At 43.5% G+C, this 144,179-nt stretch overlaps 2 protein-coding genes and 2 long non-coding RNA genes across 12 annotated transcripts; 1 reads left to right on the forward strand and 3 right to left on the reverse strand.

The window, feature by feature from the left end:
* Positions 1–11,178: 11,178 nt before the first annotated feature.
* LOC118379858 (lysophosphatidylcholine acyltransferase 2-like) lies at positions 11,179–24,813 on the reverse strand. Its single transcript, XM_035766862.2, has 13 exons — positions 24,295–24,813; positions 23,673–23,815; positions 19,439–19,656; positions 17,961–18,073; positions 17,135–17,195; positions 15,758–15,851; positions 15,420–15,474; positions 15,121–15,203; positions 14,898–15,023; positions 14,474–14,627; positions 13,982–14,080; positions 13,540–13,681; positions 11,179–12,578 (listed from the first exon to the last, which is right to left on the reverse strand). Exons 1-13 carry the CDS (start codon positions 24,403–24,405, stop codon positions 12,403–12,405), a joined length of 1,575 nt encoding a protein of 524 aa, XP_035622755.1. The 5' UTR covers positions 24,406–24,813; the 3' UTR covers positions 11,179–12,402.
* Positions 24,814–25,896: 1,083 nt separating this feature from the next.
* On the reverse strand, positions 25,897–65,027 carry LOC118376062 (72 kDa type IV collagenase-like). The gene is made up of 13 exons (XM_052513428.1): positions 64,652–65,027; positions 63,988–64,214; positions 61,441–61,589; positions 60,219–60,347; positions 59,794–59,967; positions 58,132–58,305; positions 52,607–52,780; positions 51,997–52,152; positions 51,637–51,763; positions 33,733–33,869; positions 28,808–28,967; positions 28,321–28,430; positions 25,897–26,929 (listed from the first exon to the last, which is right to left on the reverse strand). Exons 1-13 carry the CDS (start codon positions 64,805–64,807, stop codon positions 26,823–26,825), a joined length of 1,980 nt encoding a protein of 659 aa, XP_052369388.1. The 5' UTR covers positions 64,808–65,027; the 3' UTR covers positions 25,897–26,822.
* Positions 35,868–44,672, reverse strand: LOC127927289 (uncharacterized). 7 transcript variants are annotated; one of them, XR_008126818.1, is made up of 6 exons: positions 41,268–44,672; positions 39,620–41,047; positions 38,275–39,192; positions 37,818–37,896; positions 36,422–37,772; positions 35,868–36,358 (listed from the first exon to the last, which is right to left on the reverse strand). It is a non-coding gene; the product is annotated as an uncharacterized LOC127927289 (long non-coding RNA). The 7 variants fall into 7 exon arrangements; XR_008126819.1 differs by having other exon boundaries at positions 36,422–39,249; positions 40,590–41,047; XR_008126821.1 differs by having other exon boundaries at positions 36,422–38,923; positions 40,126–41,047.
* A 3-nt stretch (positions 65,028–65,030) lies between the features above and the next one.
* Positions 65,031–77,234, forward strand: LOC118376063 (uncharacterized). Of its 3 annotated transcripts, none has more exons than XR_008126824.1 (3): positions 65,031–65,359; positions 66,224–66,306; positions 75,678–77,234. It is a non-coding gene; the product is annotated as an uncharacterized LOC118376063 (long non-coding RNA). The 3 variants fall into 3 exon arrangements; XR_008126823.1 differs by having other exon boundaries at positions 65,185–65,621; XR_008126825.1 differs by having other exon boundaries at positions 65,185–65,509.
* The last annotated feature ends 66,945 nt before the right edge of the window (positions 77,235–144,179 follow it).

Consider the following 144,179-nt stretch of genomic DNA (forward strand, 5'->3'; position numbering starts at 1 on the left):
AAACTACCTGCACAACCTGCATAAACTACCTGCACACCCTGCATAAACTACCTGCACACCCTGCATAAACTACCTGCACACCCTGCATTAACTACCTGCACACCCTGCATAAACTACCTGCACAACCTGCATAAACTACCTGCACACCCTGCATAAACTACCTGCACACCCTGCATAAACTACCTGCACACCCTGCATAAACTACCCAAACACCCTGCATAAACTACCTGCACACCCTGCATAAACTACCTGCACACCCTGCATAAACTACCCAAACACCCTGCATAAACTACCTGCACACCCTGCATTAACTACCTGCAAACCCTGCATAAACTACCTGCACAACCTGCATAAACTACCTGCACACCCTGCATTAACTACCTGCAAACCCTGCATAAACTACCTGCACAACCTGCATAAACTACCTGCACACCCTGCATAAACTACCTAAATACCCTGCATAATCTACTTGCACACCCTGCATAAACTACCTGCACACCCTGCACAAACTACCTAAATACCCTGCATAATCTACTTGCACACCCTGTATAAACTACCTGCGCACCCTGCACAAACTACCTAAACACCCTGCACAAACTACCTAAACACCCTGCATTAACTACCTGCACACCCTGCATAAACTACCTGCATAAACTACCTGCACACCCTGCATTAACTACCTGCACACCCTGTATAAACTACATAAACACCCATCATACAATATATGTGTCACGAGTCCGACCGAGGGTGGTTTCCCTTCGAGAGCGGGTGGCGCTCGGCTGTCGTCGTCACCGGCCTATTAGCTACCACTGATTGTCTTTCCTCCCCCTCCTTGTATGTTTATTGGTAGCACCTGTTTATGTATGATTAGTTTGTCTTTATTAGACAGCCGGCCCGCCTGGTTGTTGTGCGGGATTATTTCAATGTAACCTTCGGCTCTGTTGTAGAGGTACGTGTTAGTGCTTGGTCGTGATTTTTCCGTTGTACATTTTCATTCCCTGTGTTTGGGGCCGTTACTATTGTGAGCACCCTGTGGTGCGTTGGTGCTATTAAAGACGCATAGCATTGCACTCTCTGTCTCCTTTGTTTGACTCCACACCCACGACACCCGGAGCATTACAATATGATTCTAACCCTAAACACCTGTCAGCCATTTCAAGCAATTCTACTGAAATTCAAGCAATTTTGCATATTCTCACCTGTTCTGTCTTATTTAACCCTTATTTTAAATGGTCATTTGAGCTGAGAACATTCTCTTATACAGCAACGACCTGGAGAATTGCAGGGGAGACAAGAGTCTTTGAATGGGTCAATAGGAAGCTTGGCCAGAGCCCAGTTGGAGCTTGCCCTGTCCATCCAACAGGTGCAGAGTCAGTCAGTTAGGGTATGTGTTGGCCCTTTGATGGATCGGGTATTAACCTGTCCGTCGTCCCTGACCACCTTAGTTTACCGTACTCAAACTCTGGGATTTAGATGTGAAAAGGAGGCAGTATGTTTAGCCTAGAGAGACAAAAAGGCCTGCCTCTGTTGGAAGAGACTACATGAAGCTATAACAGCAACAGGAGATTATACTGTAATACTTAACTAGGATAAAGTGGATTTCTTTTGTCTCTGACTGTCGTCATTCTGCTTGGCAATAACTATTCCAGATAGAGAGAAGCTTTGAATGGAAGAAAACCAACTCTATCTGTCTATGGCTGGTCCAAACCCACAATCTATGGTCCAAACAGAGAATATACATGACACGTTTTACAGCAGTCTTTTCTAGGCTGGGAGCCTCCCTTGGCCTTCACTGTACTGGCAGCAGAATGTGGCTGCCTGCACAAATGGTACCATATTCTATAAAGTGCACTACTTTTGATCAGGGCCCATAAGGCTCTGGTCAAGAGTAGTGCACTACATACAGTAGGTAATAGGGTGTCATTTGGGACACAACCTGAAACTGAGACAGGCTGGAGATGGAGAAACACTCAGTTTGTTTAAGAAGAAAAAAATAGACACTCAGTCACTCTCCACATACCCCTCTCCTTCCAGACTCACATTAAGCATCTCCAATCCAAAATTAAATCTAGAATCAGCTTCCTATTTCGCAACAAAGCCTCCTTCACTCATGCTGCTGCCATGACATTTACATGACATTTAAGTCATTTAGCAGACGCTCTTATCCAGAGCGACTTACAAATTGGTGCATTCACCTTATGACATCCAGTGGAACAGCCACTTTACAATAGCGCATCTAAATCTTTTAGGGGGGTGAGAAGGATTACTTATCCTATCCTAGGTATTCCTTAAAGAGGTGGGGTTTCAGGTGTCTCCGGAAGGTGGTGATTGACTCCGCTGTCCTGGCGTCGTGAGGGCGTTTGTTCCACCATTGGGGGGCCAGAGCAGCGAACAGTTTTGACTGGGCTGAGCGGGAACTGTACTTCCTCAGTGGTAGGGAGGCGAGCAGGCCAGTGGTGGATGAACGCAGTGCCCTTGTTTGGGTGTAGGGCCTGATCAGAGCCTGGAGGTACTGAGGTGCCGTTCCCCTCACAGCTCCGTAGGCAAGCACCATGGTCTTGTAGCGGATGCGAGCTTCAACTGGAAGCCAGTGGAGAGAGCGGAGGAGCGGGGTGACGTGAGAGAACTTGGGAAGGTTGAACACCAGACGGGCTGCGGCGTTCTGGATGAGTTGTAGGGGTTTAATGGCACATGCAGGGAGCCCAGCCAACAGCGAGTTGCAGTAATCCAGACGGGAGGTGACAAGTGCCTGGATTAGGACCTGCGCCGCTTCCTGTGTGAGGCAGGGTCGTACTCTGCGGATGTTGTAGAGCATGAACCTACAGGAACGGGCCACCGCCTTGATGTTAGTTGAGAACGACAGGGTGTTGTCCAGGATCACGCCAAGGTTCTTAGCGCTCTGGGAGGAGGACACAATGGAGTTGTCAACCGTGATGGCGAGATCATGGAACGGGCAGTCCTTCCCGGGAGGAAGAGCAGCTCCGTCTTGCCGAGGTTCAGCTTGAGGTGGTGATCCGTCATCCACACTGATATGTCTGCCAGACATGCAGAGATGCGATTCGCCACCTGGTCATCAGAAGGGGGAAAGGAGAAGATTAATTGTGTGTCGTCTGCATAGCAATGATAGGAGAGACCATGTGAGGTTATGACAGAGCCAAGTGACTTGGTGTATAACGAGAATAGGAGAGGGCCTAGAACAGAGCCCTGGGGGACACCAGTGGTGAGAGCGCGTGGTGAGGAGACAGATTCTCGCCACGCCACCTGGTAGGAGCGACCTGTCAGGTAGGACGCAATCCAAGCGTGGGCCGCGCCGGAGATGCCCAACTCGGAGAGGGTGGAGAGGAGGATCTGATGGTTCACAGTATCGAAGGCAGCCGATAGGTCTAGAAGGATGAGAGCAGAGGAGAGAGAGTTAGCTTTAGCAGTGCGGAGCGCCTCCGTGATGCAGAGAAGAGCAGTCTCAGTTGAATGACTAGTCTTGAAACCTGACTGATTTGGATCAAGAAGGTCATTCTGAGAGAGATAGCGGTAGAGCTGGCCAAGGACGGCACGTTCAAGAGTTTTGGAGAGAAAAGAAAGAAGGGATACTGGTCTGTAGTTGTTGACATCGGAGGGATCGAGTGTAGGTTTTTTCAGAAGGGGGTGCAACTCTCGCTCTCTTGAAGACGGAAGGGACGTAGCCAGCGGTCAGGGATGAGTTGATGAGCGAGGTGAGGTAAGGGAGAAGGTCTCCGGAAATGGTCTGGAGAAGAGAGGAGGGGATAGGGTCAAGCGGGCAGGTTGTTGGGCGGCCGGCCGTCACAAGACGCGAGATTTCATCTGGAGAGAGAGGGGAGAAAGAGGTCAGAGCACAGGGTAGGGCAGTGTGAGCAGAACCAGCGGTGTCGTTTGACTTAGCAAACGAGGATCGGGTGTCGTCGACCTTCTTTTCAAAATTATTGACGAAGTCATCTGCAGAGAGGGAGGAGGGGGGGGAGGAGGATTCAGGAGGGAGGAGAAGGTGGCAAAGAGCTTCCTAGGGTTAGAGGCAGATGCTTGGAATTTAGAGTGGTAGAAAGTGGCTTTAGCAGCAGAGACAGAGGAGGAAAATGTAGAGAGGAGGGATTGAAAGGATGCCAGGTCCGCAGGGAGGCGAGTTTTCCTCCATTTCCGCTCGGCTGCCCGGAGCCCTGTTCTGTGAGCTCGCAATGAGTCGTCGAGCCACGGAGCGGGAGGGGAGGACCGAGCCGCCTGGAGGATAGGGGACATAGAGAGTCAAAGGATGCAGAAAGGGAGGAGAGGAGGGTTGAGGAGGCAGAATCAGGAGATAGGTTGGAGAAGGTTTGAGCAGAGGAAAGAGATGATAGGATGGAAGAGGAGAGAGTAGCGGGGGAGAGAGAGCGAAGGTTGGGACGGCGCGATACCATCCGAGTAGGGGCAGTGTGGGAAGTGTTGGATGAGAGCGAGAGGGAAAAGGATACAAGGTAGTGGTCGGAGACTTGGAGGGGAGTTGCAATGGGGTTAGTGGAAGAACAGCATCTAGTAAAGATGAGGTCGAGCGTATTGCCTGCCTTGTGAGTAGGGGGAAGGTGAGAGGATGAGGTCAAAAGAGGAGAGGAGTGGAAAGAAGGAGGCAGAGAGGAATGAGTCAAAGGTAGACGTGGGGAGGTTAAAGTCGCCCAGAACTGTGAGAGGTGAGCCGTCCTCAGGAAAGGAGCTTATCAAGGCATCAAGCTCATTGATGAACTCTCCGAGGGAACCTGGAGGGCGATAAATGATAAGGATGTTAAGCTTGAAAGGGCTGGTAACTGTGACAGCATGGAATTCAAAGGAGGCGATAGACAGATGGGTAAGGGGAGAAAGAGAGAATGACCACTTGGGAGAGATGAGGATCCCGGTGCCACCACCCCGCTGACCAGAAGCTCTCGGGGTGTGCGAGAACACGTGGGCGGACGAGGAGAGAGCAGTAGGAGTAGCAGTGTTATCTGTGGTGATCCATGTTTCCGTCAGTGCCAAGAAGTCGAGGGACTGGAGGGAGGCATAGGCTGAGATGAACTCTGCCTTGTTGGCCGCAGATCGGCAGTTCCAGAGGCTACCGGAGACCTGGAACTCCACGTGGGTCGTGCGCGCTGGGACCACCAGATTAGGGTGGCCGCGGCCACGCGGTGTGGAGCATTTGTATGGTCTGTGCAGAGAGGAGAGAACAGGGATAGACAGACACATAGTTGACAGGCTACAGAAGAGGCTACGCTAATGCAAGGAGATTGGAATGACAAGTGGACTACACGTCTCGAATGTTCAGAAAGTTAAGCTTACGTAGCAAGAATCTTATTGACTAAAATGATTAAAATGATACAGTACTGCTGAAGTAGGCTAGCTGGCAGTGGCTGCGTTGTTGACACTACACTAATCAAGTCGTTCCGTTGAGTGTAATAGTTTCTACAGTGCAGCTATTCGGGGGCTAGCTGGCTAGCTAGCAGTGTTGATTACGTTACGTTGCGTTAAAAGAACGACAATAGCTGGGTAGCTAACCTAGAAAATCGCTCTAGACTACACAATTATCTTTGATACAAGGACGGCTATGTAGCTAGCTACGATCAAGCAAATCAAACCGTTGTGCTGTAATGAAATGAAATGAAAATGTGATACTACCTGTGGAGCGAAGCGGAATGCGACCGGGTTGTTGAGTGGGAAGTTAATTCGGTAGACGTTGGCGAGCTGTTAGCTGTTAGCTGTTAGCTAGCTAGCAGTGTCTCCTACATTAAGGACGACAAATAGCTGGCTAGCTAACCTCGGTAAATTAAGATAATCACTCTAAGACTACACACTCTAAACTACACAATTATCTTGGATACGAAGACAGCAAAGACAACTATGTAGCTAGCTAACACTACACTAATCAAGTCGTTCAGTTGAGTGTAATAGTTTCTACGGTGCTGCTATACGGTGGACGTTAGCTATGTGGCTAGCTGCTGGGCAGTAGACTACGTTAGGACGACGAAATACGATAATTACGCAATTATCTTTGATACAAAGACGGCTATGTAGCTAGCTAAGAAGAAATTGCTAAGATTAGACAAATCAAACCGTTGTACTATAATGAAATGTAATGAAAAGTAATGAAAAGTAATACTACCTGCGGACCGAAGTGCGAATGCGACCGCTCGCTCCAACCCGGAAGTTGGAATGGCGTTGCCCTCTTTGGGTATAGCAAGCCCCATCCCCCTTTCCCTGCTTCCCACTGCCACCTTCAACTAGGCTGCTGTGGTCAGAGAGAGGTCGTAAATTCCCGAGGAGAAGACCTGCCTCATGGCCACACAGTATAAGAGACAGAGTGAATTTTCATAGAGAACAAAGGAATTTCTTCCACCTCACCGAATTGAGGTCCGAACAAATTTCATGTTCCGGAGAAAGTATAAAAGATCGGTGAAGAATCCAGCTACAAACTGGTCTGTTTGTTACAACTTGGGGAAGCTCATGGAAGACGGTGTGGCAACATTACCATAATGATGTTTATATAAGAGCCTCAGATATGAGGTTTACATCTAAATGTTGTATAAGATGAATGAGTATGATATTGTTTACACAATTTTACATTGTGATTTTGGACTGTTTAATGAAGGATACTCCAATTCCCTTTTGATTTGAACTAAATCAGAGGACCGCCCCTGAGCCCAGTTAGGGTCAGGCATCCTTGTCTGCAATTCCGAATAAAACCCAACTTTGAGAAATTATCACCAGACCATGTTTTTCTCCATTAGGAGAGGACGAAGGTTGCAGACCATTGCTGAATCTTTTAACCATACCACGTGGTTAAACTCTTAGACTATCGACACCGACAGAATAAGAACAAGTCTTTGATATTAATTACTACGGTAGTCTGCAGCTAGGAATTCGTTATCAATGAACGCGAAGAACGACAACCGCCGAAACATCCATTCTATAACAATGAATGAATGTCACTCTGAACTATCCCCTCTAACTAAGACAGAGAGAGAGAGAGAGAGAGAGAGAGAGAGAGAGAGAGAGAGAGAGAGAGAGGACGAAACTCTCCAACAGAAACAAACTTTTCACCAGCGATCAAGACGACACACTGAGCGTAAATATATATATTGATTGCAATTGTTCCCGAATGAGTGAGCGATCATGTGCAAAGGATTAGCATTTCAATTGTTATAATTATTACTCTGTAGTGACTTCTCAGCTGACTCTCCCTTTTGTCCACCAAGCCGCAATGCGGGTTTAACCTACTAGGGCACATTCCCCTGTCCTTTCTTGTAACCATAATTACCTTGTTTGTTTGTTTATGCATTTCTGTGAATAACTTAGTTATTAATAAATAAATGATTTAAGACAATTGATGTATGGATGACTCATAGTCTGGGTTCGTGCAGATAACCAACAATTTACGACGTTTGGAATGAGACTAAAGTAAATAAATAATTAATTAATCAGAAGACTATGGATCAGATATGAAAATATCTGAAAAGTTATTTTAGGAAATGATAACTTTGTAATCTGAATATTTTCCTTGGTGCCCCGACTTCCTAGTTAATTACGTCTACATGATTACATGATCGTGTAATACTAATTACAGAGAATCTTTGATAAAAACTAAGTCTTCAATTTAATGATAGTAAAGACACGACACTGCCAAACATATCCTCGTAAAACTGACTATCCTACCGATCCTTGACTTCGGTGATGCCATTTACAAAATAGCCTCCAACACTCTACTCAGCAAACTGGATGTAGTCTATCACAGTGCCATCCGTTTTGCCACCAAAGCCCCATATACTACCCTCCAATGCGACCTGTGTGCTCTTGTTGGCTGGCCCTCGCTACATATTCGTCGCCAAACCCACTGGCTCCAGGTCATCTATACATCTTTGCTAGGTAAAGCTCCACCTTATCTCAGCTCACTGGTCACCATAGCAACACCCATCCGTAGCATGCTCTCCAGCAGGTATATTTCACTGGTCATCCCCAAAGCCAACACTTACTTTGGCCGCCTTTCCTTCCAGTTCTCTGCTGCCGATGACTGAACGAATTGCAAAAATCACTGAAGCTGGAGACACATCTCCCTCTCTAACTTTAAGCATCAGCTGTCAGAGCAGCTTACCGATCACTGCACCTGTACACAGCCAATCTGTAAATCGCACAACCAACTACCTCATCCCCATATTGCTATTTATCTTCTTGCTCTTTTGCACCCCAGTATCTCTACTTGCACATCATCAGCTGCACATCTATCACTCCAGTGTTAATGCTAAATTTTTATTATTTGGCCTACTTAGCCTATTTATTGCCTTACCTCCCTACTCTTCTACATTTACACACACTGTACATAGATTTTTATGTTGTGTTTTTGACTGTACATGTGTTTATGTGTAACTCTGTGTTGTTGTTTTTGTCGCACTGCTTTGCTTTATCTTGGCCAGGTCACAGTTGTAAATGATCACTTGTTCGCAACAAACCTACCTGGTTAAATAAAGGTGAAATAAATAAAAACATCCCACAGCCCACAGAAGAGATTGGTAAAACAGCTTTAGTTGAGAGGAGAGGTATTACTCTAGTAGAGGTTTTACATTGGAGGTATTACCATACCCAGCCAGCAGCCTCTAATTAGGACCATCTCACTGCATGGCAGCCATTGTCCCTGTGTTTGGCATCTCAGTAAGACAGACAATAGGTGCCGACTGGCTTGAGGGCCCGTCAAGCTAACGATGGTGGCAGCCAAAGGTAATTGGATAGACTTTATCCTCCTTAGGCCAGATATTAGAGAATGGTAATCAATGCTATACTTTTCTTTCATAAACTATTAGATTTTCTGCTGCGGTTAGGTTTAAATCCCATTCATTTCAATCCCCTTCTTTTATGAGGGACAATTCTTCAGAAAATAATTTTTTGGTCCAAAGTCAACTAAGAGACTTACACAGAAAGAAGAGAGTAAAAAACAAACTACACAGAGCTAACTAATGCCCCTGACTGCAATTAATAAGGTATCAATGGTATCAACATCATAGCTATCCAGCATAATGTGAAGAAATAGGCCAAAACATTAATTTACAATTGAAAGAAAACTCTCTATTATATATATATATATATATATATATATATATATATATATATATATATATATATACATTGTGGTAATCTGGACACCAGTAAAAATTAAATTGAAATAGTTAACTAAAATGCATGTTGGTAAATAGATGCCAGTGAAAAGATGTTGGGCCAGTTTGGCTGCGTCTACACAGCCAGCCCAATTCAGATAACTTTTTCTACCAATTGATCTGTTGACCAATCACATTAGATCTTTTCACATCAGATCCCCTTTGGGCTCCTGAGTGGCGTAGCGGTCTAAGGCATTGCATCTCAGTGCTGGAGGCATCACTACAGACTCTGGTTCTATCCGGGGCTGTATCACAACCGGCCGTTACCGGGAGTCCCATAGGCGGGGACACAATTGGCTCAGCGTCGTCCGGATTAGGGGAGGGTTTGGCCAGGTTAGGCTGTCATTGTAAAATAAGAATTTGTTCTTAACTGACTTGCCTAGTTAAATAAAGGTGAAATATATACATGTACAGAGCTGATCTGATTGCTCAAAATAACAATTAGTGAAAAAATATTAGCTGGGCTGATACATACATCACTATCTCCACCATGGGGTTAAAATGTTGTATTTGTCTCCGTTTACAATGAATGTTGAAAGAATCAAGTAACAAAAGCTAAAAGCAAGCATTTTGTAGATGTGCACTGCACCACCTCTGCTGACATGAATCTAAATTATAGCCACAATCATCCCGTGGCCATCATACAATAAGAAATGTAATCATCCCCAGTTTACAATTGGCTTGTTCAACTTCTATCCTCTTCCCTTGGAGAGAGGGATGATGCTGGTCAAGTGGATGACTGCTGTCACCTGGTGGTGGGTTGCAGAACAGAACATGCAGATAAACCACTGAACAAAAATATGAACGCAACATGTAGTGTTGGTCCGATGTTTAATGAGTTGAAATAAAAAAATCCCAGGAATGTTGCATATGGGGTGGCAGGGTAGCCTAGTGGTTAGAGCATTGGACTAGTAACCGGAAGGTTGCAAGTTCAAACCCCTGAGCTGACAAGGTACAAATCTGTCGTTCTGCCCCTGAACAAGCAGTTAACCCACTGTTCCTAGGCCGTCAGTGAAAATAAGAAATTGTTCTTAACTGACTTGCCTAGTTAAATGAAGGTTAAAAAAATAAATATGCACAAAAAGTATATTTTTCACAAATTTGTTTACATGCCTGTTATTGAGCATTTTATTCCGTTGCCAAGATAATCCATCCACCTGACAGTTGTGGCATATCAATAAACTGATTAAAGAGCATGATGATTACACAGGTGCACCTTGTGCTGGGGACAATAAAAGGCCACTTTAAAATGTGTAGTTTTGTCACATAACACAATGCCACAGATGTCTCAAGTTTTGAGGGAAGAGTTCAATTGGCATGCTGACTGCAGAAATGTCCATCAGAGCTGTTGTCAGATAATTGAATGTTAATTTCGCTACCAAAGGCTGCCTCCAATGTCATTTGAGATAATTTGGTAGTATGTCCAACTGGCCTCACTGCAGACCGACCACGTGTAACCACGCCAGCCCAGGACCTTTAATCCTGGCTTCTTCGCCTGTGGGATCGTCTGAGGGGGACAGGGGATGCTTTGGAGTATTTCTGTTTGAAATAGAGCCCTTTGGCAGAGAAAAACACTGGCTCCCCAGTGGGTGGGCCTATGCCCTCCCAGGCCCACCCATGGCTGCACCCCTACTCAGTCATATGGAATCCAAAGATTAGGGCCTAATGAATTTATTTCAATTGACATGATATGAACTGTAACTCAGTAAAATCTTTAAAATTGTTGCATGTTGTGTTTATATTTTTGTTTAGTATATATGCCATCCAGCAGACACTTTTTATACAAAGGGATTTACAGTAAAATGCGTGCACACATGTATAGTATGTGTATGTGATTCCTACAGGAATTGAACCCCCAACCTTGGAGTTTCTCATGCCAAGCTCGAGTCCAACAACCATATATTTACATACACACAAGTAAGTACACTAACAGGGAGAATACACATAAATAGAACAAGAAAGTTGAAAGCAAAAAGACTAATTACAGAAGTTTAAAAGCTATAAAATACAAGTCATCGAAGAGTTAAAATTGTACTGGATTTTATTGCAAAACAGAAAGTTTGCTGTGTTCACAAAAATTAACATAATTGCAACAACACGCTCTGCTAAATAAATAACAATGCACGCTAGTTAACTTGAAACCATACAACAGTGTATTCCAGGGGGTATGTATTACTAGACACACTTGCCTTTTTGCTCACAAATTGCCTTATTTTTCAGTAGATGCTTGGGCTTTAGTTTGGCTAAAGCCATAAGGTTCCACTGCTGCCTCAGCAACATCACTCTTCAATGGAAATGCAAATAGAAACAGATGCAGAGCAAAACCTTTAGCTAATTATACAGCAGCACTACTTACAGTGTGTGTCCCTGAGCAGTGGAAAAACTGTAAAGCACAGCATGTATCCTTATTGCTGGGTTGCCAGATTGGGTTGATATCATTAGAAAAATGTAATAATGACAATTTTCTGCAATCCAGTCATACATTAAAGACTTTCAACTCATTCAAAAGCAACGTTTGGCAGCCTTTCCTGTTATCTTCAAGGAAAATCTGTAGAAAACAGAGGTGAACAGGCAGACACATTAAAGAGTACAGGATACAGTCATCTCAGAAGGGTATCCAGGTCATTTAAATACATTATGGGCTGGCACTAGGTAGTTTTCATCTGAAGAGGCAAAACTATGACAAAACAATGGGATGCCTTAAATCAAAATCAGCAGGGGAATCTATAAAAAAGTTCAACATTGCTATGAGTAAATTCCTAAAAACGTTAGGATTAAGTGGATATCCGTATATTGTTCAACCTTCCTATGACCACATTACTGCCATAAACAAGGATCTGAAAAAATATACTTGGAGGTCTGATTCCACCCCATCTGTACAGAAACACAAACAATAGCTCTTACAAACCTCGCTTACAAATCTTTTTAAGGCACTAAAAAAATCATAGAAAGAATTTAAGCAAAAAAGCAACATTAATTTAAACATACATCATCTTATTTCCTATGAGGTCAAATTGAGGTTCCAGTTCTCTAAAAACAGTGCAATAGAAAAGATTATGTTGTGGTTCATCAGACTCAGTAGTTTGTCTCTCTGTGTATTCAACTGAGAGCTCAAAAAGAGTTCCGTCTCTGTACATGATCTAGATCGACAACATTGCAGTCGGCAACTGCAGACTTACTGATCAACAAATCACCTTGGATCTTAAATAACTGTATTATTAACAGTAGATCAGTCTCTGCCTCAGACTTAGTCGTCCTTCTTGTCAGAGATGCTCTCTTCCTGGTTGTCCTCAGAGGGGACATGATTGGTGGAAGAGAGTTCTGACTCCACCCCCTGGAGGGCCTGGTACCGCTGGAGCTCCAGATAGGTGGTGAACAGCTTGGCATACTCTGGGTGGTTCAGGGCAAACGCCTGGAACTCGGCTGGAGAGGGAAATGGAGAGACAGAGGGTCAAATCAAAACTTACAGTAGTATATCTGGTATATATGGGGTGGCAGCCTAGTGGTTAGAGTGTTGGACTAGTAACCAGAAGGTTGCAAGTTCAAACCCCCCGAGCTGACAAGGTACAAATCTGTCATTCTGCCCCTGAACAGGCAGTTAACCCACTGTTCCTAGGCTGTCATTGAAAATAAGAATTTGTTCTTAACTGATCTTGCCTAGTTAAATAAAGATAAAGTCCCTCAGTCCCCTCCTGTACTCCCTGTTCACCCACGACTGCATGACCAATTGCTCAACCTCTGACCGCAAGGCACTTCAGAGGGTAGTGCGTACGGCCCAGTACATCACTGGGGCAAAGCTGCCTGCCATCCAGGACCTCTACACCAGGCGGTGTCAGAGGAAGGCCCTAAAAATTGTCAAAGACCCCAGCCACAGACTGTTCTGTCTACTACTGCATGGCAAGTGTTACCAGAGTGCCAAGTCTAGGACAAAAAGGCTTCTCAACAGTTTTTACCCCCAAGCCATAAGACTCACACACTTTTTTTTTCTCGCACCATTGGTTAGAGCCTGTAAGTAAGCATTTCACTGTAAGGTCCACACCTGTTGTATTCGGTGCACGTGACAAACTTTGATTTGATTTGTTCCATCATAAAAATTCAACTAAAATTCCACAAAGTTGTTGTTTAAAATGGGCTATTATTGGTGAAAGTAATGTTCATTTCCTATGGGAATTAAAAACAAAGGATTAAAAAATGTATACAAATATTAATATCCTACTTTCAAATCCATATGGTATTTCTCTTTCTATATTTCTAGAATGGAGATATCCAAGGCTCAACCCGGCCTTTCTATGGTGTTCCGTCAAGGTAAGCAGTCAGCTGCCTTTAGTTCATGCTGGAGTCCTCCACTTCAGATAACATTTGACCTTCACAAGGGTCTACTTACAGAAAGTGATGAATTCAGAGCTGTCTGTATCTATCTCCTTAAAGAGTTTGGAGACGTTGAGGTCACACACGCCTAGAGCAGAGCGAAGCATGGAGGAGAACTCTTCATGAGTGATTCTTTGGTCCTCGTCAGTGTCAAACAGCTGAGAGGAGAGGGAGACAATTAGTTAAGTAATGACAACACACAGGATTGCTAATTGAAATCAAGACTGCTCTTATGACCGTGTGGCTTTCAAACCTACTTCATGTTCCCCTTAGACAACCACACACACGTACTTAACTTTATCATAGCCACTGAGTGCTTGTCTATTGCTTCCAAACCATGGGTAGACCTCACAGACACAGTCTGCGTCAGCTACATACCTAGGCCCCAATGTCATGTGTTGGACAGCTAAATGTGACACGGCAACATTCGCAACAAGCAGGGTTTTTATTGGCCGAACCTGGAAAGCTGTGCGGAGGACCTCTTCGGTGTTAGCTGGCCGACATAAGATGGTTACACCGATGACATACTCTCTGAAGTCAATGGTGCCATCTCCATCCTAGAGAGACAGAGTGACAGCTAATTATCAGTTAACAAAGCCAGACTACACATTCCATTCCGTGGACTACAATACTCTACAAATACAGTATGTTTTCCCAAGATGAACAATGGTTCCTTTATTTCTTCAGACAGTTTGTTTACCCTCTCTATGAACAAAGCAGTGGGGGACAGCATACTAAATCCTCGGTTACTTCGCCCATCCAGTCACAGGTTGGAGAGAACAGACAGAATGGCTGTGGTCTGATTCTCTACGCTTCGAAAGAATAGTGTAGTCATACACTACCCTTTGTGGATTTCAAAGAAATGTTGTAAGAAATATGGTGCAGACTTCCTCCAGCCAAGCTTGCAACAATCCAACACAACCTAGGAAAGCCTAGAAGAAAGATCTCACCCTGTCAAATAGAGCAAACAGCTCCTGCAGGGTGGGGCTGATGGGCAGCTTGAGGAAGCTGGCGAACTCCTGGATGTTGATGCGGCCTCCTTTACAGGAGCAGGCCACAGCTGCAAAGCCCTCCAGCTCCTTCTTCACGTTGTCCCACTTCAGGCTGAGGGGGACCGGGGAGGAAAGGAGGAGGGCAGGACACAAGGACTTACTCAGGGGTGGAAGAGGGTGTAGGTCTGTGTGTGTGTCCAACTATTACCAATTGCCAATGTAGCAGTTGGCCAAATAAAGCAGTATTGTCTAAGGCAGTGTTACTTCAGTGTGGAGCTTGCCAGTGGGTGACACAACAGTACATAACAGGACATAACAGGACATAGTGTGTTGCCACAGTGGCAATAGCACAGTATTAGAGCGGTAGAGGAGCCAGTCTTACTCAAGTTTTTGGCTGATCTTAGTGAACTCCACTAGACCAGCCTCCATTGGCAGGGTGAGCTCCCCAGCCGAGATCATCAGTCTACAGTCCTCATATGTGTGGTCCGTCACTGGCACACCCAGGGCCCTGCACACACATAGGGATAGAATTGAAGAGATGGGTAAGAATATATATAAGGAAGATATTATTAAATGCTGTAATTACCATTCACACACACACTTACTGGGCCATAACATTTCGTACTGTCCTGGCGAACAGCACAGGTCTTTTCTTTTCCTCCTCAGTAGGGGTAACTGGAGGAAGAAACTGGAGGAGAGGGCAAAGGTCAAAACAGGGACTAACCAGGAAGTACAGGCTAACTGGAGGGCTACCTAGATAAGGTCTTTATAACACATTCATAAGCAATACATAACACCTTTATAAACCATACATAACACATAGGTACTGATAATGAATGTGTTATGAAGTCATTATCTCTTGGCTTTCTAAGTAAGTATTCCTGTGTAGTGTGTTAATACTAACCTCTATCTCTACATTGGTGTAGAGCTGAGACAGAGTGAGAAGCAGCAGGGTTCTCCTGAAAGAACATCATCACAAATCATCATCACCTCTATTCAAAGGGCATAACGGCAATCCCATACAACAAGATTGAAATATAAGCCCACTAAACTGAAAAACAATTCATCGCTCAACAGTGAAAATCTCCCAGAGTTTGAGGCCTAACTATGGCCCATGAGGAGAAGTCACAGGAACATAGTTGCAATATGAGACACGGTACAGAAAACAACAGGGGACATGTAGCGTCGAAGCGTTGAGGCAACACTGATGATTGTAATCCACTGAGTGCACTGCAGACTTACGAGCTGAAGCCTTGCCAAGTCCAAGTCACAGTGTCCAGTCTGTTGGGATATCTCATGACCACAGGCTGCACCGGGACCCCAGGGACGAAGGCACCTGACGGGGAGAGAGGGACAGAGTGAGACCCTACCGACCTCCAGCACCAGCACTGACTACTATTCTAACTTAATGAGCACACACACACACAACCTATATGTGCAAACACAGGAGCACAGACAGCCTACTAATTGGACAGAGTGCAGCCGATGACAACTCATTTACCCACAGTACACGTCCTACCAATAACAAGACCTGAAGCTGGATTCATCTAACCCTGATCAATATACCAATCAGTACTGTAAGGAAGCCACTAGTATTAGGTATGTTGGTTTGGCTATTGGCACTGTAGTAGAACAAAGTAATTAATTTAGATGCAAATGTCTATGCAAAAACTGTAACATGCCATAGAGTGTAATTGATGGTCTTGTATGCTGTTATTTGCATTGATTATTAGATGCATTCTCAGGTTTACAGCTTTAGGATTGAACCATAGCAATTGCTAATGTATAATTCCCTCAGATCCTAATAGCCTAGTTCTTGGTATTGAGTGAAGATAATCAGTCATTAATTTCCTTCTGAAGTTCATTATCTCATTGTGCAATCTATTCCATTTTGCTATGGCTACTGTTTCAGGAAGTAATGGATTCACTCAGGCCCCTTCACTCTGGAGATGCCCATTGAGTGTGCATCAGGTGACTGACCACACAATGAGGCACATAACATGTAGCATACTGGGAGTAAATGAAGAGGTGTTGTGTCAAAACAACTATAACAGTGTTACTTCTGTCCCGCTCCTCACCCCAGCCTGGGCTTGAACCAGGAACCCTCTGCACACGTCAACAACAGTCACCCTCGAGGCATCATTACCTATCGCTCCACAAAAGCCACAGCCCTTGCAGAGCAATGGAAACAACTACTTTAAGGTCTCAGAGCCAGTGAAGTCAGTGATTGAAACTCTACTGGCGTGCACAGCTAACTAGCTAGTCATTTCCCACCGGTTACACAAGCACCCCAGAAAGAAGCTAAATGAACACCATTCTGCAACCGCATGATGGCCCTATCTCTGCCATTAGTTTACGAGTGAATTTGCATTAAGTAAATGACACCACTAGTGTGGATGGTACTGTGTGTCTCTCCCAGCAGACTCTCTGTCCCCACTATAAACAAATGACAACCAGCCTGTTGGGCTGTGGGAATACAACATGGACATTGTAAGGTCCCACATGATTTTCAAACCCTATCAACAGTACACTGTTTGGTATAATATTGATACCTTGGATCCACACAAAGGTGTTTCTACTCCTATTTAAAAACAAACATTGTCGTGAAGTTCAACCTACCTTGTTTGAAAGTGATGAGACATGAGCGATTTGTACAAGTCCCCTCAGGGAAGACCAGGATCTGGAACATAAATAACTAAATGTTTCTTTTCAGTTGTACAACTGAAATGTGTCTTCTGCATTTAACCTAACCCCTCTGAATCAGAGAGGTGCAGGGGGCTGCCTTTATTGGCATCCACATCATCGGTGCCCAGGGAACAGTGGGTTAAACTGCCTTGCTCAGTGGCAGAACGACAGATTTTTACCTTGTCAGCTCGGGGATTCGCTCCAGCAACCTTTCGGCTACTGGCCCAATGCTCTAACCACTAGGTTACCACCACTGACGATGTAGATGGATCTATTCCAGTGTTTCATTCTATGCTGAATGAAGTAGACTTTCTGTCACAAAGTAGAAGCAACAGCAATTGTGTTTGAAGAATATGTCACGCGAGAGGAAGTTTACAAGGCAAATTCTTGGTGTGAAAAGGCGTGATGTTTCATTCCCAAGCTCCTTGTCAGACTACAAGCTAGACAAGACATGATAAATTATGATTAAAAAATAATACTGGCTGTGTGTTTGTGGATGTGTTTAACTATACTTGTGGGGAACAGAAGTCCCCACATGAATAGTAAATTAAGAAAATAAATTGACCAACTAGGGACATTTTGTTAGTCCCCACAAGATCAAATGGTATTTATGGGGGGTTTAGGGTTATGGTCAGAATTAGTGTTAGGGTTAGAATTAGGTTGAGGGTTAGGGAAAATAGGATTTTGAATGGGACTGAATTGTGTGTCCCCACAAGGTTAGTTATTCAAAACTGTGTGTGTGTGTATGCCTGCGACAGACCTGTGGCCAGCGGCCTCCGGACTTGGCTCTGCTGTCTATCTCCATAATGGTGTTCTTACGGGAGTCTGGGTCCTGTCTGGAGACCAGCACCGGCTGGAGACACCGCACAAACCCTGGATGGAGAAAGGAAAGATAAACTCACACTAGTGCTGAGCAATTAAGAGTTTTTTAGTGTTTCGATTACGATTATTTTTTTAAAGATTAAATGCACTATGCATTATGTGGGTTAAATGCTGTAACACAGAATGAAACAATTAATAAAAGTCCCATGATGGTAGTGACTGTCCATTACTGCTTATCACTTATTAACCATCATTTATTCACATTACTTTTCTTTAATAAAATATTTAAGTTGCTGTGTATATTACATTTTTTTATTTTGATGGATTCATTATTTCATTCCAAGTCATCATCTCATCTCTATACCTATGCTGTCTGACAAAATCCCTATTTTGTAGTTCCTCAAAGTAAATAAGGCATACTTTAAGACTGCTGAATGCCAACTATCAATCACTAAGATCATGTATTTTTAGTTAGAGATGCCTCACAAAGTTACATCTGCTCTCTATATCACTGTCACGACTTCGGCTTGTTCGGGCGATGCTCGGCGTTCGACGTCACCGGTCTTCTAGCCATCATTGATCCATTTTTCATTTTCCATTGGTTTTGTCTTGTCTTCCAACACACCTGTTTTCAATCCCATTCATTACCTGTTGTGTATTTAACCCTCTGTTTCCGCTCATGTCTTTGTCAGAGATTGTTTATTGTCAGTGTGGTGTTGTTTGTTGTATAGGTGCGCGACGGGTCTTCGTACCCATATTTGTTTGTTCTTTTCCTGTTTAGTGTTATGGAGCATGTTACTATGACATTATTAAAAGACTCCATTTTACACTCCGTTTGACTCTCCTGCGCCTGACTTCCCTGCCACCTATACACATATGCCTGACAATCACCTCACGATCTCGCATTCTTCTGTTTTCCGTTGCAGGTGTAAAAGAAACACAGACCGGACAAGCAGATGTGCAATAGATTATGGTCATTGTAGTTAATTACCACGTTTTATGCACTAAACTACGCATAATATTGGCCTGTTGGAAACTACAACCCCCTACGACATCACACACTTCAGGCTGGATCTGATTTATCTCCAGAGAATGTACGAGAATGTACGCATTGAGCTCACAGGAAAAAAAACGAACTAAATGTAAATGAAATAATTGAACCGCTGTTGGTCAATTAGTTGTTAAAAATGTCAGTTAATCGCTCCGCACTAACGCACACCATTACACGCTGGAGGCACCGCACAAACCCTGGAGAGGAAACACACACATCAGATAAACACTAACGGATATTAAATCTGCATAAATACCCACACTTATCATTGACAGACCCACACACACTGATCGCTGACTCACAAACACACACTCTAAAAAAAAAACCTAACCCTCTAAAAAAACCCAGACAGAAACAACACTCACTGCCAAATATAGGAGTGGCGAGGTTCTCAGTGCGGGACACAGTGGAGGGCAGGCCTGCTACGATGCACACAATGCCATCAAAGAAGGTGGAGTGTGGGGCTACAGCCAGAATGGGGGCCTCTGCACTGCTCACCTGCTGGCCCTTCACCACCACCCTGAAGCCCATGAAGAAGTAGTAGGACCTCCCCAGGAATGCCATCACACGCCGACACATGAACCTGGGGAACCAGAGAGTCAAACAACAGAGATTTAGCATGAAACTATACAGATTAAACTAACAGTTGTATACTGTCAGGAATATTCACCTCGAGACACTGAACATGGATACATATAGCCTACATCTGAATGGACCAATATTACAGTCAACATAGATCTGTGTGTTGTCAGGACCTCAGCTTAGCCTTTTGATGGTCAGTAGTACTGTACTAAGTTGGTGCTCCATGTTCATCAGCTAGTTAGTGTTATCAACTATCAAATAAAACAGACCTGAACACGAGCGATAAACAACCAGCAGCTGCATGTAGCTGTGGTCATATCAACACATACAATCAAAGAGAGAGGGAAGTGGGCTGCTTTTGAGTCACAGAAGAACACATTTGGTTTATTTATCATGTGTTGCGTCAGGCCTCATGCAACATATCTCTATGACCCCCTCCATTCTGAGGAAATAAAGAGGTAGATAGTGTTTCGTTCGATACAGACAAGATCTAATGAAGACTGCTTCAGCTACACACAAACTGGACAGTTTTATCTCCATCTCTGCATTCAAAGACTCACTCATTTACACTTACTGACACTTGTGGCTGCTTTGCATCATGTATTGTTGTCTCCACCTTTTTGCCCTTTGTGCTGTTTTATGCGCCTAATAATGTTTGTACCACATTTGTGCTGCTACCAGGTCGTGTTGCTGCCATGTTGTGTCGCTATCAGGTTGTTGTTATGTTGTGTTACTACTAGAGGTCGACCGAATATGATTTTTCAACGCCGATACCGATTATTGGAGAACCAAAAAAAGCCGATACCGATTCATCAGCCAATTTTTTTAATGTATTTGCAATAATGACAATTACAACAATACTGAATTAACACTTATTTTAACAATATAATACATTAAAAAAAATCTATTTAGCCTCAAATAAATAATGAAACATGTTCAATTTGGTTTAAATAATGCAAAAACAAAGTGTTGGAGAAGAAAGTAAAAGTGCAATATGTGCCATAAAAAAAGCTAACGTTTAAGTTCCTTGCTCAGAACATGAGAAAGCTGGTGGTTCCTTTTAACATGAGTCTTCAATATTCCCAGGTAAGACGTTTTAGGTTGTAGTTATTATAGGAATTATCGGACTATTTCTCTCTATACCATTTGCATTTCATATACCTTTGACTATTAGATGTACTTATAGGCACTTTAGTATTTCCAGTGTAACAGTACAGTGTCTGTCCCTCTCCCTGCCCCTACTTGGGCTCGAACCAGGAACACATCGACAACAGCCACCCTCGAAGCATTGTTTACCCATCGCTCCACAAAAGCCGCAGCCCTTGCAGAGCAAGGGGAACAACTACTCCAAGTCTCAGAGCGAGTGACGTCACCGATTGAAACGCTATTAGCGCGCACCCCGCTAACTAGCTGGCCATTTCACATCGGTTACACCAGCCTAATCTCGAGAGTTGATAGGCTTGAAGTCATAAACAGCTCAATGCTTGAAGCACAGCGGCTAGCTGCTGGCAAAACACACGAAAGTGCTGTTTGAATTAATGCGTACGAGCCTGCTGCTGCCTACCATCGTTCAGTCAGACTGCTCTATCAACTCATAGACTATAATATAATAACACACAGAAATATGAGTCTTTGGTCATTAATATGGTCGAATCCGGAAACTATAATTTAGAAAACAAAACGTTTATTCTTTCAGTGAAATACGGAACCGTTACGTATTGTATCTAACGGGTGGCATCCCTAAGTCTAAATATTGCTGTTACATTGTAAAACCTTCAATGTTATGTCATAATTATGTACAATCCTGGCAAATTAATTACGGTCTTTGTTAGGAATAAATGGACTTCACACAGTTCGCAATTAGCCAGGCGGCCCAGACTGCTTGCACGGAACGCAAGAGAAGTGACACAATTTCCCTAATTATAAGAAATAAGAAATTAATGTCAGCAGGCAATCTTAACTAAATATGCAGGTAAAAAAAATATATACTTGTGTATTGATTTTAAAGAAAGGCATTGATATTTATGGTTAGGTTTGGTGCAACGACAGTGTTAAATCACCTGTTTGGCGAAGTAGGCTGTGATTCAATGAGAAATTAATGGGCACCGCATCGATTACATGCAACGCAGGACACGCTAGATAAACTAGTAATATCATCAACCATGTGTAGTTAACTAGTGATTATGTGAAGATTGATTGTTTTTTATAAGTTTAATGCTAGCTAGCAACTTGCCTTGGCTTCTTGCTGCCCTTGCGTAACAGGTAGCCAGTAATATCATCAACCATGGAGTGCAATGTAAGGCAGGTGGTTAGAGCGTTGGACTAGTAACCGGAAGGTTGCAAAAACGAATCCCCAAGCTGTCAAGGTAAAAATCTGTTGTTCTGCCCCTGAACAAGGCAGTTAAACCACCGTTCCTAGGCCGTCATTGAAAATAAGAATGTGTTCTTAACTGACTTGCCTAGTTAAATAAAGGTGTAAATATATATATATTTATTTTTAAATCAGCCAAATCGGTGTCCAAAAAACTCGAATTAATCGGCCATTCCGATTAATCGGTCGACCTCTAGTTACTACCATGCTGCGTTGTCATGTGTTGCGGCCATGCTGTGTTGTCGTCTTAGGTCTCTCTTTATGTAGTGTTGTGGTGTCTCTCTTGTCTTGATGTGTTTTGTCCTACTTTTTATTTATTTTTTATCCCAGCCCCTGTCCCTGCAAGAAGCGTTTTGCCTCTTGGTAGGCCATCATTTTAAATAACAATTTGCTCTTAGCTGACTTGATTTGTTAAATAAAGGTTAAATAAATACACAGAAAGGGCTGATGTAGGCTACATTCCTTAAAACCTCTACAGGATCGGTATCCCCCATGGGACGGTTAATGTGATTAGCGCGAGGTGATTAGCATTTAAGGTTTAAAAGCTTAAATTCTTGTTAATATACAGTGGGGGAAAAAAGTATTTAGTCAGCCACCAATTGTGCAAGTTCTCCCACTTAAAAAGATGAGAGAGGCCTGTAATTGTCATCATAGGTACACTTCAACTATGACAGACAAAATGAGAAAAAAATCCAGAAAATCACATTGTAGGATTTTTAATGAATTTATTTGCAAATTGTGGTGATATTTAATGGATCAATCCAAAACGTTGTACATACACTGCTTTGTACAAAACACTTGTTTTTTCTATTTTTGTAGCCAAAATCTAAATTGCGCCTGGGCTGGAATAGTACATTATGGCCTTTCTCTTGCATTTCAAAGATGATGGTACAAAAAACACTTGTTTTTACCATATCGAATGTGTTATAGTCTCCTACATTAATTTCACATTTCTACAAACTTCAAAGTGTTTCCTTTCAAATGGTATCAATAATATGCATATCCTTGCTTCAGGTCCTGAGCTACAGGCAGTTAGATTTGGGTATGTCATTTTAGGCGACAATTGGAAAAAAGTGGTGGATCCTTCAGAGGTTTTAACAGCTTGACAGTTCATTTTTAGTAGGGGATGAACAAGAACTAGTGTGAAATTGCATAGTTGTTACTCCTTTGTCCTTCCTGCATTTCTCAATGTGTGAAAATCCCACAGCTCTTGATGTATAGGGGCAATTCCATGGTAACAGAGTGATGCTGAGACAGATTTTTGGGATTGAGAAATGCAGGAAGGAGGGAGGAGTAACAAATATGTAATTTCACACTAGTTTAATTATTGTTCATCCTCAACTAAAAACAAACTGTCAAGCTGTTAAGGAATGTAGCCTACATCAGCTCGTTCTGTGTAGCTGAAGCTGTCTTCATTAGATATTGTCTGTATTGTCCAAAACACCAGCTAGCTCATCTTCTTTCCTTTCTCAAAACTCTGTTACCATGGAACTGCCCATAGGCCTAACTACTTAAGTCATAAACAACAATGCTCTGTACATCCTCTGGAACTAATGATTAAAGTACTCATAGTGGATGCATAGTTGAAATATAGTTATACATACAGACCAGTAGTGGCACAGGATGGTGTTTTGCAGTATATTTACCGTCTCCATCCGGTCATGGGTGCCACTGCTCCTTTGAGAGGGTGCATGAATGTTGTTATGACAGCAACAGGCCATGTTACCATGAGAACCAGAGTCAGGAAGATGGCACGGATAGGTACCAGGAAGATTCCCCGGAATACACACTGCAAAGAGAGAAAAAAAACATCACACACACACACCAGTTTTTTTTACAGATCTACAACGTGTTAAGATTACTGACTTCATGCCACTGAAAGGACTTTAAAGAGCCATTTTAAAACAAACATTTCCTAACCAACATATATAATGCGCAACGATTACAACCATTGTCCAAGGGATACGCACGTTATAGACTTTTCATTCTAGAAATTCACATGGTTGGAGGAATTTCAAGAGGCTACATAAATGCCTCCATTGTTTGTGTTACACAATAACAAGGAATTACAAAAGGATTGTCAGGGTTTCATAGGCTTAGATTAGCTATGTACCTGTACTGTATGCTATAGTCACGCACCACTAGACACACACAGCTATAGAGGACAACCACCCGGCTGCGCTCAACTGTTTACGTTTGAATACCAAACACAGTTCTGTGACCGATAAATTAATGAGTTAATCAATTTATTTTACATTTTATACTCACTTTGATAATGTCAGCCTTGGCCAATTTCACCTCCTGCACAAAAGGATTAAGGACGGCCGGAAGAAACAGGGATTGCTGCCTGGGTAGCGCGAACACTCTCCGGGGAGTCATTCTTCTCGCTCGGGTCGCGGTATGGCGTCAAGAAGCTTTAGAATTGCACAGTAGTTCTGCAATCACCCCACTTCCTCGATTCGAATCTTGCGAATTCTGTTCGTTCTCCGAATGTTGCGATAACATCGTTCACAACAACCTTAGAGCAAGGACGAGTGATCTGTCACTCTGCCTCCGATTACTTTTAGGCCCCACCTACTGCACTGGGTTTACGTGGGATTGTATAACCTTTTGCCTGGTGAGCAGTGGTGGGGTGAAACCACACATTTAATTACTTGACACATTGGAAAGAATTTACAAAAACCCCAGAGCAAACTACAATGCTATTTGACCCTAAACAGAGTACACCGTGGCAGAATACCTGACCACTTTGACTGACCTAAAATCTTTGACTATGTATGCTGTACAGACACAGTTAGCATAGCCTTGATATTGAGAAAGGCCACCGAAGGCAGATCTGGATCTCAAGAGAAGGCAGGCTATGTGCACACTGCCCACAAAATGAGGTGGAAACTGAGCTGCACTTCCCAACTGCCTGCCAAATGTATGACCATATTAGCGACACATATTTCCCTCAGATTACACAGACCCACAAAGAATTTAAAAACTAATCCAATTTTGATAAACTCTCATATCTATTGGGTGAAATACCAGTGTGCCATCACAACAGCAAGATGTGTGACCTGTTGCCACAAGAAAAGGGCAACCAGTGAAGAACAAACACCATTGTAAATACAACCTATATTTATGTTAATTTATTTTCCCTTTTGTTCTTGAACTATTTGCACACCATGCCAATAAAGCCCCTTAAATTGAAATTGATTGGCTGAAATAAACGGAGTGAACAAGTCAAATATTCATGTTGAATTACAAAATGTATAATTTTGAAGCAACTTTACAAGATTAGTTCATGTACATCAGGGTGGCATTCAATAGACTAGATATAGGGCCTAAAGAAAAGAAAACACAGAAATACCCATAGAATAAGAATAGTCATTGAGGTTTCGTTTCACAGCTTAGCAATTGGGGTCAAATTGTTGTGTTCATTTGTATGAAACTAACTAAGTCATATCTCAAGTCAAAGGGCATACTATGGCTGGCATGATGATGTGCTCTGCTCCATAATAAAAACCACAACAAAGCGTTTTTCAGACCTTCATCCATCCACAAGATGTCCCCTGTTAGTCAAATATTGCATTTACATTGACCACAGAGGTACTGTATGTAAGAGCCCTCAGAACGGCTCAACAAGGACCTGAATACAAATGTACAGTATGAAGTGTACTTGAGAAAAAACATTTTAGAACTACGAACTACACCTACACCTATTAATTTACTGATTACAAATTGTGTGCCAGTAGGCTACAGAAAGGCATAGTCCTATCTAGTGTGACATAGTCCCATCTAGTAAGAAACGTTAAGGGCGTTTCTCTCTCTCTCACACACACACACACACACACACACACACACACACACACACACACACACATATATTGACCATCCATCTTTATTATTTTACAGACAGAGAATGACACATTGCACAAAACATTATAAAAAAGCATATGAATCAAAACAAAATGACTAGTATCAAAACAACAAGATTATTACACAATACTTCTGTGGTACTTCTCTTGTCATGACTCCATCATGCAACAACAAACCAGATACAGTCTCTAGGCAGTCCGTGCCTTTCATCTCCCTGTACCATCAGTGAAACAATTAGACAGATCCTACAAAATGAGAATTTGGTCTCCATATTTGTGCAGTATCCCTGTATAGTCTAATACAAAGTGCCAGCCCTATTTGAAGAATAAGGTGTGTCTATAAGTACTTCTGAAAATAGTCTGAACAGAATGTAGAAAAACTGCATATCAAATATAGGATCATGCAAATAAACATTTTCGATAAGCACCATTATCTGTCCAGACATATTGTGCAAATTCATATTTTCAAATGTATTCCACAACACTGAAATTGCTATTGACTATTTCTCATTCTATTGCGGTATCATGTACTCTCTAGATTGCAGACATAGCAGTAAATATAGACAGCATTCATTCTCCAGATGATGCAATACTGCTCAGGTGAAGCTACATTTATATAGGAGAATATCTTCCAGTACAACACTGCCTGTCTCTATGTAGTGTGGACATACCGGATGTCTGAGTTTCTAATAACAAACAACGGGGCAAAGAGATCAAAGTAAATCTGCATCATCATAACATAGAAACCGATAATATCACACAGTAATATAATACAAAATCCTGTTGTCTATGTTCAGCCTGTGTAGATGGTCCCACGGTGTGTTAGAGGGTGTCTTTAGTTTCTAGGCTAGGGTGCAGGATAGGCTGGTTGGATAGGGATGGGGGAATCAGTCCGCTGAGAGCTTAGCCAACGTCTATGCATCTCACTGTTGCTTAGTGACAACCCAGCCAGTCCTTTGTAATCTCGCCCAGTTTGACGATCTTCAGGCTACTGTCATCCATTTTGAAGTAGTGGGCACCTTTGAAGAAGTAGGTGTAATCTGGAAAACAAACATTATGATGAGAGACAAGGTAGATCAAAATCATCACATTCAGTGCATCAAATATACATCTAATTTCACCTTGAGCAAGCCACGAGGCCTTACACACTAGAAGGGAAATTTGAGCTAGTGAAAAATATGTCCCCATGTCCCCTGCTTATAACTTAGTAACACACTATCATCTCAGCCAGAGGAAGAGGACATGATGATGTCACTCGTCTCCTCAGTAAAAACACCCAATCAGGAATCAGCGGTGGAGGAGCTCAGGCTAATTAGAATGAAGACAGAGGTATCTCTGTGAAGCAGCACAGGCTGGCTCTATCAAACACGGTTTCTTAGTCGGGAAGCGCGGTGTGTGATGTATAGTATAAGTGTGTCAGAAGCAAGGGTATAAAAAACCCTGGTTAACTTAAGATTTACCTCCTGTGTTATACCACTCTCGCTGCTTGCTCTCTACTTCCTCCTCTCTCTACTCTCTCCTCCTGCCTCTGCTCTCTCTCCTTGCTCTCTCTCTCTCCTCCTGCCTCTGCTCTCTCTCCTTGCTCTCTCTCTCCTCCTACCTCTACTCTCTCTCCTTGCTTTCTCGCTTTCCTCTTGCCTCTACTCAGTCCTTCCTCTCTCTCGCCTTCTGCCTCTACTCTCTCTCCTTGCTCTCTCGCATCCTACCTCTAATCTCTCTCCTCCTGCCTCTACCCTCTCTTGCCCTCTACTCTCTCTCCTCCTGCCTCTACTCTCTCTCCTCCTGCATCTGCTCCCTCTCTCTCCTCCTGCCTTTCGGGCGTGCAATGATGGGGGGATAAAACAGTTTTGGTTGTTTTAAGTAACGTCTTTGTTGTTGTAATATCTAAACAGACGTGGCAGTTTCACCACTAAGGATTCCAGCTTTAAGGCCAGGTGCCAGTTCATAATGAGAGGACTGGCGGCGTCAGGTTGGGTTCTAACTGCCAGGAATGTAAGCCTGCAGCCAGTGGTGTGTCAGTACAGCTCAGACTGAAGCAGGAAGCAGTGCTCCCTCCATGTTCACACAGGCCCCAGCTACCTCGCTCTCTTCCAGTTGACATCTCTTTCTCTCTCTATTTCTCTCTTCAGTAGATATCCCAATGGGCACACACTGGTTGAAGCAACATTGTTTCCACATGAGTTCAATGAAATTACATTGAACCAAAGTGGAATAGACATTGAATTGACGTCTGTGTCCAGTGGGTATCTCTCTCTATATCCCTACCCCTCTTCCTCATCCCTCTCTTCCACCCCCCCTCTGTCTCCCTCTATACCTCTACCCCCTCCCTCTCTCTCTCTCGCTCACTCTCTACCTCTATCCCCCTGCTCTGTGTGTGTGGTGATGTTCAATAAAGTATCTATTATACAGTATTGTATTCTAGTATGCTTACCGATGCCATTCAGACTAAAGGCAGAGTCAATGCCGTCTGGGATTCCGTTCCAGGAGTCAGCGATGAGCTTGGGGAAGCCAGGGTCCATCTTTTTCTTGGCTTCATTGTACCTGGAGGGGCATGATAACACACAGAGGTCATGATATCAATGTTTAGTCATGAGTACATGATGCTATGTTAGTCTGTTAGGTACGAGAAAATTGGGCCGTTTTGGTTGACAAAGAGTTAAGTACATACAGCAACAGTATCTTACATTATCCCTGTATTAGGTAAGAGCAGAGTGAGCTGTTTTAACAGTCCATTGGAAGCTAAGGTCTCTAATTAAAAGCAGACATGGCTCAGTACAGCAGCACACCAACACATCAACACACAGTGACGTCTATAGAATTCGATTTTAAAGTAATTCTAATTCTATAGCGATGTCATCGCTACAATCCTGAGTGGATCAGACACAGGCTTTGGTAGGGGTTGTGTTGTGGTGACTCACCTCCAGAACTGGTCTCCAGCGAACAGGTAGGTCTTCTGGCTCTTTCCAAAGGAGAAGGCTGCGTCAATGCCTTTCAGGTCTGTGGGCAGGCCTATAGAGGAGATTCTCTTGGGGTAGCCTTTCTCTATCTGGTCTGCATTGAAGATCCACATCTCATTGCCTATATGAGAGAGAGGAGGGGAGAGATGACAAATGAGCACAGGTCAAGATGCTCACAGGGAAGGGTTTGTGAGGATAGAGTTTCTCTAAACTCTTACCTTTTCATTAGCCACAGAGAGACAATGATCATAGGAGTTGGCAAGACAGCACAAACAGATCTGGGGCCAGGCTAACATTTGATCATATATTGTGGTTAGGGAGGACTGGATAAATGATTGAGGAAATGTGACTCCTAGCTTTACAATTAAAGGGCTGGATGGAAAATAAATGGTTCTGTTCTACAAGGCCAAGCATTCATCTTCTTAAATAGAGACACTATGTTCTGGAAGAGCTCTGATTTCATGGAGCTTTTCTAAAGGAGAATAGCATGCTTCTACAATGCATGGCATGTATTGTAAACCACTAATAACTACTTACAGTACTAATGTCCAAAATGTCCAAACCACATACTAGCAGTATACTTGACTGAAATACTAAAAGACACACTTATGATTCTCCTAATGGTGAACTTCTTAGAAATAGGATGTTATTTCGTGGAAATTGTCACAGCCGTTTAACGGTGATAGAGAGGAAACCGGCATGAAAATGTCATTGTGTGTTTTTCTGATCAAGTCAATAAGCACAACAATGAAATGCATATATTCAAGCGTGCAATCCTGGATTGTTCTCCTGGGTATCAACAGTGAATGACAACTAATCTACATACTATCCCATTCATACATACCAAAAGAACTGTATGTATGTATTAGGGTTGAATGGCGGGAAAGAGGTTACCGAGATTTACCACTCCCCTTTCCCGGGATAAATACAGTAACTGAGAAACCGGTTACTGAGATTTACCACTCCCCTTTCCCAGGATAAATACAGTAACTGAGAAACCGGTTACTGAGATTTACCACTCCCCTTTCCCGGGATAAATACAGTAACTGAGAAACCGGTTACTGAGATTTACCACTCCCCTTTCCCGGGATAAATATAGTAACTGTGAGAAACCGGTAAATTATAATAAATTATTTATATGAACAGCATGGTGTGAAATGGAATTGATAAATTATTTGCAATTTCTAAATCTTACATTTCTACGGCCTCATGATGAATCAACGCTCAGGGTGGGGACAGACAGCCCATCTCAGGGCGGGGACAGACAGCCCATCTCAGAGTGGGGACAGACAGCCCATCTCAGGGCGGGGACAGACAGCCCATCTCAGGGCGGGGACAGACAGCCCATCTCAGGGCGGGGACAGACAGCCCATCTCAGGGCGGGGACAGACAGCCCATCTCAGGGCGGGGACAGACAGCCCATCTCAGGGCGGGGACAGACAGCCCATCTCAGGGTGGGGACAGACAGCCCATCTCAGGGTGGGGACAGACAGCCCATCTCAGGGTGGGGACAGACAGCCCATCTCAGGGTGGGGACAGACAGCCCATCTCAGGGTGGGGGGACAGACAGCCCATCTCAGGGTGGGGACAGACAGCCCATCTCAGGGTGGGGACAGACAGCCCATCTCAGGGTGGGGACAGACAGCCCATCTCAGGGTGGGGACAGACAGCCCATCTCAGGGTGGGGACAGACAGCCCATCTCAGGGTGGGGACAGACAGCCCATCTCAGTATGGAGCGTAGTTCACTGTGCATATAGACCTATCATCTCATCATGGTAACTTTTCTTCTTGTGACAGGTGGGCCTACATTTGCTACAGGATAGTCTATGCTCAGTAATAGAACGACTGAATGCACCTCTAATTTACCCATCTCCATCTGGCTTCCAGGGGTCGCCTTGTTTTTTAACTGTAAAGATAGAACATGTTTTGTATTGCAGCTGCAGAGTTTTAAAACAGCCTGTCACTCGAATATCGTTGCTTTAAATCAGTGCCCGCGCAGTCTCTCTCTCTCCATCAACTCCATTTAAAATAGATCATCCTGTTCTAGATTGACATACAGCCCTATATATAGATGTCATTGCCTACATCTATCAGGTAATACATTCAATAAGGTATTAACCTTATATTTAGCTAATTAATGATGAGTTATGCATAATAAGCGTATAACTTATTGCCCATGTCTCTTGTGCAATACACAAGCACCTCTGCTCCCCTGGCCTCCTTAAAAAACGCTCCTTAGCTCTCGGAGTCCCATGCAGGAAAAGCCAGACTAGAATAGCTTGCTGGAATGATGAAGATAAGGACATCAAAAACATATTTAATTTAACTGTTGAAAGTGAGGAAGGAATGAAGCGTCAGCCTACTAATTATACAAATTCCAAAATTAAAATCTAATTTCTAGGCTATACTTGTAACTTTGTAGGCCACATGTTCTGCTTCAGAATTGCATGTTCTATTCTGCTTTATTATGGTGTGAATGATGTGTGTAATTCCAGTCCTTATAATACAGTATAATACAATACAGTACAGTAATACTGTTCACACTCAAAAAGATTAGCCTACGGGAGATAGTTTCATTTATCTACCAAAGAGAGCATATTGCTAGCTACAACTATTTGGGCCTTTTTGGGTTTGGGTTCATTAAATGTGGTTAATGTAGGGCTCATTAAATGTATTTAATATATGGCTCGTCAGGCTCAGGTAGCATCAGGTTTTAATCTTCATGCTGATAAAGCTCTAATCAAATCCAGACATATTTATATTCTTTATTGTCACGTTCGTTATAAGGATCGGACCAAGGCGCAGCGTGGCATGTGTACATTCTTATTTATTTAAAGAATGAACACTGAACAAACTAACAAAATAACAAAACAAAACGTGAAGCTATACAAACGAGTGCTGACAGGCAACTACACATAGACAAGATCCCACAAACACCAAAGGGAAATGGCTACCTAAATATGATCCTCAATCAGAGACAACGATAAACAGCTGTCTCTGATTGGGAACCATATCAGGCAAACATAGAATTACAAAAACCCCTAGACCTACAAAACCCTAGACAATACAAAAACCCTAGACAATACAAAACTAGCGTACCCACCCTAGTCACACCCTGACCTAACCAAAATATAAAGAAAACAGAGATATCTTAGGTTAGGGCATGACAATACACCCCCAAAGGTGCGGACTCCGGCCGCAAACCTGAACCTACAGGGGAGGGTCCGGGTGGGCATCTACCCTCGGTGGCGGTTCCATTTCTGGACGTAGCCCCCCCTCTTTACGCTGATCCCTCTGCCTTTGTAGAACCGGACCGTGGATCATCGCCGGAGGCCCTGGACTACGGATCATTGCCGGAGGCCCCGGACTGGGAACTGTCGCCGGAGACCCCGGACTGGGAACTGTCTTCGGAGACCCCGGACTGGGAACTGTCTCCGGAAGCTCTGGACTGGGAACTGTCTCCGGAAGCTCTGGACTGGGAACTGTCTCCGGAAGCTCTGGACTGGGAACTGTCTCCGGAAGCTCTGGACTGGGAACTGTCTCCGGAAGCTCTGGACTGGGAACTGTCGCCGGAAGCTCTGGACTGGGAACTGTCGCCGGAAGCTCTGGACTGGGAACTGTCGCCGGAAGCTCTGGACTGTGGAGCCGCACTGGAGACCTGATGCGTGGTGCCGGCACTGGTGGTACCGGGATGAAGACATGCATCTCAGGGCGAGTGCGAGGAGCAGGCACAGGACGTACTGGGCTCTGGAGGCGCACTGGAGGTCTGGTGCGTGGTGCCGGCACTGGTGGTACCGGACTGGTGACACGCACCTCAGGGCGAGCGTGGGGAGCAGGCACAGGATGTACTGGACTGTGGAGGCGCACTGGAGATCTGGAGCGTAGAGCTTGCACAATGCGTCCTAGCTGGATGCTCACTTGAGCCCAGCAAGTGCGGGGCGCTGGCACAGGACGCACTGGGCTGTGCAGACGCACCGGAGACACAGTGCGCAGAGCCAGCGCAGGATATCCTGGTCCAAGGAGGTGTACTGGAGACCAGGAGCACTGAGCTGGCACCATCCACCCGGAAAATGCGAGGAGCTGGAATAGAGCGCACCGGGCTATGAATGCGAACTGGAGACACCGTGCGCGTAACACGGTGTCTGCCCAGTCACACGCTCCCCACGGTAAGCACGAGGAGTTGGCTCAGGTCTAACCCCTGACTCTGCCAGGTCTAACCCCTGACTCTGCCAGTTGTTATAAGGATCGGACCAAGGTGCAGCGTGGTATGCATACATTCTTATTTATTTAAAGAATGAACACTGAACAAACTAACAACAAAACAAAACGTGAAGCTATACAAACGAGTGCTGACAGGCAACTACACATAGACAAGATCCCACAAACACCAAAGGGAAATGGCTACCAAAATATGATCCTCAATCAGAGACAACGATAAACAGCTGTCTCTGATTGGGAACCATATCAGGCCAACATAGAATTACAAAAACCCTAGACAATACATGTATGTATGTATGTATGTATGTATGTATGTATGTATGTATGTATGTATGTATGTATGTATGTATGTATGTATGTATGTATGTATGTATGTATGTATGTATGTATGTATGTATTCAGACCCCTTGACTTTATCATAGAAAGGGTCTGAATATTTATGTAAATAAGGTATGTTTTTTATTTTTAATACATTTCCCCAAAATATCTAAAAACCTGTTTTCGCTTTGTCATTATTGTGATATTGTGTGTTTTAAAAAAAGAAGCAATTTTGGAATAAAGTTGTAACATTACAAAATGTGGAAAAAGTCAAGTGGTCTGAATACTTTCCAAAAGCACTGTATCTCAACGGTGGATGACACAACTCAGTCTCCCATACATACATTACCTGCAAAGAACACAGTCTTCTCCTCCAGTGGGTTCTCATAGGCAGCGTCGATGGTGACCGGGAGCTCAGGCCAATAGGTGGCTACCAGCATGGGACCTGAAGGCTTGCCCCGGAAGTTGGTTGACCTGAATATGAACCTGATAGAGAGAGCAGAGAGGAGTTACCTACTGGTTCAAATCATGTAAGAGGGTGCAGAGAGGAGAGGAGAGGAGAAAGAGAGAGGGGAAAGGAGGGAAGAGGGAAATAGAGGCGGGAGAGGAGGGAAGAGGGACAGAGAGAGAGGAGAGGAAGGAAGGGGGAAAGAGAGAGGGGAAAGGGGAAAGAGGGAAAGAGAGAGGGGAGAGGAGGGAAGAGGGAACGGGAGAGGGGAGAGGAGGGAAGAGGGAACGGGAGAGGGGAGAGGAGGGAAGAGGGAAGGAGAGAGGGGAGAGGGAAAAGAGAGAGGAGAGGAGGGAAGAGGGAAAGAGAGAGGGGAGAGGAGGGAAGGGGGAAAGAGAGAGGGGAAAGGGGAAAGAGAGAGGGGAGAGGAGGGGAGAGGGAAAAGAGCGAAGAGAGGAGGGAAGGGGGAAAGAGAGAGGGGAAAGGGGAAAGAGGGAAAGAGAGAGGGGAGAGGAGGGAAGAGGGACAGAGAGAGAGGAGAGGAAGGAAGGGGGAAAGAGAGAGGGGTAAGGGGAAAGAGGGAAAGAGATAGGGGAGAGGAGGGAAGAGGGAACGAGAGAGGGGAGAGGAGGGAAGAGGGAAAGAGAGAGGGGAGAGGAGGGAAGAGGGAAGGAGAGAGGGGAGAGGGAAAAGAGAGAGGAGAGGAGGGAAGGGGGAAAGAGAGAGGGGAGAGAGGGAAAGAGAGAGGGGAAAGGGAAGGACAGTAAGAGATGTGAGAGGGGAAAGTAAGGGGGGAAGAGAGAGAGAGGGGCAGTGAGTGAGAGGGAGAGTTTCAGCAGCCCAGGCAGCGAAGCCACAATAGCCTGATTCATTCAGCATCTGGTTCTCGTTAGGACCGGGGTTTATAGAAGCCAGGGGAAGAAGACCCATCTTGCACAGATTTCCAACAGGCAGCTGCATGAGCAACAACAGCAGCAGCACCCCAAGTCTTTTCCATTGACCTATTTTTCAAAGAGCCAGATATTTCTCAGATAGATAAAGCCTGTTAATGGTTATAAAATGCTATGCAGATATGGACAAAGTAGTCATATGATGATTTGCTATAGCAATCTATTCAAGGTTGAGGTATTTTGAATTAGCCCCACAAAACAAGCCAACCTGACCCTGAATCAGACAGGAAGACAATCCATGTCCACCTCTGATTGTGAGATAACAGGAAATTGTATATCTGCGTCACAGAGGTTAGAGAAACCTAGCTAGCAGGGCTGTCTGTGTTCAGTGTCGATCCCATACAGGTCCACCTCATCACCGGCCAAACCGGCCGTGATTGGGAGCGTAGTCTGGGTTTGGCCGGTGTAGACGGTCATTGTAAATAAGAATTTGTTCTTAACTGATTTGCCTAGTTGAAAAAAGTTAAATACATATATTTGTTTTAATCACTAGGCCAGTGAACAGTGAATGGCTCAGCCCTGTGCTGAGCCAATGACTGTAAATAAGGTGCTGAGCACACAGTGAAGTTAGACCACCAGCATGTCTTACTCATCGTTCATGTCCAGATCTGCTTTCCATCAACATGCTGAGACAGGATTCTACCTACACCAGAGAGATTAGAGAGAGGATTCTACCTACACCAGAGAGATTAGAGAGGATTCTACCTACACCAGAGAGATTAGAGAGAGGATTCTACCTACACAAGAGAGAGAGGATTCTACCTACACCAGAGAGAGAGGATTCTACCTACACCAGAGAGATTAGAGAGAGGAATCTACCTACACCAGAGAGAGAGGATTCTACCAACACCAGAGAGATTAGAGAGAGTATTCTACCTACACCAGAGAGATTAGAGAGAGGATTCTAGCTACACCAGAGAGAGAGGATTCTACCTACACCAGAGAGATTAGAGAGAGGATTCTACCTACACCAGAGAGAGAGAGGATTCTACCTACACCAGAGAGAGAGAGTATTCTACCTACACCAGAGAGATTAGAGAGAGGATTCTACCTACACCAGAGAGAGAGGATTCTACCTACACTGAGAGTATTCTACCTACACCAGAGAGATTAGAGAGAGTATTCTACCTACACCAGAGAGAGAGGATTCTACCTACACCAGAGAGATTAGAGAGAGGATTCTACCTACACCAGAGAGAGAGCATTCTACCTACACTGAGAGAGTATTCTACCTACACCAGAGAGATTAGAGAGAGTATTCTACCTACACCAGAGAGAGAGGATTCTACCTACACCTGAGAGATTAGAGAGAGGATTCTACCTACACCAGAGAGATTAGAGAGAGTATTCTACCTACACCAGAGAGATTAGAGAGAGTATTCTACCTACACCAGAGAGATTAGAGAGAGGATTCTACCTACACCAGAGAGATTAGAGAGAGGATTCTACCTACACCAGAGAGATTAGAGAGAGTATTCTACCTACACCAGAGAGATTAGAGAGAGGATTCTACCTACACCAGAGAGATTAGAGAGAGGATTCTACCTACACCAGAGAGATTAGAGAGAGTATTCTACCTACACCAGAGAGATTAGAGAGAGGATTCTACCTACACCAGAGGATTAGAGAGAGTATTCTACCTACACCAGAGAGATTAGAGAGAGTATTCTACCTACACCAGAGAGATTAGAGAGAGGATTCTACCTACACCAGAGAGATTAGAGAGAGGATTCTACCTACACCAGAGAGATTAGAGAGAGTATTCTACCTACACCAGAGAGATTAGAGAGAGGATTCTACCTACACCAGAGAGATTAGAGAGAGGATTCTACCTACACCAGAGAGATTAGAGAGAGTATTCTACCTACACCAGAGAGATTAGAGAGAGGATTCTACCTACACCAGAGGATTAGAGAGATTAGTCTACCTACACCAGAGAGATTAGAGAGAGGATTCTACCTACACCAGAGAGATTAGAGAGAGGATTCTACCTACACCAGAGAGAGGATTCTACCTACACTGAGAGAGTATTCTACCTACACCAGAGAGATTAGAGAGAGTATTCTACCTACACCAGAGAGAGAGGATTCTACCTACACCAGAGAGATTAGAGAGAGGATTCTACCTACACAAGAGAGAGGATTCTACCTACACCAGAGAGAGAGTATTCTACCTACTCCAGAGAGATTAGAGAGAGGATTCTACCTACACCAGAGAGAGAGGATTCTACCTACACCAGAGAGATTAGAGAGAGGATTCTACCTACACAAGAGAGAGGATTCTACCTACACCAGAGAGAGAGTATTCTACCTACACCAGAGAGATTAGAGAGAGGATTCTACCTACACCAGAGAGAGAGGATTCTACCTACACTGAGAGAGTATTCTACCTACACCAGAGAGATTAGAGAGAGTATTCTACCTACACCAGAGAGAGAGGATTCTACCTACACCAGAGAGATTAGAGAGAGGATTCTACCTACACCAGAGAGATTAGAGAGAGGATTCTACCTACACCAGAGAGATTAGAGAGAGTATTCTACCTACACCAGAGAGATTAGAGAGAGTATTCTACCTACACCGGAGAGATTAGAGAGAGGATTCTACCTACACCAGAGAGATTAGAGAGAGGATTCTACCTACACCAGAGAGATTAGAGAGAGGATTCTACCTACACCAGAGAGATTAGAGAGAAATTCTACCTACACCGGAGAGATTAGAGAGAGTATTCTACCTACACCAGAGAGATTAGAGAGAGGATTCTACCTACACCGGAGAGATTAGAGAGAGTATTCTACCTACACCAGAGAGAGAGTATTCTACCTACACCAGAGAGATTAGAGAGAGTATTCTACCTACACCAGAGAGATTAGAGAGAGTATTCTACCTACACCAGAGAGAGAGTATTCTACCTACACCAGAGAGAGAGTATTCTACCTACACCAGAGAGATTAGAGAGAGGATTCTACCTACACCAGAGAGAGGATTCTACCTACACCAGAGAGAGGATTCTACCTACACTGAGAGAGTATTCTACCTACACTGAGAGAGTATTCTACCTACACCAGAGAGATTAGAGAGAGTATTCTACCTACACCAGAGAGAGAGGATTCTACCTACACCAGAGAGATTAGAGAGAGGATTCTACCTACACCAGAGAGAGGATTCTACCTACACCAGAGAGAGAGAGTATTCTACCTACACCAGAGAGATTAGAGAGAGGATTCTACCTACACCAGAGAGAGAGGATTCTACCTACACTGAGAGAGTATTCTACCTACACCAGAGAGATTAGAGAGAGTATTCTACCTACACCAGAGAGACAGGATTCTACCTACACCAGAGAGATTAGAGAGAGGATTCTACCTACACCAGAGAGATTAGAGAGAGTATTCTACCTACACCAGAGAGATTAGAGAGAGGATTCTACCTACACCGGAGAGATTAGAGAGAGGATTCTACCTACACCAGAGAGATTAGAGAGAGGATTCTACCTACACCAGAGAGATTAGAGAGAGGATTCTACCTACACCAGAGAGATTAGAGAGAGTATTCTACCTACACCGGAGAGATTAGAGAGAGTATTCTACCTACACCGGAGAGATTAGAGAGAGTATTCTACCTACACCAGAGAGATTAGAGAGAGTATTCTACCTACACCAGAGAGATTAGAGAGGATTCTACCCACACCAGAGAGATTAGAGAGAGTATTCTACCTACACCAGAGAGAGAGGATTCTACCTACACCAGAGAGAGAGAGTATTCTACCTACACCAGAGAGATTAGAGAGAGGATTCTACCTACACCAGAGAGAGGATTCTACCTACACCAGAGAGAGGATTCTACCTACACTGAGAGAGTATTCTACCTACACCAGAGAGATTAGAGAGAGTATTCTACCTACACCAGAGAGAGAGGATTCTACCTACACCAGAGAGATTAGAGAGAGGATTCTACCTACACCAGAGAGAGGCTTCTACCTACACCAGAGAGAGAGAGTATTCTACCTACACCAGAGAGATTAGAGAGAGGATTCTACCTACACCAGAGAGAGAGGATTCTACCTACACTGAGAGAGTATTCTACCTACACCAGAGAGATTAGAGAGAGTATTCTACCTACACCAGAGAGAGAGGATTCTACCTACACCAGAGAGATTAGAGAGAGGATTCTACCTACACCAGAGAGATTAGAGAGAGTATTCTACCTACACCGGAGAGATTAGAGAGAGTATTCTACCTACACCGGAGAGATTAGAGAGAGTATTCTACCTACACCAGAGAGATTAGAGAGAGTATTCTACCTACACCAGAGAGATTAGAGAGGATTCTACCCACACCAGAGAGATTAGAGAGAGGATTCTACCTACACCAGAGAGAGAGGATTCTACCTACACTGAGAGAGTATTCTACCTACACCAGAGAGATTAGAGAGAGTATTCTACCTACACCAGAGAGAGAGGATTCTACCTACACCAGAGAGATTAGAGAGAGGATTCTACCTACACCAGAGAGATTAGAGAGAGTATTCTACCTACACCAGAGAGATTAGAGAGAGTATTATACCTACACCAGAGAGATTAGAGAGAGTATTCTACAGAGAGAGATTCTTAGAGAGAGTATTCTACCTACACCAGAGAGATTAGAGAGAGGATTCTACCTACACCAGAGAGATTAGAGAGAGGATTCTACCTACACCAGAGAGATTAGAGAGAGGATTCTACCTACACCAGAGAGATTAGAGAGAGTATTCTACCTACACCAGAGAGAGAGGATTCTACCTACACCAGAGAGAGAGAGTATTCTACCTACACCAGAGAGATTAGAGAGAGTATTCTACCTACACCAGAGAGATTAGAGAGAGTATTCTACCTACACCAGAGAGATTAGAGAGGATTCTACCCACACCAGAGAGATTAGAGAGAGGATTCTACCTACACCAGAGAGAGAGGATTCTACCTACACTGAGAGAGTATTCTACCTACACCAGAGAGATTAGAGAGAGTATTCTACCTACACCAGAGAGAGAGGATTCTACCTACACCAGAGAGATTAGAGAGAGGATTCTACCTACACCAGAGAGATTAGAGAGAGTATTCTACCTACACCAGAGAGATTAGAGAGAGTATTATACCTACACCAGAGAGATTAGAGAGAGTATTCTACCTACACCGGAGAGATTAGAGAGAGGATTCTACCTACACCAGAGAGATTAGAGAGAGGATTCTACCTACACCAGAGAGATTAGAGAGAGGATTCTACCTACACCAGAGAGATTAGAGAGAGTATTCTACCTACACCAGAGAGAGAGGATTCTACCTACACCAGAGAGAGAGAGTATTCTACCTACACCAGAGAGATTAGAGAGAGGATTCTACCTACACCAGAGAGAGGATTCTACCTACACCAGAGAGAGGATTCTACCTACACTGAGAGAGTATTCTACCTACACCAGAGAGATTAGAGAGAGTATTCTACCTACACCAGAGAGAGAGGATTCTACCTACACCAGAGAGATTAGAGAGAGGATTCTACCTACACCAGAGAGAGGATTCTACCTACACCAGAGAGAGAGTATTCTACCTACACCAGAGAGATTAGAGAGAGGATTCTACCTATACCAGAGAGAGAGAGTATTCTACCTACACCAGAGAGATTAGAGAGAGGATTCTACCTACACCAGAGAGAGAGGATTCTACCTACACTGAGAGAGTATTCTACCTACACCAGAGAGAGAGGATTCTACCTACACCAGAGAGATTAGAGAGAGGATTCTACCTACACCAGAGAGATTAGAGAGAGGATTCTACCTACACCAGAGAGATTAGAGAGAGGATTCTACCTACACCAGAGAGATTAGAGAGAGTATTCTACCTACACCGGAGAGATTAGAGAGAGTATTCTACCTACACCGGAGAGATTAGAGAGAGTATTCTACCTACACCAGAGAGATTAGAGAGAGTATTCTACCTACACCAGAGAGATTAGAGAGGATTCTACCCACACCAGAGAGATTAGAGAGAGGATTCTACCTACACCAGAGAGAGAGGATTCTACCTACACTGAGAGAGTATTCTACCTACACCAGAGAGATTAGAGAGAGTATTCTACCTACACCAGAGAGAGAGGATTCTACCTACACCAGAGAGATTAGAGAGAGGATTCTACCTACACCAGAGAGAGGATTCTACCTACACCAGAGAGAGGATTCTACCTACACTGAGAGAGTATTCTACCTACACCAGAGAGATTAGAGAGAGTATTCTACCTACACCAGAGAGAGAGAGGATTCTACCTACACCAGAGAGATTAGAGAGAGGATTCTACCTACACCAGAGAGAGGATTCTACCTACACCAGAGAGAGAGAGTATTCTACCTACACCAGAGAGATTAGAGAGAGGATTCTACCTACACCAGAGAGAGAGGATTCTACCTACACTGAGAGAGTATTCTACCTACACCAGATAGATTAGAGAGAGTATTCTACCTACACCAGAGAGAGAGGATTCTACCTACACCAGAGAGATTAGAGAGAGGATTCTACCTACACCAGAGAGATTAGAGAGAGTATTCTACCTACACCAGAGAGATTAGAGAGAGGATTCTATCTACACCAGAGAGATTAGAGAGAGGATTCTACCTACACCAGAGAGATTAGAGAGAGGATTCTACCTACACCAGAGAGATTAGAGAGAGGATTCTACCTACACCAGAGAGATTAGAGAGAGTATTCTACCTACACCGGAGAGATTAGAGAGAGTATTCTACCTACACCGGAGAGATTAGAGAGAGTATTCTACCTACACCAGAGAGATTAGAGAGAGTATTCTACCTACACCAGAGAGATTAGAGAGGATTCTACCCACACCAGAGAGATTAGAGAGAGGATTCTACCTACACCAGAGAGAGAGGATTCTACCTACACTGAGAGAGTATTCTACCTACACCAGAGAGATTAGAGAGAGTATTCTACCTACACCAGAGAGAGAGGATTCTACCTACACCAGAGAGATTAGAGAGAGGATTCTACCTACACCAGAGGGATTAGAGAGAGCATTCTACCTACACCAGAGAGATTAGAGAGAGGATTCTATCTACACCAGAGAGATTAGAGAGAGGATTCTACCTACACCAGAGAGATTAGAGAGAGGATTCTACCTACACCAGAGAGATTAGAGAGAGGATTCTACCCACACCAGAGGGATCTGCTCTCAAAAAAGTGTTAGCTGGATGACAACACTTTTAAACTGATGCACACTATGTCCAGTCTAGTAGCCCTCCAGACTCCAGACATTACATTGACCCACTAGACTTGTGACTGCCCTCCAGACATTACATTGACCCACTAGACTGGTGAATGCCCTCCAGACATTACATTGACCCACTAGACTTGTGACTGCCCTCCAGACATTACATTGACCCACTAGACTGGTGACTGCCCTCCAGACATTACATTGGCCCACTAGACTGGTGACTGTCCTCCAGACATTACATTGGCCCACTAGACTGGTGACTGCCCTCCAGACATTACATTGGCCCACTAGACTGGTGACTGCCCTCCAGACATTACATTGACCCACTAGACTGGTGACTGCCCTCCAGACATTACATTGACCCACTAGACTGGTGACTGCCCTCCAGACATTACATTGGCCCACTAGACTTGTGACTGCCCTCCAGACTCCAGACATTACATTGACCCACTAGACTGGTGACTGCCCTCCAGACATTACATTGACCCACGAGACTGGTGACTGCCCTCCAGACATTACATTGACCCACTAGACTGGTGACTGCCCTCCAGACATTACATTGGCCCACTAGACCGGTGACTGCCCTCCAGACATTACATTTACCCACTAGACTGTTGACTGCCCTCCAGACATTACATTGACCCACTCGACTGGTGACTGTCCTCCAGACATTACATTGGCCCACTAGACTGGTGACTGCCCTCCAGACATTACATTGACCCACTAGACTGGTGACTGCCCTCCAGACATTACATTGACCCACTAGACTGGTGACTGCCCTCCAGACATTACATTGGCCCACTAGACCGGTGACTGCCCTCCAGACATTACATTGACACACTAGACTGGTGACTGCCCTCCAGACATTACATTGACCCACTAGACTGGTGACTGCCCTCCAGACATTACATTGACCCACTAGACTGGTGACTGCCCTCCAGACATTACATTGACCCACTAGACTGGTGACTGCCCTCCAGACAATACATTGACCCACTAGACTGGTGACTGCCCTCCAGACATTACATTGACCCACTAGACTGGTGAATGCCCTCCAGACATTACATTGACCCACTAGACTGGTGACTGCCCTCCAGACATTACATTGACCCACTAGACTGGTGACTGCCCTCCAGACATTACATTGGCCCACTGAACTGGTGACTGCCCTCCAGCCATTACATTGACCCACTAGACTGGTGACTGTCCTCCAGACTCCAGACATTACATGGACCCACTAGACTGGTGACTGCCCTCCAGACAATACATTGACCCACTAGACTGGTGACTGTCCTCCAGACTCCAGACATTACATTGGCCCACTAGACCGGTGACTGCCCTCCAGACATTACATTGACCCACTAGACTGGTGACTGCCCTCCAGACATTACATTGACCCACTAGACTGGTGACTGCCCTCCAGACATTACATTGACCCACTAGACTGGTGACTGCCCTCCAGACATTACATTGACCCACTAGACTGGTGACTGCCCTCCAGACAATACATTGACCCACTAGACTGGTGACTGCCCTCCAGACATTACATTGACCCACTAGACTGGTGACTGCCCTCCAGACATTACATTGGCCCACTAGACTTATGACTGCCCTCCAGACTCCAGACATTACATTGACCCACTAGACTGGTGACTGCCCTCCAGACATTACATTGACCCACGAGACTGGTGACTGCCCTCCAGACATTACATTGACCCACTAGACTGGTGACTGCCCTCCAGACATTACATTGGCCCACTAGACCGGTGACTGCCCTCCAGACATTACATTTACCCACTAGACTGTTGACTGCCCTCCAGACATTACATTGACCCACTAGACTGGTGACTGCCCTCCAGACATTACATTGACCCACTAGACTGGTGACTGCCCTCCAGACATTACATTGACCCACTAGACTGGTGACTGCCCCCAGACATTACATTGACCCACTAGACTGGTGACTGCCCTCCAGACATTACATTGGCCCACTAGACTGGTGACTGTCCTCCAGACTCCAGACATTACATTGGCCCACTAGACCGGTGACTGCCCTCCAGACATTACATTGACCCACTAGACTGGTGACTGCCCTCCAGACATTACATTGACCCACTAGACTGGTGACTGCCCTCCAGACATTACATTGACCCACTAGACTGGTGACTGCCCCCAGACATTACATTGACCCACTAGACTGGTGACTGCCCTCCAGACATTACATTGGCCCACTAGACTGGTGACTGTCCTCCAGACTCCAGACATTACATTGGCCCACTAGACCGGTGACTGCCCTCCAGACATTACATTGACCCACTAGACTGGTGACTGCCCTCCAGACATTACATTGACCCACTAGACTGGTGACTGCCCTCCAGACATTACATTGACCCACTAGACTGGTGACTGCCCTCCAGACATTACATTGACCCACTAGACTGGTGACTGCCCTCCAGACATTACATTGACCCACTAGACTGGTGACTGCCCTCCAGACATTACATTGACCCACTAGACTGGTGACTGCCCTCCAGACATTACATTGACCCACTAGACTGGTGACTGCCCCCAGACATTACATTGACCCACTAGACTGGTGACTGCCCTCCAGACATTACATTGGCCCACTAGACTGGTGACTGTCCTCCTAGAGACTCCAGACATTACATTGACCCACTAGACTGGTGACTGCCCTCCAGACATTACATTGACCCACTAGACTGGTGACTGCCCTCCAGACATTACATTGACCCACTAGACTGGTGACTGCCCTCCAGACATTACATTGGCCCACTAGACTGGTGACTGTCCTCCAGACTCCAGACATTACATTGACCCACTAGACTGGTGACTGCCCTCCAGACATTACATTGGCCCACTAGACCGGTGACTGCCCTCCAGACATTACATTGACCCACTAGACTGGTGACTGCCCTCCAGACATTACATTGACCCACTAGACTGGTGACTGCCCTCCAGACATTACATTGGCCCACTAGACTGGTGACTGCCCTCCAGACTCCAGACATTACATTGACCCACTAGACTGGTGACTGCCCTCCAGCCATTACATTGACCCACTAGACTGGTGACTGCCCTCCAGACATTACATTGACCCACTAGACTGGTGACTGCCCTCCAGACATTACATTGACCCACTAGACTGGTGACTGCCCTCCAGACATTACATTGACCCACTAGACTGGTGACTGCCCTCCAGACATTACATTGGCCCACTAGACCGGTGACTGCCCTCCATTGACCCACTAGACTGGTGACTGCCCTCCAGACATTACATTGACCCACTAGACTGGTGACTGCCCTCCAGACATTACATTGACCCACTAGACTGGTGACTGCCCTCCAGACAATACATTGACCCACTAGACTGGTGACTGCCCTCCAGACATTACATTGACCCACTAGACTGGTGACTGCCCTCCAGACATTACATTGACCCACTAGACTGGTGACTGCCCTCCAGACATTACATTGACCCACTAGACTGGTGACTGCCCTCCAGACATTACATTGACCCACTAGACTGGTGACTGCCCTCCAGCCATTACATTGACCCACTAGACTGGTGACTGTCCTCCAGACTCCAGACATTACATTGACCCACTAGACTGGTGACTGCCCTCCAGACAATACATTGACCCACTAGACTGGTGACTGTCCTCCAGACATTACATTACATTGGCCCACTAGACCGGTGACTGCCCTCCAGACATTACATTGACCCACTAGACTAGTGACTGGCCTCCAGACATTACATTGACCCACTAGACTGGTGACTGCCCTCCAGACATTACATTGACCCACTAGACTGGTGACTGCCCTCCAGACATTACATTGACCCACTAGACTGGTGACTGCCCTCCAGACAATACATTGACCCACTAGACTGGTGACTGCCCTCCAGACATTACATTGACCCACTAGACTGGTGACTGCCCTCCAGACATTACATTGACCCACTAGACTGGTGACTGCCCCCAGACATTACATTGACCCACTAGACTGGTGACTGCCCTCCAGACATTACATTGGCCCACTAGACTGGTGACTGTCCTCCAGACTCCAGACATTACATTGGCCCACTAGACCGGTGACTGCCCTCCAGACATTACATTGACCCACTAGACTGGTGACTGCCCTCCAGACATTACATTGACCCACTAGACTGGTGACTGCCCTCCAGACATTACATTGACCCACTAGACTGGTGACTGCCCTCCAGACATTACATTGACCCACTAGACTGGTGACTGCCCTCCAGACATTACATTGACCCACTAGACTGGTGACTGCCCTCCAGACATTACATTGACCCACTAGACTGGTGACTGCCCCCAGACATTACATTGACCCACTAGACTGGTGACTGCCCTCCAGACATTACATTGGCCCACTAGACTGGTGACTGTCCTCCAGACTCCAGACATTACATTGACCCACTAGACTGGTGACTGCCCTCCAGACATTACATTGACCCACTAGACTGGTGACTGCCCCCAGACATTACATTGACCCACTAGACTGGTGACTGCCCTCCAGACATTACATTGGCCCACTAGACTGGTGACTGTCCTCCAGACTCCAGACATTACATTGACCCACTAGACTGGTGACTGCCCTCCAGACATTACATTGGCCCACTAGACCGGTGACTGCCCTCCAGACATTACATTGACCCACTAGACTGGTGACTGCCCTCCAGACATTACATTGGCCCACTAGACTGGTGACTGCCCTCCAGACAATACATTGACCCACTAGACTGGTGACTGCCCTCCAGACATTACATTGACCCACTAGACTGGTGACTGCCCTCCAGACATTACATTGGCCCACTAGACCGGTGACTGCCCTCCAGACATTACATTGACCCACTAGACTGGTGACTGCCCTCCAGACATTACATTGGCCCACTAGACTGGTGACTGCCCTCCAGACATTACATTGGCCCACTGAACTGGTGACTGCCCTCCAGCCATTACATTGACCCACTAGACTGGTGACTGTCCTCCAGACATTACATTGACCCACTAGACTGGTGACTGCCCTCCAGACAATACATTGACCCACTAGACTGGTGACTGTCCTCCAGACTCCAGACATTACATTGGCCCACTAGACCGGTGACTGCCCTCCAGACATTACATTGACCCACTAGACTGGTGACTGCCCTCCAGACATTACATTGACCCACTAGACTGGTGACTGCCCTCCAGACATTACATTGACCCACTAGACTGGTGACTGCCCTCCAGACAATACATTGACCCACTAGACTGGTGACTGCCCTCCAGACATTACATTGACCCACTAGACTGGTGACTGCCCTCCAGACATTACATTGACCCACTAGACTGGTGACTGCCCCCAGACATTACATTGACCCACTAGACTGGTGACTGCCCTCCAGACAATACATTGACCCACTAGACTGGTGACTGCCCTCCAGACATTACATTGACCCACTAGACTGGTGACTGCCCTCCAGACATTACATTGACCCACTAGACTGGTGACTGCCCTCCAGACATTACATTGGCCCACTAGACTGGTGACTGCCCTCCAGACAATACATTGACCCACTAGACTGGTGACTGCCCTCCAGACATTACATTGACCCACTAGATTGGTGACTACCCTCCAGACAATACATTGACCCACTTGACTGGTGAATATCCTAATGGGTCCTAGGCTATTTTTATTAACCTTGACATTGGTTGACAGCTCCATGAAAACATTTTTTTGTCTGAGGAAACAAAACACCAATAACTTTAGTAGTCTCTATCCTAATCTTTGCTTGTTGACTTGAGTCTCTCCACTCCTCACTCTTTGTCTCTATATCTCTATATATGTCACCCCCAAAACCAATTCTTTCTTTGGCCGCCTCTCCTTCCAGTTCTCTGCTGCCAATGACTGGAACGAACTACAAAAATCTCTGAAACTGGAAACACTTATCTCCCTCACTAGCTTTAAGCACCAACTGTCAGAGCATCTTACAGATTACTGCACCTGTACATAGCCCACCTATAATTTAGCCCAAACAACTACCTATTTCCCAACTGTATTTAATTAATTTATTTATTTTGCTCCTTTGCACCCCATTATTTGTATTTCTACTTTGCACATTCTTCCATTGCAAAACTACCATTCCAGTGTTTTACTTGCTATATTGTATTTACTTTGCCACCATGGCCTTTTTTGCCTTTACCTCCCTTATCTCACCTCATTTGCTCACATTGTATATAGACTTGTTTATACTGTATTATTGACTGTATAATAATAATAATAATAATAATAACTGTATGTTTGTTTTACTCCATGTGTAACTCTGTGTTGTCGTATCTGTCGAAATGCTTTGCTTTATCTTGGCCAGGTCGCAATTGTAAATAAGAACTTGTTCTCAACTTGCCTACCTGGTTAAATAAAGGTGAAATAAAAAAATAAATAAAAAAAAACTCCTCACTCTTTGTCTCTATATTGAATATCTCCTCATTCTGTCTCTATATTGAATCTCTCCTCACTCCTTGTCTCTATATTGAATATGTCCTCACTCTTTGTCTCTATATTGAATATGTCCTCACTCTTTGTCTCTATATTGAATATGTCCTCACTCTGTCTCTATATTGAATATGTCCTCACTCTTTGTCTCTATATTGAATATGTCCTCACTCTTTGTCTCTATATTGAATATGTCCTCACTCTTTGTCTCTATATTGAATATGTCCTCACTCTTTGTCTCTATATTGAATCTCTCCCCACTCTTTGTCTCTACATTGAATCTCTCCCCACTCTTTCTCTCTATATTGAATCTCTCCTCACTCTTTCTCTCTATATTGAATCTCTCCTCAATCTTTCTCTCTATATTGACTCTCTCCTCACTCTTTCTCTCTATATTGAATCTCTCCTCACTCTCACTCCTCTGATCCATGGCTCTGATAGCTAAACCATCTGGTGATCTAGAGCCAACAATGAATAACTAGGGACCAAAGTCCTCCCACCACTGAAACCTGAGATACAGCCTAACTGGCCCTCTGAGTCCAGATATCTTTCAGCTATGGGTTTGGTATTGTAACTCATCCATAGAGATGTCGGATCTTAATTTGACCACTCTTTTGTTGATGAGAATTGTCCTGCACAGCAGTTTATTCAAGTTTTTAAGACTTCTAAAGTTTGTAATTTCCACTTTAACATTTCAGACTCGAATTTGCACGAACTTAAAAAGTATCAACCCCTACAAAAAAATCCATTAATTATGATCCACATAATTACTCACATTTCCTTTTGCTTCAGGATTATTTCCTTACTACAGCAAACTGGCTCAAATTAAGATCCTTCAGCCGTAACTCCCTCCGTAATGGCATTTCCCTCCATCTGAGAGATACACCCCATAATTATAGCCATCATTGAATATGTGTCATTGTTAATGATATCATGGTATATGTGATATCTAGAACTAGAACACCGCAAATCATTTTGAATGAGACAATGATCCTGATGAGGAAATGGAGAATCTCTCCTGGAATCCCTAGGTCCAGTGTCTTGGCCACAACACATCACTGTATAGGTATTCTGCCAGCTTTTATCATGGTGGCTGGATATCTTGTGGATTTGGATTCTCTAGGATGTTTGAGCAGCAGACAACAGATGATATACCTAAAAAATAACCAAACTAACCCAATCAAAGATATGACTTACAGGCATAGTCAAATAATTTCTAAACTAACTATTGAGAGAAATTCTACTGTTAAAACCATACTCCGGTTTTAATTGGCAGTCCTCCCTCCTTTAACAGTTAATATTACGTTGACACATGGACTGGTCTGCTCCAATGACTCTAACCACAGAGTCTAAAATAAGAGTCTTCAGGTTATATGTTCTTTCTGCCTGTTTCCTGTAGACAGATCAGTGGTCAGATTGGCAACATGCTTTTTGAGAAGACCAAACAAAAGTGAAGTCAAACACGACACTGTTTATACAGTAGTTTATAGTCCACAGAACAGCCTTCAGCATGATGTTTGTCCCTGATCCCTGAACAGTGCTAATGCATGGTGAACCACAGCGAGTAAAGACTTAACGCTTAACTAAAGCAGGATTCTATGAACTAAAGCAGGATTCTATGAACTAAAGCAGGATTCCATGAACTAAAGCAGGATTCCATGAACTAAAGCAGGATTCCATGAACTAAAGCAGGATTCCATGAACTAAAGCAGGATTCCATGAACTAAAGCAGGATTCCATGAACTAAAGCAGGATTCCATGAACTAAAGCAGGATTCCATGAACTAAAGCAGGATTCCATGAACTAAAGCAGGATTCTATGAACTAAAGCAGGATTCTATGAACTAAAGCAGGATTCTATGAACTAAAGCAGGATTCTATGAACTAAAGCAGGATTCCATGAACTAAAGCAGGATTCCATGAACTAAAGCAGGATTCCATGAACTAAAACAGGATTCCATGAACTAAAACAGGATTCCATGAACTAAAGCAGGATTCAATGAACTAAAGCAGGATTCTATGAACTAAAGCAGGAGTCTATGAACTAAAGCAGGATTTGTAAGCATGATTTGAGGGTGGTTTCCCTCCGGCCCCAGATTCACGGTGTGCAGGGGGCAAAGCCAGGCAGGCTGAATGACTGCAGTCTTTTGAGTCCAAAAAGTCTACTTGTTTGCTTTGGACATCGTTCCAAGTCAACAATGACAGCTATATAGTAAAGTTCACCTTAAAACCTTGAAGGCTAAAAGATGTGGCGGCAAAGTCTGAGAAGGAACATATAAATGTCCAATGAATCCTAATCTAAACCTGCTTTTCAGTCAACATTTTGACATTTGGATGGCATGCAATTGCTTATTGTTTGGCTTGAAAGTGTTCCTAACATAATTTGTCCCAGACAGGATTAATCTGTTGTGGTGAAGAGTTCATGTTTCAGAGGGAAAGTACACTGAGTCATGGAAAGCTGAGAATGAACCACAACAGATAATGTAAGATGGAGAGATACAGAAAGCCTATTCCTTTTCTCCTTTTCTACACTTACATAGGACAATCCCAGTTGAAGTCTGTACCCTGTACTGTACAGTAGGCAATGGTTTGCAATCTTAATAACAGGCAGCCATTTTGGTTTACCATAGTTGATACAGGATTGTGAGAGTGGTTATTATTACCAGTTGATTCATAACTTTATACTTATCACAGCATGGGATAAGCATTAGAGCTCAGACAAACAGAGAACACCACCCCCTTAATTCAAAGAAAACACCTGATTGCCAAGAGAAAAGAATGCATTGTGAGACCAAAAAAGCCCCCTATTAAACTACCCATTGTTTGTGGTGAAATTATTTAGTTGTGGATTGTGAGGTGTAACTTGTGGACTGGTCTGCTCCAATGACTCTAACCACAGAGTCTTAAAATAAGAGTCTTCAGGTTATATGTTCTTTCTGCCTGTTTCCTGTAGACAGATCAGTGGTCAGATTGGCAACATGCTTTTTGAGAAGACCAAACAAAAGTGGATTACCTACAAGTCAAATGTTGCTCTAACCATTGGCGATCAGAAGTAATACTGTAGAATCCCCTGTAAATCACTTACCGGTCCTTGAAGAAGAAGGTCTCTCCTCTGATCTGGGCCACAGCATCAAACACCACAGGTTCATTACAGATGTCCATAGGAGTGACTGGGCCCTGGGTGGGAGGCACAGGCTTGTCTGTACCAGCACCTGAGAGGAAAAGGAGAGGCAACATGGTGAGCATTGAGTAGATGAGATTGATATCCTTCAACAAGGAGAAATACATGTGTTACCTGCAGGACATTCACCAAAGCACTCTGGTTATGAACAGCGGGTGAAGTCATGGTTACACGTTATTTTAAAAGGTACCTACATAATGACTTCATAACACATTCATAACCCATACATAACCCATAAGCAGTACATAAGAATTTCAAACTGACCATAGAGCTCCTGGATTCCCTTGATGTCGTCGTTGGACAGTCTAAAGTTCTTGGTGAAGGTGTACATGGGGGCCATCAGAGCACCAGGGTCCTGGGAGTGTTCCAAGCCCAAGGCGTGGCCAAACTCATGGGCCGCAACCAGGAACAGACTGTAGCCTGGACAACACCAATAGGAGTGAGAGATACAGCAACAAATATGTTGGGGCGGCAGGGTAGCCTAGTGGTTAAAGCATTGGACTAGTAACCGAAAGGTTGCAAGTTCAAATCCCTGAACTGACAAGGTACAAATCTGTTGTTCTACCTGAACAGACAGTTAACTCACTGTTCCTAGGCCATTATTCTTAACTGACTTGCCTAAAGGTTAAAAATATATATATATTAAAAGCATAACAAGTCAAGTTATATTCAGGTGAATGAAATAGTTTCCATGTTGGGAAATTCCTGTTGGCCACTTCATTCTGCATAGACAATGACTGAATACAATAATGAATAAAACTGAATAATAATACAAATGATTCAAATAAATAAACATGAATTGTCATTGTCCACTAAACTGCTAAAACCACCTACAAACAAGCATAATGTCAAAGGTCATTGATGACATATTTACCTTGATCAGGACAGAAGCCCCACTTGCGGTCGTCGTCGTAGCTCTTGGTGGAGGCGCACCACATCTTACCGTCGCTACGTCCAGAGGCGGTGCAACTGTCATAAGTGTCTCCAAGGAACGTGAAGGGGAACACACAGGGGGAACCCTCAGAGTTTCCTCCAACGGTGGACATGGCTGCGTGGGTGAACAAAAACACATATTTCAGGACCAAATGGACTTTTCTTTGTGTGCCGATGAGGTCGTGCTAAAAGTTATCAACTTGATTTGGGTTGAATTGCTAAATGGATTTGCTTGAGAAACTACCATGACTGTAATAACATTGACATCAGATGTATTTTGTATCTACGGTATATCCAAAACAAAACCAAATACTACTCTCCAAAAAGGGGCTTTTCTTTTTCTGCATGATAATATTATATCTGGGATCTGGGTTGGTATAGCACAATACTGGGCCTGTGTGGTTTTTTAAGCAGCCTGTTTCTTATTCAGTGCTTCTTACACACAAGGCTACACTGCATGCCAGCATTCCCAACCAATTAGAACCAGATGAAAACCTCAGCCTTAAACCCCCCCCTCTCTCCCTCCCCATATCCCCACTCTCTCGACTCTACCCCAAACCCCTGAGCCAGCCCCACTGACACAATGGAAAATAACCCCCGCCAGCAGCCACTCAGTAAAATACTTTTACAGTCATTCAGGAGACTAGCTGCTGCAAGATTGGAAACCATACCGTCTGGAACATTATAACATTCTCCTACACCAATACATGGAGGCATCAGCACAGCACACCTTGACTAATAAATGCAAGCACCCACACTAGTGATGTGCAGGTTGACTCATAACCTGCAGTCCCGGGAGGATGGGTTTAGGGTCATTAAATATTGTGTGGCTGAAGGGTGGGTGGGTAGACGGGTGGGTTGAATAAAGAGAAACAATACCTTAGAAACTCCATAAATGTATAATTCTTGTGCAATATATATAGGTTACACTGAGGTTTTTCTTTGATTATTTTAGGCTATCTGGTATTAGTGCATAAGCCTAAGCTTCAGGGCTTAACTGTACGTGTGCCAAAAAGCCTACACTGCCAATCACCAAATAATGCCTTTGGGAATGGGCAGAAAGCCAAATAATGCTTTTGGGAATGGGCAGAAAGCCAAATAATGCTTTTGGGAATGTACAGAAAGCCAAATAATGCTTTTGGGAATGTACAGAAAGCCAAATAATGCTTTTGGGAATGTACAGAAAGCCAAATAATGCTTTTGGGAATGTACAGAAAGCCAAATAATGCTTTTGGGAATGTACAGAAAGCCAAATAATGCTTTTGGGAATGTACAGAAAGCCAAATAATGCTTTTGGGAATGGGCAGATGGCCAAATAATGCTTTTGGGAATGAGCAGAAAGCCAAATAAGGCTTTTGGGAACTGAAAGAACTGAAAACAAATAGGAGGGAGGGCCAGAAAAGTCATGTTCAGAAAATATTTGGTGAAGTGGTAAAAGAGGATTATAGCAGTACCGGCTACGTTATGTGTGATGATTGTGAGGTGGTACACAAATTCCACAGCCACAAGACGGGACTTCAAATAGGCCTATGGCATGTCAAGGGAACTGTAGCCTACTGTTCAGATTGGTTAATGGGAAACTGAAATCTGGACACTGACTGTAGGTCTATAACCTCTCACGTAGCCTTAAAAATAACTCCAGCAGAATTAAGCATTTCTTGCAATTCCTTTTACCTCTTGGCTTGGTTTTTGCTCTGACATGCACTGTCAACTGTGGGACGTTATATAGACAGGTGTGTGCCTTTCCAAATCATGTCCAATCAACTGAATTTACCACAGGTAGACTCCAATCAAGTTGTAGAAACATCTCAAGGATGGTCAATTGAAACAGGATGCACCTGAGCTCAATTTCAACCGTTCAAAAGTTTGGGGTCACTTAGAAATGTCCTTGTTTTTGAAAGAAAATAACATTTTTTGTCCATTAAAATAACATCAAATTAGTCAGAAATACAGTGTAGACATTGTTGTAAATGTAAATGTTAATGACTATCGTAGCTGGAAATGAGCTAATCCAAGTTTATCATTTTAAAAGGCTAACTGATCATTAGAAAACCCTTTTGCAATTATGTTAGCACAGCTAAAAACTGTTGTTCTGATTAAAGAAGCAATAAAACTGGCCTTCTTTAGACTAGTTGAGTATCTGGAGCATCAAATCAAAGTTTATTTGTCAGGTCTACAACAAGTGTAGTAGACCTTACAGTGAAATGCTTACTTACAGGCTCTAACCAACAGTACAAAAAAAGGTATTAGGTGAACAATAGGTAGGTAAAGAAATAAAACAACAGTAAAAAGACAGTGAAAAATAACAGTAGCGAGGCTATATACAGTAGCGAGGCTATATACAGTAGCGAGGCTATATACAGTAGCGAGGCTATATACAGTAGCGAGGCTACATACATTGAGGTAGTATGTACATGTAGATATGGTTAAAGTGACTATACATATATAATAATAATAATAATAATAATATATGCCATTTAGCTGACGCTTTTATCCAAAGCGACTTACAGTCATACCCAGAGAGTAGCAGTAGTGTAAAAGAGGGGTTGGCGGTTTGGGGGTGGTGGGACACAATGCAGATAGCCCGGTAAGCCAATGTGTGGGAGCACTGGTTGGTCGGGCCAATTGAGGTAGTATGTACATGAATGTATAGTTAAAGTGACTATGCATATATGATAAACAGAGAGTAGCAGCAGCGTAAAATAGGGGTTTGGGGGAGGCACACAATGTAAATAGTCCGGGTAGCCATTTGCTTACCTGTTCAGGAATCTTATGGCTTGGGGGTAAAAACTGTTTTCCTCCCAAGCATTTGTGGGTTCGATTACAGGCTCAAAATTCCCAGAAACAAAGACCTTACTTCTGAAACTCGTCAGTCTATTCTTGTTCTGAGAAATGAAGGCTATTCAGAAACTGGCAATAAACTGAAGATCTCGTACAACGCTGTGTACTACTCCCTTTACAGAACAGTGCAAACTGGCCCTAACCAGAATACAAAGAGGAGAGAGAGGCCCCGGTTCACAACTGAGCAAGAGGACAAGTACTTTAGAGTGTCTAGTTTGATAAACAGATGCCTCACAAGTCCTCACCTGGTAGCTTTATTAAATAGTACCCGCAAAACACCAGTCTCAATGTCAACAGTGAAGAGGTGACTACGAGTTGCAAAGAAAAAGACATATCTCAGACTGGCCAATAAAAAGATAAGATTAAGATGGGTAAAAGAACACAGACACTGGACAGAGGAAGATTTAGAAAAAAGTGGTATGGACAGACAAATTTAAGTTTGAGGTGTTCGGATCACAAAGAAGAACATTCGTGAGACGCAGAAATAATGAAAAGATGCTGGAGGAGTGCTTGATGCCATCTGTCAAGCATGGTGGAGGCAATGTTTTTTATTTTACCTTTCTTTAACTAGGCAAGTCGGGTTAAGAACAAATTCCTATTTTCAATGACAGCCTAGAAACTGTGGGTTAACTGCTTGTTCAGGGGCAGAACGATAGATTTGTACCATGTCAGCTCAGGGGTTTGAACTTGCAACCTTTTGGTTACTAGTCCAACACACTAACCACTAGGCTACCCTAGTGGTCCTGTGATGGTCTGGGGGTGCTTTGGTGGTGGTGAAGTGGGAAATTTGTACAGGGTCCTGTCTCAGCCTCCAGTATTTATGCTGCAGTAGTTTATGTGTCGGGGGGCTAGGGTCAGTTTGTTATATCTGGAGTACTTCTCCTGTCCTATTCGGTGTCCTGTGTGAATCTAAGTGTGCGTTCTCTAATTCTCTCCTTCTCTCTTTCTTTCTCTCTCTGAGGACCTGAGCCCTAGGACCATGTCCCAGGACTACCTGACATGAGGACTCCTTGCTGTCCCCAGTCCACCTGGCCATGCTCCTGCTCCAGTTTCAACTGACCTGAGCCCTAGGACCGTGCCCCAGGACTACCTGACATGAAGGCTCCTTTGCTGTCCCCAGTCCACCTGACTGTGCTGCTGCTCCAGTTTCAACTGTTCTGCCTTATTATTATTGACCATGCTGGTCATTTATGAACATTTGAACATCTTGGTCATGTTCTGTTATAATCTCTACCCGGCACAGCCAGAAGAGGACTGGCCACCCCACATAGCCCGGTTCCTCTCTAGGTTTCTTCCTAGGTTTTGGCCTTTCTAGGGAGTTTTTCCTAGCCACCGTGCTTTTACACCTGCATTGTTTGCTGTTTGGGGTTTTAGGCTGGGTTTCTGTACAGCACTTTGAGATATCAGCTGATGTACGAAGGGCTATATAAATAAATTTGATTTGATTTGATTTAAAAGGGATCTTGAAGAAGGAAGGATAATCATGTTGCAATGCCATGCCATACCCTGTGGACGGCTCTTAATTGGAGCCAATTTCCTCCTACAACAGGACAATGACCCAAAGCACAGCTCCAAACTATGCAATAACTATTTAGGGAAGAAGCAGTCAGCTGGTATTATGTCTATAATGGAGTGGCCAGCACAGTCACTGGATCTCAACCCTATTGAGCTGTTGTGGGAGCAGCTGGACAGTAAGAAGTGCCCATCAAGCCAATCCAACTTGTGGGAGGTGCTTCAGGAAGCATGGGGTGAAATCCTTTCAGATTACCTCAACAAATTGTCAACTAGAATGTCAAAGGTCTGCAAGGCTGTAATTGCTGCAAATGGAGGATTCTTTGACGAAAGCAATGTTTGAAGGACACAATTATTATTGAAATTAAAAATCATTATTTTTAACCTCGTCAACGTCTTGACTATATTTCCTATTAGTTTTGCAACTCATTTCATGTATGAAATGACCCCAAACTTTTGAATGGTAGTGTACGTAAATAAGGTATTTCAGATTTTTATTTTTAATACATTTGCACAAAATTCTAAAAACCTTTTTTTCGCTTTGTCATTATGGGATAAATATATATATATATATATATTTTTTTTAATAAGGCTGTAACGTTACAAAATGTGTGCACTGTATAATGACAGCTACATGTATCTAATTATAGACAAGTTGGCTAACAAATAGCCCACCAAAATGTTGTAAATTATAAGCAGACACTAAATCAGGCAAAAGAAATATCCTATTCCCGTCAACAAAATTGTTCTGTCGTCTTTGACTGTAGCCTATAGCACATTTTCTACATTCACAGGTTAGGGATGGGGGAAGGCCTCAGATTTTAACTATCACATATAGTCGGGCGGTTGGGGATAGGTTAATAGCAATAGTGCGCGGGTGAAGAAACAGCTGACCCGCGCACCACTAACACACACACACACAACCTGGCTCAAGTACAATTGAAAGCACACATATTTATATATAATCCTCAGATTAAGGTTTCCATGCAACAGTCAGGTCTGTTGGACACATCAGTGCCCTTAGCTGTTTGGGTTAACACAGCTGATAAGGCTTGTATGCTATATGGACGGAGAGACACCTTCGGACTTTGGCAGTATGAACTGGGAACCCACCTGTTTCAGGGCAGAACCCGTAGGACTTGTCATTGTCATAGTTCTCAGTCGTAGCACACCAGCGGTAGCCGTCGTCACGTCCCTGAGTGGTGCAACCATCATAGTTCTCCCCTTGGAACGTGAAGGGGAACTTACAGGGAGCTCCGTCCGCGTTTCCACCCAGGGTGAACAGCACTGTAACACAGGAAGTTGAAGGAATTATCTATACAGAGTTTACAGTAGGTTTCCATCATTTAATCAAATGTCATGGCAGTTACGTTGAGCCTGAGTTTGAGTGATTTCACAGACTCAATCATAAGCTAACTGAACCACAAAATCATTGTTTGTCAGGGTGTTACACATCCACTCTGTCCAGACTAAAATGTTTATTGCTACAGTATATCAGCAGTGTATAAAACTATCAACAAGAGAACTGTTTCACAAGACTTCACTGAGTAGGCCATTTTCTCAAGATCAAAGGATAACCAGTTAGGATGTTTCATAAGACTGTTGGTCTCATATGAGTCGACTGTAAGCCTATATGTATCAATATGTCTTTGCGCTCATTTATGGTGAGTCTATACCCTAATGTCAGTACCATGGACAGCAGCACAAACAGACAGACAAAAGGACTGATGAAAAGCTTCATGAATCTTGCCCAGCAACACAGAGAAGTGGGAGTATTTTATGACCCAGACAACAACACTAGTTTCCCAGAATGTACTCCCACCCATTTGGTCCCAGTCCAACAGCAACACAGCTTCTTCTAACTAATCACAAACCTCTCATCTGGAGTAACTCCTGGCCAACTCCTCATCAGAAACTATAGCTAAAACACCACAATAGACATTCCTTGAGGGACTGCTGAATGCAACACTCTTTAACTTTATACAGTCCATGTAGATATCAAAATGCACACTATAACTGTTTTGCACAATACATTCACATGAACTCTTTAGAGGAAAAAGAAAAACACGGCCATGTTGGCTCCTACTCACAGTCATGGGGACAGAAACCCAGGAAGTCTTTAGAGGAAAAAGAAAAACACAGCCATGTTGGCTCCTACTCACACTCATGGGGACAGAAACCCAGGAAGTCTTAGAGGAAAAAGAAAAACACAGCCATGTTGGCTCCTTACTCACAGTCATGGGGACAGAAACCCAGGAAGTCTTTAGAGGAAAAAGAAAAACACAGCCATGTTGGCTCCTACTCACACTCATGGGGACAGAAACCCAGGAAGTCTTTAGAGGAAAAAGAACAGCCATGTTGGCTCCTACTCACACTCATGGGGACAGAAACCCAGGAAGTCTTTAGAGGAAAAAGAACAGCCATGTTGGCTCCTACTCACACTCATGGGGACAGAAACACAGGAAGTCTTTAGAGGAAAAAGAACAGCCATGTTGGCTCCTACTCACACTCATGGGGACAGAAACACAGGAAGTCTTTAGAGGAAAAAGAACAGCCATGTTGGCTCCTACTCACACTCATGGGGACAGAAACCCAGGAAGTCTTTAGAGGAAAAAGAACAGCCATGTTGGCTCCTACTCACACTCATGGGGACAGAAACACAGGAAGTCTTTAGAGGAAAAAGAACAGCCATGTTGGCTCCTACTCACACTCATGGGGACAGAAACCCAGGAAGTCTTTAGAGGAAAAAGAACAGCCATGTTGGCTCCTACTCACACTCATGGGGACAGAAACCGTATTTGCCGTCGTCGTCAAAGTTGTATGTGGTGGAGCACCAGAGGAATCCATCATCACGGCCCTGATTGGTACAGCTGTTGTACTCCTTCCCCATAAACATGAAGGGGAACTTACAGAACTCCCCCTCTGCATTACCAAACTTCACCTTCACAACTGTGGAGAGGAGGGGGATGGGGGTGAGGGGATGATCCAAAGAGCTCAAACAGAGCTGTTTCAGATACTGTGTGGTTCAGCTATCTTCATTTCTTTTGTGAAATGTTAACCGCAGATTGCTTTAAAAACATGCCATGTATGACCATGAAAAAATAGGTGATAAATAAAAACAAGTAGGTTTATATATTAGATCAGGATAAACTCGTATTTACAGACTTTATTTACAACTCAGACAGTACAGTCTCCAGTACCTTGTCCTTCTCCCAGGGTCCACTGCTCGTCGTCATCAAAGTGGGAGTCTCCTCCGGTGCCTGGTCCAGGAGCGAAGGCATGAGCCAGCAGACCATCTTTACCATCGAAGGGGTAGCCATCACCATGCTCTGTGGATTCACATAACAAGGGTCAAAACAAAAGGACTCAAGGCACAGATCAGTATACAATTACAGCCTTACTGGATGGATTCAACTCAGAATAGAACTGTTTCTGAAGTAGCTAGTGTTAGACTTTTTTTTTCCACCTTTATTTAACCAGGTAGGCAAGTTGAGAACAAGTTCTAATTTACAATTGCGACCTGGCCAAGATATAGCAAAGCAGTTCGACACATACAACGACACAGAGTTACACATGGAGTAAAACAAACATACAGTCAATAATACAGTATAAACAAGTCTATATACAATGTGAGCAAATGAGGTGAGATAAGGGAGGTAAAGGCAAAAAAAGGCCATGGTGGAAAAGTAAATACAATATAGCAAGTAAAACACTGGAATGGTAGATTTGCAGTGGAAGAATGTGCAAAGTAGAAATAAAAATAATGGGGTGCAAAGGAGCAAAATAAATAAATTAATTAAATAAATATAGTAGGGAAAGAGGTAGTTGTTTGGGCTAAATTATAGGTGGGCTATGTACAGGTGCAGTAATCTGTGAGCTGCTCTGACAGTTGGTGCTTAAAGCTAGTGAGGGAGACAAGTGTTTCCAGTTTCAGAGATTTTTGAAGTTCGTTCCAGTCATTGGCAGCACAGAACTAGAAGGGGTGCAGTGTAGATCACGTATGAGATGGTGCCATGAAGACATGTAATGAAAACACGTCCTTCTGGGCTTGTTTTGACCACAGACAGTGACCTCTATATGTTCTTACGTGATGTCTGGCCTCGACCCATGAGAATATTGACTTTATGTGAGACACAGGGAACCCAGAGAAAGAGCAACTAGTAACTCACACATAGGCAGGCCTATGGTACTACACTATACGATTAGCAGCACTGGGCACCCATCATCTAATCTAGTTCCCAGCCACTTCTGCCCTTTTGCGCAATAGTCGGGTGATGAGTAGCCTGGTTAAACTAGTCTGAACGAAGGTAAGAGCAGAATTAAGTCTGGTTTAACTAGGCTACTCATCATCTGGCATTACTGACGTTTCATACAGTACATTCAGCAGAATATAAAAGTCAAAACTGTTCTGTAATACCATACCGTTGCGGCCAAAGTTAATCATGATGTCAGCCTCTCCATCCATGAGGCGGGTGAACTTGAGTGGGGTGACGTCACTCCAGACTTTGAAGGCCCTTAAGAAGGCGTCATCAATAGTCTCCTCGTCCAGGTCAGGAGAGTGGCCTAGAATCCTGAGAGGTGGAACACAGAGAGGAGAAGAAACTGAGGAGGAGACTCATTAAACAGCTCATCCCTGGATGAAGATGTGCTGCATGATACATCTTACATAATGGAATATTACTGTGTGATTGACTAGGTATGCTTGAGGAAATACATGTACTAAAAGCAGAAGAGGGACCAACGTCAGCATTTAAAAACCCTCAAAATGCAGAAGGCAAAAGCTTGTACACCCATCTCTCTTCTATTTACAGGACAAAAGCAATACAACAGAGCTCCCCTTCTGGACATAAAGTCCATCAGTCTTCAGGCCTTGCCTATGACTCATGTGGTTAGAATGCTCCATGAGAGAGTCCAGCAACTAACCCCTGCTATGTGAGCCTGTCTGAGCAGGATAACGCTCTGTCTCTTGTTGTTTTGGTTAACTCCTCCCCATCTTTGTTTTTCTCCATGGTACATACAGTGAGTCTGAGTGGTCATGAGGACACAGAAAGGGCTGATGTAAACAACAGAACTTTGCTCTCTTCTTAACCTCAAATAAAACATACAGTGCCTTGCGAAAGTATTCGGCCCCCTTGAACTTTGCGACCTTTTGCCACATTTCAGGCTTCAAACATAAAGATATAAAACTGTATTTTTTTGTGAAGAATCAACAACAAGTGGGACACAATCATGAAGTGGAATGACATTTATTGGATATTTCAAGCTTTTTAACAAATCAAAAACTGAAAAATTGGGCGTGCAAAATTATTCAGCCCCTTTACTTTCAGTGCAGCAAACTCTCTCCAGAAGTTCAGTGAGGATCTCTGAATGATCCAATGTTGACCTAAATGACTAATGATGATAAATACAATCCACCTGTGTGTAATCAAGTCTCCGTATAAATGCACCTGCACTGTGATAGTCTCAGAGGTCCGTTAAAAGCGCAGAGAGCATAATGAAGAACAAGGAACACACCAGGCAGGTCCGAGATACTGTTGTGAAGAAATTTAAAGCCGGATTTGGATACAAAAAGATTTCCCAAGCTTTAAACATCCCAAGGAGCACTGTGCAAGCGATAATATTGAAATGGAAGGAGTATCAGACCACTGCAAATCTACCAAGACCTGGCCGTCCCTCTAAACTTTCAGCTCATACAAGGAGAAGACTGATCAGAGATGCAACCAAGAGGCCCATGATCACTCTGGATGAACTGCAGAGATCTACAGCTGAGGTGGGAGACTCTGTCCATAGGACAACAATCAGTCGTATATTGCACAAATCTGGCCTTTATGGAAGAGTGGCAAGAAGAAAACCATTTCTTAAAAGATATCCATAAAAAGTGTTGTTTAAAGTTTGCCACAAGCCACCTGGGAGACACACCAAACATGTGGAAGAAGGTGCTCTGGTCAGATGAAAACAAAATTGAACCTTCTGGCAACAATGCAAAACGTTATGTTTGGCGTAAAATGCAAAACAGCTCATCACCCTGAACACACCATCCCCACTGTCAAACATGGTGGTGGCAGCATCATGGTTTGGGCCTGCTTTTCTTCAGCAGGGACAGGGAAGATGGTTAAAATTGATGGGAAGATGGATGGAGCCAAATGCAGGACCATTCTGGAAGAAAACCTGATGGAGTCTGCAAAAGACCTGAGACTGGGACGGAGATTTGCTTTCAACAAGACAATGATCCAAAACATAAAGCAAAATCTACAATGGAATGGTTCAAAAATAAACATATCCAGGTGTTAGAATGGCCAAGTCAAAGTCCAGACCTGAATCCAATCGAGAATCTGTGGAAAGAACTGAAAACTGCTGTTCACAAATGCTCTCCATCCAACCTCACTGAGCTCGAGCTGTTTTGCAAGGAGGAATGGGAAAAAATTTCAGTCTCTCGATGTGCAAAACTGATAGAGACATATCAAGCGACTTACAGCTGTAATCGCAGGGGGCTGAATAATTTTGCACGCCCAATTTTTCAGTTTTTGATTTGTTAAAAAAGTTTGAAATATCCAATAAATGTCGTTCCACTTCATGATTGTGTCCCACTTGTTGTTGATTCTTCACAAAAAATACAGTTTTATATCTTTATGTTTGAAGCCTGAAATGTGGCAAAAGGTCGCAAAGTTCAAGGGGGCCGAATACTTTCGCAAGGCACTGTATCAAGCAAGCACACATTGTACAGGAATCTTGGAGTTAGCAGATTGTGGTTGGGTTGGTGGGCAGCACATAGTTGAGGTTTTCATCTCCCCAAAACAAACTACAGGGTCTGGAGGAGTCATTTCCTTTGTTCAGCAGTCAGCACATTGCACAGCAACATAGGGAGTTATATGGAGTACAACCCTACTGCACATGGGGTTCAAAGCCTGATGCACAACTCCCTATACCAGAACACTATTTGGGCCAAACGAACATGTTTTGACCACTGACCTGTAGGTGATGGCGTTTTGCTGCCACTTGGGTTTCCTGTGGAAGAAGTTGTATTGGGCAACATCAGGAACTCCACAGCGGGGCTTCTTCATGATCTCCACTGTCTTGGGGTCGATCTCGCCCGTCTCTTGCAGAGAGAAGAACTTCTGCATCTTCTTCAGGGTGTCTTTCAGCACCATGAGATTACATCTGTCTTGTGGGCAGCCATAGAACTTGTTCAGATAGTGCTGCAGAAGAGAATAAAAGACAAGCCTATGAGTTGATATAGGATATATTCTGATGCCTTCCTACTCTATATAGTGCATTCATCCATACTGTATCAATGAATACATGAACATTTGTGTGCATTACACAATGAAACATCCCCACTGGGCACAGATGTCAGTTCAATGTCTGTTCCACTTGGTTCAACGCGATTTCATTGAAATGAGTGGAAACAATGTTGATTCAACCAGTGTGTGCCCAGTGGGTATCCAACTATAAGGTCTGAAGCCAAAACAGTATGAGTTTCATGAATGATTTGTCATTTTAAAGTAATTCACAAATGGTAGAATTGAATTTAAGTTCTATCTTCCTGAATTTATTGAAAATAACCGATTAAGAAGTTTGAAGAAAAAGTCACATTTACATTCCCACTATGAAAAGTTGTTTAAGGAACACTTACCAGAGCCACTTCTTTGTCTGTTTTTGGACTATCGTCTCCTGGGAACTTGATAATGGGCGAGGGGGCTGCAGAGGTTTTCTGGAGAAAGGCGATGAACTGTACCAAAAACACTTTGAGGACAAGGTGTCGGGGGCTAAATGCCGTCTGGCACCCCATCTTTCTCCGGTGGAGAATCGCTGTGTATGTAATCAGGATGGAGAAAAACACAACGTTTCTGGGTTGGATGTCCTCTTGCCTCTTCTGTTGCTTTATCTTCTCCTCAACGGGACATTCTGCACTGCAACCCAGGTCTGCTAACTCAGTTGTGCTTACACATGCAATTTTGTATGCTGCTTTCCACGGGAAGTGTAGGCTACAGACTGCGCAGTCTCCCCAAATCGGGGAACGTTGGAGAAATGTAACCGGAGACCTGTTTCAATTACAAGTTTACTGCGTAATTCCTAGCCTCCCTTGGCCTCTGTGGTCGGTGTTCTTTGCATTGTAGGCTAGGCCTATTCGTTGTATTTGCACATATATTGAAGTGGGTACAATGATGGCACGAATCCAGCATAAATAGTAGATAGATTGACAATGAAACCAAACACAGGGAAAATTCAGCATAAAGAGTGCGCATTTCTAGGCTACGGATAAACAGAGGCCATGGACCGCGGGACTCCAGTGAATGTCTTGTAACGCTTCGATCACACCGAAAGGCCTTTGCGCAAAATGGTATGCAGCATCATCTGGATATGTATGTAACAAAAGTTCAACTTCTGCTACCATTTCTGTCAAGCCGTCTACGCATAAAGTTTGACGCATACATTCGATAAATCCAACGTATGCACCACACAGAACGCACAGCAACTGCAATGGTGCAAGGTAAACGCAGTGTTTCATTGGAAATTAATGTAATTCTGGTGTACCAAAATGCCGTAACACTGTAGGTGTGTTGGAAGGGTGACGCAGCGAATTGCTCAAAATAGGCTACAAGGTGAGCAGCGCCCCTCTTAAGACGTTTCTGATTATGTTAGCAAAATGTTTCCCTGACACCTGTTGCTGCAAGGAACAGTACATTTAGTATCCTAGACCTAGGTGTGTTTTACTGCTTCATTCATAGAGAATAAGATGCTAAGAGTTATTCAGCTGTCAAAATAGGAGCACCCTATGAAGAACTATTTTTGGTTCCAGGTAGAACCCTTTTATTTCCAGGTAGAACCCTTTTGAGTTCCATGTAAAACTCTTTCCAGAGAGTTTTAAGGAGTTCTACCTGGAGCCAAAAAGGGTCCTACCTGGAACCAAATAGGGTTCGCCTATGGGTCACCCGAAGAACCCTTTTGGAACCCTTTTTCTAAGAATGCACCTTAGCAAACTTAGACCGCCTACTAATACTGTATTTTACCATAACAAAAAATACATTAAATTTTTTTTTATGTTAACTAAAAAAATATGTATAGCTTCAAATCATGATAAGAAAAGCAATGTTGTTCTCATAGACTAGGCTACATCAAGGCTACATCAAGCACTAGCTATATCAAGCACTAATTCCATGTGAACTTGTCATGGAATGCACTTTATTCTGCTCTTTTTTCCCAGCTTCTGAGAGTTTGCTATTGGACCCTTTGCTGTTCGGACTCTGATGGTGAACAGTGGTGACAATGCCTACCAATGGATGCAAAGTAAATCATCCCTTAATCTCTTCACACAGCCTCTGTGCTGATCTTGTGGGACTGTCTTTTTATTCCAAAATGTGCCTCTTGGAAAATGTATTATGGAAAATAAATGATCATCTTGGAAAATAAGTAGTCTATTGCAAAACGAAGGCAATTTCATAATTCAACTGCGGTGGTGACAATACGTCATCTCTAGTGTTGTCATGGAGATTAGAGCCGATATATCAATACCGTGTGATAATCCCACCGATAACCGATATTCCATTTTTTTTTAAATCTCATGCTTATCTGAACACTTGTGGCCATTCTCATGATGTGTCATTATTGTCAGTGTGTAGGAAATCATTTGAAGCTCATTTCTTGGACAATTGCTCTTTTGGATGGCAATTTAAGAGAACTCAGTGTGGAACAATGTCACTTTTTAATTTCCTGCTGTAATTGGCAGATATATTGATATCGGTAAGTTTTGACCTCCCTAAAATCACGATCTGACCCATTGGACCCATTGGCCCAATAATAGGTCTATGTTCATAAGCTGCTCAGTATGACAGGTTTGGTAGAGTATAGCAGCCTATACAACATAATGGCGGTTTGTTGAATGTGTCGAATGGCTCAACAACAGACATCGAGCAGCTTCTGCTTTGATCTTTTCCTTTCATTAGGACTTTACTTACATTTTGCATTTATTTAAATTGTAGTAGACCAAGGAAACCACCAGATAAAGTCATAAAATGTAACCCATTACAACATTGCATACATGGAGGTCCTCTCAATCTGGGCCAGATTATGGGCCATCTCTAAACTCTCAGTGTGATGCAATATGAGGTGAAAGGCTGACATCTGGTGGTCATGCTGTGTAAATACATTATGTACTGAGAGAAGTGCAGTCAGAAAAATCATGGAGAACTATTTAATTGGCCACCACACAAAGCAACATAGACTTTGGCTAGCTGTCATTATCTCACTTAGAAATGTGTTTTGTTTAAAGACATAGGTGTTTCTTGACTCATGTTTGCTACCTCTGTTTCCATACAGTATGCTACTGTACATTGTGCTGTATTGAACCAATGGCAATCTTGGCCCATATCATCAAGATGAATGAAGTCCCTTTAACATTGTATTCTTGAGCTGTTGTTATACTCTAGAACAGATATATAGTAAGTAGCCTTCCACGAGCCAGGGCAGCTCATAGGAGCAGGAGCCTGCCCTGTTCGGCGAGGCAGCTTGATGTACAACTACACCCCCTGGACAAGACACTAATCTATCTATCTCCTTAATGCTTAGTGCCAAGCAGTGACTTGGTTGGGGATCGAACTCACAACCTTCCAACAGACATTTAACCACAAGGCCACTGAGTTGGTATAGATAAATAGGCCAATAGTATTTGCTCAAATTGAACCTCTTTGATGCTTCATCATGAAAGGGTTGTGGATTTGTATCATTTCCGTCTAGTGGCTGAACAAAGCCATGCATCTCTTTCTCATCAGTAGCTCACATAGAGCAACGCTAGGCCAGCCGCATCACATAGGCTCAGGATCTCGAAGAGATATCCTAACTCCATTTGACATCTCTTTGTTTCTCCTATCACCGTGGATTACCCCTGACAGTATGACTGTGGACTGACTCCTTAATAGAGGAAGCCAAAGGACTTTACCCAGAGATCTGACAGACAGAATGACAGAATGACAGACAGACAGACAGACAGACAGACAGACAGACAGACAGACAGACAGATATACTGTAGCTAGCAAATAGGATTTCTGTGGCTTATCTCACAAACCAATTTCCTGTGCTTTTAGCCAAGAGTACAGTTAATTTTTCATAGCATAGGCCTGTTTGTGGCTGAAGCAGAGTAAATGTAACATCCATTTGCCTACAATGTCCTGGGCCTGTCACTGCAGAGCAGGGCTTCATTTCATGCACTGATACATGCAGCCATCTGCGCAGACTGACACGCAGGGAGTGGGACACACACACACACACACACACACACACACACACACACACACACACACACACACTCCCTTTTCCAAATAGAAAATGCTGAGGCGTGTAAACTTGGGTAACAGCTAAGTGAATGCCTTTGTGCATATGAATGCAAATTTGCGGGGGATACGGGCATAAAGAGATTGAGATGATAAACTTTGATTTGCATGTAAATTGTTTCTTTTATTCTCTGTTTGTTTACTGCCACAGTTCCTTTAGATTGAAGGCAGTGACTCTCAAGTTCTCGCTCCTCCATGTGTGTGTGTGTGTGCGTGCGTGTGCGTGCGTGTGTGTGTGTGTGTGTGCGTGTGTGTGTGTGCGTGCGTGTTATTCTTGTTGTTTTGATTGCAAATGTCTGCATGTGTTGATCTCCTCCTTTTGTATTTTATGTCGTCCTGATGGTTGACTTTTAAAGGGAAACAAACCTGATTGTAATAGAATATGCCGTATAGTAATTCTATAATTTACAGTATATAACTTCATACATAGCACAGGGCCTAAATATAATCATAAACATCCCACATATATTTGATTTACAGTTTTTTACAATCACTTTGGCACTAATTTCGGAACCTCTAGACACAAAACTCACAACCAATGATCAAAATGCAAATTTTTCAAAACTCTAACACTTTTTCCAATTTCTTGGATACAATACACATAAAGCTAAGAACATTTGTTCATTGAACTAAAATCTCCTTTTCAAAATAAACACAACTTAACATCAAAGTATTACCATTTCAAAATGCAATTCACACATTACATCTGAGATGACTGTCTATTCATTTCATTACAATGATCTAACTATCAATTGATACAACTGCTCAAAATGATAAGTAACTGTTGCATTACTCTTAATGCATAGTTTTATGGAAACTGACAAACAATATTCCATGTTTAGATCATGAAAGTTTCAGGATAATGAGATCCATTGTCACCAATTACCGTAGAATGTGAACCAATTGGACTACATTATCTATGGCTGTAATATTTCATCATCATTCTTTATCAGACACTGTTTCTATGGTCCCATGTACCACTTTCCCAGATCATGTTTTCAGTTTTGACATTACTGTACACTCACCAGCCACTTTATTAGGTACACCTTTCTGGTACTGGGTAAGACCTCCTTTTGCCTCCACAACAGCCTGAATTATTCACGGTGTTGTATGTTAAGAGATGCCCTTCTGCACACCACTGTTTTAAACAGCTGTTATTTCAGCATTTGTTGCCTTTCTGTTGGCGTGAATGAGTCTGGACATTCTCCTCTGATCTCTCTCATTAACAAGGTGTTTTTGCCCACAGAAATGCCGCTCACTGAATGTGTTTTGTTTATCGCACCATTCTCTGTAAACTCTAGAGACTGTAGTGCATAAAATCCCAGGAAGGCAGCTGTTTCTGAGATGCTGGAATCACCATGTTTATTTTTTTATATATATTTTTTATTTCACCTTTATTTAACCAGGTAGGCTAGTTGAGAACACCTTTATTTAACCAGGTAGGCTAGTTGAGAACACCTTTATTTAACCAGGTAGGCTAGTTGAGAACACCTTTATTTAACCAGGTAGGCTAGTTGAGAACAAGTTCTTATTTGCAACTGCGACCTGGCCAAGATAAAGCGTAGCAATTCGACACAACAACACAGAGTTACACATGGAATAAACAAAACATACAATCAATAATACAGTAGAACAAAAGAAAACAAAAATTCTATATACAGTGAGTGCAAATATGTGTGGCATCAACAATCATACCACGGTCAAAGTTGCTTAGATTACTCATCTTGCCTGATCTAATGTTTGGTCAAACAACATTTAAATCTCTCTACTCTATACTCTCTATATTGAGTTGCAGGCAGCCACATGATTCGCTGTTCGAATGAAACCTTCCTTGATGAGCTAAATCAGGTCTGTAGAGCTGATGACATTTTACTGTATTTTTATCTTTTTTTTAGCTAATTATTTTTGCTTTGATTCAAAGAAACCTATGTGATTTTATTGTATTTCATCAATTAATGTCATATTTTGTTCAATGATTCCACTGTGTCTGTAGTATTCTCTCCACTAGTCCTTTTACAGTGATGTATTTACGTGTAGTAGCATCATGAAACATGTATCACATGTTTTGTACTACAATATTTAATGATTGTACGAACAACTACACAGTGAAACTATCGGTATCTTGTATGTGGGTGATCTAAATGAATGGTCCTATGGTATTTCATGACAAATTAGTTATTTGAACCAATGATTCTGCAAGTGCAAGGTTTCTTTAAAGATATGAATGCACAATGCAATGTTTTGAACATTGGACAGCCTGTGTTACAAGTGATGACCGTTTTGAGTTTTGTCTAGAGCTTTGAAAAATGACCACAAGGTTCTGAAATTAGTGTCAAAGTGATTGTAAAAAATTGTAATGGCTTGCAGAGATTTTTTTCCATAGGGAAGATGTTCAGTTTGATGTGCAATATGCTTACTCTAGTCTTCTCAAATTAAATTGTATTTGTCACATGCTCCAAATACAACAGGTGTAGGTAGACCTTACCGTGAAATGCAAACTTACAAGCCATTAAAATCTGTCTCGGACTGGGGTTCCGCTAGCGGAATTCTCGTTAATCCAGCCACAGTGTCTGCTTTCAAAAACGCTTTACAGCGAAAGCTCCACAAACTATTATGTTAGGTCACCACCAAGCCACAGAAAAACCCAGCCATTTTTCCAGCCAAAGAGAGGAGTCACAAAAAGCACAAATAGAGATAAAATTAATCACTAACCTTTGATGATCTTCATCAGATGACACTCATAGGACTTCATGTTACACAATACATGTATGTGTTGTTCGATAAAGTGCATATTTATATAAAAATAATCTCATTTTACATTGGCGCGTTACGTTCAGTAGTTCTAAAACATGCGGTGATTGTGCAGAGAGCCACATGAATTCACAGAAATACTCATTATAAGTGTTATGCATGGAACTTTAGATACACTTCTCCTTAATGCAACCGCTGTGTCATATTTCAAAAAATCTTTACGGAAACAGCATAATCTGAGTACGGCGCTCAGAGTCCAAACCAGCCAAAATAAATATCCGCCATGTTGCGCAGTCAACATTAGTCAAAAATAGCATTATAAATATTCACTTACCTTTGATGATCTTCATCAGAATGCACTCCCAGGAATTGCAGTTCCACAATAAATGTTTGTTTTGTTCGATAATGTCCATCATTTATGTCCAAATAGCTTCTTTTGTTAGGGCGTTTGGTAAACAAATCCAAACGCGCGTTCAGGTCCAGTCGGACGAAAAGTTCAAGAAGTTATATTACAGGTCGAAGAAACTTGTCAAACTAAGTATAGAATCAATCTTTAGGATGTTTTTATCATAAATGTTCAATAATGTTCCAACTGGAGAATTCCATTGTCTGTAGAAAAGCAATGGAATGAGAGATACCTCTCATGTGAACGTGCGTGACTGAGAACGAGGCTGCTGCCAGACCCCTTAGTCCAACAGCTCTCATTCGCTCCCCCTTCCCAGTAGAAGCCTGAAACAACGTTCTAAATACGGTTGACATCTGGTGGAAGCCTTAGGAATTGCAAAATAACCCATATCCCACTGTGTATTCGATAGAGGCTGAGTTCAAAAACGACAAACCTCAGATTTCCCACTTCCTGTTTGGGTTTCTTCTCAGGTTTTTGCCTGCCATATGAGTTAGGTTATACTCACAGACATCATTCAAACAGTTGTAGAAATGTCAGAGTGTTTTCTACCAATACTACTAATAATATGCATATATTAGCATCTGGGACTGAGTAGGAGGCAGTTTACTCTGGGCACACTATTCATCCAAAAGTGAAAATGCTGCCCCCTATCCCAAATAAGTTTTAAACCAACAATACAGTTCAAGAAATAGAGTTAAGAAAATATTTACTAAATAACCTAAAGTACAAAATAAAATGAAAAGTAACTCAATTAAAATAACAATAACGAGGCTATATATAGGGTTACAGCTTAGTCAATGTAATTTGTACATGTACAAAAGTACAAAATGACATGTATTTAAGCATTTTTGTTGTTGTAGTTGTGACATTAACATAAGAATGTTCAAAAAAATAGAATTTAAGTAAAATGTTTCAATTCTATTTTGTAAGTGTGCATGAAGGTGTCTATAATATAATTGTAAAAATATATACAACGGTGGGGGAGTGCCAAGATGGAGGCACGGTGGCTTCAAGACAGCGCCCCCTGTCAGTCATCTAGTGTATGTATAAATCACTGGATGTGATAAGGGATGGGAATGGGACAGACTAGACATGAAGAGTTTCTTCTAATGTATCAAGCCTCTCCAGTGGTCCTTGGTCTGCTCCAGTACTACTGATTGACCCCAGTCTAACAGAAGACACACACACACACACACACACACACACACACACACACACACACACACACACACACACACACACACACACACACACACACACACACACACACACACACACACACACACACACACACACAAGTCATGCAGATCCTCTGATGAATCACCAAACCTCTTCATGATTCTCGTAATGTCCAACCTGGTAAAAGTCACAGTTCCTCTACATACACTTCCACCCTCTCCTCTCACTCAAAGTTGTTGAGAGGTTCTGGTAGTAGTAGAACTTAGGAGGATGGAGTGGCACACACAGCTTTGAGTGAAACAGACTGGAACTGGAAAAACCATGTCCCTCCTTGCATGCCTTAGTATTCAAGTCGATGTGGTGGAATGGAATCGTAGTTGTTATGTTGAGAGCAATTAAGACTGACGCAGAGAGGTTGATAATCAGTCTGGTAGGATTGGTTGTTTGAAATGATTAAGCAATGGTTGCTGAGTAAACAAATCCCAACATCTTCCCCCTGACCAATTCATTTATTTTAGGTAAGATAATATGGCTAAGCACTGTGTTAGCGAATAGTATGACACATATTATATCACTCAGTTTGAAACATTGTGATGATGAATTATAGAACATACATCCATTATCTTGGACATATTTAATTTATAAGCGCACTAAGACACTTCAGCACTGCTGGGTCATTATTGTTGCATATTGTGTCACTGCTCCTCTCCACACCTGGGTTCAAATACTATTTCATAAACATACAATCCTTTATATGTACTTGGTTGTGCTTGCCTGTCACAATTAACCAATAGAATAGTCCCAAAAGTGTAAACCCTTCCTATCTGGCACTTTTATATAATACGCTTTTATTAATATTTCATGTATTTGAAATATTTAAAATAGTATTTGAACCCAGGTCTGCTCCTCTTGGATGCTTGCAAACTACCAAAGTTTGTTGAAATGCAATGAATCACAGCTTTTGACTGACTGACGTGTTGTATGTGAAATCTGAGAGCCTGGCCCAGAGAGCAACATGAACAGAATGGTTTTATTTAATGCTTTTTCCCTCCATTCTGTTTCTCTTTTAGTGTTGCAGTGTAAACACTGATGCAATAACGCATTCCATTATAGCGCTGAGAGGAAGAGACTTGCGTCTCGTCTCCTGTGGCTCCTCTCCATCTCAATAATAGGTCAACAGCTGTATTTGAAAAATGTATAACATTTTAGGCAGTTGCAAAGGTTAGCAGCGGTGGCGGCGCTCCGAGATGCAATTGGAGCTCAGATCAGCAGTGAATCTTTATGGTGATGAGGGAGGAAGAGGTGGCTTTGATGAGTGCAGCATGTAAATGATTTGAATTGTGTTTATAGGACATGAGGCCGACCCCGGCCCTGCGTCACTACAAGGCGGACATCCTCATGCTCCTGCTGCTCCACTCTGTGGTGGGGCCTCGCAAATACACATCATAGAAATGACCAAGAGAGAGCAAGGCATCAGAACCCAGTCTTTGGCCTTTATTCTCTCTCTCATATTTATTTGTTTTCTTCCTTAACCTCCATGACTGTCAGACAACAGGGATTTAGATTAGGCATCAGAGTTTTTAATGTGAAGTAGTACATATATCATTTTGTCATCTCAATAGAAGACAGCTAAACAATCAGTTTGTAAAAGAATCAGCACCACTAGGCAATGATGGCACCGTTGGGCCTGTATGTACAGTATATGTTTTAGAGCAATTCAAATATTGATGCCTTTTTCACGTCTAAGACAAATTACTCTCGAAAGATATCCCAGAGAGGTACATAGCCGGACATGGAAATGAAATATGAATGCTTACCTTGAATTGCTTTTAGTAATTGTAAAATATTCAAAGTGGTATTTATGGAATGAAAGCCTCACTCCCCTGCTTGCTATGCACAAGCTGGCAGGTTGACAGTAGGGGATTACTTTGTCAGTGGTTGTTCTGATTCGGCCGTCACAGAAGAAAATGAATAGCCTTGATAAGTCATGTTCAGGTTTGGATGTACCTGCACCGAGGGTGAGGGATGTGAATGAAATATGATGTAAGTGAGTGAAAGCATTCAGTCTGACAGCTCTGCTGCAGATTAGCTCCTGGTGCTGTTTGTACATGTCAGGTGGAGACAGGGACAATTGTGTTTCTAGTGATTACTGTTTGTTAAGGAAATTAGCATGATGAGTATAAATGAATTACATGTAGTCAATCAATGGTCTTAATTTCTTTACCCATGGCTTGTGTATGATTTAAAGAGCATATCTCGTTTTGTTTTAAAGAGCTATAATGTATTTTCCAGAGTCCTATTTCTCATCCCCAGCTAGTAATTTAGCTTCCTTCCTTCTTCAAAAGATTGACATATGTCACAAGTGCTTTGTGATAGAAGAACACATGTGAGATTCCATATTTTAGTAAATGTGCTCCAGTTGTTAGGTTTGACCTATAGTAAATCTCATCTTATTTTAGTAAATGTGCTCCAGTTGTTAGGTTTGACCTATAGTAAATCTCATCTTATTTTAGTAAATGTGCTCCAGTTGTTAGGTTTGACCTATAGTAAATCTCATCTTATTTTAGTAAATGTGCTCCAGTTGTTAGGTTTGACCTATAGTAAATCTCATCTTATTTTAGTAAATGTGCTCCAGTTGTTAGGTTTGACCTATAGTAAATCTCATCTTATTTTAGTAAATGTGCTCCAGTTGTTAGGTTTGACCTATAGTAAATCTCATCTTATTTTAGTAAATGTGCTCCAGTTGTTAGGTTTGACCTATAGTAAATCTCATGCAAAAAGAAAATGATGGTAGAATAGTAACTACCTGACGACTGACTCTTAATGGAGGGTATGTATAGGCACTTTAGAAGGACATGTTCCCAGGCCCCATTACCTTGTCTCTGGGGAGAGGGAGAGCATGCCAAGGCCCAGGCTAGGAGAACACAAATCCCTCTTTGAACATGAGGTGGTGGAGCGTCTCTCTAATCCATTCTCCCTTCTCTCCTTCTTTCCAGGGGGCTCGTATCATCAACTGGCTGGCACTAATGTATTCCAACCCTAGTCTGTCGTCTTAATAATGTGTTGTTTTTTGTGGGGGAGTATGACATTGTGTGTGTGGGTGTGTGACACTGTATGCGACAGTGTGTGTGTATGTGTGATTGTGCTTTTGATTGTGATGTGTGTGACACTGTGTGTGTCTGTGTGTGCTTAGTGGCTGAGATGACCTCATCATTGAGTATAGCCTGTCTGCCTCTCTCTAGTCTACTGTGAGGTCTCCAGCAGCTTGTCCCTCAGGCTCGGATCTTAATTCAGAGAATGTGTAATACACCCAGGTAAGCAGGTTTAATCTGCGTTGAGCTTGCATACAGAGCAGACAGAATTTGATTTGATTTGATGTGTATCTACCCGCTTTACATCAAACAGCACATTTCAACAGCCTCAATATGAGTTTTGACATGTTTTTTTTCTCTTTTCTTTTCTTTTAAACTTAAATCTCGCTCACATCCGAACTGGTTCAAACAAATGTCCCTCAGTCACCTTATTGGCCCGGCTTCCTGGAAAAACATCATAGCTTTAAAGCTCAATATGGCATTGTTATGGTTTCGTACCCTCTGTCACAAATTCCAGACAGAAGTGAATTTCCTATTCTCTGTCAATAACACCCAGAGTATCACCTCTGAAAATGAGGAAGCATGATTCAATAAACCTGTCACTTATTTATTTCACTTTGACCCCGTGTTACCCTTGTTAGTCCAGGGGAGTTGGATTACCGTTGCTTTTCCACCATGTATGTAACTTTTACAGCCTTCCCAAGAAACAGAAACACATCAGACTGGCTACATCAGTTCCTCTTTGGCCCACACTGTCCACAGACCCCAGTCATTGTGCAGCTGTTTTCAAGCCCCTCTCAGAATCACACGCTGGTAAAGAAGTCGCCTGTGCTGGACATTTTTAATGTTTGTGCTTTTCTATTAACTCATTTCTGTGTTCTATTCATGTGCTTTTCTAATAACTATTGTCTATGTTCAAGCAAGTGACAGACTGAACAAATCCTCACAATCAGTAGTTGCAATTTGGCTGTACGCCCAGAACTTTGTTTTGAGAACGAAAGATATCTCAGTTTCAAGGTCTCGGCTTAGAGAGAAGAAGCCTTGTGAGGAATTGGTCACATGTTATGAGCCAGTATTGGTCGGTCACATGAATGAAACAAAACTTTAATGATGAATTAATTATGCTAAATCATGCAAATATAAATTGTCTGTGTATTGCCATATACAGTATAAGACAACTGCTGGGACTGCCACAGCAAAGCTCCTGATTGACATCTGTACTATGGTGCATTGAGTTGGTTGGAACCTCTTCAGCACGCTGATAGTAATAAAGAATCATTAATTTAAGATTGACTTTGAGTGTAGCTGGTTGTAATTTCCATGACACGCTGTGTATATATATATATACATATATATACAGTGCCTTGCGAAAGTTTTCGACCCCCTTGAACTTTGCCCAATTTTTCAGTTTTTGATTTGTTAAAAAAGTTTGAAATATCCAATAAATGTCGTTCCACTTCATGATTGTGTCCCACTTGTTGTTGATTCTTCACAAAAAAATACAGTTTTATATCTTTATGTTTGAAGCCTGAAATGTGGCAAAAGGTCGCAAAGTTCAAGGGGGCCGAATACTTTCGCAAGGCACTGTATATATATATATATTTACCTTTATTTAACTAGGCAAGTCAGTTAAGAACAAATTCTTATTTACAATGATGGCCTACCCCAGATGACGCTGGGCCAATCGTGCACCACCCTATGGGACTCGCAATCACAGCTGGATGTGATGCAACCTGGATTCAATCCAGGGACTGCAGTGAGATGCACCTCATGCACTGAGATGCAGTGCCTTAGACCACTGCGCCACTCGGGAGCCTTATATCACTGATTCACTTTTAGTCACGTAGCCTTAGAACCAGTGGCCTTGTTGATCCAGATATGAAGACACATCATCATGAAGACACATCACATACTCATCATGCAGCTCTTCAGACTGCAGAGGCATGCTACTGGATGTTGTCACCACAGAGACTCTACCCTGGCCTGGCCTGCATGGTAGGTTATGAAAACAGCATTGTGTTGTGATGCGTGTTAGCAGGTGGCGGCCCGGAGGTGGTTCCATGTATGAGCCAGTGTTCTGGTCATGGAAGCCCATGCCTTCTCCTATTTCTGCAGCCTGTGATCTAGGATCTGGGTCCTGTTGTATATAGGCTTGTCTGTGGCCCGTAGGCCCCCTCTCTAACTAAGCACCGAATGGCACGCCACCTCTCTCTCCTTTCTTCGCCCACCCGCCAGGGATGTTAGTTTACAGGATATTGGAAAAGACCTGTGTCAGGAAGTGGAGGCCCACAGGCCATTGGGGAGCGGAGGTGGTGTTGCTCTAGATTCCTGTATCACCTCTCTCTCCAGGTAACAGCAGAAGTTGTGTCTGATGGGTGACAGGTTTGTGTGTTTGGGGGTTTGTAAAGCACTGGGATCAGAACCTTGTGTTGAGCACAGGAGGTTGGTGGCACCTTAATTGGGGAGGACGGGCTCGTGGTAATGGCTGGAGAGGGATTGGTGTAATGTTATCAAACACATGGCTTGATGCCTTTCCATTGGCTCCGTTCCATCCATTATTATGAGCCGTCCTCCCCTCAGCAGCCCCCACTGGTGTTGAGATACCCAAATATAAGGATGTCAAGAATGAACTCTCTATATCTATATAATAAAGATAGGTTGTGAAGTAGGTTTGTGTATTAAGTTTGTGTAGCAGGTCTGTTATCCTCTAGTTTTCAGTGCATGTTTCTTATTTGGGGTATGAACATTTTATTTCTATGTAAAATAACTAAAGGCACATGACAGGCAGTCACATGTTAGACAGAGTGTATTTTATCTTTAATATGGGAATGTGACAGGGAATGAAATGAATCAGTGCTCTGTGCTAACCCCAGCAGCATTAATATGCAACCCGGATAGACGGCCTAACTGTCATTTATATGATATTCCCAGAAGAATCATTACTATTCCCAGGTCTTGGCAGGAACATTTGGCCTATAAAGAAATTAACTTTGTCTCTTTGCTAAGTACACCAATACATCAGGCTGTAATCTCTCCCAAAGATGAATCATATTTCATATTACGCAAGGCAAATGTATTCATATTGCATATTTTTATAATTTCTCCTGTCTGACCCTCTGTATGTATTTAGTCTTACCAAGATGAATCCTCTGATCCTATTGGGTCAGGACTGGAGGCAGGTGTTTTTATTATAACAATAGGAGTAAGTAAGAGCTGGTATCAGGACGTAATCCTACACATCATTTTTTATATCTCTGTAGTATATCAGGGACAGTGATTTCCCTCACCAACAACATTGTTAGACCCGCTTTGGTGATTACGGTGTGTGTTTATGTTTGTGTGTGTGTAGTGTGCATCTGTTGTGTGTGTAGTGTGTGTTTTGAACAACGGTGAATAGGTGGGGGTGGACAATATGCCCTGAAATTTCCTACAGCATTGTGAATATCACTGACGTATGAAATTGCAGTCTGTTTCCTCAGATCAGAGTCGCTTAATCATTTAAGAGGACCAATCCTTGAAAGAATTACAGGGAGGGGGTGAGAATGGGGAAGGGAGGGGTGAGGAGGGGTCTGAGAGAGGGGGAGAGGGGGGATATTGAGGCCTATTGGGTTTGAGAGGAAAGTGCAGAGGTCACCATTCTATATTGCCCCTCTGTTGACCCAAATTCTACAACACCCTGATTTTCCCAGGAAATGGAAGTATTAATTCTGATCTCTTTTCTCTGGTTAAATGTGTAACCTGTTTGATAATAGTACTACTCAAGACGACCAGATGATGAAATTGGTCAGGTCAGTTTATGTATGATTTGAGGTTTACTTGACACAGGTTGTGCACAATGTGCACACACACCTAACAGCAAACAAGTCTAACTGCATGTACAGTATGTTTGTTACTGTATGTCCGCAGTCTTACAGTACATTTGCACTCTGCAATTTACTGATGTTCTACACTTGTCTGGTCTTCCCTAAGGCATCTCCCCTAGTGTTAGACAGGACGTGTAGATGGAGGTACAGACAGATTGCTACTGGTGTTAATGTTAATGTAAACGATCGGCCTGTCAGGCAGAGCTTGTGTTTCTTAATCTCCTGCTTCTGCCTTAACATCAAAGTGATGCAAATAGAAGCCTGTATTGATTTACGGCACCAGTCCTGTTTATGCATTTATGTCACCTATCTGCAGTTTCCATCTGTTTTTTAAAAGTCATGTGAAACTGCCTGGAACCCATAGATGTCAGTCTCCGTAAAGCAGTGATTCTCTGGCCCCATGGGTCGCATGTTCCTGTCACAATTAGGTTCTGAGTGAGGATTTAGATACAGGCAGATTATTATTTTGACTTTATGTTTGGTTTGGGTTACAGATGGGATGCTATTCAGATTATAATCCCCCAGTTCCTCATCCTGTCAACCTTTACTCATACCCTACTTTCTGTCTGGTGTGTTACAACATACAGTAAAGTGCCCATGTTGGGTCTTCATTTGAGCCAGTTTGCTATAGCAGAAAAATAATCCTGCAGCAACAGGAAATATTCATTATTATGTGGATTATATTTAATTGACATTTTTGGAAGGGTTGATACATTTTTTCATAAGGGAATAACAAGTCTGAAATTTTAAAGTGGAAATTACAACCTTCAGAAGCCTTTATAAACCTGAAATACACTACACGTTTGACATTTCCTGCATTACAGGAAAGTTCTAACTCCCAGGCCCAGCGATCTGAACAGCACCCATAGGCTCCTCTAACTCCCAGGCCCAGCGATCTGAACAGCACCCATAGGCTCCTCTAACTCCCAGGCCCAGCGATCTGAACAGCACCCATAGGCTCCTCTAACTCCCAGGCCCAGCGATCTGAACAGCACCCATAGGCTCCTCTAACTCCCAGGCCCAGCGATCTGAACAGCACCCATAGGCTCCTCTAACTCCCAGGCCCAGCGATCTGAACAGCACCCATAGGCTCCTCTAACTCCCAGGCCCAGCGATCTGAACAGCATCCATTGGCTCCTATAGCGCCCAGGCAATCTGAACAGCCACAATGAACTCTCTGTCACAATAAGGCATGCTGATTAGGACAGCCATTGCAGGAAAATGAAAATGAATTCAAATGGCTCTGGAGAACTGTCGTATGGAATTGTTGCCAGCCAGGGTCAGCCTTCCAGACGGCTAGTGTATGCAAAGTAATTCATCCACTCGCATTATCCCAATAATGATATATTTCAGGGATTATGAATTGGGATGTTTCCTCGCTACAACACTTTAAATTATATTTAGGAGAGGGGCGTTAAGATTACTGCTGCCCTTTAATTTCAGAGACGGAGCACATTGTCACCATCTGCATGAAATCTTATTCTAATAGCATAGAGCAATTTGTGGGGTATAATCACCTAGGCGACCATTACACCAATGGCCCAGCCCGCCCGCCTTCCAATCACATTCTTCAACAGAGCGTTTAGTGCCTTTGTGGGGGAATGTGTCGTGTGTTAAGACTGGTTGAATTAGAAAAGAAAAATGAAAGAGCGGAATGATATTTATTCATGTGAGTTCCTCTCATGGAACATTACTGCACTTCATTACTACCTTTGGAAATGTATGCAGAATGAGAAACGTATTCATTTCCAACTGCTTCTGCATGATTGTATAGCCTCTCCTCTTCTGTTTTTTCAAGTATTAACTAACAAATGTGTTTTTCTCTTTGCAATATATCCTGTGATCAATCATTGATTCTTATAACAGTCACACTTTGTTGCAATATGTTTTCACATCTGCAAAAAAGTAGCTGAGTGTAGGTCTGACATGTGAAAGTAGTACTGTACATGTCAAAGTAGAACGTCTATTCCCGCTATAGCTCTGTGAGTGGGCCCCAGTGTATAGCCTTCTATATCAGATTTCCAGCTTCAGTAAAGGTATGTATTTTCCACACGCTAGGTCCGTCTGTCGGGTAGTGTGTGTGTGTGTGTTTGTGCGTGGATGGATGGTGGCCATCAGGTTCCTAATTGATGACTGGTGGCTGAGTATCGGAAGCAGTCAGCTGCCAGCTGAGGAGAGATCCGCTGGTAGGTTGGTACCTCCAGATTAGGAGGTGCAGACACACGTTTAGACGCCACATGGGGGAGCACAGCAGTGTCGCCCTGCACCCCCTCTCCTTCCTTCCTCTGGTCCAAAATCCAGGGACCCCGCGGCATACTACAAAGCCAACAGTTGAGTCTGAAGACGGGAAACGTCCCACTGTTTTTCTCCCAGCAAATATGTCTACCCTGTGATTCTTGGCTTTAGTCTCTAAATGGAAACAGTGTTGTTTCTTTTCTTTCACACTACAGCCAGCAGCTAGAGTAGAATGTCAGGGTAGTTTCCTCAGGATCCTCTCAGACATGAGAGGCCTGTTTGAGCCCTGCGTCGCCCCCTAGTCTGCCCCCGCCTGGCCTTCATTAGGCCTACTTATTGGTCACAGACTAGACTTGTGTGTTATTCCTCACGCGAAAGGTGCCAAGGAAATTGCTGAGTCCTATCGGTCGTAAGACATCTCCTGACTGTGATTTCCTGGGCTTGCTTTGCACGCGTGGCCGGCGTCTGCCTGCCCGATGGCAGGGGGGATAAAGAGAGCTTACAGAGAACAGGGGCTCAGACTGGCCCTGGCAGGCCCCTCACACACCACACAGGCCTCAGCCTCACTGGAACCTGATATCTCCACATCATCAGTGGGCCGGACACACAGCCCTGAGGGGCTCCACTCACTCTGTCCTATGGGAGTTTGGCTTTGCTAACCCTTGTACCTTTGAAAGTTCCTGTGCTCACACTTACAGGAAAATACAGAAACAATATATAAATTGATGTGCTGAATGTAAACATCTTAAGTTAATGTAGTTAGTAGATTATTGTTAGATGCTTTTCAAGCTCACACACTGCATTATTCATTTACTGCTAATGCAGTCTGCTATCCATACAAAATGTGCTCTAACGACTTTAGGCTTATTCATCATGGGAACATCACTAGAACATGCAATCAGCTGACAGTAGATACACAGTGTATCTACTGTGTTCCACCCTGTGTCAAGACTATTTGTGTACTGTGATCCAGTAACGGAAGTATGTCAAGTCATTGCTATACTGAGCATATGATGTGTGTGTGTGTGCGTGTGCATGCGTGCGTGTGTGTCTGTGTGTCTGTATGTCTATATATGTGTGCTCTGTGCCCTGGACGAAGATGAAACGTTGTGTGGACTTGTAACCCCTCTTCCCCCGCCGGTAATCACCCGGGAGCCCTGTAATCCCTGGTGCATGCAGATGCTGCTGCCAGGAATATTACTGTTCGTAATATTCATCTGCTCTCATATTCCTTTCTTTTACCAAGATGAGGCTTCCTCACGCGCCATGTTCTTATGGGAATTAACTGTACTACAAGGGGATTCATCCAGAGGTAGATTTCTCCTCCTCGTCAGAGAAGGGATCAAGCCTTAACCCAGCCTGAGGTCGTTTCAGTATCAGTGCTTAAAGGAATGGAACACCGTCCTCACGTACCCATATCCTCATAAACACTCCTCAGAGACATGAAAGACGACGTTCCTCCACAGTAGGGACTCTCTCCAATCCACGTCCCGGCCCACATGAATCATGTCAGCTGAATGCCGATCCAGAGGGAGGTGGGCTAAAGCTGCTTTAAGGTGCTATGTCGTCCCCCAGCAGGCTGTGATACCTGGCTTAGCAGCAGGTAAACCCAGTACCACAGGCTGGGGACAGCTACTATTGTCTCCATCCAGCTGATCAAAGACACTGACACAGCACCCGTATGACTAGAACAGGAATGAATGGGAATCATCATCAACCAGGCAGATGGGTTCAGTTCAGGCATGTGGTTGAAACCTCTTTCCATCAGTCTTGAGACTATCATTTGGTTGGGTACTATCTGTTAAACATGTCTCCCGGAGGTAAGGTGGATTTGTGCTTTTTCATGTATCTTTGAACAACTGCCGGTCGAATGGTAACATACATTTATGAAGGCTTCGTGAAGCTAATGACTGAAATGAGTTTAACCATGGAGTGGCATTCTTCCAGGTGTGATTACACTCATACTGTTTGCATTACTCAGTGTTGTACCTCTCACTCCCTCCCTCTCTCTTGTTTCGTCACTGTAGTGGAGTGAGTTCATCCACAGTGCTGCTTCACATCACAACACAGTAACTAATAATTGCTTACAGATATGTGAGTGGATCTGTAGTCTTGCGAGCTGGAACAACAACCACACTTCCACAATCCCACAGTCCCACCGTCCTCAAATGGCTTCCTACTGTTTATTAGTTGATGGTTTCCTTCCTCTGATGGCCTGTGCATGTACTTGCATGAAATGTTTGAGTTGCTGTGGAATTGGATGCAGTCAGTCCACTGTGGAACAGACTGGCGGGTGTATATATAAATGCAATCAGGAAGTGGAGGTGAGATGCAGAGTGTGTGTGTGTGTATATGTGTGTGAGTGTGAGTTGCGACTGTGGAGCAGAGGTGGCAGTGGCGTGTGAAATCTGTTGGGCAGGATTGACAGCAGGATGACTGATACCTGTAAAATAAAATATACCTCTGAGAGAGGAGATGATTCTCCTTTGTGTTTTACAAAACACCCTCCATGACACCACTGAAGGATTGCTTCATCCCTGAGGAGAGAGAGAGAGAGGGAGAGGAAGAGAAGAGAGAGAAAACAAAGCCTATCCGAAGTTAGGCTGATATGATGAAGAGAGAGAGAGACAGAGCGGCCCAAAGCCGACACATTCTGATTGTTTTGATGTCTGGGAAAGACACAGTCAATTATAAAGGCTCAGTGCATAGTAGAGCTGTTTGTTCTGGTTCCAGACAGAGCAGAACAACTCAACTGATAACTTGTAATGGAAAATCATTCTATTGAAACAGTGGAGCATTTACATGGCTCTACGTTGATGTATCGACTTCACTATGTAAAACCTAGGGAGTCGATTAGAACATCGACATTATTTCTACATTACCAGGATGTGTTTCCTCACTAGATTTTGAAGGAATGGGACAAAGAAGAAAGGTGGAGGGATGTGTAATTTCCCCTATTGATCCATGATGTGAACTCGTGTTGGTCTGGGTGTAAATGGCCTGGCACCTGGTAACCCCTGGCTTCTCTCTACAGGAGTATTAGTCACCATTAGGTACTCTGGGGTCACCTTGCTATGAGCTTCTTTATCCCCGATGGAGGTGACATAGTCAGAGTGCCACTTTGCATAACATTAGACTAGTGTCTTAACCTTGAACCAGGAAAATCTATTTTCCCATAGTTAGTGAAGATTTCCAATGCACTGCTATAAGGCCTTTGGGATTTAACCATCACCATCGTCACACCATCTGACCCCCCATCTCCCTTTTATGCATATCCTGGCTGTAGCGTGGGGGGGTGGGCGGGTGTCCTGTTAGCTATCAGTATTAATGCAGACCACCAGCCATGCATCCACTGGGTAATTATTCAATTTCCAAGATAAATCTGGTATATAGTGTCATATCCATCATGTCTGTCACCTCTTATACAGAGAGGTAGGGCACTAAATGGAAGGCTTTTTGCTCATATGCACTTCTATATAGTCATCAATTCTGAGCAGTCCATTCATTGTTTCGTTTGACAGACAGGAGCTAATAATGAACGATCAGCTAATGCCCCTCAAACTGAACAGAGGAGTCAGTGAGAACACAGAGGCTTGTGTGTGTGTGTGTGTGTGTGCGTGCATGCGTGCGTGTGTGTGTGTGTGCAGGCGTACGTGTGTGTGTACGTGCGTGTGTGTGTGTGTGTATTTGGTGGCATAATTCTGTGGGCACATACAGTATTAGACAGGGCCTGTTCCCGTTCCTCTCTTCCATCCAGAGAGAGAATCCTATCCTCGTCGCCACTTTCACGGTTGCTGTCCTGTGTCCTGTATACATGCAGACGATGTCCGAAATGTGTAACGATCAATATTTTGACCAGCTATCTAATCAAGAGGAACCACCTATAAACAAGTGTTAACAAAGGTTTCCGTCTGATACCACCGTGGGTTTACAGCGTGTAGACATTGGGAATGGATGTGAAAACAGTGGTTTGGTCTTCAGACCGTGTCTACAGGGGATCCTAAACCTTGTCCCTGCCTTGTTTGACAGTAATGAACATTGCTTGTCCACTCAGGAGCAACATGGGAAAAAGATTTAGGCGGAGGCGGTGGGATGATGTTATTGTGATGTGTTATTTTGGTGGACATCAGATTAGGGATGTTACTCTTGATATAAAGCTAAAGAAAGGCTTTTGGGCTGATTGGGGTCACGGCAGGTTATGTGATGTACTGAACAGCTATATTCAGGCAATATTGGTGAGATTTGGGGTAGGCTAAAAGATGACAACAACATTTCCTCTTTCCTCAATGTTTTTTAGGCTCTAATGTTCTGAAATGTTTTCAAAAGACACAACTGAATCCTATGCTCAGTAATGTTATGTTGTGTCTTTTGAAAACATTTTGAGACTAGAGTGCATCTATGACACATTATAATCTATTGTACAGGGATCAAAATATTGTTGTAAACAAAATAAATTAAACAATGTTATTAATACAAACATTGTATCACCTCATAAATTGTTAAGCAAACCATGATTTTCTTTTTTACAAAGAAGAAAAATGTGATTGGCTCATTCAACGACTTCCGTTTCTCAGAAAGATGGGTTTGTGTTGAAAAGGGGGGTCATTTTACTCCTATGATTGAAAAACAGCCTGAAAACATCCACCATAAAACTAATGTGCTATTTGGTGCCAGATACAAGACATCTCATCTGACACTCTTTGATATTAGTTGTTCAACAAAAGGTGGAGCGACAATTCATCGTAAAAAGTGTAATTTAATGACATACACTTGCCTATATATTAGGGCTATTGGTTTAGAATATGGATACCCTCCATATCTACCACCTCCACAATCACACAATAGATAGCAATAGCCCCTGTGAAGGTAGTCCAGGAGGCCCAGGCTCGCTGAAATGCTAAGATATGTCATGTGTTTCATGCATGGCTGCTCCTGGTGTATTTACAGTAATTGATTCTTTTCACTGATTTCCAAAGCCGCCTTGAGATCCCGCTGGCTCGAGCTCTCTCTTGCATGTTTTAAAGGGGAGTGCAGTCACGTCACGCATGGCTTAATTCCAGAGATACGCACGCCACGTTGAGCCACCTCCGGTAATTCAGTCTGGCCTTTTCACACGGAGGTAATCACCTCGCCCCTGGACAGGACACAGGAGTAACAGACACAGGAGTAACAGACACAGGGGTAACAGACACAGGGGTAACATACACAGGGGTAACAGGGTTGCAGGGGGGCTGGGACTGGCCCCTATAGAGCCCCATACTGTGGCTAATGCCCACACCACTCATACACACACTCCTGATCTCTGGTTAATCCTTACACACACACATGCACGCACGCACGCACGCACGCACGCACGCACGCACGCATGCACACAAACACACACACATACACACACTGATACACACACCCACACATATACACTAATACACACAGACCTAGATATCCAACCATCTTCAATAACAAAACCTGTCCTCATATTTTCCTCTGTGGCATATTAACATAGGTTGAGTAGTGACACTGTAAGGAGGTTCTTTCTCTAGGTGTGCATTGTGTTGGGGTCACATGTAGCAGGTGAGATAAGATGGCCTGCTGGATCTTGACTGTTCCTCCTATGAGCATGAGAGAGGCCAGTTCAGAATCTTGACTTATCAGAATGTCGATGAGTGACTTGAAGTAATTTGTGACTCTTACATTCATTCAAATAAAATTGAGTGCAATGAATATCATCAACATAAATGATCAAATTTAACTCTATGAAGTTCAAGATAAGTTCAATCAAATTCCAAGATTGTTTTGATTAGCTATTGTTTGAAATGGCACACCAATATGTCATATTGTTCTAGTCTACAGTAACCTATATGTCATATTATACTAGAGTCTACAGTAACCTGTTTGTCACATTGTTCTAGAGTCTACAGTAACCTGTTTGTCACATTGTTCTAGAGTCTACAGTAACCTATATGTCATATTGTTCTAGTCTACAGTAACCTATATGTCATATTGTTCTAGTCTACAGTAACCTATATGTCATATTATACTAGAGTCTACAGTAACCTGTTTGTCACATTGTTCTAGAGTCTACAGTAACCTGTTTGTCACATTGTTCTAGAGTCTACAGTAACCTATATGTCATATTGTTCTAGTCTACAGTAACCTATATGTCATATTGTTCTAGTCTACAGTAACCTATATGTCATATTGTTCTAGTCTACAGTAACCTATATGTCATATTGTTCTAGAGTCTACAGTAACCTATATATCATATTGTTCTAGAGTCTACAGTAACCTATATGTCATATTGTTCTAGAGTCTACAGTAACCTATATATCATATTGTTCTAGAGTCGACAGTAACCTGTTTGTCACATTGTTCTAGAGTCTACAGTAACCCATATGTCATATTGTTCTAGAGTCTACAGTAACCTGTGTCATATTGTTCTAGAGTCTACAGTAACATATATGTCACATTGTTCTAGAGTCTACAGTAACCTGTGTCATATTGTTCTTGAGTCTACAGTAACCTATATGTCATATTGTTCTAGAGTCTACAGTAACATATATGTCACATTGTTCTAGAGTCTACAGTAACCTGTGTCATATTGTTCTTGAGTCTACAGTAAACTTTATGTCATATTGTTCTAGTCTACGGTAACCTATATGTCATATAGTTCTAGTCTACAGTAACCTATATATCATATTTTTCTAGAGTACAGTAACCTGTTTGTCACATTGTTCTAGAGTCTACAGTAACCTATTTGTCCCATTGTTCTAGAGTCTACAGTAACCTATTTGTCCCATTGTTCTAGAGTCTACAGTAACCTATTTGTCCCATTGTTATAGAGTCTACAGTAACCCATATGTCATATTGTTCTAGAGTCTACACGAACCTGTTTGTCACATTGTTCTAGAGTCTACAGTAACATATATGTCATATTAAAAAATATATGCCATTTAGCGGACGCTTTTATCCAAAGCGACTTACAGTCATGTGTGCATACATTCTACGTATGGGTGGTCCCGGGAATCGAACCCACTACCCTGGCGTTACAAGCGCCATGCTCTACCAACTGAGCTACAGAAGGACCATAAGGACCAGAAGGACCTATATTTCATATTGTTCTAGAGTCTACAGTAACCTATATGTCATATTGTTCTAGTCTACAGTAACCTATATGTCATATTGTTCTAGAGTCTACAGTAACCTATATGTCATATTGTTCTAGAGTCTACAGTAATCTATATGTCATATTGTTCTAGAGTCTACAGTAACCTATATGTTATATTGTTCTAGTCGACAGTAACCTATATTTCATACTGTTCTAGTCTACAGTAAGCTATATGTCATATTGTTCTAGAGTCTACAGTAACCTATATGTTATATTGTTCTAGTCGACAGTAACCTATATTTCATACTGTTCTAGTCTACAGCAACCTATATGTCATATTGTTCTAGAGTCTACAGTAACCTATATGTCATATTGTTCTAGTCTACAGTAATCTATATGTCATATTGTATTGTACTAGAGTCTACAGTAACCTATATGTCATATTGTTCTAGTCTACAGTAACCTATATGTCATATTGTTCTAGTCTACAGTAATCTATATGTCATATTGTATTGTACTAGAGTCTACAGTAACCTATATGTCATATTGTTCTAGTCTACAGTAATCTATATGTCATATTGTATTGTACTAGAGTCTACAGTAACCTATATGTCATATTGTTCTAGTCTACAGTAACCTATATTTCATATTGTTCTAGAGTCTACAGTAACCTATATGTCATATTGTTCTAGAGTCTACAGTAACCTATATGTCATATTGTTCTAGAGTCTACAGTAACCTATATTTCATATTGTTCTAGAGTCTACAGTAATCTATATGTCATATTGTATTGTACTAGAGTCTACAGTAACCTATATGTCATATTGTTCTAGTCTACAGTAACCTATATGTCATATAGTTCTAGTCTACAGTAACCTATATGTCAGTTTGTTCTAGAGTCTACAGTAACCTATTTGTCCCATTGGTCGAGAGTCTACAGTAACCTATATGTCACATTGCTATAGAGTCTACAGTAACCTATATATCATATTGTTCTAGAGTCTACAGTAACCTATATGTCATATTGTCCTAGAGTCTACAGTAACCTATATGTCATATTGTTCTAGAGTCTACAGTAACCTATATATCATATTGTTCTAGGCTACAGTAACCTATATGTCATATTGTTATAGAGTCTACAGTAACCTATATATCATATTGTATTGTACTAGAGTCTACAGTAACCTATATATCATATTGTTCTAGTCTACAGTAACCTATATGTCATATTGTTCTAGTCTACAGTAACCTATATGTCATATTGTATTGTACTAGAGTCTACAGTAACCTATATGTCATATTGTTCTAGTCTACAGTAACCTATATGTCATATTGTATTGTACTAGAGTCTACAGTAACCTATATGTCATATTGTTCTAGTCTACAGTAACCTATATGTTATATTGTTCTAGTCTACAGTAACCTATATGTCATATTGTTCTAGTCTACAGTAACCTATATGTCATATTGTTCTAGTCTACAGTAACCTATATGTCATATTGTTCTAGTCTACAGTAACCTATATGTCATATTGTTCTAGAGTCTACAGTAACCTATATGTCATATTGTTCTAGAGTCTACAGTAACCTATATGTCATATTGTTCTAGTCTACAGTAACCAATATGTCATATAGTTCTCGTCTACAGTAACCTATATGTCAGTTTGTTCTAGAGTCTACAGTAACCTATCTGTCATATTGTACTAGAGTCTACAGTAACCTATATATCATATTGTTCTAGAGTCTACAGTAACCTATATGTCATATTGTTCTAGAGTCTACAGTAACCTATCTGTCATATTGTACTAGAGTCTACAGTAACCTATATATCATATTGTTCTAGAGTCTACAGTAACCTATATGTCATATTGTTCTAGAGTCTACAGTAACCTATTTGTCACATTGTTCTAGAGTCTACAGTAACATATATGAATGTCTGATATACAGCCTTCCCACCCAGTGAAATGATGCACACACAATGCAAGAACTGACATATCCAATGGCTTACAACTCCTCCTGTACACTACAACAGCTTTTATATGTAGTGTATTGTTGCTGGTAAACAACAGAGAAGTTATTTTAGAAATGAGGCAATTAAGCAGATCCAAAATGAATACAACCCCCTTCTGAAACCAGCACATGGCGGGCGATGTCATTTGCATGCCTTTGAATAGCTAATCTCTGAGGGGATTTCCTTCACATGGAATTCTCAATGCCATGCGCTCTTTGTTTAAAACACAGCAAACAAACAAACAAAAGCAAGCAGCATCCTGAGTACAGCAGAGTAGTTTCATCTCCCTCCTCCAAACCCCCCCCCCCCCTCTCTTTTCCCTCCTGTCTGGTCCGATGACCTACAGTAGACTGACAGTGGCTACAAAGACCATTACTCACCAGCTCTTTAAAAAAGAAGGCTGGACTCTTATTAGATGAACAGAGAGAGGAGGGAGAGAAAAAGAAAAAGTGTGGTCTCAAGTTGAGCGCAGATCTTTTCTTTGGGTCTTAATTAGAAAGCTCATCCATCATGGTCGGAGCGTTTCTATTCATCGCAGTGATTGGGGGACATGACAAATGAATGTGGGAATAAACGGAGTGTCAGGGCCGAGCGGGAGATGGATGATCTCCTGGCAAGAGGAGAGGGATAAGTACAGTGAGCGCTGGCCGCTAGCCAAGGCCCCGTGCTCCCATCTCTCCACGGATCACCCTTGGGCCAGCACCAGGACTACAGCACATCACGGCCCTCCCACAGACCCCACCTCACCCCCTATTTATTAGTAAATGAGCACCTTGTCAGAGATACGCTGACTCCCCCCTCTCCCCCGGTCCCCCAGCTCCCCTGCCACCTCCCCCCACCCCACTCTCATAACTCACCTTCATGAGACTAAAATAATTGGACGTCAATCACAGAATTGAAGAGCTGTGTGTGTGTGCATGGGTGCGTGTGTGTCTGTGCGTGTGTATCTATGTGTGTGTGCATGTGTGTCTCTGTTCGTGTGTGTCTGTGCGTGTGTATCTATGTGTGTGTGTGTGTGTGTGTGTGTGTGTGTGTGTGTGTGTGTGTGTGTGTGTGTGTGTGTGTGTGTGTGTGTGTGTGTGTGTGTGTGTGTGTCTGTGCGTGTGTATCTATGTGTGTGTGTGCGTGTGTGTGTCTGTTCGTGTGTGTCTGCGTGTGTATCTATGTGTGTGTGCATGTGTGTGTGTGTGTGTGTGTGTGTGTGTGTGTGTCTGTTCGTGTGTGTGTCTGTTCGTGTGTGTGTGTCTGTGTGTCTGTGCGTGTGTATCTATGTGTGTGTGTGCGTGTGTGTGTCTGTTCGTGTGTGTCTGTGTGTGTATCTATGTGTGTGTGTGCGTGTGTGTGTCTCTATTACAGAAGTGACTTCTCGTAGAACTTCTGTGGTGTGGAACTCAACACCCTGAGAGATGTAGCAACATGAATGTTGAAGAGTCGTACCAGTTGTTGACTCAACGTAGTTATAAAACGGAGGTATTGAACATTACCCAGCCATTTAAAGTGAATAGATTAAAGACACTTTAATAGGACAATGCTCTGCTTTATTCTGCTCTGCTGTGTTCGCTGCAGGAGTCAGTCAGTCAGAGACCCAATGTGCCCATTGAAGTGTTAACTAAGCAGGCAGAGTAGAGGAGTAGAGGAGTAGAGGGTTGGGAGTTCAGAGTGTACTAGTATTAGACACCATTAGAAAACAGTCTGAGTGACACACTGTAAGCCGCCTTCTTCTCCAGACTTTATTAGCCAAACTCAGTTTGATCATATAATACAGGAGACAATTGTTCATCTAGAAATGAGGAAAAAATAATAAGGTTATAATGATCAATGTACTCCCTCCACTTCATTCATCCTGTCCACCCACTTTTTTTGCAACGAGGCTCGGCTCTCATAAAACTTTGAATTGGTTTTTCAATTATTGGAGTTCCTCTGCTCTCTCTGGCTAGACAAAGACTTTCCCGCGGAGCCATTGAGATGAAGTTAGATTATGCATTACCGCAATATCCAATTTAATAACTCAGATTTCTCTTTATTGTTTTCCTGTTTTCATTGTATTTAAGCTTCAACAGCTGAATCAAGCCAGCGTGCTGTCTGGCGTAGACGGGAATTCTGCCAGCGCTGCCACTCTGCCACTAACAAAGACATACACACATTAAGACCCAAAGATCCAATGAGACAGTAAGAGCGACTGCACAATCATGAATAAATACAGTGTCTTGAATGAGGCCGACAATAAATTGGATTCATAGTTCAAGCGGTGAGAGGAGAAGAAAAGGGGAAAAAAATGATTACATTAATTATGAAGAAGCAAATTAATATTAGTCACAGACTCAAATGGCTTTTAATATATTCACGATCGTTGTCAGTTTGTCGGTTTAGCTTTTATTAATGGTATTTCATCACACAGCCAGCTGTTCTTGTTCACTTCTTGGTGTATTGCCTTTTATTCCACAGTTTGAATTAGTAGAGTTTTACATGCAAATGAGAGGGGTTCTTTTTCCATTTGATCTGTTCATCTATTCTACTGCCTACTGGTTACAGGCCTAACGTTGAACTATCGGTGAGACCTGTTTCTACTCTAGTACGGAAGTAGATTCACACCAAACAAATACAAATAAAAACCCGGAATCTAATTTTTACAGCACACCCGCCATTAAAGAGCAGGTGTGTATCTTGAGAAATGTGTCAATCTCCCAAAATGTAAGAAAAATCTAAAACTGAAATAAAACTTCTGTCTGAAAATCGAGTGTCATGATGGATTTTGTGCAATGACAGGTGAACAACCTGTGATATCTCTCACTGCTCTAGAATCAGTCATTCTTCTAAATGGGAATATGTCAATGATGTCATATTGAATTTGGAAGCATTAAAGTGACGGATCCATGGATCAGCATAAACAAACTGCAGAGGTAGTTGGATGTTCTGTCAATCTGTCATATCACATCCAGACAGTTTTAGTCTAAGACAAAGGAAACTGTAAAAAGGGATTTGGATCGCAGCAGCCGCTCTATGGCACATTGGAACAAAACCCCTTACCTGAATGATTTATCATAACACTCTCTCTCTCTCTCTCTCTCTCTCTCTCTCTCTCTCTCTCTCTCTCTCACTCTCTCTCTCACTCACTCACTCACTCACTCACTCACTCACTCACTCACTCACTCACTCACTCACTCACTCACTCACTCACTCACTCACTCACTCACTCACTCACTCACTCACTCACTCACTCACTCACTCTCTAAAGAGCAGACATTAGAGTGATTCTGCCTCTCCTCCTGTGTGTGTCTGAGGTGCTCTGGTGAAACGCCTTGGGAATAGATGGGGCAGCACTGTGGAAGATAGTAGATTGTGAAGCTCATGTCCCTGTGTTTGTAACCCAGAGAGAGAAAGGAAGTACTGTAAGAAAGGGAAAGAGAACGCTACAGTGTTTTTGGCCTGAGGCTATCTCGTACAGGGCTCCCCAAGCGGCAGGGAAGAGTGGAGACATTTGTGAACACAGATATGCATTTTGTTGGAAGAACATAACTGATGAAAAGTTATTATAGCATCTCATGAGAAATAAAACAGCGTCCTGCCTGCGTATTATGTCCTACTAGGATTTCCTGGTGTTCTTCTATGATTTTACTGTCCTCCTGCATGCAACACCTCACTTTTTAAGATGTGCCCCAGATAGGCTAAAAGCAGAGAGACGGTGTAGATTATAGATTAAGGCCATTTGATATATACCTGTCATGTGAGTATCCCTCTGGTATTTTGGCATTGAAGTATGTAAGTGACAAGCTTACATGAGCTTTTGAGGACAGTCCTCAATAGTACTTTGGAGTTTCTTGAGGTAATCAGTATTTCTACAGTATATTCTTATATACTACAGTATATTCTTACCAGAGGGGTGGCAGGAATTGTTAACACATCTGTTATGTTATTAATTTCACATAAATCTTAAGCTCCTCGATGCTTGAAATGAGGCTTCATTCAAGCCAAATTAATGAAACATGATTGTAAGTTTCTCACGTAGATGGGGCTGTCATACAATATACAGTAGAGTTGCCTATAATCATTGTGTATTTCAGTGTCGACCAGGGGAGGGTGGTGGGTGCAGAGCAGAAAGACCTCCATAAAACAATGTCTTGAGATCAGAACAGTATCTGTATCCGGCAGGAGGATTAAAAGGCCATGAATCTGGTGTGTGAGATGAGTTAGATGACTCGTTGGTCCTCAGTAGAAACAGACACCAGATCTATAAGGTGTAATAAATCACTTTGGATTTGCTTTAATTGTTCAGATAAGGGAGAGGCGTGTACCCTTGTGGAGGATGTCCCTTTCAATTGTGAAAATATTCAGACACACACACCTTTCACACCTCTGTCTGGAGCAGTGTCATCACATTCCTCTGCAAGGCTTGTCACACACTCACCTGCCCCCGTATGAGCTCTGAAATAGTTGTTGTGTAAAATCCCATCCCAGTGCTGAACCCCTTCACCATACATGCTGTTTACCCCGTGTTAATACACAACTGTCCTATAAGGTTCTTTATCTTCTACATCAGTCAAGGGAACATAACATAGAGGATTTATCTCTAGTTCTCCACCTCTCCTCACAAGCCGTCTAATTATTTTTTATGCAAACACAATACAGGCAGAGCGGTGGTGGTGACACAACACACAGTAGAAATCAGGGGTAGACATCGATTGTGTCCCAAATGACACCCTATTCCCATAAGGCTCTGGTCAAAAGTAGTGCACTATATAGGAATAGGGTCCCAATTGGGACGCACCCCTCATTGTTTGGCTGCATGCGCCCACGACTTAATTAAGATTCACAAGGAGCCCGTCTCCTTTGTTCCAGGCTGTGTCTTGCAGCAGTGTTCCTCAGAAGTGAGCAGGAGTAACAAATAATGGAGTGCTGCAGTAACACTTCCTCCCAGCCCCAGATAACCCTTCTCTAGAGGTTTAGCCTACTTTACTTCTCAAACTGACACAAATGGGTTGTCTCAAATACAGCATGGTACGGCGCTGACTCCAACCAACCGCTTCATTAAAGAAGTAGCCTGGTCTGAAAACAAACAATACACCCCACCCATGCACGCACGCACACACACAACCCATCTAAAAAGTGTCACTTCAACCAGCAATCTGTAATTTTGGACTCAAGGGGTTAATTGCTTTCTGTGGCATCAAAGGAGAGATTTGATGTGCTTTTTGAGGGCTGTCTTTAGCCGAGAGAGAGAGAGAGAGAGAGAGAGAGAGAGAGAGAGAGAGAGAGAGAGAGAGAGAGAGAGAGAGAGAGAGAGAGAGAGAGAGAGAGAGAGAGAGAGAGAGAGAGAGAGAGAGAGAGAGAGAGAGAGAGAGAGAGAGAGAGAGAGAGAGAGAGAGAGAGAGAGAGAGAGAGAGAGAGAGAGAGAGAGAGAGAGAGAGAGAGAGAGAGAGAGAGAGAGAGAGAAAGAAAAGGGGGGCACTTTAGATTTCACTCCCGGCACAGCAGAGTTAGCAGGCGTCTCCTCAGGTAATCCTGCCTCTCTAAGGCATTATTGAATTTTCTTGTTTTTCTTCTTCTCTTCTTCTTTGTGGAGACGGGAGGGGTAGTGGTAGGTGTGTGGAGGGGAGCAGGGGGTTAAAGAGAGTGAGCCTGACTTCTGAAGGGTCTAGTGGCGGCTGCTTGATTCTCATTCACCTCTGCAGATCCACGTCAAAACACAGCCAGACCTTTTAAGGCGCCAGGCTTTGAAGTGAGGAGGAGAGCCTCTCAAATCCAAGCTCTTTGACACAAATGCTCCGGCCTGAAAAATTAGCAGCCATACGTGTCTCCCTGGCCTCTTTGATGTCTCCCTTGGCCAGGCCCACTCCGCACCTCTCTATCCTCTCCCCTGGTTGTAACACAGAAACCAGACAGAATGCAATGCAGCCTGACTCCTAGATTAAGATGGTGATTTCAGGGGGATGGCAGCAGAAGCAGTCAGACAGACTAGAGCACCTCTTTTCCAGGCTTTTGTTCAGTTATAAGAACCTACAAGAGTTTCTGTCTTTCTTGTTAACACTGTCTACTTAGCTCTACTAAGAAAGGCTCTGAAAAGTTGGAACACAGTGAAACACAAAAATAATCATCTCCTTCAGAAGGCAGGACTGGTTACCATTAGATGCTGGGATGGATCTAGTTTGGTTGGGTTCAATTCAGTTTTGCCAAGACTAGGCCCAAATTGATAAAGGGGAAATGTTTCAGAGAGAAATAAGACTACCATACTTAACGAGACAGGAGGTTGGCATCAATGGGCAGGAGGAGAAAGTAATTCTCCTTGGGAGATGAATCAGGAGTATTAACCTCAACCAGACAATGTCCTCAAGCGGCTCCCTGTACTTTACTATTGTAATCTGGCCTGATTGGATGGGTTTGATTAAAATGGAACGGGGACACGAGCCGCTCTAAGAGGAAAAGACCTCAGCTGAGATATGCTACCCCCCCCGTTCCCGTCCCAACAGGCCTGTCCTGTCCTGTCAAGATGGCTCAGTGCGAAGACACGTGATGCCGCGGAGCTGAGCAGACGTTGACAAACCGAGCTCTTCAAATGTATTCTATTTTTACCTAAATAACAACGTTGAAACAATATTCTAACATCGGCTGATAAATTATCAAGTACTTACCTTCCCAAAGAGCCATGGACCTCCGACCGAGAGGCAAAAAGGACGACCAAAACGTCGTTGATTCCCAATATAATGATAACGCTACAGCTAGCAATATTAGCATTAGCCCTCATAACTCAGACGACAGTTCCAGACTGTTGCTCTCAGCAGCCTCTTGCGAGCCTGCCGACATGCTGGCTATTCTCCTCCGGGAAATTCAGGATGGTAACAGAGGTCTTTCTCTGAAAATCGATAAGAAATCGGCTGAACTCCATTCTTCCATTGACGACCTGAAATCCTCCATGAATGATCTCCTTTTGAGAACGACTGAGGCAGAGCTGCGCATTAGCACAGTTGAAGATACCAACGCTAGACATGACCAGGTCTTGACACAACTGCAAAAGGACAAGGCCTACCTCAAAAACAAAGTAGATCAGATGGAGAACCAGAGTAGACGTAGTAATATCTGTGTGGTGGGATTGAAAGAGGACAGCGAGGGCCGTGACCCGGTCCCTTTCTTCACTCAATGGATCCCGGAGGTCCTAGGCATAACCAACTTCACCAAGCCAAATCAAATCAAATTTTATTTGTCACATACACATGGTTAGCAGATGTTAATGCGAGTGTAGCGAAATGCTTGTGCTTCTCGTTCCGACAATGCAGTAATAACCAACAAGTAATCTAACTAACAATTCCTAAACTACTGTCTTATACACAGTGTAAGGGGATAAAGAATATGTACATAAGGATATATGAATGAGTGATGGTACAGAGCAGCATAGGCAAGATACAGTAGATGGTATCGAGTACAGTATATACATATAAGATGAGTATGTAAACAAAGTGGCATAGTTAAAGTGGCTAGTGATACATGTATTACATAAGGATGTAGTCGTTGATATAGAGTACAGTATATACGTATGCATATGAGATTAATAATGTAGGGTAAGTAACATTATATAAGGTAGCATTGTTTAAAGTGGCTAGTGATATATTTACATCATTCCCATCAATTCCCATTATTAAAGTGGCTGGAGTTGAGTCAGTGTCAGTGTGTTGGCAGCGGCCACTCAATGTTAGTGGTGGCTGTTTAACAGTCTGATGGCCTTGAGATAGAAGCTGTTTTTCAGTCTCTCGGTCACAGCTTTGATGCACCTGTACTGACCTCGCCTTCTGGATGATAGCAGGGTGAACAGGCAGTGGCTCGGGTGGTTGATGTCCTTGATGATCTTTATGGCCTTCCTGTAACATCGGGTGGTGTAGGTGTCCTGGAGGGCAGGTAGTTTGCCCCCGGTGATGCGTTGTGCAGACCTCACTACCCTCTGGAGAGCCTTACGGTTGAGGGCGGAGCAGTTGCCGTACCAGGCGGTGATACAGCCCGCCAGGATGCTCTCGATTGTGCATCTGTAGAAGTTTGTGAGTGCTTTTGGTGACAAGCCGAATTTCTTCAGCCTCCTGAGGTTGAAGAGGCGCTGCTGCGCCTTCTTCACGATGCTGTCTGTGTGAGTGGACCAATTCAGTTTGTCTGTGATGTGTATGCCGAGGAACTTAAAACTTGCTACCCTTTCCACTACTGTTCCATCGATGTGGATAGGGGGGTGTTCCCTCTGCTGTTTCCTGAAGTCCACAATCTCCTTAGTTTTGTTGACGTTGAGTGTGAGGTTATTTTCCTGACACCACACTCCGAGGGCCCTCACCTCCTCCCTGTAGGCCGTCTCGTCGTTGTTGGTAATCAAGCCTACCACTGTTGTGTCGTCCGCAAACTTGATGATTGAGTTGGAGGCGTGCGTGGCCACGCAGTCGTGGGTGAACAGGGAGTACAGGAGAGGGCTTAGAACGCACCCTTGTGGGGCCCCAGTGTTGAGGATCAGAGGGGAGGAGATGTTGTTACCTACCCTCACCACCTGGGGGCGGCCCGTCAGGAAGTCCAGTACCCAGTTGCACAAGGCGGGGTCGAGACCCAGGGTCTCGAGCTTGATGACGAGCTTGGAGGGTACTATGGTGTTTAATGCCGAGCTGTAGTCGATGAACAGCATTCTCACATAGGTATTCCTCTTGTCCAGATGGGTTAGGGCAGTGTGCAGTGTGGTTGAGATTGCATCGTCTGTGGACCTATTTGGGCGGTAAGCAAATTGGAGTGGGTCTTGGGTGTCAGGTAGGGTGGAGGTGATATGGTCCTTTACTAGTCTCTCAAAGCACTTCATGATGACCGAAGTGAGTGCTACGGGGCGGTAGTCGTTTAGCTCAGTTACCTTAGCTTTCTTGGGAACAGGAACAATGGTGGCCCTCTTGAAGCATGTGGGAACAGCAGACTGGTATAGGGATTGATTGAATATGTCCGTAAACACACCGGCCAGCTGGTCTGCCGCTGGAAATCGAAAGCGCCCACAGAACATCAGCGCCGAAACCCCGGGCCAGATGAGCCCCCACGAGCCGTCCTGATCAGGTTCCTCCGTTTCCAAGACAGAGAGAAGATACTGCAACTCGCAAGAGCCAAAGGGGACATCGCCATCGATGGGAAGAGGGTCAGCCTTTTCCCGGATATGAGCGCGGACCTCGCCAGACGCCGCAAGCAGTTCAGACCTGCCGCCAAAGCACTGAAGGAGAAGAACATCACCGGCTACCTCATCCACCCTTCGCGGATGAAAGTTCAGTACAAAGGCCGAAGCCATCTCTTCAACACACCGGGAGAAGTGCACACTTTTCTCAAAGAACTGAGCAACGTCTGAGTCTGAGCCAGGACGGTCTCTCCGGAGGATAAAATGCAGTTTGTTTGTTTTCTCTTATCCGGATTGAACTGCTGGTATCTCCCGGTCACTTTAATTGAGTTGTACATTTTCAACTAACCATATCTCCCCGGGGTGAGTTCTATTACATTTACAGGAGAGTATATTTTGGTTTAGTCCATATCTACTGGGCGAAGCAATAAGTGGGTTTAGGCCCACTGCTTTCCCCCTCATTTATGTTAATCTTTCGTAAAGAGACTCAAGCAGCCCTTACCGTGAGCAGTAAATATTCAGCCATAAATATCTATTCACAACGTTTGTTTTCAATTTAGAGAGCTCGCAGGTTTTAGTTTACACCAAAGTTTAGCTAGCAAGATGGAAAGCGAGCAGCAACGTATCTCTACAAGTGTATTCATGTTTGATTGTTGGGACTGTTGTTCTAGTCTGACAATCGGGGTGGGTGGGATTCTTATTATTTTTTTCTTCCTTTTTTCTATGTTTATTGTTTCCCTCCTAAAGAGACACACAAACCAAAGTTGAAACATTTCCTAATTATCTGCATATGATAGATTTATATTCAGTTACATATTTGAAACCCAACCTATGCTTAATCCACTAAAATATGTCACATTCAACGTAAAAGGTCTTAACAGCCCAATTAAAAGGAAAAGAGTCTATACATACCTTAAGAAATTAAAGGCTGACATTGTGTTTTTACAAGAAACACATCTTACAGCCAGTGAACACAAGAAATTGAAGAGGGAATGGGTAGGACAAGTTTTTGCATCCTCTTTTAACTCCAAAGCAAGAGGAACTGAAATGTTGATAAGTAGACACATCCCCTTCTGCGTCAACAACACCATCTCTGATCCCTCTGGCAGGTTGGTTTTGGTGCAGGGGCATATGTTTTCAGAGTCTTGGACCCTATTGAATATTTATGCTCCTAACTTCGATGACCATATGTTTATTCAGAATGTCTTCCTTCAGGTTGCTCAAGCACCACCAGGATGGCTACTGGTTGGAGGAGATTTTAATTTTTGCTTAGATACAGTTCTTGATAGGTCTTCTGATAAACCCTCACTTCTTACCAAAGCCGGCAAGCTCACCATGTCATTCATGAAAGATCTCAATTTACTAGAAATCTGGAGACAGTTGCACCCACAGGATAGGGACTACTCTTTTTATTCACACCCACACAAGACACACACACGCATAGATAACTTTTTACTTTCGACACAACTGTTTCATAGAGTGTTAGATGTCGAGTATCTCCCCAGATTGCTTAGTGACCGTTCTCCTCTGGTATTATCAATCTCCATTCCTACCAAGGTAAATGGAGCATATAGATGGAGACTAAATTCATCAAAGAGCATTCATCAAAGAGCAGATCAATATTTTTACCTTGACAAACAAACCCTCTGCTCCGGACTGCTTCATTCTTTGGGACACATTGAAGGCCTATCTGAGGGGACAGATTATTTCCTATACTAAAGGGCTGAAGAAAAAACACGGTGCGGAACTGAGTGCCCTTGAATCTGAAATCTCCGAGCTAGAGAAGACCTACCAAAGAGGCCCGACTAAAGATCTATACAGGCTTTTGGTAAATAAAAAACTTAAATATAATATTCTGAACACATATCAAGCTGAGAGGGCCATCACTAAATCAAAACAGCGTTATTATGAGCTTGGAGAGAGAGCTCACAAAGTATTGGCATGGCAACTGAAAGCAGAGGAAAGTAAGAGGACAATTAATGCCATAGAAACTCTAACTAATGAGATATCTTTCAACCCTACTGAAATTAATAATACTTTAAAGAAATACTATGAAGACCTCTACACTTCCCAATCAAGCGATGATCTATCAGAGATAAACTCCTTTCCCTCCTCTCTCAACCTCCCATGCCTGTCAGGGGAAGACAGCGAGCGCCTGAGTGAACACTTCTCAGTCCCTGAATTGTTGGAGGCCATTAAATCCTTACCTTCTAATAAATCTCCTGGGGAGGATGGCTTCCCTCCAGAGTTCTATAAAGAATTTAGGGAGCTGTTGGTCCTCTACCTTATGGAGGTACTTAAAAAAGCCAGAGAAGACAACTGCTTTCCAGAGTCCTTCTCTCAAGCAGTGATTACTGTAATCCACAAGAAAGGGAAAACCCCGCTAAAAGTGCGCCTCCTATAGACCAATCTCTCTCCTTAACACAGATAGCATCTTGGTGACCAGTTTACAATCTATGAAACTGGAGTCATGTCTTCCCCTGTTGGTCAACCTGTCAGGACCCGGTTACAAACCCGGGTCTCCAGAGTGAGAAACAGTCACTTAACCAACTGAGCCACGAATAGTTGGCAGAACCCAGAAGATGAGGCAGACACAGCAGTACTTGAGACGGTGTATTTAATGAAGTAAAAAGTGAAGTTCTTCAGGAAAACATGTAACTCCACAACCTCAAAAGGAATTCCACAAGAACAAAGGTAATCCTCCAAGACAAAAAGGTAAATCCACAAGGTGGAAGGTATAGCACAAAAAGCCTCAAAAAATACTCAAAAACAAACAAACAAGAACAAAAAACAGAATTCCACAAGAGAGTCCACCGGGATCAACAAGAGTTCACAGAGTACTAGGGCTGGGTGCTAACATACAAACACAGAGAAAAGTACTGAGGAAAACAAAGGGTTTAAATACAATCAGGGGAAACGAGGCACAGGTGCAAATAATAATGGGGATCAAGGGAAAACAAAAGGTCAAAAGGCACAATGGGGGCATCTAGTGACCAAAAACCGGAACAACCCTGGCCAAATCCTGACACAACCCAGATCAGACTGGCTTCATAATTAATAGATTGTCCTCCAATAATCTCAGAAGGTTCTTTGATATAATTCACCTTGCTTTTCACCCTCGACGCTGAAAAGGCCTTTGATAGGGTTGAATGGCAATACCTCTTTCGCGTCTTGGAAAAGTTCGGTTTAGGTCCCGTGTTTGTAAATTTGATAAAATCACTCTACAAATCTCCTAAAGCTAGGATTGCTACCAATGGGATTACTTCCTCCTCTTTCCCTCTTTATAGGGGGGAACAGACAAGGTTGCCCAATTAGCCCCCACCTCTTTGCCCTCGCCATCGAACCGTTGGCTGAGGCTATTAGAACGTGCCCTGACATACATGGCTTTGAGGTGGGCCCCCATACCCATAAATTATCACTCTTTGCGGACGACCTTATCTTATTCCTAACAAACCCAGAAAACTCCCTCTCTCATTTGCAGATCCTACTACAGTGTTATAGTTCTTTCTCTGGATATAAGGTCAATCTTGATAAAAGCGAAATCTTACCGTTGTCTGTCTTTGACCATCTTACCATCAAGCACAAGTTTCCTTTTAGATGGTCTCCTATGGGCTTCACATATTTGGGCATAATGGTGGATGGTAATCTGAACAACCTCTATAAACTCAATCTGGCCAGTTTGTTGCAAAAGGTGGAGGTTGACCTTTGTAAATGGATGGACTTACCTCTCACTCTACTGGGGAGAATCAATGTAATTAAAATGAATGTCCTGCCCAGGTTTCTATATCTGTTTCAATCTCTCCCTATCCCTGTTCCCGCAGCATTTTTTCCCTCTCTCGACAAGCTGACCAGACGGTTTATCTGGCACGGCAAAACCCCTAGGGTTGGCCTGGATAAACTGACCCTTGATTACAGTCAAGGGGGCTTAAACCTCCCCAATTTTAGAATGTACTACTGGGCTGCACAGTCTAGGTTTCTGGCTCAGAGGTTTGACAATGGTCCCTCTCCCTCATGGTTGAACATTGAAAAGCTTGAGGTAAATGATGACACTGGGGCAGATTTGTTTTACAAATGGGACAGAAAATCTATAAAAACCATCATAGACAACCCTTTAATCATACATTCTGTCCTGGCATGGTGCAAACTGCATGAGCTGTTCGGACGAGGGGGATTCCTTTCCCCTAAAACCCCTTTATGGAACAATAGATTGATCCCTATGTTTTTACAGAATAGTAACTTTAGACCATGGTCTGATAAGGGGATCACTCTTCTGGAACATTGTTACGAGGAGGGAGTTCTTATGTCTTTTGATCAGCTGAACCAGAAATACCACTTGGCTAACAGGGACTTCTTTAGCTACCTACAACTACGAAACTTTATTAGAGTGACTCTCAAGGGACAACGGAACCTACCTAAGATGTCACCTATTGAACAACTCTGCCACGCAGACCAACCACTGTTCAAGACCATTTCCCGTGTTTACAATGCTCTTATGTCAGGACTAACACTGCCTGGGCTAGATAAACCCCGACTTAGATGAGAGAGAGATCTGGGTATTGATCTTGATGAGGATCTATGGAGTGACCTATGCAGGGATGGGGTTACATCCACATTGAACTCCAGTTACAGACTGATCCAGTTTAATTTCCTCCATCAGCTCTATATCACCCCATCTAGACTGCACAGGTTCAACCCAGATATCTCCTCCCTATGTTTTAGATGTGGCTCAGATGAAGGAACATTCCTCCATTCCACTTGGCAGTGTTCAAAACGACACGGTTTCTGGCAGGGGGTATGCGATACCATATCCTCAATTCACGGGGTTACGTTCCCTTTAGACCCGGAGGTCTGTCTACTGGGTAACTTTACTAACACCAATCTTAGGCAAAGCCATACTATAAAGCTAACAGAAATATTGCTAGCGATTGCCAAGAAATGTATTGCCTTGAAATGGAAATTGGATTCCTCCCTGCCAGTTGCAATGTGGCTATCGGAAGTTAATAGTTGTATCCCTTTGGAGAAAATCACTTACTGCTTGAGGAATAAGTTAAAGACATTTTACAGAATTTGGCAACCTTTTATTGACTATATGGAGAATCTCCCCCCACATCTCATTGATTGAATCTATATATAATCCTCACATAATGTTTCACATGTAATGTATATTATGTAGCCTACGGCAGGTCCAATGTCCAATGTCTCGTTATTTTTTTTATTTTTTATTTTCTATATTTTTTTCTATATTTTTTAAATTTGTTATTATTGTATGTTTGTTTATATAACTATAATTATAATTTATTTTTGTTACATTCGTCTGTTACTGTCACTTTGTCCTATCGTTGTCTAATATCTTTTCACTTTTGTTTTGAATGTTCTTAATTGGAAAATGCAAAAATAAAATATATATTTTTTAAAAGATGGCTCAGTGCTTAGCTCCAGACGCAGAGTTTAAGGTCATTAATCCCTTTCGTCCCTTTCTCTCCATCCACATCATTGGCACGTTCTCTCCCTGCAAGCAGATTTGGGGATACGACTGCTATTTTTGTAGCCTGGTGGTCACAGATCTGTGTTACTATTGATCTGTTTGTGCATGGGAGTTGGCAGGACAGCACAAACAGTTCTGGGATCAGGCTTCTATCATTGAACATCAAGGCTGATACAATGGAACGTTCCCAAGGCTGAGACAATGGAATGTTCCCAAGGCTGAGACAATGGAACGTTCCCAAGGCTGATACAATGGAACGTTCCCAAGGCTGAGACAATGGAATGTTCCCAAGGCTGAGACAATGGAATGTTCCCAAGGCTGATACAATGGAACGTTCCCAAGGCTGATACAATGGAATGTTCCCAAGGCTGATACAATGGAATGTTCCCAAGGCTGATACAATGGAACGTTCCCAAGGCTGATACAATGGAATGTTCCCAAGGCTGATACAATGGAACGTTCCCAAGGCTGATACAATGGAACGTTCCCAAGGCTGATACAATGGAATGTTCCCAAGGCTGATACAATGGAATGTTCCCAAGGCTGATACAATGGAACGTTCCCAAGGCTGATACAATGGAATGTTCCCAAGGCTGATACAATGGAATGTTCCCAAGGCTGATACAATGGAACGTTCCCAAGGCTGATACAATGGAATGTTCCCAAGGCTGATACAATGGAACGTTCCCAAGGCTGATACAATGGAACGTTCCCAAGGCTGATACAATGGAATGTTCCCAAGGCTGATACAATGGAATGTTCCCAAGGCTGATACAATGGAACGTTCCCAAGGCTGATACATTGGAACATTCTCAAGGCTAGGATATTGAAACATTCCCAAGGCTGAGGCAATGGAACATTCCCAAGGCTGATACATTGGAACATTCTCAAGGCTAGGATATTGAAACATTCCCAAGGCTGAGGCAATGGAACTTTCCCAAGGCTGATACATTGGAACATTCTCAAGGCTAGGATATTGAAACATTCCCAAGGCTGAGGCAATGGAATGTTCCCAAGGCTGATACAATGGAAGTTGTTTAGATGACAAGGGAATATTTCTAAATTAATAGGTCTGACACCTTCGACAAACAGATATGACTATCAGTGTCTCCCCATCAGGAAATCATGTGTGTATTAAATGTATGGCTCAGAGACACACTTCACCTTGTTGTCAGCTGCTGTTCGAACACACGTCACAATGATTCCCTGTCATATCAATCTCACTGCAGTGGGTATCAATTAAATGTCCCTGTCTGTCAACCATCATCACAGCTTCCTTCCACTGTGTGGATACAAAACCTGAGGAGGATCGTGGTTTGTCTTCAATAAAAAACCCACATGAGTTTAGTGTCTGAGTGAACTGTGAAGACACCTCTACACAGGGGTGGATTTCGAGTTGTTTTCCCTTTTCACAGCCGTGTGTGTTACTATTTCCTCCAGGCCCCCTCTCCTCACCGGTGGTGGGGTTTGTGTGCCACCTCTGTAGGAGGACTCCCGTTTAGAGAGCCTTTGTTGTGCCTTCGCCTGGAGGTGGGCGTCGGAAGTGATCGCAGATCTCTCTTCTCCTCCGTTTGGCGTCTGACTACAATCAGAGAAATTGTCGGGCAGGGAGAGATGTGTGTGTGTGTGTGTGTGTGTGTGTGTGTGTGTGTGTGTGTGTGTGTGTGTGTGTGTGTGTGTGTGTGTGTGTGTGTGTGTGTGTGTGTGTGTGTGTGTGTGTGTGTGTGCATAGAGATGGGTTAGGTTTCAGCTTCCCATCAGTCTGTAATGGTTGCCTGTTAGTGAGTTGAGTGAGGCAGGGGGTAGGACGGGCTGTGAGTGGCTGAGGGGTACCGGTGCTCCGCAGGCGGCCTGCCGCTTTGCTCAGATCTTATCGGAGACCAGAGGAGGTGGTTGGCGGTTGGTTCAAGGTCTGGGCCGCTGGGCTGCGCTGGGAGGGTCCGCTTCACGTGTCAGAGAGGAGAAAGGAAGAAAGATTAATGGTGTGTTTGAAACAGGAGGCCTGATCCCTGTCGCCTCACCCCTCGCCCTGTCTATCAGGGAGGTGTGTGTATGTGTGTGTGTGTGTGTGGGTGTGTGTGCTTAGTAACAGTATGTGTATCACATGGAACAGGTAGTAGGGGATTTCTGTACCTCTCTCATGATTGGAGTGGCATGTCGTATGTTGGGGTCATTGAGTGATGAGTGGCAAGGAGACAGCAGCCTGGTCCAGTTGCACTCGCTAAACAGCTCTCCCATTCATAACACTGTCTGAACCAGGCCTCAGGAGGCAACCGCAGATGAAAAGAGCCCAAATGGACATTAGTGAGGCTCAACATGGCTACTGGTCTTAAGCTTTCACAAGCTATTATTTAATGAGAATGTGAAAGGAACAACTACATGTGGTGTTAAACTAACCCCCCTTCTTAGTTTCTGTCTGTCTTTATGTATTGAAAGTTCTTCAACATCACCCATACTGTGTGAAACATTTTGGGAAGAAAAAAAAAACATTTTCCTTTTAGTGGGATTTGTGATGGAGGAGAAGAAACATGTATTGGCTAGGTCTGCTAGAACTATGACATGACAGTGCTTAACTCCTCACGACATTCACAAAGAGTTTCTGTTCTATTTCCTAATCTAAGACTTGAGTTCACAACCACAGAGGATTGTCTAATAATTATTCCTAATTATCCCAGAAATGGACCTACCACGTCACGACAGATCAGATCAAGGCCAGGGGAGGCTTAGGTGTTAGGAGAGGCGGTTTCTCTCTCTCTCTCTCTCTCTCTCTCTCTCTCTCTCTCTCTCTCTCTCTCTCTCTCTCTCCTCCTCTTCCTCTCTCTCTCTCTCTCTCTCTCTCTCTCTCTCTCTCTCTCTCTCTCTCTCTCTCTCTCTCTCTCTCTCTCTCTCTCTCTCTCTCTCTCTCTCTCTCCCTGTGTCAGTCTCTTGGACTATGTCAGGATTATTATATTTGGCTGTGTGACACTTGGGCTTTGGTCCAGCTAGGCTTCACTAAAGGCTTTTATCTTTTCTTAACGGGCCTGGAGAAAAGGTTCCAACCTTTCAGTTACATTGTTGATCTCAGTTACATTTGGAATATAGCCGATAATTCAAGGCATGTCTTTACATTACAATTACATACCTAGGTAACTACAAGATATCATGTGTAATTACCTTATACTAGATAATAGATAATTACAGATAATTACAGATAACTACATAGCTCTTACCACGGTTCCATGTGTTTTCTACATGAACACAAAAGAGGTCAAAAATGGTTTGTAGAACTACATAACTGCATGCTTGTAGCTTGTCACAGAGTCATTACTTGGAGTTATTGATATTCTGTAGACTTTGGTATGTGAGTTACAGTTATATAATGAAATACAGTTTGAAGTAATATAAAGTTAACACAAATTCTAGTTTGTGCTTTTGAGCAAGTTTTCAAATAGTTGAACATGATTTTTCTTTGATTAGACTACATCAGTGTTTATACCAGTCTGTAAGTGTTTAGGCCTTATTTGCATGCAGAAGCTGAATGTGTGAGATTCCCTGGTTTCATAGTGTTTACTAAGCAAAGAAATGAAGTAATTAAGTAATGTAATTTAAGATTAAATGAATATGTTTCGTGCCGGAGCGCTTGCCTCAGGGGTCCATGGGAAGGCTGGGTAAAACCGTCAGGGTTGCCAGATTGTGAGGAACACTTGTCTAATGAACACTGTTTTCTAACTTAATTTAATTGGAGAGAGCAGTTCAGGGACAGGAGGGAAAGTGAGAATGTATGTGTGTGTGTGTGTGTGTGTGTGTGTGTGTGTGTGTGTGTGTGTGTGTGTGTGTGTGTGTGTGTGTGTGTGTGTGTGTGTGTGTGTGTGTGTGTGTGTGTGTGTGTGTGTGTGTGTGTGTGTGTGTGTGTGTGTGTGTGTGTGTGTGTGTGTGTGTGTGTTGGTAGGTAGGAAGCCATATGATGGCAAGGTCCTTGGTGGAAATGAATACGTAAGAGTCTGTTGTATTGTAACTGTTCAACAGCCCCAATCATCTCACCTTACACACAATTCAACTGAGGCCTGGTACCTGGCTCTTTGTGCCTCTACCACAGAAGCACCAGCACATCTCCCAGTCCCCATGAGGTTGTTTTGTTGTGTTGTACAAACAGCAAATCCCAGACTAGATTGTGTTTTCCTCCTTTACTTTCCATTCCCCTATGGGGATTCAATTAAAACCTATTTTTTGGGCTTTCGTCACCATAGTTATAAGCATTTATGGTGTAAACATGTTGACAAATGGTTCTTTGTTGAACTTTGTTGCCGGCAACATTTATTCAGTAACAAAGCAGTTACTTGAGCTGGCTCACTGAGCTTGCTTTTTCATTCAGAATAGTGATCAGTTGTCTGCACGCCAGCCAGCCAGCCAGACGCCCGCAGCCCAAAGCCCCATCGCCCTGCTGCCCCCCAGCCCCGTGGCCCAGCGGCCCGGCCAGTAGCCCACCCATGACGGGGGCTTCTCTCCATGAAGGAACTTATTTATAATTGCAACTGAGGCAAGGTTTCCTAAAAGCATTCTCTAGCGCTTAATGAAGTTTACTGGCACACTAGCAGGGCCGAGGACTGGAGCCAAAAGGTTTAGTATTCTTTAGTAACATGTTAATATGATTTGTCTTGGCGTATGGCACAGAAAAAAGGGGAATTGGCATGGCGAGTAGCCATGAGCCTGAATCCCAATGCCAAATTTGTCGTCAATGTGTTTTATATTGAAGATAGGAGGGGTTGGAGACATATAATGTAAAATGTAATTAAGTTCCATTGTTGTTGCGTCTCTACAGGGAGGGTTGGCGTGAGGCTTTGAGTGAGGGTTGTATAATTATGAATGATATTTCCTCTTTGGCCCTGAGATACTTTTGTCCCTGCCGCCAAATTGAATTTGCTCCACACACCCTGGTAAGATGAGAGATAACCTTTGACCTGGATTGTCATCACCAGCATTCACCAATCAAAGACTCAAAGCCAAAAACCCTTCTCATTCATTTAGCTCCATTCACTTAAAAGCCTTGCGTCTCATCGCCCTCGCCCTGCTAGCTGAAAAGCTGAGTGGTCCCATCAGTGTAGTGTTACAGCTATGTACCTGGCTTCCCAAAGCCCTGTGCCCTTGTCTCCGCGGCCCTACTCACTGTACCTGTTGAGAAATGCATTAGTGGTGGTGCTATGCTAGGCTAAGGGCTAAAGCAGTGAAGCAGGGTGACCTGTGAGGGTTTGGTGACTGTGTGAATGGGATCCGCAGACCTGAGTGCTCCCTCTCAGTGGATGTCTCACCTGACCCAACCCAGATCCAGCCCAGATCCAGCCCAGACCCAACCAGGTAGCAGCCAAGTAGAAGCCAAGTAGCACAGCACAGATCAGCCTTTCATAGGCCCCCATTCAGGGGCTTCAACCTGCAATAAAGGCACCATTTGATCCCCTTGAATTCCCATGAAATCGCTCTCTTTTTGATTCCTTCTTAACTCGCTCTCTGCGCTTTCCACTTTGTTCAGAACGCAGGGTCAGGTTTCCTGTCATGAATGATGGTGTGTGCGTTTAGCAGAAAATTGGTTTACCTCAAAAACGATATGCCTGAAATGATTAGGCTTTTGTAGCCTAGTCAGAATTAAATAGCCTACAGCATTTCAGATTTGAGAGATTTTAATCTAGATTTTTATCTCGATCTAGTTTTGAAACATATCGACGACCTCCTACATGGTGTGATACTGTACCAGTGAATGGAGAGGGGCAGATAGTCAGAGGCAGAATACAGCTGCTCTGAACATCCACTGCTGCTGCAGTAACCTATGCTTTTCACTGGTTGCTTGGCAAAATAACAGCTGGTAAATATTGTGTTGTAAATAAGCCAATGGCTCCAAAATGTACACATGCTTTTAAAATAACTATAATCAACAGATAATTTCACCTGTTCCTCTGGATCCCACATAAACCCTAATGAACTGTGTGTGTGTGGTCAACCCCCCCTCTACAGTTCTGTCAGTGAATGAACTCACCCTAACGCCTCTACACCACCCTCTAACCAAGTGTCTTGTCACTATAAATCTGTTGCTCTCTGATAAGTGCCTTATTATTGTAGCAGAATGTCAGTGAGCTGTGTATGTGTGTGTGTGTTTTTGTTTGTGTGTGTGTGTGTGTGTGTGTGTGTGTGTGTGTGTGTGTGTGTGTGTGTGTGTGTGTGTGTGTGTGTGTGTGTGTGTGTGTGTGTGTGTGTGTGTGTGTGTGTGTGTGTGTGTGTGTGTGTGTGTGTGTAACCTGCGTGTGTGTACCTGCGTGTGTGTCTCTCTCTCTCTCTCTCTGTGTGGGCTGACTGGGTCTGTCAGAGGGACGACGAGGCTAAATGATATGGATAGGCCTGGCTGACTGGCTGGCTGGCTGGCTGGCTGACTGGCTGTGGACTTCAGAAGCATCAGAGGCCCAGGAGGAAATGACAGGTTTGTTTAAAGGCTGATTATCCCCTGGTGTAATGAGCAAAGTGCACCCATAAATGTACCCACTGCAGGCGCCTCCAGGCATCGTGGACACCCTGTTTCTCTATAACGCCCCTCTTTAACTTCCTGGTAGGATGGCGTTTAAGGAAATTACACCCCAGGTACTAGACACACTCCAAGTCTGTCCCAAATGGAACCCTTTTGAAGTGCACTATAAAGGGTCCATAGGGCTCTGTATAGGAAATAGGGTGCCATTTGGGATGCATAATCCAGGCTCTATGCGAATTCATGCCCTTTTCATCACTGTTGTCCAACGATTCCTACTGTAAGCTTTGTTTGGGTAATTATTGCTTTAAATACACACATTAAAACAGCATTATCATGTTTTAGCTCAGAGCAGAGTGAGGGGGAGTAGAGGGAGTGGAGTGGAGCAGGGGGTAGCTATGGAGCTGGAGCTGTTAGTAGTTTAGTGGAGACATTTAATTGAGATGTAAAGACCTTATCATCAGATGAGAGGAAGACAAAACCCCTTTTTGATTTACCCCCATTATTAAAGGAGTATAAACAAAGTTGAAGTCCTACTCCAGTCTCCTTTTCACCTCATTTAACACCTGATTTACTTAACAAAAGGCAACTCCCAATAGGGGGTTCAGGTGCCTCCTGACCTCTATTGTTTCTCAAGCAAGAGGGCAGCCGATGACATCAGCAGGCACCATCAGACCAACTCCTGGAATGTCCTAATCCTTGAAGTTTGCAGCTGTGTCTTAAAAACACTACTTTGCTCAAAACATATTTAGGGTGTGTACTTTACTGTATTTATACTTGGGATATTGCTTTTCAACAGGAAAAATTGAAACATTTTTAAGACATGCCAATCCCAGCAGATGAAGTTAGATTATTGACTGCATATTATGTGAATGCATTTCAGTTATCCAGTGTTTATAAAATATAAATATAAATATAATATGCCATTTAGCAGACGCTTTTATCCAAAGCGACTTACAGTCATGTGTGCATACATTCTACGTATGGGTGGTCCCGGGAATCGAACCCACTACCCTGGCGTTACAAGCGCCATGCTCTACCAACTGAGCTACAGAAGGACCATAGAATAGACATGGTTAACAATGCCAGGAGATACATAATGGACTGAAATGCATTCAGAAGAGTGCATACAAGTACGTCATATATAATCCATTGTTACCAAATGAGTTTATGATCACATCCATTGGCTGATATGTTATTTTCAGGGGATTTACACAGCTAGCTTCCATGCTTACCCTCTTACACATCACCAATGCAGACAGAGCATGAAGTTACTCCCTGTGACCCAGATCACAGAGAAAGCATTTCCTGACATGTGTCAGTACCCTTCCTGGCCTGAACCCATGTATCCGTGGCCAGTTCAGCATGGGTGCCCATGGCACTCTCTCTCCAACACGAAGAACTGAGAGGCCTCTTAAAGTCAATGCCAGTTGCAGATGCCCACCAGCTCCTGCTCTTTTCCCCTCTGACAGTGTTCGGACGGGGGCCCGACGCGGGGCTGCAGGTGGCCCCATTAAAAGGGAAAGTGTGTCACTGGAGCCTCTGGGACCATGGACACACCAGGCTGTTCCTGTGTTGTAACCAGTCCAACCTGGCTCAGGCTGCCTCCCTGCCTGGGAAAGGCCTGTGGAGGAGGCAGATCTGGGCTCAAATTCTATTTGAAATCTTTGAAATACTTTCAGTGTTTGCTTTAGTCTGTATCGAGTGCCAGATGGCAGGGTTTGTGGTATTTGAACCCAGTTCTGTGTGGAGGAGGGATGGAGCAGAAACAACCAGAACCAGAACCAGGCCCAGGAACCAGGCCCAGAACCTCACAGCTATCTGTTCCACAAGCATAGATCAAAGCGATGGGGCTGGCATATCCAGATGGGCCCTCATACTCATCACAGTGCCATGCTCTACCAGCTGTTGAACAGGAAGAGCCCCACTCCACCCAGCCTGGTTTGGGGAGAAGAGAGGGACTTGTTGGTGAAAGATTCATAGGCTGGATGTGCCATTAACTCTTGCATGATTGATGCCCAGCTCCGCTAATATGTCCAGACTCAAAGTTACACAAGAGAAGGAACATATTTAAAAACATCATCTTGTTAATTTTCTTTTTTTCTCTCTCTCCCAGCCAGCAGTGAGTTTGGCCCATGTACAGTACAGTACGGTAGTTATGGCACTCCCTCTGAGATGTCACTCACTCTTGTGATAAGCTCTCCAGTACTGGTTGGCAGTAGTTTGGACGCTAACAGTACAGTACCCTTCATTGGCCACTGTGGCAGAGCAAACTGTGTATATACTGTACTGTAAGTTAGTAGTTTGTTCTGGCTTAGGGCTCTTGTTGTCAGTGGAGAGGAGGGGAGGTATGACATCATAGACCCTAGGCCTCCTGTAGACTCTCTGGGTGGGCTGACTGGCTGGCTGGCTGTCTGGCTGGCTGATTGACTACCTGGCTGCCTGGCTGGCTGGCTGGCTGACTGATTGACTACCTGGCTGGCTGGCTCACTAGCTGGCTGGCTGGCTGGCTAGCTCACTGGCTGGCTGGCTGGCTGGCTGGCTTACTGGCTGTCTGGCTGGCTGGCTGGCTGGCTGGCTGATTGACTACTTGGCTGACTGGCTGGCTGGCTCACTGGCTGGCTGGCTGGCTGATTGACTCTCTGGCTGGCTCACTGACTACCTGGCTGACTGGCTAGCTAGCTGGCTGACTGGCTGGCTATCCCTGCTGCTGTAGTCCCTAATAGTCTCTCCTCATATATATTAAGTTGAGTGGTTACTGACATTTCATATTGCTGACATTTCATATGGCAATTCATAACACAACCCCCAGTATTATTAATACAACTGAAAGGGGGTTCCCACTCCCCAATGTATACAGTATAGTTACTATACTAGTATTTAACCAGTAGTTTCATCAATATATTATATTGAGTTCAGGGGGGTTCCCACTCCCCAGTGTATACAGTATAGTTACTATACTAGTATTTAACCAGTAGTTTCATCAATATATTATATTGAGTTCAGGGGGGTTCCCACTCCCCAGTGTATACAGTATAGTTACTATACTAGTATTTAACCAGTAGTTTCATCAATATATTATATTGAGTTCAGGGGGGTTCCCACTCCCCAGTGTATACAGTATACTTACTATACTAGTGTTTAACCAGTAGTTTCATCAATATATTATATTGAGTTCAGGGGGGGTTCCCACTCCCCAGTGTATACAGTATACTTACTATACTAGTGTTTAACCAGTAGTTTCATCAATATATTATATTGAGTTCATGGGGGTTCCCACTCCCCAGTGTATACAGTATAGCTACTATACTATTATTTAACCAGTAGTTTCATCAATATATTATATTGAGTTCAGGGGGGTTCCCACTCTCCAGTGTATACAGTATAGTTACTATACTAGTATTTAACCAGTAGTTTCATCAATATATTATATTGAGTTCAGGGGGGGTTCCCACTCCCCAGTGTATACAGTATACTTACTATACTAGTGTTTAATCAGTAGTTTCATCAATATATTATATTGAGTTCAGGGGGGTTCCCACTCCCCAGTGTATACAGTATACTTACTATACTAGTGTTTAACCAGTAGTTTCATCAATATATTATATTGAGTTCATGGGGGTTTCACACCTCTAAATAACACACCTCTAAAGGCCCCAAACGTTAGTTTATTGCTGACATGCTGTTTTGGTGCTGTATGACTGAACCATGTTTTGGTGCTGTATGACTGAACCATGTTTTGGTGCTGTATGACTGAACCATTCTGGCCAGCCCATCTCATGTATTTCTCTTTTCAATAAAGTCTCTCCAGGGGGAAGGAGGTGTAGGGAGACAGACACGTCTGTGACTGTCTACTCATGAATTAGTCCAGGGAATTCCACCAGGCCGGCCGTGTTCTGAAGGGGAGTAGAGGTACCAGATGGATCCTAGGAGGGGGGTTCAGAAGACAGGGAAACAAAATGGACAGAAAGAGGAGTGAGAAGAGAGAGAACAACAACAATTGCAGCATGGTCAGTAGAGGCAAAAAGGAAAAGACCCCCTCCCTCCTTCTCCTCAATCCCCTGTACCAATCCTTTAGCATTGTGCCAATGCACCCCTAATAAGGTTTATTTATGAAACGCTATAAAATGTTATCAAAATGCTATCCAACTGAATTTGTGAAAATGGTCATAATCTGTCAATAAAGCCAGCTAGGCTGTGTTTGACCCATTAATACCCTGTTTGTATGCTCATAAATCTCCCTCTCTACCCTCTCTACCCCATAGTAAACACAAAGCTAGAGAAGCTTAAGAAAAGATAAAGAAATTAATTTGTTTCTCAATGAATGAATTCAGTTAATGTTTTTTTTTCTTTCAGTTCATATGCTCCTTGATTTGAATTTCTGTAATTGTTATTTTTGACACTTAATCTTTTATGGGTTTGAATTCTCCAGAGTAAAAGGGAAGTGTCATTTTGACATTGGGGGGGATATTCATGAATTTGTTTTTACTTAAACATGGTTTGGCATTGAGGTGCGTAAACATGAAGATATTTTAGGCCTGATAATCCCACAGAATATATAAGATTTGGGGCTATTATTGTTGAGTAGTATCATAGTCCTTATCTTGAATGTTAGTGCATGCATCTACACTGTCCCTGGGCACTAAACTGCTGGGCCTCTGTCCTCCATTTTGCAGACACCAGAATTCCTGTCTACTATATTATTTTTAAAAGAATTTAAAAAGGGGAAAGAGAAGCCAGTAAAAATAAGAGCCAGAGATCGAGATCGAGACAGATATGAGGGAACAGAATACAGAGACTGAGACAGTCCAATAGTCAATGAGAGGAAGCAGGTGGGAAAGAAAATGATAGAGAGAGAGAGAGAGGGAGAGAAGGAAGCTCTCCAGCAGGCAGCTTTGAGTGGTCTTTGACAGCAGCATGCTCCTACTCCGACCATACGGCCTGTCTCTTTAGCTAACAACACACACACACACACACACACACACACACACACACACACACACACACACACACACACACACACACACACACACACACACACACACACACACACACACACACACACACACAGTGTCAACAGTCCTCCTAGCTGCTCAGACCATACGGCCTGTCTCTTTAGCTAACAGGCCAGCTGTATGGGGAATGTCCCAGGGCCTGACACTTTGACATGGGGCGCCACGTTGACAAATAGCTGGAGTTTTCACCTCCTGCCACACTGTCTGCTTCCTGCTAAATCAGTTGGTGCTGACTGTATGAAGGGAGTGACAGATCTGCTGTCAGAGCGGGCCGGGCTGGGTGGAGGCGGAGGGGAGGCTGCTGATCGAGGTCTCTCTGGGTGGCAGGCTTCAACAGAGGGGGCCGAGAGCCGGGGGCCCAGCCTGGACAGGACGGGATACTCCTCCTGCTTTATGTTGTGTGTGTCTGCAGCCGTACTGTACTGTAACTCCCAGCTGAGAGGGCTTATCAGTCTTGTATCTAGGCAGCACTGCTGTAATTGCAGCACAGTGTGGCGCTGTAGCAGACAGACACATCCACATTCTGAGGCTGACTGAAGCTTGGTTAGGTTAGGAGGACTGTTGATTGTGTGTGTGTTTGTGTGTGTGTGTGTGTGTGTGTGTTGCACCAATTTGTAAGTCGCTCTGGATAAGAGCGTCTGCTAAATGACTTAAATGTCAATGTAAATGTAAATGTGTACTGTGTGTTTGTACCAGAGTGGTTTAAGAGTCGCCAGGACCCCATGTTATTATGGGGTCCTTATTGATTAATCCCCATGCCTGCATAACCTCCAACTCACTTTGAGGTGTCCCCGGTGTGCCTGGTCTCTCTCCGTTCGCATACTCGGCAGCAGCAAACACACTGTGATTAATGCCCATCTCCAGAGTACAGCCCACCACACACACACACACATGCACACACACCACCGTCCGCCATAGAGTAGTGTGTCAGGTCAGATTTGTCAGCTCACAACTATAGATTATTTTATGTCTGCTGAACTTTGGGAGCTACTGGTGCCACCGGTGTCTATAGTGCAGGATTGTTAAATCTCTCCTTTCCTCTCCCCCTTCCCCTCCGGACCCCCTCCCATGGGTGAAGAGATCCCAGATGCATTAAACAACCCACTTAATAGATAAGATACTGTATGCTTGACTTTCTTTTTTCATCCCTCCCTCCCCATCCCCCCATCCCTTTCTCCTCCACTCCTCCCCTCATATCTCCTCCACTCCTCCCCTTATATCTCCTCCCCTCATATCTCCTGCTGCTGAGATGGAATTGGATCAAAGAGGGGGGGAGAAAAAAAGACTCCCTCATCGGGTTTTGTTGAAATATTTATAGGTCAGGGTTGACTGGCTAAATTGAATATCTATGCCGATCTCACTTGCCTGTTTAACTTGCGCTTAGGCAAATATGTTTCCTAGGTGATAACCTTTTTATGTACCAGTCTGACTTCATTGAAATGCATAGAGATAAAAATGTGTCACACTTCACAGAGGCAGCTAGGCAGCCGACGTCTCGGCTCCATTATTCAAATGATAATTGACCTCCACCTATAGCTGCTTATAAGCTTCTATAAATATTCTGTAGTCAATCACTCCATCCACTGTCTGAGATAGAACAGAATTTTCTCCCTGTCATTTACATTATAAACCACTGGTGAATGTCAAGTACCCCGGGCAACGCTATTTGGTGCAGAAGAATGGGGAGAAAATATATGACCAATTATTATTTACAATCTTTTGAATAATTTAAATGCTGTTGATGTGTGAATTACTGGCAGCATAGCTCTCAGTCCTCTGCGCTCGGTTCAATCGGGGTATTTTCTTCCTAACAAATTAGTTGATGTTAATCTTCATATATAATTTTCATTTGTCTGATATAATGGCTTCTAGTGGCTTGCTGTCAAAGGGTGATAAATTGACAACCACTGTCACAGCACTGAAATCGACAATGCGGAAATGTTTTGCTGTGTGGGTTGCCAAGACACAGACAAAGGAAAAATACGTAATCTTCTTCAGCGTTTCCTATAGAGGGTACTCATAGTAATGAATGAATACACAAATGCACACGTGCATGCAGGCTCGTGCGCACACACACTCTACATAAATATGAATATGATCAATTCATGCTTATACAATTTTTCGATTCTTATTTTACAGCCAAGTAATCATAGTGGATATTCAATATGAAAGCCATTTAATGAAAAACATCAATACCATAGCTATTATTCTCCCTCTGAAAGCTAATATCGTCGTTGAATCTCCCTCTAAATGCCTAATACATTCCACCGTCAGATCTACTGTACTAAGTGTGAATGAGCAATGTGTGTAAATGTTGTCAGTAGTTTCATCTGTGAAAACACATTAGCCAGGGGTCTGATTTGCATAGATTTCCAAATGGAAGGCGTCAGGCATCAAGTCTCGCTCCTGCTCAGCTCCACTCCGCGCCTCAGCGAGGCTTGTTTGTTTAAAGTCAGCCAAAGCTCTATAATTAGCAGTGTTTAATTATGGAAATGGCTGCTGAGGAGAATTTCAAACACACTCCTTCCCCAGATCATTAGTTACACAAGGAGGGCAAAAGGAAAGGAAAAATATCAAATGCTTTCAGCAATGAAGGGTTCATATTTCAAGCTTATAGCTACTAAAAGGGTGTACTCAGAAAATCAATTTTATGAAAGTCCGTTCAGCACTAAAGGGAGTTCCATGCAACTAAGCAATTTTGAAATAATGTCGGCTAGTCCTGATTCATGGTTGGTAACAGGACTTTGCTCTCCTTGCCTGAGACATTATCCTCTAAGCCCAGTTCAAAGGTCAACCCCTGGTTTAAATCAACCTCTGTTTAGCATAACTCGATTCTTAACGGGCTGCCGGCAATCCAGAGCTGAATAGATAAGTAGTGTTTCATGAGGGATCGGTGTGTGTAGTGTGTGTTAGTGTCTGTGTGTGTGTGTGTGTGTTAGTGTCTGTGTGTGTGTGTGTGTGTGTGTGTTTGCCTGTGTGTGTGTGTCAATATGGGAACTGTAAGAGATCAAAGCATTAAAGAGCTGTCTGGAGAGACTTGGAAGGGCCTAGACTTTGGGTGTCAAACCTTACCTTGACCCCATTTAGTTGAGGTTATTCTACTCCACAGGATAACAACCATAGAGCCTGGTCACAAGCTCACACACTTAGAATAAACTAAACATACAATCCTCTCAATGCATAACACAGACTCAAACCAAAATAGCCGTTGGCCAATAAATCTCGTCCCTATCACCTCTTTGATGGTCCCCCATATCAAGCACTAAGCAAGGGTCTTTCCTGGCATGGCGTGGCGTGATGAATATGGCCGCCACATGTGGGGACTGCAGCTAGCCTGGCGACACTCTACTCTGAGGACCCAGGCAGCTCCATCTGCCACGTGGGATACGCCAGGTCTTCTAAGCCTGCTCTGGAAACCACATCAACACACACACACACACACACACACACACACACACACACACACACACACACACACACACACACACACACACACACACACACACACACACACACACACACACACACACACACACACACACACACACACACACACAGGCTGTGTGTGTGGCGCACATGTCTGTGTGTCTGTCTTTATTTTGTGTGTGCTACACAGCCTTGTGGTTCTCAGAGTCTCAGTAGTGTATCTTAACATAGTGACGTTCCGGACACTTTGGTGGCTGGTGTGTGTTTAAGTCTGGGAGTTCACACTGAGAGACTACAGCTGGGTCTACCACCACCACCAGGCCCCACAGCCCGGCCCACGCTCCTCACACAGGGGATTCCCATTAGGCTGATTGATCGTTTCCTCCCCTCCACCCTTTGATTCATGCATTAGATCTGGGCTTTAATGAGCCACAGGCCGTATGGCACTGTACTGGACATCTGTGGTCTGATAAAGTGTACAGTATTTGGCTAATAGAAACCACATACAGTATATACTGAGATACACCGCCAGGACCATCATTATTGACACCCTTGATAAAGATGAGCAAAAAATACTGATATATTGAGCTATATTGTATGCTCCATTGTTTGTGGAAATGATATTCATTTATACTAATACCATTGAGAGAGCTCTATTTTCATGTAATCTGAACATAGCACCGCCTGGAGTTTGATAAACGGCATTGGCACTTGGATTGGAACCGGTGCTATGGTCAGATGACATGAAAATAGAGCTCTTTGACTACTCACACCAGTGGTGGGTTTAGCATTGAAAAACAGAAGCATATGCAGAAAAGTACCTCATACCTACTGTAAAATATGGTGGTGGATCTTTGATGTTATGGGGCTATTTTGCTTCCACTGGTCCTGGGGCCCTTGTAAGGTCAACAGCATCATGAAGTTTACCCAGAACCTGGACATTTTAGCTGGTCCTGGGGCCCTTGTAAGGTCAACAGCATCATGAAGTTTACCCAGAACCTGGACATTTTAGCTGGTCCTGGGGCCCTTGTAAGGTCAACAGCATCATGAAGGTTACCCAGTGCCTGGACATTTTAGCTGGTCCTGGGGCCCTTGTAAGGTCAACAGCATCATGAAGGTTACCCACTACCTGGACATTTTAACTGGTCCTGGGGCCCTTGTAAGGTCAACAGCATCATGAAGTTTACCCAGTACCTGGACATTTTAGCTGGTCCTGGGGCCCTTGTAAGGTCAACAGCATCATGAAGGTTACCCAGTGCCTGGACATTTTAGCTGGTCCTGGGGCCCTTGTAAGGTCAACAGCATCATGAAGGTTACCCACTACCTGGACATTTTAACTGGTCCTGGGGCCCTTGTAAGGTCAACAGCATCATGAAGGTTACCCACTACCTGGACATTTTAACTGGTCCTGGGGCCCTTGTAAGGTCAACAGCATCATGAAGTTTACCCAGTACCTGGACATTTTAGCTGGTCCTGGGGCCCTTGTAAGGTCAACAGCATAATGAAGGTTACCCAGTGCCTGGACATTTTAGCTGGTCCTGGGGCCCTTGTAAGGTCAACAGCATCATGAAGGTTACCCAGTGCCTGGACATTTTAGCTGGTCCTGGGGCCCTTGTAAGGTCAACAGCATCATGAAGGTTACCCAGTGACTGGACATTTTAGCTGGTCCTGGGGCCCTTGTAAGGTCAACAGCATCATGAAGGTTACCCACTACCTGGACATTTTAGCTGGTCCTGGGGCCCTTGTAAGGTCAACATCATCATGAAGGTTACCCAGTGCCTGGACATTTTAGCTGGTCCTGGGGCCCTTGTAAGGTCAACATCATCATGAAGGTTACCCAGAACTAGGACATTTTAGCCCAAGACTTGGTTGCCTCTGCAAGGAGGTTGACACTTGGCCACAAAGGATCTTCCAGCAAGACAATAAGTCTCCGCACATGAACCTCATTGAAAACCTGTGGTTTGAATTGAAGAGGGCAGAGTCAATAAGAGCAGACAAAGGATATCAAGGATCTGGAAAGATTCTGTATGGAGAAATGCTCTAAGATCATTCCCAACGTGCTCTCCAATCTCATAAAACCTTTTAGAATTAGGCGCAGTGACGTTATCCTCACATGGGGAGGGCGCTGGAGTATTTACATTTGATTATTACTTGTTAAATACTAAGCAACAGTATTAGTGTAACATTACGTCATTTCACATTTTTATATATGTCCGTTTTTGTTACATTTATTTTTTACAGTCTTTTTTGCTCATCTTTATCAAGGGTGTCAATAATGAACCTGACGGAACAGAGTCAAAACAGTTTGCCAGGGAGGGACGATTGGGGACTTGTGTGTGTGGGGGCAATGTAATGTCTTTGTGTGTCTGTGCGTGCATATGCATGCCCCCGTGTGTGCGTTTATGAATCTTATTCAGTTTCCATATAGTTGTTAAAAAGTTCATTTACCTTGTGTTGAGGGCATTTCATTATGGTTAGGGAAACATATTATTCACATTCTACTTTCTTAAAAACACCAGACCTGTACTCCTCCTATGTCTGACTGCATAAGACCAGGAGAAGTCAAACCTGTACTCCTCCTCTGTCTGACTGCATACGACCAGGAGAAGTCAGATCTGTACTCCTCCTCTGTCTGACTGCATACGACCAGGAGAAGTCAGACCTGTACTCCTCCTCTGTCTGACTGCATACGACCAGGAGGAGAAGTCAGACATGTACTCCTCTGTCTGACTGCATACGACCAGGAGGAGAAGTCAGACCTGTACTTCTCCTCTGTCTGACTGCATACGACCAGGAGGAGAAGTCAGACCTGTACTTCTCCTCTGTCTGACTGCATACGACCAGGAGGAGAAGTCAGACCTGTACTTCTCCTCTGTCTGACTGCATACGACCAGGAGGAGAAGTCAGACCTGTACTCTTCTTCTGTGGGACTGCATACGACCAGGAGAAGTCAGACCTGTACTCTTCTTCTGTGGGACTGCATACGACCAGGAGAAGTCAGACCTGTACTTCTCCTCTGTCTGACTGCATACGACCAGGAGAAGTCAGACCTGTACTCCTCCTCTGTCTGACTGCATACGACCAGGAGGAGAAGTCAGACCTGTACTTCTCCTCTGTCTGACTGCATACGACCAGGAGAAGTCAGACCTGTACTCCTCCTCTGTCTGACTGCATACGACCAGGAGGAGAAGTCAGACCTGTACTTCTCCTCTGTCTGACTGCATACGACCAGGAGAAGTCAGACCTGTACTCTTCCTCTGTCTGACTGCATACGACCAGGAGAAGTCAGACCTGTACTTCTCCTCTGTCTGACTGCATACGACCAGGAGGAGAAGTCAGACCTGTACTCCTCCTCTGTCTGACTGCATACGACCAGGAGGAGAAGTCAGACCTGTACTTCTCCTCTGTCTGACTGCATACGACCAGGAGAAGTCAGACCTGTACTTCTCCTCTGTCTGACTGCATACGACCAGGAGGAGAAGTCAGACCTGTACTCCTCCTCTGTCTGACTGCATACGACCAGGAGGAGAAGTCAGACCTGTACTTCTCCTCTGTCTGACTGCATACGACCAGGAGAAGTCAGACCTGTACTCCTCCTCTGTCTGACTGCATACGACCAGGAGGAGAAGTCAGACCTGTACTTCTCCTCTGTCTGACTGCATACGGCCAGGAGGAGAAGTCAGACCTGTACTTCTCCTCTGTCTGACTGCATACGACCAGGAGGAGAAGTCAGACCTGTACTTCTCCTCTGTCTGACTGCATACGACCAGGAGGAGAAGTCAGACCTGTACTTCTCCTCTGTCTGACTGCATACGACCAGGAGAAGTCAGACCTGTACTCTTCCTCTGTCTGACTGCATACGACCAGGAGAAGTCAGACCTGTACTTCTCCTCTGTCTGACTGCATACGACCAGGAGGAGAAGTCAGACCTGTACTCCTCCTCTGTCTGACTGCATACGACCAGGAGGAGAAGTCAGACCTGTACTCTTCCTCTGTCTGACTGCATACGACCAGGAGAAGTCAGACCTGTACTCCTCCTCTGTCTGACTGCATACGACCAGGAGAAGTCAGACCTGTACTCTTCCTCTGTCTGACTGCATACGACCAGGAGAAGTCAGACCTGTACTCTTCCTCTGTCTGACTGCATACGACCAGGAGGAGAAGTCAGACCTGTACTTCTCCTCTGTCTGACTGCATACGACCAGGAGAAGTCAGACCTGTACTCTTCTTCCGTGGGACTGCATACGACCAGGAGAAGTCAGACCTGTACTCCTCCTCTGTCTGACTGCATACGACCAGGAGAAGTCAGACCTGTACTCTTCCTCTGTCTGACTGCATACGACCAGGAGAAGTCAGACCTGTACTCTTCTTCTGTGGGACTGCATACGACCAGGAGAAGTCAGACCTGTACTTCTCCTCTGTCTGACTGCATACGACCAGGAGGAGAAGTCAGACCTGTACTCCTCCTCTGTCTGACTGCATACGACCAGGAGGAGAAGCCAGACCTGTACTTCTCCTCTGTCTGACTGCATACGACCAGGACAAGTCAGACCTGTACTTCTCCTCTGTCTGACTGCATACGACCATGCTCATTTTTATTTAGTCTCCCACAGAGGAGCGAGACAGGTTTAGGGCTGCAGCCACAACCCTTATTTATGGCTGTGCTCCTTCAAACATCCTCCATCATCCGTCTTTTATAGCACATATGGAATGATAATGATGATAACAATAATAACTACCATATAAAATACCTTTACAACATGTGGGCCTGAATGAGACACTGAATGTTTCTCTACAGACATAAAGGGCAAGAGCAGAGTTTTACAGTATTCTCTGGAATGAAACGTATATATCTAATACAGGGATTTTGGTCAAATATAGCCTGTTCAGGGTGTTTTATATGTTGGGATGTTGCTGCAGTACCATTACATGGTACATGATGTAGGTCCTGTACAGTATATACAGGGTAGTGTTCTATAATGGTTTAGTAAATCTCTTTCTCTTTCTCTCTCTCTCTCTCTCTCTCTCTCTCTCTCTCTCTCTCTCTCTCTCTCTCTCTCTCTCTCTCTCTCTCTCTCTCTCTCTCTCTCTCACATTTAAATTAGCAGGAAATGTGTGTATATCTATCTGCTTGCTTATCAAAACGTTTCATATTTGCAGAAAGGGAAAAGAGAAATTATAATTTGGCCTCTCTCCTAGTGCAACAGAATGTCACAGGTTTTAACTGGCATCCCTAGACGGTAATATTTAGTATGAAAATATGATTTAAAATCAACCTTTTCCTATTTGATTCATGTGGCTCCAATAGCCTTTTGGCTTGGATTTCAGAGTCATGCTAAAATGCTAAAATGGCTGCAGTTCTAATTTAATATTGAGGAGAATTGTCTCAGTTCACGCTTATGGACAGCAACACCAAACATTCAAACATCAAGTTTGAAATTCATTCTACATAAATGTGTGTGTTTCTGCGTGTGTGTGTGTGTGTGCATTTCACTGCGTGTGGGCATGCATGCATGTGTGTGTATTTCTGTGTGTGTATCAAAAGCTTGAGCTGAGATGAACTGCAGATGAACTGAGCGGAACCAGGCTCATAAACACAGGCTGGGTGGTGTTACGGAACAGGCAGAATAAATGACTGTTTGCTAAAGACATTAGATCAAACCTCAGCTCTCTCACTCTGCTCTGCTCAGGGTGATCTACAGTGCAGCGACGCACCCGGGTGGCCCATGCTCTCCACAATGTGTGTGTGTGCTCACGTCTGTATGTGTATATACACATGCGTTTCTCTGTAAGTGTCTGCATGTGTTCGTGCGTGTGTGTGTTGTGTGTGTGCATGCAGTGTCTGTGTGTGTGACGGCATATCCACTATCCAGTCTCTGGCCTCCAGCAGCAGAACAGTCTCAACCTGGCTGTAATCACACTGCTGTCATCCCTCCTGCCCTGTGCCAAACCTGTCACTGAACCTCCATATTGTACGTGGAGGGAGCGGTCTCTAGAGGTCACTGGAGTTCCATGGGTGACAGACACAGCTGGGGCCGCCACAGCCAGCACACCGCACACCGCACACACACACTCTAACACGGCCACTTAGACAATAGAGAGGGATGAGGGGAGAGGGGAAAAGAGGAGAGAGAAAAAAGAGAGCCAATGTGTTTCCACAAAACACTGTCAAGTGGTGGCCACTGGCCAGCCACGCAGATCACACTCCCCCACCCTCTGACCTTGTCACCAGATTCAGGGGAGAAGCTGCTCCTGAGATCAGTAGAATCTAAATGAACTAGTGCTGCTTGGGTTGAACGGTGGAGGTTTTTACACACCTAGAATGCACCTGGCTCCAGCTCAGGTCTCAATGAGTGAAGGGTGAGGTTGGAAGGGAATGTGTAACCAGTCTCACTGCTTCAGGATCAGTGGTGTGGGTTCATGAAGCTCATGTTAAGAGGCACATTGGAAGACGAAGTCAGCTGGCTTTTATTGTAACACTGTCTTTTCCTCTGCGGCAGGCAGCTGAATTTCTCACTCTTACCATTGGCCGGTATCTATATTCAAATTTCACAGCACTTTCATGGACTTTTTTTAGGTACAATATTTCTTTAAAATTATACACCCATTGACAGTTTACAAGAGTTAAATGAAAGATCTTTAAAATACAAAAGTAGTCTCATCCATCCATCCACCCATCCCTCAATTTTGTCGTGTTTTTTCAAAACTCTATTTTAATCTGGTACAGTAGTTTAAAAAAGGAGAACATGAATCCAGCAGATCCTGCAGCCAACCAGGGCTTCTCCAGTTTCCCACTAATTCTATTACGATGGAGTTATTTTTAAAAGTCCATTTTCTAAACATTTACTGTCAGGAGAACACTGGGAGCTGCTGTTCCTCATGCTTTGTTTGTGTTGTGGTTGTGGTTGCGTTGGGGTTGAACCCAGAACCCGCCTGCCTCCAGTAAGCTAGTGGAGGATACACGGACCGCCATGCCAGGATTAAAATTAGTAACAAATTTAATATGTTCTGCGCTGGCATCGGAGGGGCCTCGGCACTGTGCAAAAATGTGCCGATAGATTGTCGTGGGGTCTCTTTGGAAGACCACAAGGACTGAAGCAGAGTTTAGAAAGTCAATTGAAAGACAGGAAAAAAGAGCAGTGAAATGCAGAGCAGATGACATACAAAGAGAGAGAGAGAGAGAGAAGGGGGGGGGGCAGTGGGACTATAGCTAACCCAGGACCACCAACACAATACAAGCTGTCTGAGCCTCAGATCACACAATATGCTCCTTCCTCACTTGGAAGAGAAGAAGTGAACACGTCCCCATTTCATTCTCCAAGCTCGTTTTCCTCTCCCCCTATCCCCCTTATCCCGACGGCACGACCACAACCTCAGCTACCCCAAACTATTAGCATGACCTAAATGACAGAACCATGCTCCTGTTAATGACATAATAGCTGGGAAATATGATTTATGGCTTTCATTTTAAGGATCACTATCCACCATAACTCGTAATACAGGGGAAATGTGTGTTTTCAGTAACGCAGCCCTCCCATAACGCCTTATAGGCTGTTAAAGCATGGAAAATAACATATTGGTGCAATAAATCTACATTTCAAACTAGACATCTTTAAACACACAGCGAGATTACCGAAGGACCAACTGTGGATGAGAGAAATGAAACAGAGGGATTAGATGTTACTCTAGCTTTGATATTAAGGCACTAAGTTTTGGTTAATACTGTTTAAGTAATTTATTTTAATAATAGTGCTTTATTTTCAGATATCTTGTTTCCTTTTTATTCTGTGTACAATTGCCCAAATCATCAATCATATCCTCTTCTGTTTATAAAATATATCTGATATATGTATGAGTTGTCTTTGGAGTTCATAGTGTGAGTGAGTGAGTGAGAATTGGATGTATTTAATGATTCATATGTTTGTACAGAATGTTCGATGATGTTTGACTTTGGATTTTATCAGTGGTAGATCTGTTACCAAAAACTTTTGAGGTGGTCAAACTCAAACATTTATCCTTCATCCTCAGCCCCTGTATGTTTTTATATGCATGCTAAAGTTTTATTTATTTAGAAATACATATTCTAGCATGTTCTGACTGACAGAGAATACATGTTAAGAAATCCCTGTCTCAAATTTCATCATAAGCAAATATGTTTGCCTTGATCAACTCTACTATCCACATATTTCTTCAAAACGTTCCTCTGTGTGTTTTATCCTTTGCTAGTACTTCTGAGGGAGAGAGCAGGTCATTTGTAGTGTAGTTCTCACGCTGACCAGAAGAGGGAGATCATTGATTTATTTCTGCCTTTTGTTTAACACAGAAAGGCAGCATCATTTGCCTTGTGCCTTCTGATAGCCTAGTCTTTTCTTGATTTTGAATAATTCCAAATAAATGTGTCCCTTAATATTCTTAGACAACCACATGAAGGGGCACAGTGGGTCTTTGAAGACTCATTGATAATGGAGGAGATAATGATGTGTTACTGTTCCTTCCAGGACCAGATTCCCCAGGAACAGGTCATGAGCGCTGATTAAAAGTGACCACATGAAGGGGCACAGTGGGTCTTTGAAGACTCATTGATAATGGAGGAGATAATGATGTGTTACTGTTCCTTCCAGGACCAGATTCCCCAGGAACAGGTCATGAGCGCTGATTAAAAGTGACCACATGAAGGGGCACAGTGGGTCTTTGAAGACTAATTGATAATGGAGGAGATAATGATGTGTTACTGTTCCTTCCAGGACCAGATTCCCCAGGAACAGGTCATGAGCGCTGATTAAAAGTGACTTTACGCCAGGCCGTAAATATTTGTCAGCCACCTTTGAAAGGCAGGCGAGCCGTGGCTTTTTCTTCTCTGCTCACTTACCACATGAAGGTGCAAATGGAAACGCTTAGAGGTTGGGAGCCGCATCAGTCATAGCTGGAATAAGACGGCCAATAAAAAAGGAGGCGTAATTATGCTGCTCCGTCATTGGACGCAGCCCCGGGGTCCTTTTGGGCCTGTTGAGCTGTGTGTGCTGAGAGAGACAGAGAGAGAGAGAGACAGAGAGAGAGACAGAGAGAGAGAGAGAGAGAGAGAGAGAGAGAGAGAGAGAGAGAAAATCCCACCCGCGAATTATGGGACCTGATTTTTATGAGGAGCTGAGGCTGTGTTTAAGAGCGAACTCTGACAATGTGTGGTCTGTCTGTATGTCACCTCCCTCCCTCCCTGCTCCTCCCCCTCTTCTCCCCCCTAGGCCCCAGCAGTGTGTGTGTGAGGAGCTAGCTGTTTACCTTGCTCCTTTAGAATGTGCAGCGTGTCGTGACTACCTATCTTAGATGCCTCTCAGGGCTGGAGGAGTGGATGGTTCCAACACTGCGTCATGACTACAGGCGTGCTTCCATGACAACGCCTGATTATTTTTCTTCCACCGTGGTTGTTGTTGTTGTGAGATCGTTGAGTATTTCCTGCTCTGTGAGAACCCTGGTTTTTGTGTGGTGCTGCAAGCAGTGATGTGTTTCAGTGCTGATGGCCTGATGATAATTTTAGAAGTCAAAGTCAAAGGCACCTACATATTTAACATAATAAGCTTGAAGATTACTACCACAGTTTCCTCCTTTCCAGCCAATACCAAACCTAATGTGCCAATAATTGTAGAATCTCTCAGCTATCTGATATGTGGAATAATCAAGCGTACCAACAGTAGCATTGCCTGGGTGGCACAGGTGGCGCAGTGGTCTAGGGCACTGCATTGCCACCAGAGACTCTGGGTTCGTGCCCAGGCTCTGTCGCAGCCGGGAGGTCCATGGGGCGACGCAAAATTGGCCTAGCGTTGTCTGGGTTAGGGAGGGTTTGGCCGGTAGGGATATCCTTGTCCCATCGCGCACCAGCGACTCCTGTGGCGGGCCGGGCGCAGTGCGCACTGACCAGGTCGCCAGGTGCATGGTGTTTCCTCCAACACATTGGTGCGGCTGGCTTCCGGGTTGGATGCGCGCTGTGTTAAGAAGCAGTGCGGCTTGGTTGGGTTGGCTTTCGACCTTCGTCTCTCCAGAGCCCGTACGGGAGTTGTAGCGATGAGACAAGATAGTAAAGGGGGTAAAATTGTAAAAACAAATGTAAGAAAAAAACCAGTAGCATTGCTAGAATACACAAGAAATCCCCACCTGAGCAGAGTGTATTTCCACTCCATTAGTTTTGTTTGGGATCTAGGAAGGTGGGGGGAATAAGGAGGTTGACTGACGGTCACAGCAGGGCCGTGTTACAGTATGTCTTCAACTGTCTCGGCTTGGGACCTGCCTCTCTGTGTGAAGCCCTCCAGGATTAGACACTGGGGTGCAAGTCAAATGATTGTTCCTTCTAATAGAGAGATCTTCACCTGACTAACGTTTAAATCAGCAGCACACTTTATATACGGTTTGCTACAATGTCCTCAGAGATGATGTTTCTAAAGGTGCAATAACATCAGAAACATAAGCCCTATAGTATCTTAACGATTACAGAGCTCATCATTAGATTTACACAATTAATGATTCCTTGGAAAGTGATAGTCAAATTGAGAATAACATATTTTGCCTATATATTTCTACCTTGAAAATAACATGCCACACAAATGTATGATTGTTCATAAATCAGGTTAATAAAAGCAACATTATGTAGCTCTACCCCCGGCCTAATGCCCTCTTCAATACATTATCCTGTTAATACCTTGTTAGCGTACCCCTGTATAACCTGGGGGGGGGGGCTTTCTCCGGAGTCGTAGGAGCACAGAGACATAGTACTGGGATTGTGCTGAGAGCTGTGACATGATACACCCTGCGTGCTAGTCAAATGGAGACTCAACAGCAGGCCTTCAAGCCCAACAGATGACTGACATAAAGGAGAAGAAAACAGAAGTAGAGGGGAGATTAAATAAGAGATGGGGGGATTATTGAAAGGCATTAAAATGACACAGAAGATTATTACGACATCGGCAGGCAGCAGCCAGCTAGAGACAGTCTGCTCAAGGTCACCAACTGGCTGAGAATTGCCACTTCAGCAGACAAACAGAAAAGAACATCAAGACAACAGGATGGAGACAAACAGAAAAGAACATCAAGACAACAGGAAGGAGACAAACAGAAAAGAACAACAAGACAACAGGAAGGAGACAAACAGAAAAGAACAACAAGACAACAGGAAGGAGACAAACAGAAAAGAACAACAAGACAACAGGAAGGAGACTAACAGAAAAGAACAACAAGACAACAGGAAGGAGACAACCAGAAAAGAACATCAAGACAACAGGAAGGAGACAAACAGAAAAGAACAACAAGTCAACAGGAAGGAGACAAACAGAAAAGAACATCAAGACAACAGGAAGGAGACAAACAGAAAAGAACAACAAGACAACAGGATGGAGACAAACAGAAAAGAACATCAAGACAACAGGAAGGAGACAAACAGAAAAGAACATCAAGACAACAGGAAGGAGACAAACAGAAAAGAACAACAAGACAACAGGAAGGAGACAAACAGAAAAGAACATCAAGACAACAGGAAGGAGACAAACAGAAAAGAACAACAAGACAACAGGAAGGAGACAAACAGAAAAGAACAACAAGACAACAGGAAGGAGACAAACAGAAAAGAACAACAAGACAACAGGAAGGAGACAAACAGAAAAGAACAACAAGACAACAACAAGAAAAGAACAACAAGACAACAGGAAGGAGACAAACAGAAAAGAACAACAAGACAACAGGAAGGAGACAAACAGAAAAGAACAACAAGACAAAAGGAAGGAGACAAACAGAAAAGAACATCAAGACAACAGGAAGGAGACAAACAGAAAAGAACAACAAGACAACAGGATGGAGACAAACAGAAAAGAACAACAAGACAACAGGAAGGAGACAAACAGAAAAGAACAACAAGACAACAGGAAGGAGACAAACAAAAAAGAACAACAAGACAACAGGAAGGAGACAAACAGAAAAGAACAACAAGACAACAGGAAGGAGACAACCAGAAAATAACATCAAGACAACAGGAAGGAGACAAACAGAAAAGAACATCAAGACAACAGGAAGGAGACAAACAGAAAAGAACAACAAGACAACAGGAAGGAGACAAACAAAAAAGAACAACAAGACAACAGGATGGAGACAAACAGAAAAGAACATCAAGACAACAGGAAGGAGACTAACAGAAAAGAACAACAAGACAACAGGAAGGAGACAAACAGAAAAGAACAACAAGACAACAGGAAGGAGACAAACAGAAAAGAACATCAAGACAACAGGAAGGAGACTAACAGAAAAGAACAACAAGACAACAGGAAGGAGACAAACAGAAAAGAACAACAAGACAACAGGAAGGAGACTAACAGAAAAAAACAACAAGACAACAGGAAGGAGACAAACAGAAAAGAACAACAAGACAACAGGAAGGAGACAAACAGAAAAGAACAACAAGACAACAGGAAGGAGACAAACAGAAAAGAACAACAAGACAACAGGAAGGAGACAAACAGAAAAGAACAACAAGACAACAGGAAGGAGACAAACAGAAAAGAACAACAAGACAACAGGAAGGAGACAAACAGAAAAGAACAACAAGACAACAGGAAGGAGACAAACAAAAAAGAACAACAAGACATCAGGAAGGATAAAGAGACTGTCTATGTCCCACGTAGCAGCCTACTCCCTATATAGTGCACTCTATTGCCTATATAGGGCCCATAGGTCTGTGGTCAAAAGCAGTTCCCTACATAGGGAGTAGGGTGCCATTAGGGACTAAGACTGTGTTTGAAGCAGGTACAATGTGGCGATTCAGCCTCTCCAAATGAGAGATTATCTTGTTCTTGTTCTGTCCCTCCATGAGGTTCTCTTTTCCAATGTTCCCCCTTTGTGTTCTTCTCATATCTTGTGATTGGGACTTCTTGACTGTTTCTATTATCGTATGTAGTCCATCACCAGTGCAGCCTTTCAACACATTACAATGTGACATTTGAGAACCTTGCAGACTTGACCATATAGAACCATCTAGAGTGTGAGGATGATCTAAGAACGTGTTTAAAAGAGACCCTTTAGGTGCTGTAGGTTAATACCACTATAAAACAATGTTTCTCTTGTGCATAAAGATCCCAATTCCCAGTTGACATCTAATTCATTATTTGTAGCCCAGCCGGGCCCTGTCATTGCATCCGTATGCAACACAGGCATTCAGAGTTATGAAAGCACCGTTATTAGGCCTAGTTACAGGGTGACCCTCCACATAGTATCACTGTTCTCCCATTCACAATGACCCAGAAGCTGGCTAGCTGAACTGAGCTGAGAGATGAGCGATGAGAGGAGCGAACATATTGTACCCAGCCACAGAGGAGGCCTATATTCCTATAGAGTTACACTATGTGTCAGGTCATTGGACTCTTCAAACCCCTGTTCCCAGTCTCAGAGGGGAGGCCGAGCGGAAGGCCACCAGACCTGAGGACCCTGGGTAAGTTCCATATGACACTCTATTCCCTATGGGCCCTGGTTAAAAGTAGCGCACTATATAGGGAATAGAGTGCCATTTGGGATACAGAGCCTGTCCCTGGGAACCTACTGTATTGGCATAACCTTTTGCCAAGTTCCATTTGGTTAAATTAGGATCAGAACAAGGACACTGAAGAAGGGGGCAGAGGGGTGTCCTAGTAGGCCAGTGTACCCAAAGGACAGCCCTGGGTCTGACGATGGTGGAGTGGATCAGTGGAGAGGATCAGAGTAGAGGATCAGAGGTCTCTGTTGCCTGAGTTTTAGACCGGCATGGAGCAGTGGGTAGTGAGTGGATGTGGGCCAGGAGAGGTGCAGGTCACCCAGGGGGCATAGGATGCAGCAGGGGTCGCGATGCAACGTCTATTCCTGAGCCGCACAATGCCAGCTTTTCATCCCTGGCTTTGGCCACTCCGCCGAGCCCCATAATTATCTTTGACAAAACTCATTAGCAGAGACCTTGTAGCGACATCGGCGACCAGGAATTTCATGGAGGGAGGACATGCACCGAAACAATGTCCCACACACATTTCATGGCGCCCTTTGACAAAATGTAATGAAGTGTGTATATTGTCCCCCTCATCAACATTTGAACCCTGAGCCATCAGCACAAAGACTTTGTTTATGAGCCCTCCGAGCCCAGCGTGGGACACATCAAATGGCACCTCCACTTTGGCTCTTTTGTCAGGCCCAGGGACAAATTGTTGTTCTGGATGTTATTGTTATTATGGGTCTTATTAGTATGAATTGGCTGTCGCTGTCATGTCAGTTTGATTCATCTTCCATAGGGTGATTCCAAGCCAGGAAGACCCGAAAATATTTTTGGTGTCTCAGATTGTTCTGGCAATTCTCAAAGGAACTTATTTGGGAGGAAGGATGTTTGATACGCCTTATAGATTTGTATTTTTTTTTTAAAACAGTTTTTAGAAAATCATGATGAAAGTGACCATTTTAGGAACCCTTTTCATTTTGTCAACATTCATGTAGTCAACATTAAAATTATGAATATAAATACCTCAAATGTACCCTTTTTGATTTAGCTTATATTTAGACATATTGTTTGGAACAATATATACTTTACATAGTGGGCTCTCTGCTACTTTTGAAGATGTGACCCAATTTATACATAGAAATAGACATTGTAGGTAATTAACCAATCACATTCCTAACACTTCTTATTGATGGTGACACCATTCACCAGATTTCAGCAGCCACCACTCTAAAGCCTTTGGATGCCGTCAACCACAGCACCATTTGTTTTATCACAGGGGACAGTTTTAATACTCATCACTGCATCCTGTATCAAAAGGTTGTCTGGCCCTCATTAAAGTCCTGTAGATCAATTCATTACTCCCTGTTTGTTTACAAAGCTCTGCTACACAAGCTTCTGATTTACCCAACTTCATTGCTAACGTATAAAAGAATGAGCTACCAAACCCGCTCACAGTATTGGTTAACTCTTGAGGTCCCTCTGGTAAATCCTCCTTTAGTTTTAGTGCCCCCGATTGTTGGAATAACCTAGAAAGTTCTTTGCATCTTGATTCCCTGGTGCCGCTGGGGCAGTGTTGAATGGATTCATTGAGGGTTGCAGTTGTTTCGATTGATTGTAGTGTTTTCTTAGTTGAAATTGTGGTGTTGAAGTGATGCCTATTTGTATTCTTCTTGTTTTAATTGTAATGTATATTGTTCTTCCTGTTGTGAGAAAAGGTTTTTACTCAGGGCACCATTGGGGATGAGACCATGGTCTCTATTGGGCTATTCAAATAAATTAAAGTTAATCAAAATAAATACTAAATTCAGCAAATCACCAGCACAGCGTATTCCCATTTTCCAATTCACAGTGTTGGTGGTGCTCTTAAAATGTATCGCAACTTCAGTAGTAGCAGAGCACCCACTGTGTACATTTGATGTATTTGTAGACTATATTGTTTAAAACGATATGTCTAAAAAATGTATCAAAAAGGGTACTTTTGAGATATTTATATGAATACTTTTAATATTGACTAAATTAATGTGAACATTTGTATTTCAGAATCTCGACATACTCCATATTTGAGATAACACTATAAGAAGTATAATGACACCAAGATGTTGTCTGTATCATCTACAGTTCACATATCATAGGGTCTTACAGGAGACATGTATAGGTCTTAAAAGGGGTCCTAAAATGGTCACTTTCATCATGCTTTTCTAAGAACTGGTTTGGGATACAAATCTTTCTTTTACCAGGCAAGTCCGTTAAGAACAAATTCTTATTTACAATGACAACCTAGGAACAGTGGGTTAACTGCCTGTTCAGGTCAGCTCAGAGATATGATCCAGTAACCTTTCAATTACAGGCCCAATGCTCTAACCACTGGGCTACATGCCACCCCATCTAAAACCATCCTTCCTCCCAATACAGAGAGACACATAGCTCATTGAGGGGACGCTCATGTGATGTGCTGATGGATGGATGGGATGGATGGAAAAGCCTGATAGCCCACCTCCTATGCAAGTTAACCCTGCGTTGACCTTTGGCATCATAGCCAGCATAACATACTAGAATGACAGGCATTGTTAGAGAGGTTTGTCCCTGTTATAATTATTAGGTGGACTGAGTTGTGACAGGAAAATAAATTATAAAACTCAGGTAGAATATTTGCACAGCTTGCTTATTTTATTTAACTAGGCAAGTCAGTTAAGAACAAATTCTTATTTTCAATGACAACCTAGCAACAGTGGGTAAACTGCCTGTTCAGGGGCAGAATGACAGATTTGTACTTTGTCAGCTCTGGGACTTGAACTTGCAACATTCCGGTTTCTAGTCCAACGCTCTAACCACTAGGCTACCCTGCCGCCCCTACTGAATGAGATAGCATTAGAGTCAATTTAGTATGTATATGCTATCTGCAACGTAATGTAGACAGAAATAGACTGTTACTTCAAGGGAAATAGAAAATGTGTACCCATGTAGATAACCCAAAGGACTTGTCCTTGAACCCCTATGAATGAAGTGCTAAAACTAGCCTAACACATCCCTTCCTCTCCTCTCAGTCCAAAAAATAGATAATTTACCAGAGCCTTCTCTTTCCAAGATATGTATCTAAATCAAATCAAATCAAATGTATTTATAAAGCCCTTCTTACATCAGCTGATATCTCAAAGTGCTGTACAGAAACCCAGCCTAAAACTCCAAACAGCAAGCAATGCAGGTGTAGAAGTACGGTGGCTAGGAATAACTACTAATAATTACTATTAACTATTAATAATAATCACAGTGGTTGTCGAGGGTGCAACAAGTCAGCATCTCAGGAGGAAATGTCATTTGGCTTTTCATAGCTGATCATTGAGAGTATCTCTACCGCTCCTGCTGTCTCTAGAGAGTTGAAAACAGCAGGTCTGGGACAGGTAGCACGTCCGGTGAACAGGTCAGGGTTCCATAGCCTCAGGCAGAACAGTGAAACTGGAGCAGCAGCACAGCCAGGTGGACTGAGGACAGCAAGGAGTCATCATGCCAGGTAGTCCTGAGGCATGGTCCTAGGGCTCAGGTCCTCCGAAAGAGAGAAAGAAAGAAAGAGAGAAAGAGAGAATTAAAGAGAGCATACTTAAATTCACACAGGACACCGGATAAGACAGGAGAAATACTCCAGATATAACAGACTGACCCTAGCCCCCCGGCACATAAACTACTGCAGCATAAATACTGGAGGCTGAGACAGGAGGGGTCAGGAGACACTGTGGCCCCATCTGATGATACCCCCGGACAGGGCCAAACAGGCAGGATATAACCCCACCCACATTGCCAAAGCACAGCCCCCACACCACAAGAGGGATATCTTCAACCACCAACTTACCATACTGAGACAAGCCCGAGTATAGCCCTACAATGTAAGATGCATTCTTGAAAGTTATAGTGGTAGGTAAGTTGAGCAAAAGGGGTAACTTGAGCCATCCTTGTTTCTAGGAAACCATATACAAAATGTAGAATTTGACAAACTATTTAGGAAGAGGTAGTCATTTCATGGAGTATGTGAAGGAAGAAATCACATGGAAAAAGTGGTTAAGCAAGTTAGGTCCAAAAAACAGATTTTCACCAAGTCAAATGAATGTATTGTGTTAAAGGATTCATTTGGTTTGTATCTATACCAAAATAGATCATTTTAAGATTGTACATCAGTTGGGGTATCTATAAGCTTCAATATGAGGTCCTAAACCTAACATGAAAGTGCATCCTTGTAGCTGTGTGGGGGTAACATAGTCCAAATGTTTGCCTTGGGGTAAGTTGAGCCAATATCCATGGGGTAAGTTGAGCCAATATCCATGGGGTAAGTTGAGCCAATATCCATGGGGTAAGTTGAGTCAATATCCATGGGGTAAGTTGAGTCAATATCCATGGGGTAAGTTGAGTCAATATCCATGGGGTAAGTTGAGTCAATATCCATGGGGTAAGTTGAGCCAATATCCATGGGGTAAGTTGAGCCAATATCCATGGGGTAAGTTGAGCCAATATCCATGGGGTAAGTTGAGCCAATATCCATGGGGTAAGTTGAGTCAATATCCATGGGGTAAGTTGAGTCAATATCCATGGGGTAAGTTGAGTCAATATCCATGGGGTAAGTTGAGTCAATATCCATGGGGTAAGTTGAGTCAATATCCATGGGGTAAATTGAGTCAATATCCATGGGCTAAGTTGAGTCAATTTTTGAGCCAATGGGAAGTTGAGCAAATTGAACTGTTTTCTTCCCAGGTATAATGCAAGGCATTATTGCTGTGATATGAGGTAACAACAGGGCCTGGCCTATGTTAAAATTGTTTTAAAAAGTACAAAGTCTTTGTTAGGTGTTAAACCTACGTTAAAAGATGATTCCAATGATTAAAAGACAAAAAAGCTATTGTGATTGTGTTGAATTGTGTTAGGGAAACAAATATAGACATGTTTTTAAAAGGTAGTGGTAATATTTCAGAAATTATATATACAGTGCATTCAGAAGGTATTCAGACCCCTTGACTTTTTCCAAATTTTGTTACCTTAAAGCTTTGTTCTAAAATTGATTAAATATGGTTTCTCCCTCATCAATCTACACATACTACTCCATAATGACAAAGCAAAAACAGGTTTTTAGACATTTTTGCAAATGTATTAAAAATAAAAAACAGATATATACCATTTATATAAGTATTCAGACCCGTTACTCAGTACTTTGTTGAAGTACCTTTGGCAGCGATTACATCCTCGAGTCTTCTTGGGTATGATGATACAAGCTTGGCACACCTACATTTGGGGAGATTCTCCCATTCTTCTCAGAAGATCCTCTCAAGCTCTGTCAGGTTGGATGGGGAGCGTCGCTTCACAGCTATTTTCAGGTCTCTCCAGAGATGTTCGATCGGGTTCAAGTCCGGGCTCTGGCTGGGCCACTCAAGGACATCCAGAGACTTTTCCCAAAGCCACTCCTGCGTTGTTTTGGCTGTGTGCTTAGGGTCGTAGTCCTGTTGGAAGGTAAATCTTCACCCCAGTCTGAGGTCCTGAGAGCTCTGGAGTGGGTTTTCTGTACTTTGCTCTGTTCATCTTTCCCTCGATTCTGACTAGTCTCCCAGTCCCTGCCGTCAAAAAACATCCCCACAGCATGATGCCGCACACCATCATGCTTCACAGTAAGTGCCAGGTTTCAGATAAACACGTAGGGCTTGGCATTCAGGCCAAAGTGTTTCATCTTTGTTTCATCAGACCAGAGAATCTTGTTTCTCATGGTCTGAGAGTCCTTTAGATGCCTTTTGGCAAACTCCAAGCGGGCTGTCATGTGCCTTTTACTGAGGTCTTCCGTCTGGCCACTCTATCATAAAAGCCTGATTGGTGGAGTGCTGCAGAGATGGTTGTCCTTCTGGATGGTTTTCCCATCGCTGGAGCTCTGTCAGAGTGACCATCGGTTTCTTAGTCACTTCCCTGACCAAGGTTGCTTCCCTGCTTCCTTGCTCCATTTGGCCAGGCGGCCAGCTCATCATTAAGAATGATGGAGGCCACTGTGTTCCTGAGGATTTGCAATGCTGCAGAAATGGTTTGGTACCTTTCCCCAGATCTGTTCCCCGACCCAATCCTGTCTCGGAGCTCCATGGACAATTCCTTTGACCGCATGGCTTGGTTTTTGCTCTGACATGCACTGTCAACCGTGGGACCTTATATAGACAGGTGTGTGCCTTTCCAAATCATGTCCAGTCAATTGAATTTACCACAGGTGGACTCCAATCATGTTGTAGAAACATCTCAAGGATGATAAATGGAAACCGGATTTACCTGAGCTCAATTTTGAGTCTCATAGCAAAGGGTCTGAATACTTATGTGAAAAAGGTATTAACTGTCTTATGTTTTGCATAAATTTGCAAACGTTTTGAACATCCTGTTTTCACTTTGTTATTATGGGGTATTGTGTGCACATTGCTGAGTATTTTTTTGTAATGTTTTTTTTTTATAGGGCTGTAACGTAACAAAATGTGGAAAAGGTCAAGGGGTCTGAATACCTTCCAAATGCACTGCATATACAGACATGTGTAGGTGGCTTTGACATACCCTGTCCTGTGGCTCAACTTACCACATACCCGGTGTAAATTGTGCCAAGAGGCCACTTTTATGAAATAAGATATGTTTTCAAAACTGTAATTTTTACATGAATTCTGATTATTTCATGGGATACACAACATCCTGCAATATATGTAAATATATTGGTTAGAAATTATACTATATTTCTCTTGAGAGAGTGATGCTGAATATAGAAGATGGCTCAACTTACTCCACTCTCCCTTGTAATCACATTTTAAAAGACTATATTGAAAATAAAAAAAAGAGCTATAATAAATTTAAATTATATTGTCCTTTGCATTCATATTTGTTCTTTTTCATTGGCCAGCTAAGACTTGTAAATATTGAAACCAATGTCCAAAAGGCCATTGGCCTAGAAAAGGCCTTCAGTAGGAGAAAGATTGACAGCAGGAGGTTAGACTGACTGCACACTTGTGGATAAATCAAGTGTTTTATCTAATCTGGTCACCAAGTGAGGCCTGCGCTCTACATGCACCGCGTATAGCCAGCCCTGCATCTCTCTTGACACCGCAGGATGTCTCTCACTCATACAGCGTTTCCCAAACTCGGTCCTGGTGACCCCAAGGTGTGCACACTTTGTTATTTTCCCCAGCACTACACAGATGATTCAAATAATCAACTCCTCATCCAGTTTTGATGACTTGATCCAGTGGTGTAGTGCCAGGGAAAAAAACAAAAGCTGCACACTTTGTGGTCCCCAGGACCGAGTTTGGGAAACGCTGTTCTAATAAGAGATGCTTGAGGCATTAAGTGATGATTTCTCATATTGCAGAGCCGAAGATAAGACGGCCATTTTGTCAAACCTATTTAAGTATTCTTGTTTACTCTGAATCTTGTTTTTCATTTTTTTCCCTTTATCATTAGAGATCAGGCGACCCAAAATCTGTTTTGGATTATGGAAGAGGCCTCGGCTACAACTAACCCCTCCCCAAATGAAAAAGTAATCCGGAGGGTGGGAGGAACAAGTGTATTATGAGATGTATTAAGGCGATTTAGAAGTGCATATAGGCTACCTAAGGAACTTATTGTTTTTACATACAACATTGTTTACGAGGACATATATTTCAGTTGAATAAATATGTCTACTCAAAGATTAAAGATGCACAAACATCCCTCTCATATTCGCCTAATACTCACATCCGAAATCAAATAATATTTTGCTTGAGCTATTTAGGGAATTTGTTTTGCATTGGCCTATAGCTTCACACGCATTGCTCCCCCTCAAAACAGATTTGTATGTATTTGTGAAAAACATGCACTTTGTGTTCTTTTATTATGTCAGAATCCAACCTGAAACCTCAACCAGCCTCATTTAGGCAACAGTGAGGCCTCCTCTAGTCGTTCTGGGTTAGCAGCGTGTAAACAGTGTGTAAAACTGATTTATTGATCTATTAGCTGCCGAAGAGAAGACAGACGCTGGATGAGTTGAGTCCACGCCATTATCCATGCTTTGCTTTCCCCCAGGTATACCGGTATAGTGGTAATCCCAGTGCCCATGCGTTGCTTTCCCCCAGGTATACCGGTATAGTGGTAATCCCAGTGCCCATGCTTTGCTTTCCCCCAGGTATACCGGTATAGTGGTAATCCCAGTGCCCATGCTTTGCTTTCCCCCAGGTATACCGGTATAGTGGTAATCCCAGTGCCCATGCTTTGCTTTCCCCCAGGTATACCGGTATAGTGGTAATCCCAGTGCCCATGCTTTGCTTTCCCCCAGGTATACCGGTATAGTGGTAATCCCAGTGCCCATGCTTTGCTTTCCCCCAGGTATACCGGTATAGTGGTAATCCCATTGCCCATGCTTTGCTTTCCCCCAGGTATACCGGTATAGTGGTAATCCCAGTGCCCATGCGTTGCTTTCCCCCAGGTATACCGGTATAGTGGTAATCCCATTATCCATGCTTTGCTTTCCCCCAGGTATACCGGTATAGTGGTAATCCCATTGCCCATGCTTTGCTTTCCCCCAGGTATACCGGTATAGTGGTAATCCCAGTGCCCATGCTTTGCTTTCCCCCAGGTATACCGGTATAGTGGTAATCCCAGTGCCCATGCTTTGCTTTCCCCCAGGTATACCGGTATAGTGGTAATCCCATTGCCCATGCTTTGCTTTCCCCCAGGTATACCGGTATAGTGGTAATCCCAGTGCCCATGCGTTGCTTTCCCCCAGGTATACCGGTATAGTGGTAATCCCAGTGCCCATGCTTTGCTTTCCCCCAGGTATACCGGTATAGTGGTAATCCCATTGCCCATGCTTTGCTTTCCCCCAGGTATACCGGTATAGTGGTAATCCCATTGCCCATGCTTTGCTTTCCCCCAGGTATACCGGTATAGTGGTAATCCCAGTGCCCATGCTTTGCTTTCCCCCAGGTATACCGGTATAGTGGTAATCCCATTGCCCATGCTTTGCTTTCCCCCAGGTATACAGGTATAGTGGTAATCCCAGTGCCCATGCGTTGCTTTCCCCCAGGTATACAGGTTTAGTGGTAATCCCAGTGCCCATGCTTTGCTTTCCCCCAGGTATACCGGTATAGTGGTAATCCCATTGCCCATGCTTTGCTTTCCCCCAGGTATACAGGTATAGTGGTAATCCCAGTGCCCATGCTTTGCTTTCCCCCAGGTATACAGGTTTAGTGGTAATCCCAGTGCCCATGCTTTGCTTTCCCCCAGGTATACCGGTATAGTGGTAATCCCATTGCCCATGCTTTGCTTTCCCCCAGGTATACCGGTATAGTGGTAATCCCAGTGCCCATGCATCATTACCTTCAATAACTTTTGGCAGCTTTTCTTTACAACCCCGTTTTAATGAACTTTCCGCAAAATATGTAATACACAGCTATAGCCCACATCTTAATGCATAGGGATCCATCGGTGAGACAAGTGTCTATGTGGTAAGTAATAGACGTATTATTAAACGAGACTAGGGAGATAATATTGTTTTAATGTCCTCGATCATATAGCCTAATGGACGCATCTTGTTTTTGTTAACGATTTGAGGTCTGTATGAATCTATAACGGAGAAAAATCACACATAATAGCCTAGTAGTCCTAGCAGAGAGCTGTCTTCCATGACGCTCACAAAACATGACGCAATATTATCTTGGCAGCACAATGAATTTGCAAAACCCATTTTTTTTCATTAAACATAAATACCGGGATCTTTAAATTTGTGTCCATGTTATTCGCTCATCTTGCCCAGGCTCAGATTTGTTTAATCAAAAGAGTATTCGAAATATGATTCCCCAAGATTATATTTAGAGAGATTTGCCGAAACATATCTCGCCTGGCTGTATGGACAGATTGCATTGAGTTGGTGATCTGGATGGATAATCTGAAATCACGGTCGGTTGATCTTTAATAAAAGAAAACCACGTGTCTGAACTGTCAGCAGATGTTCATCACGCACCTTCATTCTATATGGCCTCGTGGGCAAAGATTCCCTTTCATTTCTTTTGAAGGGAAGGTTGTCTATATGAAGAGATGGAAATAGATTAATTGTCCTGAATAGTGTGGCAAAGTAGGCCCATTTGATGACACATTGTTTTTTAAGAGTTGATCAAAATGTGTGTCTTCTGCTTATCTGTAAGTTACAGAGGAGGTTTTATGTTATTTCAAATT

This window comes from Oncorhynchus keta, unplaced genomic scaffold, assembly GCF_023373465.1.
Source record: "Oncorhynchus keta strain PuntledgeMale-10-30-2019 unplaced genomic scaffold, Oket_V2 Un_scaffold_1109_pilon_pilon, whole genome shotgun sequence".
NCBI classification, from domain to species: Eukaryota; Metazoa; Chordata; class Actinopteri; order Salmoniformes; family Salmonidae; genus Oncorhynchus; species Oncorhynchus keta.

Coding starts and splice junctions, on each gene's coding strand:
- LOC118376062 (XM_052513428.1), bottom strand. CDS start 64,807: ATGGGGTGCCAGACGGCATTTAGCCCCCGACACCTTGTCCTCAAAGTG. Junction 60,348..61,440: donor GATTAACTTTGGCCGCAACG/GTATGGTATTAC, acceptor GTGAATCCACAG/AGCATGGTGATGGCTACCCC. Junction 52,153..52,606: donor GGGCTTCTGTCCTGATCAAG/GTAAATATGTCA, acceptor GGTGTTGTCCAG/GCTACAGTCTGTTCCTGGTT.
- LOC118379858 (XM_035766862.2), bottom strand. CDS start 24,405: ATGACTCCCCGGAGAGTGTTCGCGCTACCCAGGCAGCAATCCCTGTTT. Junction 19,657..23,672: donor CCCATGACCGGATGGAGACG/GTAAATATACTG, acceptor CTGGTTCCCCAG/GTTCATGTGTCGGCGTGTGA. Junction 15,024..15,120: donor GTACGAAATGTTATGGCCCA/GTAAGTGTGTGT, acceptor ATGTGTGTGCAG/GGCCCTGGGTGTGCCAGTGA.